At 46.9% G+C, this 111137-nt stretch overlaps 3 protein-coding genes, 6 long non-coding RNA genes and 5 pseudogenes across 10 annotated transcripts; 7 read left to right on the forward strand and 7 right to left on the reverse strand.

Moving 5' to 3' along the window:
- Positions 1-20116: 20116 nt before the first annotated feature.
- Positions 20117-35331, reverse strand: LOC117193455 (axoneme-associated protein mst101(2)-like). The gene is made up of 2 exons (XM_033398211.1): positions 34646-35331; positions 20117-21131 (listed from the first exon to the last, which is right to left on the reverse strand). The coding sequence occupies exons 1-2, from the start codon at positions 35309-35311 to the stop codon at positions 20400-20402; spliced, it is 1398 nt and encodes a 465-aa protein (XP_033254102.1). The 5' UTR covers positions 35312-35331; the 3' UTR covers positions 20117-20399.
- Positions 35332-36743: 1412 nt separating this feature from the next.
- LOC117193982 lies at positions 36744-37775 on the forward strand. The gene has a single exon (XM_033398628.1). The coding sequence runs from the start codon at positions 36744-36746 to the stop codon at positions 37773-37775; it is 1032 nt and encodes a 343-aa protein (XP_033254519.1).
- Positions 37776-48515: 10740 nt separating this feature from the next.
- LOC117192461 lies at positions 48516-48880 on the forward strand. Its single transcript, XR_004474344.1, has 2 exons — positions 48516-48749; positions 48816-48880. It is a non-coding gene; the product is annotated as an uncharacterized LOC117192461 (long non-coding RNA).
- Positions 48881-48979: 99 nt separating this feature from the next.
- LOC117192455 lies at positions 48980-50968 on the reverse strand (annotated as a pseudogene).
- A 1429-nt stretch (positions 50969-52397) lies between these two features.
- LOC117192462 lies at positions 52398-53237 on the forward strand. 2 transcript variants are annotated; one of them, XR_004474345.1, is made up of 3 exons: positions 52398-52625; positions 52712-53106; positions 53173-53237. It is a non-coding gene; the product is annotated as an uncharacterized LOC117192462 (long non-coding RNA). The 2 variants fall into 2 exon arrangements; XR_004474346.1 differs by having other exon boundaries at positions 52399-52557.
- Positions 53238-53504: 267 nt separating this feature from the next.
- Positions 53505-55317, reverse strand: LOC117192458 (annotated as a pseudogene).
- Positions 55318-57716: 2399 nt separating this feature from the next.
- On the reverse strand, positions 57717-59682 carry LOC117192457 (annotated as a pseudogene).
- A 4540-nt stretch (positions 59683-64222) lies between these two features.
- Positions 64223-72432, forward strand: LOC117192460. Its single transcript, XR_004474343.1, has 2 exons — positions 64223-64301; positions 72327-72432. It is a non-coding gene; the product is annotated as an uncharacterized LOC117192460 (long non-coding RNA).
- LOC117192459 (cytosol aminopeptidase-like) lies at positions 64306-73693 on the reverse strand. The gene is made up of 2 exons (XM_033397158.1): positions 73563-73693; positions 64306-65581 (listed from the first exon to the last, which is right to left on the reverse strand). Exons 1-2 carry the CDS (start codon positions 73630-73632, stop codon positions 64368-64370), a joined length of 1284 nt encoding a protein of 427 aa, XP_033253049.1. The 5' UTR covers positions 73633-73693; the 3' UTR covers positions 64306-64367.
- LOC117192465 lies at positions 67333-68029 on the forward strand. The gene is made up of 2 exons (XR_004474349.1): positions 67333-67783; positions 67870-68029. It is a non-coding gene; the product is annotated as an uncharacterized LOC117192465 (long non-coding RNA).
- A 7855-nt stretch (positions 73694-81548) lies between the features above and the next one.
- On the forward strand, positions 81549-82376 carry LOC117192464. Its single transcript, XR_004474348.1, has 2 exons — positions 81549-82130; positions 82217-82376. It is a non-coding gene; the product is annotated as an uncharacterized LOC117192464 (long non-coding RNA).
- A 1126-nt stretch (positions 82377-83502) lies between these two features.
- LOC117192463 lies at positions 83503-84210 on the forward strand. Its single transcript, XR_004474347.1, has 2 exons — positions 83503-83711; positions 83866-84210. It is a non-coding gene; the product is annotated as an uncharacterized LOC117192463 (long non-coding RNA).
- A 456-nt stretch (positions 84211-84666) lies between these two features.
- Positions 84667-86446, reverse strand: LOC117192456 (annotated as a pseudogene).
- Positions 86447-86642: 196 nt separating this feature from the next.
- On the reverse strand, positions 86643-88730 carry LOC117193984 (annotated as a pseudogene).
- Between the last annotated feature and the right edge of the window lie 22407 nt (positions 88731-111137).

The raw sequence follows: 111137 nt of genomic DNA on the forward strand, positions 1-111137 counted from the left end.
CGTACCCCCGCGCAAAACATCTGCAAGAACGACCTCGTTCTGGTGAAGGACGAAAAACTTCCTCCAATGCGTTGGCCACTGGCTAGAGTGGTCGATGTCGTTTTGGGCAAGGACGTAGTGTGTCGCGTCGCTGACCTGAAGACATCCTCAGGAAACATCAGGAGGGCCGTCACTCGGCTATGTTTGCTGCCCCTTAAGGAATCTGTTGAGAGACTAGCTCCCAACGGGGGGAGTATGTTCGGGCCAGCCGCTGAAGAATAACCGTAACTTTAACATTATTATTGTATGAGCAGAGAGAGCCGCCTATGTTGTAAAACGTTGACGTTCTGCAGAGCTGCTGCGCTCTCCCGCTAAAGGGGCTCTCTGCCGCCGCCACTTCGGCAACTACTTTGATCTGCTGCCACCACTTCGGCAATCACTTTGATCTAACGCCGTCGTCTATAGTTTAGTTCTATGCTAACCCCTCTGCGCATTGGTTGCATATCGATCTCGCATAAGGTTTATCTGGCAATAGCAAGCAATCGGCTCCCGCTAAGCCACCAAGATTAAATACGAATTATAAGGTTTAACCCGAAATCTCTTTTCATTTTTGAAACACATAGGTGCCAAAAAAGCTTGGCATCTCAAACAGGGGTGTTAATAAAGTTTCAGTTACATTACGTTAAACTGCTGGTGTTATGCGTTGGAACTTGATAATGAATTAAATGTAAATTGGACAAAACTCGATTCCGTGCGGCTGCTTTGTAGACTCTTGCCCGCCTGAAGTTGGTTAGAGGTCAACAGGTGCGATGTATATGGTTCCTGGCCGTACTGACGAATCTTCCGCCAAGCCTATATTTAGTTATTTATGACTGAGCAGCACTAAATATTATTGGCGATTGAGGCTGATCTGGTTCACTTGGATCTTTGGAGATTCCGAACTCGGTGGTAATATAAGATCCAGAAAAGATGAATTATGGTTGGAGTTGGAGAGACCTCGACAACTGTACGCCTAAGACAGCTCCCAGGGTAGTCTTCTCGAGACTATACCGCGATGGGGCAGCTTAGGTACACTTCACTGCAACATAGGTTATGTCAGCACGTGCACGGCATTAATATGAAAACATACCTTTTTTCCCCAATTATATCTGCACTAAATTCTTCTTATTCACTGACCACTGGACTGTACGGCACTTGTAATTATATGCTTCCAGCATATATATGTGGAAATATATATATTTTCCGGACAGCACTATATATATATGTGTGCACTGTGTATGTTGCTCGCACTCGGGAATTATCACGTCTTTACAGATCGATCAACTTTCTTCTTTTGTTCAAAGCAGTAATAGACGATGGACTGAGTAGCCTGTGCAGCAGAGCTTTTGAGCTTTTTACTAACTGTGCAATCGTATGATCTAGAACATTCGAGCAGCATTAGACGATCGTCTAATGCACAGCATAGCTTAACTGTGCAATCGTACGATTGCCGTCTATGCTTCCCACTGTCCGTCGCTTGCATGTGTGCGTGGGCGTTCGGACTTAAGAGCGGCTAAAGCTTTGATCCAACCTTAAGAGCTGCTAAAGCTTGATCATTTGAAAGATCACTAGGGGGTCTCACGAGACGAAAGAAGATAACCAATTCCCTATATTTTTGTGCTGGCTACTACACCACAGATATTTATACAAGACCTGCTCGACGAATAATTATCTGAAGAACCTGATTAGGAGAGATTATTTCCTGATCTGAATGTCTTTCAGATGATACACGCCGAGATATTTCTTGTTCTCATCGACCAATTCGTAATAGTACGGACTTCGCTTTTTAATTACCTGAGCGGGAATGAACACAGGGGCTAGTTTAGAACTTAACTTTTTTACTGCACTACTTTGTGTGAAATTTCTAGCACATACCAAATCGCCAATCTTTAATTGTGTATCACGGCAGCGTAAATTGTATCTACGCGAATTTTCTTCGTGTGCCTTTTTGACATTCGCTTTAGCCTGTTGCCGGATTAGCTGCAAGGAATCTGGGTTCTCTATTCTAGTATCGTCGTTCAAAAGGCCTAGTTTACGCAAGAGCGCGTAATCCTTCCCATTCAACATCATGTTTTGACCAAATGCTAGAAAATATGGAGAATACCCTGTACTCCTATGTAAGGTAGATCTCAATGAACCACTAATGGCATTCAGGTTACAGTCCCAATTGGAATGTTCGGTACCGATATAAGCTCGTATCGCAGCTATCACGGATCTGTTCAGTCGCTCGCTGGCATTCGCTTGCGGTGAATAAATTGTAACGGTTGCGGTTGGACAATACCGATTCAAAATAGGTTATCGCTATGGTGCTCGGATATCGCATGCAATAACCTTGGGCCAATTATCGCTGCAGGGCATAGTATAGTTGGGGTGGGTGCAAGCAAGCTCGAGGTAGGGAACAGCTGAGCTGAGCGGCCGTAAGTGCTGTGCAGCGCATCGCAACGGAGCTTTCGAAGCCGAGCTTTAAGATCGGTAAGCTCTTATTTAAGCAGTGCAAAAGCACCAGAACGTTCTCTTTCGAAAATTTGAATCTGTGCAGCCGGCGGCTATCTCCGCGTCGGTTGCAAATATATAACTAAATCGACCACGTGTAAGCCCAAAAGAAAAGAAAAGTAACCCAAATAAGTGCCACAAAGACAAACCGAAAAGAAATAAAACGGAACGGGGAAAATCCCACACGGTGGGCGCGCCGCAAAAATCGGTCGAAAATTAATAATCGTGCGCCGAGAAAACTGGCAAGAAACTACTCTGGCGAAAAGTGCATATTTGCCTCGCCTCGCCAGCAAGTGTTGTTCTTGTTGCAAACCCGTGCGTCCCGCAGCTCTGCCAGGAGAACCCAACGCTCGTGTCTCCGTGGAAAAGTCCGAAAAACTTGTATGTTACAGTGCCCTGTAGGGAAAAGTTAGATTTTTTTCTTAGCCCTCGTGGTTTTGGTTCTGTTTCGCCCATAGGGCCCTGGCCCCGAGCGGTAGCCACCCGGCTCTCCCCAAAGTTCTGCCCCACCCACACCAAACTCCCACCCTTGACGGGAGTACTCTTCGGAGTCGACCTTGGTGTGGGGCGGAGATTTTTTGTCCCTTTTGGAGTCGTTGAAGCATCCACCTGCCCGGCGACATAACCTCCACCGGCCATCACCCTTGCGCCATATCTAACGTACGCGGATAGAGGGCATAGAGGGCATAGAGATCACCCCCCCCCCTATACGCAGCTAACTCGCTGTCTGCGACGGCCTAGAAGACGCCGCCACGGATCCGGACCCAGATTTCGTAGCATAGTGTAGTTTTAATTGTAATTTTTTTTGGTTCCTTCTGAGCACTTATATGACTATGTAACTTTCCTTAACTCTGCGTCACAGTCCTACCTCGATAGGCGGGAATGTGAAAGTTCTCAAAGCGGAATTTATTTTTTCGGGTTGGGGACCGAAAAACTTAATCATAAAGTAACAGACTACAAAAAAAAAAAAAAAAAAAAAAAAAAAACAAAAAAAAAAACCTTTTTCATACCCCCCCTATTTACCAATCCCCTCCGACCGGGCACACATTAACATGGTTTCCACAGCTCCACAACGAAAGGCGCCTTTCAGCGAGGGACCACTGTATTAAAGCCGTAAGTGACCCAATTTCAATTTTCTCCTTTGCGCCTGTCTTCGTCAAAATCTAAAACGCATGAGCAGCGGCCAGCCGCTGCTGATAAGAGAGCGCAACGCTTGCGTTCCACACGCTCGAAGCTTTTCGGTCTCTTCGGTGCCATTCTGCTAAGCTTGCCTTGCTCGCATTCCCTGCATTCTTTTAATGCATGGAAACGTAGCCAAGCTATACACTAACCAACATAGAAAAAAACATCTCCTCAACCCAGAAAAAAAAAAAAAATAAATTTATAATGTTTAATTAAATTTCGTTTTGGCTCACCATTGCTGATCGCTGGTATGACCCCCGCTGCTTTTGAAATTTTTTTTTTGATTTTTATTTTTTTTCCTTTATACATACCTAATTTACTTATTTCGAATATCCTATATTATATTCCTATCTTTTTTATTTATACTCCACCGTTTATATATACCTATATCTATACAATTTTTTTTCTCCTTAGGGATTAAGCCTCCTATTTTTTTTTCATTCCACTAAAATTTTTTTTTGAGTTGCCTGCTGATTGTAGTTTAATACTTGTGTTATTTTTGGAAGTGAAACTTGGTTTGCTAGTTTTTGATTGAAGCAACATGTCTATGATGAAGTACAACGAAATATATTGAATGTTATTAGCAATGAACATGGAGTAGACTTATAATTTCCAAGGGACAGGGTGACGTAATGGGGTAGGGTAAGAATTATAGGGATTTCCAGAACCTTCGCACCACTGGAAATCATGGAAGGGTGGGTATAGAATCGTGTGGGTCGACTTCCATCGCAAGACCTCACGCCCGCGAGAGTTTGGAACACGCCGACGAAAGCCACTAGTACTTTTCGGGTACGCCCTCTGATTGTGCCATTTAATGTCCGTTATGCTCGGAATAGGCATAGTGTTGTTTTCGGAGTTCGCTCCCGGTAGAGTCACGGGATTCTAAAAAATTTAAAGTTTATGTAGTAGGAGTCGAGACGCGGTCAAACGAACCCCCCCCAAGTTACCGAATGAGCACGGAACCAAAGAATCCCCCCCGGCCGTGACCTCGACATCCCCACCAATCTATCCCCTACTCACGGATAGAAATATATCGTGGAAATGTTACATAAATTTTTGGCGCCCAACGTGGGGCAGTTTTTTTTTCAATGCTAGCTACTGTCTATACCCAGTTGGACGCGAGGGTGTAACGTTGTTACATAAATTTTTTGGCGCCCAACGTGGGTCCCTAGCCAAAGTTATAGTGACAGTAAAAAGTATTGGTAACTTTAGCAACAAAATCAGCTATTGGCTCGTCCCACCCATTGCTCGCTTGTATTCATATGCTTAATGCTGACTTTAGTTTTCTCTAAACGATCTGGTCATTGCTCCGATACAATTTCAGAATATTGCGGATTCTGCTTGGATCCTAATACTGGTTGTTCCTCTGAGTTTTATGGGGAAGTTGTCGAGTCTACGACGAAGGGAAGCTTAAGTGATCATCCGGAATGGAGAAAGTAGTTCCCATGTTGACGCATCCTGTCGGGCTAGTCAAACTTGTTGTCTGGAATGTGTATATATGCTGCTTGCGTATTCATACCGAACAAGCGAGATTGGTTTAGGTCGCGTCCTCCAAGCTACAGTTAATTCAGCGGATATTAGTTTCAATAGATTGAATTGTGAGGTTGATTCGGATTTGGTATTGTTACTCTTTGCGCATAGCATACGGTTGCATACAATTGCAGAATATTGCATATTTGGTTTCGGCCGGATATCAGTACTGATTGTCCCTGTACGGGTGATGGAAGCACAGAGATGGCGGTCCCAGATTTGGTCTTCACTCATACCCTTACCATTGGCGGGTATTATTCCAGCGGCAGCGGTGGCTGCATATGGTTGTCTGAAACTAGCGCGTATGCTGCTTGCGTATCCTTGCCGAATCATATGTGGACACTTAAACCAGTGCACTGATACTAAGACAATGCAAATTAGAAACCATAGCCCAAACAAAATCAATTCTTTTGTCGCTGTTCCAAAGATTCGCAACTCCTCTCCCTATCTTATTATGTCACCCATTAAATGTCCCCCTAGGAAAAATTCGGTAGAATATAGCAAAAGAAAAAAAAAAAATAAAGAAAAAATAAAAAAATCTTAATAAAAATGCCGCTGCGACATAGTCCTCAGCAAAACAATCCGCTGAGTTCGGAAAACTTTTGCGGCATTTGTTGCTCCGAAATGTCCAATACTCAGCCGTGTTTTTGTACTCCGTGCAATCACGTTTTCCATAAAGCATGTCTGGAAGAATGGTTCCCTCATCACGATGATTGTCCGAACTGTAGCCGAGTATGTACGTTATCTCTAGCAAAACTAGTTGTTGGCAATTGTTCTCCAAACAAGCCGCAGCCGGAACCAACAGAATTACCCGGTCCCTCGGGAATTACTACTCGAAGTCTTGCCAAAGCTTTGGAGGTCGTACAGACCCCGGCAAATGGACATTTTCAGCCAGAGACGGGAAAGATATCCGAGGGAAATGGCAAGAATACCCAATTGAGCCAAATTCCAACTGTAGGTTCAGTACCGGTAGAACGAACCACTAGGCCAACTCGTTCCAAAAGAACTCGAGCACCAGCCAAAAAGCAGGTCCCGAAGTTCCCGCCAGGTCGATCTTCCGGACCGGAAGTAGTGTGTTTGTCGGGATTGGATGCTAGCCGTAGCTCCAACCAGACTGAAGCTCCGTCAGCTAATGTCGCCACTCACTCTAGCCCTTGGGAAGCACCCAACGCACGGACAGCCCCTCTAAGCCAGGGGTTGGACTTGGATGTCCTCCAACAGATAATTGAGCGCACTGTGGCCAGAGCCATATCCACTTTGCAGATTCAGCCGCCAGCGAGTCCGCAGGAAGGGTATGCGAGGCCAAATATCCCAACACCAGTTTCATGTATAAACAGCATGACTAGCCTGCGAACGGCCAAGACGGCCAACATTATGCAAAAGTGGAATGTTCCTTTTGATGGTTCTACCGAAGGTTTAGGGGTAGAAGAATTCATTTACCGAGTCAAAACATTAACCGATGAAACCTTGGATAGCGATTTTCTCGGCCTTTGCAAACATTTGCACATCTTGCTGGTTGGCAAAGCGCGCGATTGGTATTGGAGATACCACAAGCAGGTAGATCGCATCGTTTGGACAGAATTTTGTGCAGCGCTTAGACAACAATATAAAGACTATCGTTCGGAGTTTATGAGCAAGGAATTGATTCGAGCTCGAAAGCAACACGTCGGAGAACCCTTCGTCGCTTTTCACGACGCCGTGGCTGGTCTTATAGATAAATTTGGCATTAAAATGGCGGAAGAGGAATTAATAGAAATATTAAAAGCAAATTTGCTTCCCGAAACCCGTCACAAAATGTTATATCAGTCCATTAGCTCAGTTGGTCAATTGAGAAGATTAGTACAGATGCATGAAAATCTAGTGCAGGAGTTACAGAAATCTGACAAGTCTCGGCCACCGGTCGGCCGTCGTTCGATACATAGTCTGGAGGAATCGCGCCCTTAAAGCGATCAAGAAGAGTATGAGGATATCAGCGTAGAGGCCATTCAAAGTTCGACGGCTAAGCGTTCTTGTTGGAATTGTGAGGAGCTTGGACATGTGTGGGAAAATTGTATGGCAGATAGGCGGATATTTTGTTACGGCTGTGGAGCTCCGAATGTCTATAAGCCGCAGTGCCAAACATGCATTCGTAGAGCTTCGGAAAACCGTCAGAAGGGTGCATCCAACAACAGCCGGATGCCCCCAAAAAACCACCATTAATCTTGCCCGTTGACTTAGAGCGAGACAAGAAGAGTTTGGCTTCTTGTTGTGAGAAAAGAAAGGAAACGAATACGATCGTAAAGAGAGGTTGTCGGTTTTTACCCTATCCCGAACGGATTCATAAATATTTAGAGGTTCGAAACAGAATTTTTAATGAAAAACCACATGAAGCCCCAAAACGAATCCAGCGTTTAAGAAAATATTATGATAATGTCAAAAATAACCGTAGACTGTTAGTTTCCGCTATTATTAATAGTCCCAAGGATATGCGCAGTTATGCCGAAGTATCCTTTCTGGGTCGAACAGAACAGGGGCTGTTAGACACCGGCGCAAGTATCAGCTGTATAGGTGCTGAAGTAGCTCAGACTGATTTTTCATCCTTTTCTGAATATAAACTAATAAAAGCCACTGCAAAAACTGCAGATGGCCAAAGTCAACAGATACTGGGGGTATTAAATGTCATCATGCGTTATCGAACTATCGAGAAACCCATGAAGTTATATATAATTCCATCCCTGACACAAAATCTAATCCTAGGTCACGATTTTTGGAGATCCTTTTCGCTGGCCCCAGACATCATTGCAGCTGTCGAGATAAGTTCGAAAGACGATGAGGCAGCCGAACCAGATCCCTTACGGTATCCTTTAACTAGGCAGCAAAACCAACAACTCGAGGTAGTTAAACAGTTATTTCCCAACGCGACGGAGGGACTAGGGCGTACGGCCTTGCTTAAGCATCATATCGATGTAGGTCAGGCCGTCCCCGTAAAACAACGCTTTTACCCGGTTAGCCCAGCTGTGGAAAAGTTGCTTTATGCTGAGGTAGATCGCATGCTCGAACTAGGCGTTATCGAACCGTCATCCAGTGCTTGGAGTTCGCCAATGCGACTGGTTCTCAAGCCCAACAAAGTCCGTCTGTGTCTCGATGCTCGAAGACTGAATGAAGTCACCCGTAAGGATGCCTACCCATTACCAAGTATCGATGGTATTTTTGCCCGGTTGCCCAAGGCAAATATCATAACCAAGCTGGACCTAAAAGATGCATATTGGCAGATCGAACTCTCTGAGGATTCCAAGTCACTAACTGCTTTTACGGTCCCGGGAAGGCCTTTATATCAGTTTAAGGTTATGCCTTTTGGCCTGTGTAACGCTCCATCCACTATGTGTCGTTTGATGGATGAGATCATTCCCCCGGATTTGCGTTACTGCGTCTTTGGATACTTGGACGATCTCTGCATCGTATCAGCAGATTTCTCTTCCCATCTAGCCGTGCTGGTACGACTCGCTGAACAGTTCAGAAAAGCCAACCTGACTCTGAATATTAAGAAGAGTCAGTTCAGTGTCACCAGCGTAAATTATCTTGGATACGTCATCAGTAATGGAGGTATTTGCACTGATCCCTCCAAAGTAGCTTGTATAGTGAACTGGTCACCGCCAAGGAATCTAAAACAGGTTCGCGGCTTTCTTGGGGTCTGTGGCTGGTACCGGAGATTCATCCAGAATTTCTCTGAGCTATCCTGTCCTATCACCGAGCTTCTTTCCAACAAAAAGAAATTTATTTGGACCCCGGAAGCACAAGTCGCAATGGACTCTTTAAAAACCGTGTTGACTTCTGCTCCAGTGCTCGAAAACCCAGACTTCGAACAGAAATTTTTCCTCCACTGTGATGCTAGTGATTTTGGTATAGGAGCCGTGCTCGTGCAATTGGTGGATCTGCAGGAAAAGCCAATAGCGTTTATGTCGAAAAAACTAAGTCGTGCGCAACGTAACTATAGCGTTACGGAGCGCGAGTGCTTGGCCGTAATTCTGGCGATCGAAAAATTCCGTTGCTATCTGGAACTGCAGGAATTCGAAGTGGTTACTGATCATTCCAGTTTGTTGTGGCTAATGCGCCAGAAAAACGTGTCGGGGAGGTTAGCTCGATGGATTTTTAGATTGCAGCAATTTAAATTCTCGATATCGCACCGAAAAGGAAAAGATCACATTGTCCCCGATGCTCTTTCCCGATTACATGAACCTGAAGTATCCGCAGTAGTGATGAGTCCTGTGATAGATCTCGAATCCGATGCCTTTCAGGATGAGAGCTACCAACAGTTAAAAGAACAGTATCAGAAAAATTCCTCTCAACTGCCCGATCTGAAGATTATCGACCAATTTCTGTACATTCGAACCGAACACGCAGATGGAAAGGCGGAGCAAGACAGTCGAACTTGGAAGTTATGGGTTCCCGAGCGATTGAAGACCGACGTTCTTAAACAAGCTCATGACAATCCTACTTCAGCGCATGCCGGCATGCAAAAGACCATAGAAAAAGTTCGAAGAAGTCTGTTTTGGCCCGGCTTAGCTAAAGATGTTCGAGAGTATATTCGTAGTTGTGAGGTGTGCAAAGCATGCAAAGCTCCTAATTATACTCTGCGGCCACCCATGGGAAACCACATACCAACTTGTCGACCATTTCAACGATTATACATAGATCTGCTTGGACCTTATCCACGCAGCAAAAATGGACATGTTGGTTTGCTAATTGTCTTAGATCACTTCAGTAAATACCATTGGCTACACCCCCTGAAGAAATTTACTTCCGTAGTAATCCAAGAATTTCTGCTAAAGCATATCTTTCATGCATATGGGGTGCCTGAAACTATTGTTAGCGACAATGGAAAACAATTCAAAGCTACAGAATTCAACGCATTCTTGACACAGCTGGGAATTAAACATATGTACACGGCACTATACTCTCCCCAAAGTAAAGCGGCGGAACGAGTAAATCGTTCATTGTTAGCTGCCGTGCGAGCATATCTTCAGCAGGATCAGACATACTGGGATCAGCATCTCTCAAGTATATCTTGTTCGCTGCGATCGTCACTACATCAGTCCTTAGGTTGTTCACCATATCGAGCCCTGTTTGGCTTAGATATGCTCACTCATGGGACGGATTTAGACTTGCTGGAAGAACCCGTTGTCCCGGTAGCTAGGTCAGACAATTTAGCTCTAATTCGAAAAGATATACAGGGCAATATGAGCGCAACGTTGCTCAATACAATTTACGAGCCAAGCCTGTGTCGTTCCGAGAAGGTCAGGAAGTATTTCACCGAAATTTTTTCTTGAGCAAATTCACGCAAAATTTTAATGCCAAATTGGCTCCTAAATTTCTGAAATGTCGCGTGCGGAAAAAACTGGGTAATTGTTTCTACCTCCTGGAAAATCTGCAGGGCCGAGAAATAGGAACCTTTCATGCGAAAGACATTCGATCCTGATTCCCGCTAATATTCCGTCTAACGGTGGCATATTATCGGGTGGTGTAACGGTTGCGGTTGGACAATACCGATTCAAAATAGGTTATCGCTATGGTGCTCGGATATCGCATGCAATAACCTTGGGCCAATTATCGCTGCAGGGCATAGTATAGTTGGGGATGGTGCAAGCAAGCTCGAGGTAGGGAACAGCTGAGCTGAGCTGCCGTAAGTGCTGTGCAGCGCATCGCAACGGAGCTTCCGAAGCCGAGCTTTAAGATCGGTAAGCTCTTATTTAAGCAGTGCAAAAGCACCAGAACGTTCTCTTTCGAAAATTTGAATCTGTGCAGCCGGTGGCTATCTCCGCGTCGGTAGCAAATATATAACTAAATCGACCACGTGTAAGCCCAAAAGAAAAGAAAAGTAACCCAAATAAGTGACACAAAGACAAACCGAAAAGAAATAAAACGGAACGGGGAAAATCCCACACGGTGGGCGCGCCGCAAAAATCGGGCGAAAATTAATAACCGTGCGCCGAGAAAACTGGCAAGAAACTACCCTGGCGAAAAGTGCATATTTGCCTCGCCTCGCCAGCAAGTGTTGTTCTTGTTGCAAACCCGTGCGTTCCGCAGCTCTGCCAGGAGAACCCAACGCTCGTGTCTCCGTGGAAAAGTCCGAAAAACTGGTATGTTAAAGTGCCCTGTAGGAAAAGTTAGATTTTTTTCTTAGCCCTCGTGGTTTTGGTTCTGTTTCGCCCATAGCGCCCTGGCCTGGTTTTAATTGTAATTTTTTTTGTGTTCCTTCTGAGCACTTATATGACTATGTAACTTTCCTTAACTCTGCGTCACAGTCCTACCTCGATAGGCGGGAATGTGAATGTTCCCAAAACGGAATTTATTTTTTTAAGGGTTGGAGACCGAAAAAACTTAATCATAAACTAACAGACTACAAAAAAAAAAAAAAAAAAAAAACATAAAAAAAAAACCTTTTTCATACCCCCCCTATTTACCAATCCCCCTCCGACCTGGGCACACATTAACATGGTTTCCACAGCTCCACAACGAAAGGCGCCTTTCAGCGAGGGACCACTCTATTAAAGCCGTAAGTGACCCAATTTCAATTTTCTCCTTTGCGCCTGTCTTCGTCAAAATCTAAAACGCATGAGCAGCGGCCAGCCGCTGCTGATAAGAGAGCGCAACGCTTTTCGGTCTCTTCGGTGCCAATTCTGCTAAGCTTGCCTTGCTCGCATTCCCTGCATTCTTTTAATGCATGGAAACGTAGCCAAGCCATACACTAACCAACATAGAAAAAAAAAATCTCCTCAACCCGGAAAAAAAATAAATAAATTTATAATGTTTAATTAAATTTCGTTTTGGCTCACCATTGCTGATCGCTGGTATGACCCCCGCTGCTTTTGAAAATTTTTTTGATTTTTATTTTTTTCCTTTATACATACCTAATTTACTTATTTCAAATATCCTATCTTATATTCCTATCTTTTCTATTTATACTCCACCGTTTATATATACCTATATCTATAAATTTTTTTTCCTCCTTAGGGATTAAGCCTCCTATTTTTTTTTCATTCCACTAAAATTTTTTTTTAGTTGCCTGCTGATTGTAGTTCAATACTTGTGTTATTTTTGGAAGTGAAACTTGGTTTGCTAGTTTTTGATTGAAGCAACATGTCTATGATGAAGTACAACGAAATATATTGAATTTTATTATCAATGAACATGGAGTAGACTTATAATTTCCAAGGGACAGGGTGACGTAATGGGGTAGGGTAAGAATTTTAGGGATTTCCAGAACCTTCGCACCACTGGAAATCATGGAAGGGTGGGTATAGAATCGTGTGGGTCTACTTCCATCGCAAGACCTCACGCCCGCGAGAGTTTGGAACACGCCGACGAAAGCCCCTAGTACTTTTCGGGTACGCCCTATGATTGTGCCATGTAATGTCCGTTATGCTCGGAATAGGCATAGTGTTGTTTTCGGAGCTCGCTCCCGGTAGAGTCACGAAATTCTAAAAAATTTAAAGTTTATGTAGTAGGAGTCGAGACGCGGTCAAACGAACCCCCCCCAAGTTACCGAATGAGCACGGAACCAAAGAATCCCCCCCGGCCGTGACCTCGACATCCCCTCCAATCCATCCCCTACTCACGGATAGAAATATATCGTGGAATTGTTACAACTCGCCTTCTGCTAAAAGGCTTCGGGAGTTTTCGGATGCAGTCAATTTACACATGCGAGCGTTGCAGACATTGGGAACTGCTGAGGAGATTTCAGGATTCATGGTCATCAACATGCTGCTTCAGAAGTTGGATTCGAAGACGCAAACCAAATGGGAGGAGCACACTTCGTCGGATGCTATACCCACCGCAGAGGAATTCTTCGAATTCTTGCAGCAACGCTGCCAGAAAATGGAGCGGTTGGAATATGCTACAGCGACACACGCTAGTAGCGATCAGGTGGGAAAAAACCATTCCTATACGCAGGTTAAGAAAACGTTTTAGCTTCCAACTCTTCCGCCGACCCGTATGTATGCGTCTTTTGCCACTCAGCGGGCCATGGAATATACTCGTGCAAGATATTCGGAAATCTCTCACCGTTGCTGCGCCACAAAGAAGTGAAGAAGCTTTCCCTATGCTTCAATTGCCTAAAGCCGGGGCACCGGACCCGCGCATGCAATAGTGGAAAATGTCGAGTATGCGGCGGTAGGCATCATAGTTTGTTGCACTTCGATAGTATACAGCCCACAACACAAGGCTGCCCAGGTATTACTCCTCCCGATCTGGCCGTTCAACCGGACACTCTTTCCGTTGCTCAAAATTCTGCTAGCAGCTCGTCTCTACCTTCGTCTACCTCTCTTGCTGCCCAAGGTCTTCACTCTGATGTCGTGCTTCTGGCTACAGCCGTGGTTCTCGTAAAGAATCGGTCTGGCGTTTTAGTTCCTTGTCGCGCCATCTTAGATTCAGGATCGCAGCTGCATCTCGTCACATCCAGGTTCGCCCAGCAGCTTCAGCTTAGGAGAACTCAATCGTCTGCACTTGTGTCTGGGCTGGGCGATACCAGCGTTTCTAGTGAGGGATCCACCATAAGCATTTGTATGCGTTCTCGCACCTCTGCTTACACAACTACACTTACTGCTCTCATCGCCCCCACGATTACCGATTCTCAACCAAGTATGACAGTAAATGTATCCGATTGGCGTATTCCATCTAACATTCAGCTCGCTGATCCTGCATTTTTCAATCCTCAACGGGTTGATCTTCTCATTGGTGCGAGCGTTTTTTATGATCTCCTCTGCGTAGGGCAAATCAAACTCACCGATGGACTGCCTCTTCTGCAGAAGACCCGGCTTGGGTGGATCGTATCTGGCGGTGGACAGAAGGTATCAAGCTCGGCGCTTTTGGCTACGCACAATTGTCCAGATTCGATAGCTGAGATGGAAGCAAGGTTGGATAAAACTCTTCGTATGTTTTGGGAAGTCGAGAATTGTGTGGAGGCTAGATTGAATACCAAAGAAGAAGACGATTGTGAAGCACATTTCGTAAGCCACCTTTCACGGTTGCCATCCGGGGAGTATGCAGTTCGTCTGCCGCTAAATAACAATACTGATCGTTTAGGAGAATCTTATGCTCAGGCTTATCGACGGTTCATCAGTCTGGAGCGAAAACTGGAGCGTAATCCTACACTCAAGGAGCGGTATTCCGCCTTTATGAGGGAGTACATTGATTTGCATCATATGCACCAAGTCAACCCTGATTCCCGTAGTCTCTGCAAATATTTCTTGCCTCATCACTGTGTACTAAAGAAGGACAGTACGACGACAAAACTCCGTGTCGTTTTCGACGGATCCGCAGCTACATCAACTAGATATTCTCTAAATGATGTGATGATGACAGGCCCTGTTATTCAGCCTGCATTGTTTAACATATTGATTCGCTTTCGAACATATCCAGTCGCTCTCACTGGGGACATTTGTAAAATGTACCGCTGCGTACGAGTGTCTCCACCCGACATTTTGTATCAGTGCATCCTATGGCGAGATTCCATCGAGTCCGAGGTTCAAGTCTACACATTAGACACCGTCACATACGGGACGAGGGCTGCATCATTTTTAGCGGTCCGCGCAATGCACCAGCTGGCCATCGACGAGGGTGAGTCCTACCCTCTTGGCTCAGCTGCTCTGCGGCAGGAGTTTTACGTGGATGACCTTAATTCGGGCGGTAATTCGGTCGCACAGGTCATGGACAAGATGCACCAAACATCAGCTTTACTGTCCCGTGGTAATTTTAGACTTAGGAAATGGTGCTCCAGTCACCAGGAAGTACTTGAGGAAACCCCTGAAGATGACATAGAGAAGTTCCTAAAGTTTAATGATGGAAGCGACATTGCCAAAACTCTCGGCTTAGCGTGGGACCCTGCTTCGGATCAGCTGCTTTTTGCCTTGTCCGCACTGGACACAAACTCAAAGCCATCAAAGCGGTCGGTTTTATCTAAGATTGCGCGGTTCTACGACCCTCTTGGATTGATAAATCCAGTCATTGTCAGGTGCAAAATCTTCCTTCAGCAGCTTTGGAGAGAAAATTTGGATTGGGACTTGGACTTGGATGGACTTGAGAAATAGTTTGGCAAGCATTTCTCGGATCTCATTTCCTCGCTTGGTTCTTCGTTCTAGTGTGGCTACAGAAGTTCACGGATTCTGAGATGCCAGCTTAGAAGCATATGGCGCTTGCGTGTATGTCGTGTCCAGGGAAGCCCAGTCTTTGAGCCACGTTTTGTGCTCAAAGTCGCGAGTGGCGCCGCTAAAGACTATATCGATTCCTAAGCTGGAATTAAGTGGAGCCCATTTGCTTGCGAAAATCATGCAGAATGTAAAGGACATGGGAATCTTTACAGGTCGGTTCTATTGCTGGTCGGATTCGTCAACAGCATTATCTTGGATTAGGGACGAGCCAGCTAAATTTCAAGTTTTCGTGGCAAATCGAGTGGCATCAATTCAGGAGTTGACGGCAGCCATGGAATGGCGCTATGTTCCCACATCTTTAAATCCTGCTGATATTCTCTCGAGAGGCTCGCTTCCCAACCATCTTATCCAGTCAGAGCTATGGTTTCACGGCCCATCCTTTTTGCTAGGCTCCAAGGATAAGTGGCCTGTATCTCCATCTAACAACATAGCAACTTTGGAGCTTCGCAAGAGAGGATTGCTAATCACGTCTCCACATGCCGATCTCACGTCCGGATGCAAATTTGCGAATTCATTCTTTCGCATGCAGCGCACATTCGCCTACATGCATAAATTTATACATCGTCTTAGGCATCCAGGACTCACCGTTTCTGATATTCGGCAAGGAACGCATCTTCTAATTCACATTCTAAAATACATTCAGCTGGCAAATTTGTGGATGGACATAAAGGAGATTCGGCGCAATGGTCAAGTCATGAAATCCAGTTCTATTAGTTCGCTCAACCCGTTCATCGATCATTCTGGACTACTTAGAGTTGGAGGTCGTCTTGGCAACTCATCGCTAGGATTTGACGCTCAGCACCCGCTCATTCTGCCAAAGGGACATTCCATTACCTTTGCGCTGATAAGATATTATCATGAAAGAAACCTCCATGCCGGACCTCGCGCCTTGGCCCATTGGAGGTGTTAAGGCAGTGTCAAGGGTCGTCAGCAGATGTGTGAGATGCTTCAGGACTAGGCCGCGCATGGTCGAACACATCATGGGAGACCTACCTAAGGAACGTTTGGAAGGATCTCGAGCTTTTGAAGTCACTGGAGTAGATTACTGTGGACCTTTTTTCTACCGATCAGAAATCCGCACGAGGCCTCCGGTCAAGTGCTACATTAGCGTATTCATCTGTTTCACTTCTAAGGCTATACACATGGAGCTCGTAAACGATTTGACCACCGCATCGTTTCTAGGCGCACTAAAGAGTTTTACTTCCACTCGAGGAAGGCCAAGTCAAATTTGGTCGGACAATGCGACAAACTTCGTTGGGGCCAAGAACGAGCTTCTGGAGCTAAAGAAGCTTTGTCTGAGCGAACCGCATATGAAGGAGGTCCAGGAATCCTGCTTGGCTGACTCGATCGACTGGCGTTTCATCCCACCTCGCTCTCCGCATTTTGGCGGGTTGTGGGAAGCGGCCGGGAAGGCCGCAAAATATCACCTGTACCGCTCAGTTGGACCATCTGTGCTTAGCTTCGACGAGCTGCGCACTCTGATCTGTCAGATCACTGCAATTGTTAACTCTCGCCCTTTGCTCTCGCTTTCAGAAAATCCTGATGATTTAGACGTTTTGACTCCTGCTCATCTGCTTTTAGGCGGCCCCCATGAGCAAATCCTCGAGCCTGACCTAACGAAGCTGAACTACAATCGTCTGGATGGCTGGCAGCGGGTCACCCAACTACAGCAAATATTTTGGAGCCGTTGGCGCGAAGAGTATCTCACTCTTTTGCAAGAGCGTGCGAAGTGGCGTACCCCCGCGCAAAACATCTGCAAGAACGACCTCGTTCTGGTGAAGGACGAAAATCTTCCTCCAATGCGTTGGCCACTGGCTAGAGTGGTCGATGTCGTTTTGGGCAAGGACGTAGTGTGTCGCGTCGCTGACCTGAAGACATCCTCAGGAAACATCAGGAGGGCCGTCACTCGGCTATGTTTGCTGCCCCTTAAGGAATCTGTTGAGAGACTAGCTCCCAACGGGGGAGTATGTTCGGGCCAGCCGCTGAAGAATAACCGTAACTTTAACATTATTATTGTATGAGCAGAGAGAGCCGCCTATGTTGTAAAACGTTGACGTTCTGCAGAGCTGCTGCGCTCTCCCGCTAAAAGGGCCCTCTGCCGCCGCCACTTCGGCAACTACTTTGATCTGCTGCCGCCACTTCGGCAATCACTTTGATCTAACGCCGTCGTCTATAGTTTAGTTCTATGCTAACCCCTCTGCGCATTGGTTGCATATCGATCTCGCATAAGGTTTATCTGGCAATAGCAAGCAATCGGCTCCCGCTAAGCCACCAAGATTAAATACGAATTATAAGGTTTAACCCGAAATCTCTTTTCATTTTTGAAACACATAGGTGCCAAAAAAGCTTGGCATCTCAAACAGGGGTGTTAATAAAGTTTCAGTTACATTACGTTAAACTGCTGGTGTTATGCGTTGGAACTTGATAATGAATTAAATGTAAATTGGACAAAACTCGATTCCGTGCGGCTGCTTTGTAGACTCTTGCCCGCCTGAAGTTGGTTAGAGGTCAACAGGTGCGATGTATATGGTTCCTGGCCGTACTGACGAATCTTCCGCCAAGCCTATATTTAGTTATTTATGACTGAGCAGCACTAAATATTATTGGCGATTGAGGCTGATCTGGTTCACTTGGATCTTTGGAGATTCCGAACTCGGTGGTAATATAAGATCCAGAAAAGATGAATTATGGTTGGAGTTGGAGAGACCTCGACAACTGTACGCCTAAGCCAGCTCCCAGGGTAGTCTTCTCGAGACTATACCGCGATGGGGCAGCTTAGGTACACTTCCCTGCAGCATAGGTTATGTCAGCACGTGCACGGCATTAATATGAAAACATACCTTTTTTCCCCAATTATATCTGCACTAAATTCTTCTTATTCACTGACCACTGGACTGTACGGCACTTGTAATTATATGCTTCCAGCATATATATGTGGAAATATATATATTTTCCGGACAGCACTATATATATATGTGTGCACTGTGTATGTTGCTCGCACTCGGGAATTATCACGTCTTTACAGATCGATCAACTTTCTTCTTTTGTTCAAAGCAGTAATAGACGATGGACTGAGTAGCCTGTGCAGCAGAGCTTTTGAGCTTTTTACTAACTGTGCAATCGTATGATCTAGAACATTCGAGCAGCATTAGACGATCGTCTAATGCACAGCATAGCTTAACTGTGCAATCGTACGATTGCCGTCTATGCTTCCCACTGTCCGTCGCTTGCATGTGTGCGTGGGCGTTCGGACTTAAGAGCGGCTAAAGCTTTGATCCAACCTTAAGAGCTGCTAAAGCTTGATCATTTGAAAGATCACTAGGGGGTCTCACGAGACGAAAGAAGATAACCAATTCCCTATATTTTTGTGCTGGCTACTACACCACAGATATTTATACAAGACCTGCTCGACGAATAATTATCTGAAGAACCTGATTAGGAGAGATTATTTCCTGATCTGAATGTCTTTCAGATGATACACGCCGAGATATTTCTTGTTCTCATCGACCAATTCGTAATAGTACGGACTTCGCTTTTTAATTACCTGAGCGGGAATGAACACAGGGGCTAGTTTAGAACTTAACTTTTTTACTGCACTACTTTGTGTGAAATTTCTAGCACATACCAAATCGCCAATCTTTAATTGTGTATCACGGCAGCGTAAATTGTATCTACGCGAATTTTCTTCGTGTGCCTTTTTGACATTCGCTTTAGCCTGTTGCCGGATTAGCTGCAAGGAATCTGGGTTCTCTATTCTAGTATCGTCGTTCAAAAGGTCTAGTTTACGCAAGAGCGCGTAATCCTTCCCATTCAACATCATGTTTTGACCAAATGCTAGAAAATATGGAGAATACCCTGTACTCCTATGTAAGGTAGATCTCAATGAACCACTAATGGCATTCAGGTTACAGTCCCAATGTTCGTTACCGATATAAGCTCGTATCGCAGCTATCACGGATCTGTTCAGTCGCTCGCTGGCATTCGCTTGCGGTGAATAAATAGCTGTGCATTTTTGTGTTATACCGAAGCTATTTAAAAATGCCTGAAAGTAGCTAGATTTAAATTGGGATCCATTGTCTGACAAGATGACTTTTGGCACCCCAAATGTATAAAAGAGAGACCCTTCCAGATATTCACAGATCTTTGGGGCTGTAAATTTCTTCAGGGGACACAGAAAAGTGCGAGCACAAGTGATACATTTTCATATCGTAGACGTCAACGTCTAAGCATAATAGAGACCTACGTGAACGGGCAGCCGAATCGATTCGTTGCAATTCGGGCTTCGCGCTCCGCTTCGTTCGGTTCATTGGAATCAGCGATTCCGCTTTCTCGTTACTTTGAATCGCTCGCCCAAAATGGACTAAACGAAGCAGATCTCGTTACTTTTACTGTGCCAGATCCGAAAGCACTCCCTCTGCGCTTGATTTTCCGATGGAACGGACGAGTCCTTTGTGTGCCTTTGTATGACCGTGTGTGAGCGTCATTCGGTTTTCAGGAATCATATAGATCGAACGCATTATAGCTGTGATGTGGATACTTTTACTTTGAAACAGAAACCCACAAAAAGTATCGAATAAAATCTGAATTGATTTAATTTGTTTAACATTAATTTTGATATCGCATCACATTTGAAAGTAGGAACTACATATGTAGAACGCTCAATGAGACGCATCGTCGTTGCTGGTCTTGTCGCCTTTGGGGCAGGGTTCTTTGTGCCACAACGAGCGGCTGGCTGCACCAGCGGGAACGCTGCCTCCCGCAGCCAGTAGACCACCAGAGCGTCATTGATGCCATATCGCTTCAGGTTGGACAGGCGCTTGCGTGATATGATGGTGGATCCGAAGGCGGAGGCTCGTGGTGTCGGAGGAGAATGCCTCTGTGGGTGGGCCTGCGTCCGGCAGTCATCCTTACCCCGAAGTTTAGCGCTTTAGCGCCACTTGGAGATGGCGGGAGTGATGACGAGGATCTGGGTGCTCGAGTCCTGTGTAATGCTCAGACCATTCGCTTCATTTGCCTGAGTCTCTGCTTGTGCTCAGCCCTCGTCTGGTCACGCTCCGCCCGCCTGCGTTGCTTCTCTTCATTCAGCTTCTCCTCCATGGACCTCTCCAAGTGTTTGAGCTGCAAGAGCTGCTGTTTGGTGGCGATATCCCTGCGCTTTTGCTTCAGATCGGAGATCAGCGATATCCTGTGGAGTGCCTCGGCTGTCTTCTTTCTCAGAGCGGCCTCTGCTTCCTCTTTCCGGATGCGCTCCTCCTCTTCCTTCTTTCGGGCCTCGCTTTCCAAACGCCTTCTCCTCCGCCTCTCGTACTTTTCCTTCGTGGCGGCGCACTGCTTGGAGATTTCCTCGATCTGATGCAGCACAAAGCCATCGCAGTCGCTGTCGATCCCTCGCTCTTCACCTTTCTCCGCCAGCTCCTGTTTCTCCCAGATCTCCAGGCACTTTTTCACCTGCGGCAGCTGCTTCTGCCCATTCTCTGTCCTGCCACTCTGCGTCCTTTTGAATTTGCTCTTCATTTGCAGCAGCATCTTCAGCTCGAGAAGATTCAGGCACTTGGACAGCCGTTCCACCTCTCGAAGCTGCAGCTCCTCGCCGAGGCCTCGCTGTGGCGCCTGCTCCCCTAGGATATCCTTGCACTTTCTCTCCAGCATGAAGATTTGTTGTTCTCTCTGCTTTGCAGTGTCCTTGCACATGTCCTCCTGATGCTTCTGCTGCCTGCGAGCCGCCTTCTTCTCGTAGGTTTTTATTTGCTTTCTGATGGCGCTCTACCGCCTGCTTGGCCTTTACCGTGCACATGTGGTTGTCCTTCAGCTGCGGGCAGCTCTTTTCTGGCCAGCAAACATCCTGCGCCTCCTGAGGGTCGTCTCTCACTTCCCCCAACAGCTCGGGCCGTCGGACGGTGGCTCGGCTTTCGGCGGCGAGGTGATCCCTTCGCTTGGCCTCGCACTTCCTGCTAAGGTCCTGCTCCTGCTGCTGCTGCTGCTTCTGCACGTATCCCTGCTGGAGCTTGGAGGTGCTCTGGCTCTTCTGCCACTGCCGCAGATTGTCGAAATCATCCTCGAACTGCTTGCTGGGCCTTGGCTCCTTCAGCTGGCTCCAGTGGCTCTTGGTAATCTCGAACTTCTCCTCGCGGTTCCTCATCGCCACGTTGCTGGAGGACAGACATGCAGCTGGAGCTGGCGGCTCGTCCTTCTGTTCGGTCAATGGTTTCGGTGTCAGCTCTGTCGTGCTGGTCTCCTCGGAATTGCAGATGAAGTTCGGAAAACTGTACTTGGGCACCGGCTTCGCGCCCCCCTCCTTCGTGCAGACGCCTCCCTTAGAAGCGGGCGGCTCCTGCAACCAGAGGGGGGTCTTGTCCAGGCCCCTCATCTTGAGGTTGAGCAACTCGTTGCGTGGCCACCTTCAGAGTTGGCCTTCTTTCTGAGCACATCTCCCTGAGGACCTGCTTGCGGCTCTTCTCCTTGATTTGGTCGCAGACGCATTGCTGCATGCGGTCCAGCTCCACCTGCTCCTTCTCGCTGAGATTGCAGCGCGAAGAGCACAGATCCTTCCACTCACTGGCCACGCACTGATCCACCTTCTTGGCGAATCGGGAGCGCTCTGCCTGATTTCCTCCCGGAGCCTGTAGCTTATTGTTTTCGGCCATTCCCCGGCACTTCTTCTGGATGGGATCCACCGCATTGGGCTCTCTGTTTGAGCCGGCCCCCTTCGGGAACTTTTCGCCGCATTGCTTCAACATTTGCCGGATCTTATTCGCGCCTGCCTCCGCCTTTGCCCGGCAGAACGCGCTCATGACACTGTCGGCGCAGATCTTCCGGATGCCCGTCTTCAGGCAGCGCATCATTATCCGCAGGATGTCCTGCTGCTGCTTGTCGGCGGAACCCTCGACGCACTCCTTGAACGCCTTGTCCACCCGATTCTTGATCATTGCCGCCTGTCTTTCGGCCTCCGCCGCCGCCTCGGCCTCCTTGCGCCTCTGGGTGGCCTCCTCCAGTTGCCTTTTAAGCTTGCAAATATCCTCCCCGGGATTCTTGCAGTAGTTCTGCTGCTGGCTCTGGGCAATGGTCAAGGGACATGGTCAAGGCGGTAGGCATCATAGTTTGTTGCACTTCGATAGTATACAGCCCACAACACAAGGCTGCCCAGGTATTACTCCTCCCGATCTGGCCGTTCAACCGGACACTCTTTCCGTTGCTCAAAATTCTGCTAGCAGCTCGTCTCTACCTTCGTCTACCTCTCTTGCTGCCCAAGGTCTTCACTCTGATGTCGTGCTTCTGGCTACAGCCGTGGTTCTCGTAAAGAATCGGTCTGGCGTTTTAGTTCCTTTTCGCGCCATCTTAGATTCAGGATCGCAGCTGCATCTCGTCACATCCAGGTTCGCCCAGCAGCTTCAGCTTAGGAGAACTCAATCGTCTGCACTTGTGTCTGGGCTGGGTGATACCAGCGTTTCTAGTGAGGGATCCACCATAAGCATTTGTATGCATTCTCGCACCTCTGCTTACACAACTACACTTACTGCTCTCATCGCCCCCACGATTACCGATTCTCAACCAAGTATGACAGTAAATGTATCCGATTGGCGTATTCCATCTAACATTCAGCTCGCTGATCCTGCATTTTTCAATCCTCAACGGGTTGATCTTCTCATTGGTGCGAGCGTTTTTTATGATCTCCTCTGCGTAGGGCAAATCAAACTCACCGATGGACTGCCTCTTCTGCAGAAGACCCGGCTTGGGTGGATCGTATCTGGCGGTGGACAGAAGGTATCAAGCTCGGCGCTTTTGGCTACGCACAATTGTCCAGATTCGATAGCTGATATGGAAGCAAGGTTGGATAAAACTCTTCGTATGTTTTGGGAAGTCGAGAATTGTGTGGAGGCTGGGATGAATACCAAAGAAGAAGACGATTGTGAAGCACATTTCGTAAGCCACCTTTCACGGTTGCCATCCGGGGAGTATGCAGTTCGTCTGCCGCTAAATAACAATACTGATCGTTTAGGAGAATCTTATGCTCAGGCTTATCGACGGTTCATTAGTCTGGAGCGAAAACTGGAGCGTAATCCTACACTCAAGGAGCGGTATTCCGCCTTTATGAGGGAGTACATTGATTTGCATCATATGCACCAAGTCAACCCTGATTCCCGTAGTCTCTGCAAATATTTCTTGCCTCATCACTGTGTCCTAAAGGAGGACAGTCCGACGACAAAACTCCGTGTCGTTTTCGACGGATCCGCAGCTACATCAACTGGATATTCTCTAAATGATGTGATGATGACAGGCCCTGTTAGCGGTCCGGGCAATGCACCAGCTGGCCATCGACGAGGGTGAGTCCTACCCTCTTGGCTCAGCTGCTCTGCGGCAGGAGTTTAACGTGGATGACCTTATTTCGGGCGGTAATTCGGTCACACAGGTCATGGACAAGATGCACCAAACATCAGCTTTACTGTCCCGTGGTAATTTTAGACTTAGGAAATGGTGCTCCAGTCACCAGGAAGTACTTGAGGGAACCCCTGAAGATGACATAGAGAAGTTCCTTAAGTTTAATGATGGAAGCGACATTGCCAAAACTCTCGGCTTAGCGTGGGACCCTGCTTCGGATCAGCTGCTTTTTGCCTTGTCCGCACTGGACACAAACTCAAAGCCATCAAAGCGGTCGGTTTTATCTACGATTGCGCGGTTCTACGACCCTCTTGGATTGATAAATCCAGTCATTGTCAGGTGCAAAATCTTCCTTCAGCAGCTTTGGAGAGAAAATTTGGATTGGGATGAAAGCCTACCCTCAGCGTTGCATTCAACTTGGATGGACTTGAGAAATAGTTTGGCAAGCATTTCTCGGATCTCATTTCCTCGCTTGGTTCTTCGTTCGAGTGTGGCTACAGAAGTTCACGGATTCTGTGATGCCAGCTTAGAAGCATATGGCGCTTGCGTGTATGTCGTGTCCAGGGAAGCCCAGTCTTTGAGCCACGTTTTGTGCTCAAAGGCGCGAGTGGCGCCGCTAAAGACTATATCGATTCCTAAGCTGGAATTAAGTGGAGCCCATTTGCTTGCGAAAATCATGCAGAATGTAAAGGACATGGGAATCTTTACAGGTCGGTTCTATTGCTGGTCGGATTCGTCAACAGCATTATCTTGGATTAGGGACGAGCCAGCTAAATTTCAAGTTTTCGTGGCAAATCGAGTGGCATCAATTCAGGAGTTGACGGCAGCCATGGAATGGCGCTATGTTCCCACATCGTTAAATCCTGCTGATATTCTCTCGAGAGGCTCGCTTCCCAACCATCTTATCCAGTCAGAGCTATGGTTTCACGGCCCATCCTTTTTGCTAGGCTCCAAGGATAAGTGGCCTGTATCTCCATCTAACAACATAGCAACTTTGGAGCTTCGCAAGAGAGGATTGCTAATCACGTCTCCACATGCCGATCTCACGTCCGGATGCAAATTTGCGAATTCATTCTTTCGCATGCAGCGCACATTCGCCTACATGCATAAATTTTTACATCGTCTTAGGCATCCAGGACTTGACGTTTCTGATATTCGGCAAGGAACGCATCTTCTAATTCGACACATTCAGCTGGAAAATTTGTGGATGGACATAAAGGAGATTCGGCGCAATGGTCAAGTCATGAAATCCAGTTCTATTTGTTCGCTCAACCCGTTCATCGATCATTCTGGACTACTTAGAGCTGGAGGTCGTCTTGGCAACTCATCGCTAGGATTTGACGCTCAGCACCCGCTAATTCTGCCAAAGGGACATTCCATTACCTTTGCGCTGATAAGATATTATCATGAAAGAAACCTCCATGCCGGACCTCGCGCCTTGCTATCCAAAATTCGGCTGGAATATTGGCCCATTGGAGGTGTTAAGGCAGTGTCAAGGATCGTCAGCAGATGTGTGAGATGCTTCAGGACTAGGCCGCGCATGGTCGAACACATCATGGGAGACCTACCTAAGGATCGTTTGGAAGGATCTCGAGCTTTTGAAGTCACTGGAGTAGATTACTGTGGACCTTTTTTCTACCGATCAGAAATCCGCACGAGGCCTCCGGTCAAGTGCTACATTAGCGTATTCATCTGTTTCACTTCTAAGGCTATACACATGGAGCTCGTAAAGGATTTGACCACCGCATCGTTTCTAGGCGCACTAAAGCGTTTTACTTCCACTCGAGGAAGGCCAAGTCAAATTTGGTCGGACAATGCGACAAACTTCGTTGGGGCCAAGAACGAGCTTCTGGAGCTAAAGAAGCTTTGTCTGAGCGAACCGCATATGAAGGAGGTCCAGGAATCCTGCTTGGCTGACTCGATCGACTGGCGTTTCATCCCACCTCGCTCTCCGCATTTTGGCGGGTTGTGGGAAGCGGCCGTGAAGACCGCAAAATATCACCTGTACCGCTCAGTTGGACCATCTGTGCTTAGCTTCGACGAGCTGCGCACTCTGATCTGTCAGAACACTGCAATTGTTAACTCTCGCCCTTTGCTCTCGCTTTCAGAAAATCCTGATGATTTAGACGTTTTGACTCCTGCTCATCTGCTTTTAGGCGGCCCCCATGAGCAAATCCTCGAGCCTGACCTAACGAAGCTGAACTACAATCGTCTGGATGGCTGGCAGCGGGTCACCCAACTACAGCAAATATTTTGGAGCCGTTGGCGCGAAGAGTATCTCACTCTATTGTAAGAGCGCGCGAAGTGGCGTACCCCCGCGCAAAACATCTGCAAGAACGACCTCGTTCTGGTGAAGGACGAAAATCTTCCTCCAATGCGTTGGCCACTGGCTAGAGTGGTCGATGTCGTTTTGGGCAAGGACGGAGCGTGTCGCGTCGCTGACCTGAAGACATCCTCAGGAAACATCAGGAGGGCCGTCACTCGGCTATGTTTGCTGCCCCTTAAGGAATCTGTTGAGAGACTAGCTCCCAACGGGGGGAGTATGTTCGGGCCAGCCGCTGAAGAATAACCGTAACTTTAACATTATTATTGTATGAGCAGAGAGAGCCGCCTATGTTGTAAAACGTTGACGTTCTGCAGAGCTGCTGCGCTCTCCCGCTAAAGGGGCTCTCTGCCGCCGCTACTTCGGCAACTACTTTGATCTGCTGCCGCCACTTCGGCAATCACTTTGATCTAACGCCGTCGTCTATAGTTTAGTTCTATGCTAACCCCTCTGCGCATTGGTTGCATATCGATCTCGCATAAGGTTTATCTGGCAATAGCAAGCAATCGGCTCCCGCTAAGCCACCAAGATTAAATACGAATTATAAGGTTTAACCCGAAATCTCTTTTCATTTTTGAAACGACTAGTCTCGAATCAACTTTCATAGAGATCGGTTGTGTCGCGCTTGTGCAAAGTTGATTTCTTTATTCTGCTTTAGCGGAGCATTCTCTTGTGTGCTAAAAATAGCATACATCGTAAATTCGGGTGCTGCTGTGTGCGGTGTCGGCAATTGGACAAAAACAAAAAACACATTTGTGAACGTTTTTACAACTGTATTCACTGCCCTTCGGGCAAGACATTCCCCTCAGTCAGCGCACAGCCGCACAAGAGGGGCAATAAAAACTTCGCTTATCAGCTACGGTATAATGAATGCGAATAGTTCATCTGACTCTCGGCTTAGAAATAAGCGGACTGATCATGAGAGAATGCTTCTAATATCAGGCAAATTACCTTCTGAGATTCGTTCTGAGTACCGTTCAGAGGCTGAACGCTCTACATGCACAGAAACCACAACAACAGTAACATTCACTAGTGCCACCAACAACCCCACCTACACCCTGGCAACCGCTTCAATAAGCAGTATCTGCCCTGCACTAAGCTTTGATAGCCAAGAAAACTCCATATCCACATGCCCCGACGACACTGAGGCAAAAACACTTCGCACTGCTGCCGAACGACTTCTGGATGCTCAAAAACGGAGAACGGGCAAAAGAAAAAACGAGGGAGCGGCGGCCGGGACCTGGGCTTGCCCCCCACTACAAGCCAACAGGCAGACGCTGGAAATGACCAACTGGATGAACACCTTTATGAAGCAGTTAATACAGACCAGTGTCTTCAAGGAGAATCAACGAGCTCTGGTAATCAGCTTAAAGGCCCTCCAAAACCACCGCAAATAGTTGTCAATATTAGCAACTTAAATGACTTATTTGATGTCATAAAGAACGTTGCAAATTTGAATAACGTTGTCGTCAAAGCTAACCAGGGGGAAACGGTCAGAATCCTCCCCAAAGACAGTGATACCTATAGAGCAATTGTGGATTGTTTCGATGCCATTGGAATAGAATTCCACACATACCAATTGCAGACTGAAAAGCCTCATAGAATTGTTGTAAGAGACCTACATCATAGCACCCTAAACAATGATATTACCGCCGATTTTAAAATGTTGGGCTTCGAGGTCCTTCACATCCATAATCCAAGCTCAAGGACTAACAAGGACGAAAAACTTAATATTTTTTTCATTAATATTAAGCCTTGTGAAAAAATTAACGAAATTTACCAATTCAAGACCCTTTGCCGCCAAAAAATAAGGATTGAAAGGATGCGAAAATCCACAGAGATTGCTCAATGTCGTCGATAGCCACACAGCCAAATACTGCCGCCGACATCACAACTGTGCCAGATGCGGTGAAAATCACCAAACCTCACAATGCACACGCCCCCTAGATGCACAGCCAACCTGCATTCACTGCTCTGGAAGCTATATGGCCAGTTACAAAGGATGCCAATGGTATCAGGAGTTTCTACGCCGATCAATGGGCTCCGCAAAGAAGGCAATTAATACGAACAGGACGGGTCATGTCCCCTTAAATAATCAAGTGGCATATGCTTACTCTACCACACTTCCTGGAGACCAGCAACAGTTTCCTACCTTGCAGTCTAGTCACAAAACGGGGTCTAATAGAAATATTGTTCAGCACCAACCTTTGGTAGGCACCAGAAGTAATACAGGAGCCTCCTATGCTGCCGTAGCAAATGGTAATTCAAATGCAATACCTGCTACACCTGCTCTGCGTCGTTTTCATAGTCTACAAGCGCATCAGCCACAAGGATTGAATAACCAGCAACAGAATTCATATGAAGTTCATGCACTGCTACAACAACAGCAGACAAAATTTCAACAATGGCAACAACAGCTCCAACAGCAGCAGCAGCAGCAGTTTCTTATGTGGCTACAGCAACAGCAGCAAGAACAGCAGCAGCATAATAGTCAAGCCAATCAACGCCTTGAAAAACTTGAAAAAATGGTTTTTGAACTGGCCAACACGATTAAGCAATGGGCTGGATCTAATCTTCAGCTCCAAAACAACGTTTCAGCATCTCAATGAACCCACTAAAGGTTCTCATCTGGAATGCTAACGGCATTTCAGGGAAAGCAAAAGAAGTTGAGCTCTTCGCGCACAAGAATAGCGTTGACATTCTTCTTTTGACGGAGATCAGAATTAAAAGAGGGGCAGCTGTAAAAATACATGGATATGCCTTCTATCCAGCCTTCAAGCCATCGCGGAATAATAATAGCGTTGGTGGAGTTGCGGTTTTAGTTAAGACTTCGCTTCGTCATTTTCCACAAAGGGTCATTGAGACACGCAGCATGCAAATGTCAGCAGTAAAAGTAGCCACAGGACTGGGCGATGTGGAGTTCAGCGCCATTTACTGCCCTCCCAGAGGCAGGATTGAGGAAAGACATTACATCGATGCACTCCGTGCTTGCGGGCAAAGGTATTTGGTTGGTGGTGACTGGAATGCCCGACACTGGCTGTGGGGAGACACTTACAATTCCCCTAGGGGGCGAGAGCTAGCGGAAGCCATCTCTGCTACTGGCGCTAAGATCCTTGCAACTGGATCACCAACCAGGTACCCATATGTACTCAATCACACGCCGTCCTGCATAGACTTCGCAGTACATCATGGTATTCCGGATTCTCGAGCAACAATAAGTCAGAGCTGGGATCTGGACTCCGACCATCTGGCCTTAGTCATCAGCATTAAAACAGATGGCATTATAGAAAATCCAAGCCCTCATCTAGTCACCAAGCACACTGATCTGCTCGCATTTAGGCAACATTTGGAGAGGTCGATTAAACTGAACGTCACGCTAAACTCTGAGGAAGATATCGAGATGGCTGTAGATAACATCACAGAGAGTATACACATGGCTGCTGCTGCCTCAACGCCCTCGCATCCTCCGACAAGCGCCGCCTATGGAATAGTTCTTACAAGAGAGGCCAGAGAGCTTTTGCCACAAAAAAGGAGACTTCGCAGACGCGCAATCCGATCTCAAGACCCATGGGACCGAATTCTTAGGAACCGGGCTGCCAAGCAACTTCGAAACACCCTGAGAGAACTTCGAAGCAACTTCTTTGAACAAAAGTGGAAAGTGAAGTGAAGTTCAAAAGTGAACAGTGGAAGATAGCAACAATCCTGATGATCCATAAGCCTGGAAAACCGGAGGACGACCCTGAGTCGTATCGGCCAATAAGTCTTTTGTCTTCCTTATCTAAGGTATGGGAGAGGCTTCTTGCCAATCGTCTTGGTAGTATAGTCAAGGAATGCCGTATCTTGCCGGATCACCAGTTTGGCTTTCGGGAGGGACACGGCACAGTGGAGCAAGTCCACAGATTGGCAGGACACATCCTACAGGCCTATGATGATCTAGAATACTGCAATGCAGTCTTCATTGATATGCAGCAAGCCTTCGATAGAGTTTGGCATATAGGCCTACTGAGCAAAATTAAAAAACTGTTCCCAGCACCATACTACGGTGTCCTACGATCATACTTGGAAGGACGTCAGTTTATGGTCAGGTTCAGGAACACACATTCAACACCTTGCCAAATGAGAGCTGGAGTTCCACAGGGCAGCGTCCTTGGCCCGCTGCTTTACTCTATCTATACTGCAGATCTACCCTCCCCAAGCGAGCAACAGATGGAGGTCCCCCGTAAGGCTCTGCTTGCTACCTACGCGGACGATATAGCACTGCTCTACAGCTCCAAGTGCCGCCTTGAGGCAGCAGATGGTCTCCAAGAGTACCTCTACTCTTTGGCAGCTTGGTGCAAAAGATGGAATTTAAAAGTCAACCCACTGAAGACCACCAATCCATGCTTCACCCTGAAAGCGCTTATAGACCACACCCCACCCATAAAGTTTAAAGGCGTAACTTTGGACCAACCAGAGCAAGCAAAGTATCTCGGTATCACCCTTGATAAGCGTCTTACTTTTGGTCCACACTTGAAAGCTACGGCTCGTAAATGTGGGCAAAGAATGCAGCAATTGCGGGGGCTGATTAACAGAAGAAGCACCATGTCACTGAGAGCCAAAAGAGCAGTTTATGTACACTGTGTAGCCCCGATCTGGCTCTACGGTGTGCAGATTTGGGGTATAGCTGCCAAATCGAACTATAAACGGATACAGGTCTTGCAGAATCGCGCCATGAGGCAAATAACGAACTGCCCTTGGTACGTGCGCGGCTCCACCCTACATCGGGATTTGAATCTGCATACAGTAGAGGAGCAGATTGGAAGGCACACCAGCAGATACAGTGACAGGCTAATTAGACACCATAGTATGCTCGCCAGACGATTACTACCTGCCAGGCCTTTGAGGCGGTTGAAGAGATTGGGTTTTGCCAAAACTATTGGCCAACTCTAAGTTTCCCTCCCAATATTATAATATTATATTTTTTGTAAGTCCTCTCGCATTTAGCATTAGGTTTGGCTACCCCAATATTATTTACCAGTGATGTTAAGATACGTTATATGCAATTTACGGATTCAACGCTTAATAAAAAAAAAAAAAAAAAAAAAAAAAAAAATTTTTGAAACACATAGGGGCCAAAAAAGCTTGGCATCTCAAACAGGGGTGTTAATAAAGTTTCAGTTACATTACGTTAAACTGCTGGTGTTATGCGTTGGAACTTGATAATGAATTAAATGTAAATTGGACAAAACTCGATCCCGTGCGGCTGCTTTGTAGACTCTTGCCCGCCTGAAGTTGGTTAGAGGTCAACAGGTGCGATGTATATGGTTCCTGGCCGTACTGACGAATCTTCCGCCAAGCCTATATTTAGTTATTTATGACTGAGCAGCACTAAATATTCTTGGCGATTGAGGCTGATCTGGTTCACTTGGATCTTTGGAGATTCCGAACTCGGTGGTAATATAAGATCCAGAAAAGATGAATTATGGTTGGAGTTGGAGAGACCTCGACAACTGTACGCCTAAACCAGCTCCCAGGGTAGTCTTCTCGAGACTATACCGCGATGGGGCAGCTTAGGTAAACTTCCCTGCAACATAGGTTATGTCAGCACGTGCACGGCATTAATATGAAAACATACCTTTTTTCCCCAATTATATCTGCACTAAATTCTTCTTATTCACTGACCACTGGACTGTACGGCACTTGTAATTATATGCTTCCAGCATGTATATGTGGAAATATATATTTTCCGGACAGCACTATATATATATGTGTGCACTGTGTATGTTGCTCGCACTCGGGAATTATCACGTCTTTACAGATCGATCAACTTTCTTCTTTTGTTCAAAGCAGTAATAGACGATGGACTGAGTAGCCTGTGCAGCAGAGCTTTTGAGCTTTTTACTAACTGTGCAATCGTATGATCTAGAACATTCGAGCAGCATTAGACGATCGTCTAATGCACAGCATAGCTTAACTGTGCAATCGTACGATTGCCGTCTATGCTTCCCACTGTCCGTCGCTTGCATGTGTGCGTGGGCGTTCGGACTTAAGAGCGGCTAAAGCTTTGATCCAACCTTAAGAGCGGCTAAAGCTTGATCATTTGAAAGATCACTAGGGGGTCTGACGAGACGAAAGAAGATAACCAATTCCCTATATTTTTGTGCTGGCTACTACACCACAGATATTTATACAAGACCTGCTCGACGAATAATTATCTGAAGAACCTGATTAGGAGAGATTATTTCCTGATCTGAATGTCTTTCAGATGATACACGCCGAGATATTTCTTGTTCTCATCGACCAATTCGTAATAGTACGGACTTCGCTTTTTAATTACCTGAGCGGGAATGAACACAGGGGCTAGTTTAGAACTAAACTTTTTTACTGCACTACTTTGTGTGAAATTTCTAGCATATACCAAATCGCCAATCTTTAATTGTGTATCACGGCAGCGTAAATTGTATCTACGCGAAGTTTCTTCGTGTGCCTTTTTGACATTCGCTTTAGCCTGTTGCCGGATTAGCTGCAAGGAATCTGGGTTCTCTATTCTAGTATCGTCGTTCAAAAGGTCTAGTTTACGCAAGAGCGCGTAATCCTTCCCATTCAACATCATGTTTTGACCAAATGCTAGAAAATATGCAGAACACCCTGTACTCCTATGTAAGGTAGATCTCAATGAACCACTAATGGCATTCAGGTTACAGTCCCAATTGGAATGTTCGTTACCGATATAAGCTCGTATCGCAGCTATCACGGATCTGTTCAGTCGCTCGCTGGCATTCGCTTGCGGTGAATAAATAGCTGTGCATTTTTGTGTTATACCGAAGCTATTTAAAAATGCCTGAAAGTAGCTAGATTTAAATTGGGATCCATTGTCTGACAAGATGACTTCTGGCACCCCAAATGTATAAAAGAGAGACCCTTCCAGATATTCACAGATCTTTGGGGCTGTAAATTTCTTCAGGGGACACAGAAAAGTGCGAGCACAAGTGATACATTTTCATATCGTAGACGTCAACGTCTAAGCATAATAGAGACCTACGTGAACGGGCAGCCGAATCGATTCGTTGCAATTCGGGCTTCGGGCTCCGCTTCGTTCGGTTCATTGGAATCAGCGATTCCGCTTTCTCGTTACTTTGAATCGCTCGCCCAAAATGGACTAAACGAAGCAGATCTCGTTACTTTTACTGTGCCAGATCCGAAAGCACTCCCTCTGCGCTTGATTTTCCGATGGAACGGACGAGTCCTTTGTGTGCCTTTGTATGACCGTGTGTGAGCGTCATTCGGTTTTCAGGAATCATATAGATCGAACGCATTATAGCTGTGATGTGGATACTTTTACTTTGAAACAGAAACCCACAAAAAGTATCGAATAAAATCTGAATTGATTTAATTTGTTTAACATTAATTTTGATATCGCATCACATTTGAAAGTAGGAACTACATATGTAGAACGCTCAATGAGACGCATCGTCGTTGCTGGTCTTGTCGCCTTTGGGGCAGGGGCAGGGGCAGGTGCCAAGGTTCAGGGTTGTGCTCTGGTTCTTTGTGCCACAACGAGCGGCTAGCTGCACCAGCGGGAACGCTGCCTCCCGCAGCCAGTAGACCACCAGAGCGTCATTGATGCCATATCGCTTCAGGTTGGACAGGCGCTTGCGTGATATGATGGTGGATCCGAAGGCGGAGGCTCGTGGTGTCGGAGGAGAATGCCTCTGTGGGTGGGCCTGCGTCCGGCAGTCATCCTTACCCCGAAGTTTAGCGCTTTAGCGCCACTTGGAGATGGCGGGAGTGATGACGAGGATCTGGGTGCTCGAGTCCTGTGTAATGCTCAGACCATTCGCTTCATTTGCCTGAGTCTCTGCTTGTGCTCAGCCCTCGTCTGGTCACGCTCCGCCCGCCTGCGTTGCTTCTCTTCATTCAGCTTCTCCTCCATGGACCTCTCCAAGTGTTTGAGCTGCAAGAGCTGCTGTTTGGTGGCGATATCCCTGCGCTTTTGCTTCAGATCGGAGATCAGCGATATCCTGTGGAGTGCCTCGGCTGTCTTCTTTCTCAGAGCCGCCTCTGCTTCCTCTTTCCGGATGCGCTCCTCCTCTTCCTTCTTTCGGGCCTCGCTTTCCAAACGCCTTCTCCTCCGCCTCTCGTACTTTTCCTTCGTGGCGGCGCACAGCTTGGAGATTTCCTCGATCTGTTGCAGCACAAACCCATCGCAGTCGCTGTCGATCCCTCGCTCTTTACCTTTCTCCGCCAGCTCCTGTTTCTCCCAGATCTCCAGGCACTTTTTCACCTGCGGCAGCTGCTTCTGCCCATTCTCTGTCCTGCCACTCTGCGTCCTTTTGAATTTGCTCTTCATTTGCAGGAGCATCTTCAGCTAGAGAAGATTCAGGCACTTGGACAGCCGTTCCACCTCTCGAAGCTGCAGCTTCTCGCCGAGGCCTCGCTGTGGCGCCTGCTCCCCTAGGATATCCTTGCACTTTCTCTCCAGCATGAAGATTTGTTGTTCTCTCTGCTTTGCAGTGTCCTTGCACATGTCCTCCTGATGCTTCTGCTGCCTGCGAGCCGCCTTCTTCTCCGCTGCGATCGGGCAGGATTCTCGTAGGTTTTTATTTGCTTTCTGATGGCGCTCTACCGCCTGCTTGGCCTTTACCGTGCACATGTGGTTGTCCTTCAGGTGCGGGCAGCTCTTTTCTGGCCAGCAAACAACCTGCGCCTCCTTAGGGTCGTCTCTCACTTCCCCCAACAGCTCGGGCCGTCGGGCGGTGGCTCGGCTTTCGGCGGCGAGGTGATCCCTTCGCTTGGCCTCGCACTTCCTGCTAAGGTCCTGCTCCTGCTGCTGCTGCTGCTTCTGCACGTATCCCTGCTGGAGCTTGGAGGTGCTCTGGCTCTTCTGCCACTGCCGCAGATTGTCGAAATCATCCTCGAACTGCTTGCTGGGCCTTGGCTCCTTCAGCTGGCTCCAGTGGCTCTTGGTAATCTCGAACTTCTCCTCGCGGTTCCTCATCGCCACGTTGCTGGAGGACAGACATGCAGCTGGAGCTGGCGGCTCGTCCTTCTGTTCGGTCAATGGTTTCGGTGTCAGCTCTGTCGTCCTGGTCTCCTCGGAATTGCAGATGAAGTTCGGAAAACTGTACTTGGGCACCGGCTTCGCGCCCCCCTCCTTCGTGCAGACGCCTCCCTTAAAAGCGGGCGGCTCCTGCAACCAGAGGGGGGTCTTGTCCAGGCCCCTCATCTTGAGGTTGAGCAACTCGTTGCGTGGCCACCTTCAGAGTTGGCCTTCTTTCTGAGCACATCTCCCTGAGGACCTGCTTGCGGCTCTTCTTGATTTGGTCGCAGACGCATTGCTGCATGCGGTCCAGCTCCACCTGCTGCTTCTCGCTGAGATTGCAGCGCGAAGAGCACAGATCCTTCCACTCACTGGCCACGCACTGATCCACCTTCTTGGCGAATCGGGGCGCTCTGCCTGATTTCCTCCCGGAGCCTGTAGCTTATTGTTTTCGGCCATTCCCCGGCACTTCTTCTGGATGAGATCCACCGCATTGGGCTCTCTGTTTGAGCCGGCCCCCTTCGGGAACTTTTCGCCGCATTGCTTCAACATTTGCCGGATCTTATTCGCGCCTGCCTCCGCCTTTGCCCGGCAGAACGCGCTCATGACACTGTCGGCGCAGATCTTCCGGATGCCCGTCTTCAGGCAGCGCATCATTATCCGCAGGATGTCCTGCTGCTGCTTGTCGGCGGAACCCTCGACGCACTCCTTGAACGCCTTCCTCTTCTCTATGATGCACTTGTCCACCCGATTCTTGATCATTGCCGCCTGTCTTTCGGCCTCCGCCGCCGCCTCGGCCTCCTTGCGCCTCTGGGTGGCCTCCTCCAGTTGCCTTTTAAGCTTGCAAATATCCTCCCCGGGATTCCTGCAGTAGATCTGCTGCTGGCTCTGGGCCATGGTCAAGGGACATGGCCCTCGCGGCGGCTTGTCCCGCAGGAGGCCGTGCAGGAGGCCCATCCTTCTCATGCTCATGGTCTCAATGCGAGTCCTTGCTGTTCTGGGTCTAATTTTCAGATATCTGTAATTTTTGGTCTAGCAATTTTCGAAAAACTGAATTTTGACAAATGATTTTCAGTGATGGAATGTTTTTGTTTTTCAATTTTTGCTGAAGTCTCACTGCGCAGCCACACACCACCCCACGTGGGGAATGTGGCATGTGGGAACGCTACGTCATTTTGTCGAACATAAAATGGAGCAACAACTTAATTAAATGTTGAAAGAGCGACCGCAGCGCCTCTGTGGCAGGCCAAAGGAGTGAACGGGGTGGCCACTGGAGGATGTAAATTATGGCATGTCTGCTTCCGCCTGCCAGCCGCCCATCGTCATTCCGTTGTTTGTAATTTGTTAATTTCCCGCATTTAGAAATTAATTTTCACTTCATTTGTGCAACTTGTCTTCGCTGTTGTCGCTATTAATTTTTAAGCAAGAGGTCGGGCAGGTGTTTGACACGGTTATGTTTTAATGGGGGCACCTGCCGCCTGCTAAATGCCACCTGCCACCTGCCACATGTGGAAAATGTTGATTTGATTGTCAGTGGAGGGATCCCCCGGGGGCGAAAACGATTCTTTCGGCTAAAACTTAACTCAAAAACTTATCCAAAATTTGTGCAAAATTTACAATGATTTGTGGCCGACCCGTGCCCGTGCGGCTGCTGTTGCCACAGTTGCAGCCATCCCGATGGAAGCATTTGATGCCGGAACCCAGATCGCACTTGCTGCAGAAGGCGGACAAGAACTGTGGCCCTCCCAAGCCGAAAGCCGACAAAAAGCCACCGGGATGCACAAGCTACAAGAAGGACCCCTGCGATGAATCTTCTGTGGCCCCGAAAATGGAGAAGGATTGCCAGGCGAAGCCATCAAATACGAGGCTCGACAGGAGGCGCAAGTATTTGGCGGAGATGGAGAAAAAGAAGGCGAAGAAAGAGCCGCCGAAGGAGCCGAATCATTGTGCCAAGCCGAAGGAGGAGAAGGCTTGGAAGGAGAGTGCCTGCGGCCAGGCGAAGCTTAAGGCTTCGAAGGAGAGTGCCTGCGGCCAGACAGAGTCTAAGGCTTCGAAGAAGGACTCCTGCAGCAAGCCGGAACCGAAAGCTTCTAAGGAGAGTGCCTGCGGCAAGGCAGAACCTAAGGCTTCGAAGAATGACTCCTGCGGCCAGGGGAAGGAGAACAAATCTTCAAAGAAGGACCCCTGTGCCGTATACCAAAACTTCTTGGACGATGGCAAGGGGAAAAAGAGCAAACAAACTCAAGAACCAACCAGCGGGAAATCGGTGGCCAACAAATCTCCAGCGCCAACCTGTGAGACGGCGGCGGACAAAATGGCGACGTTGCAACAACAACAACAACCCGAGAGCCAGATCGCCAAAGGGGCGCCGTCAGCCAACGAAATAAGACAGCCAGTGGACTGGAATGCCATGGAAAGCCTCTTGAGCTGCATGGTAACCGGCGTGAAGGTGGCCTGCGTCACCTACGAGAAGCGGAAAATCTTCGATAAATTGGCGGCGGCACGCGACAGAAGGCTGGACCATGAAGAAGCAGCACAAAACATGAAATGTGCAGCCGGTGCCGCCAAGAACATGCCACCCGATGCCGATCCACGGGCTACGAAGTGTCCAGAAACTGAGGGAAAGGGAGAAGATTCGCGGGACCATTAAGAGTAGCAGCAAGAAAATGATGATCAGCAGAAGAAGCAGAGGAACGTTGATACAAAGGACGAAGCAGTGCAACAATAAGCAGTTCAAATGAGTAGAGGCATATGCATAGCTCGGAGTCAGTGCAAGCAGTGCAAATAAACGACGCAGGGGAGCGTCAAAGCTGGCAAGGCATTGACAGTGGATGAGAAGATAAAGCAGTGCAAATGGCAGCTATTCAAAAGATCGCAAGAAGCAGCAGTGGAAAAGCACAGTTTAGAGTGCATAGAAAGCAGTTCAAAGTTCATGCAAGCACAAAGCAGCGTATATTCAAATAACAGCAGAAGATTGAGCAAATAAGCAGTCCAAAGAGCATTAACAGGCAAAGCAGGGCAAAGCAGTGCACAGCAGCAGAGAAAACAACAAAAAGCCCCGTCGAAATCGAAAGCAGTGTACATTTTATAGGAGATAGGTTAGGTTAGGTTAACCCGGACGGCCCTCAGCGGGGCCACGCATAGGCCAATATGGCCCTTAGTTATCCGGATGGGGGGGTGTATGAACCGTCGCGGTAGTGTTAATGTGGTTTTAAAAGTCCCCGAGAATCGAGGTGTTTTTAGCATAGGCCAGCAGTTCCTGTGGCGTCCTTTTGGAGGCATCTTCCAGTGATGCCAACACTGGGGCGCCCAGGTATCTTCTCCTTGCCCTTGAGAGAGCCGGACAGTTGCAGATGAGATGTTCCAGGGTTTCGATAGCCCCAGGTTCCTCACATTTCCTACAACTGTCTCTGTTGGTGATGCCTAGCTTTGCTGCATGTGCAGCAGCCAGACAGTGACCTGTTAGTATTCCCACTAGCAATCTACAGTCCTTTCGTGGTAGGTGCAGTAGGTAGTGGCTAAGTTTCTCGTTGCGCTCCTTGCACATTTTCTTCGAGGTTCTGCAGGTGGTGGTACTCCTCCACCTGCTATCAGTCTGTGATCTAGCCTGCTTCTCTAGATCGCCTTGCAGCGTTCTGAGGGAGACAGGCACGTTCTCGATTCTCCTATTCTCCAGCCCGACGCCTTCCTTAGCTAGTACGTCCGCCGCTTCGTTTCCTTCGATGCCCTGGTGGCTGGGAGATAATCAATATCTAAATATATGGGCACTATCCGACTCCCATTGGAATGGATAATCGATTGCCCGTCTCCAATAACTCATTGTTTTGGACATTTTAAAGCAAAACTTTAATGCTGGGAAAAGTCAGGGGGCCATCTGGCTCCTTCTACCACTACTATTGTTTGGGGCTAACAAATGCTCCGCTAAGTAGAGCTGGAGCACAAGCGGGGATAATGATGGGGAGTGAGAGAGAGAGAGAGAGAGAGAGGGAGAGAGAGAGAGAGAGAGAGAGAGAGAGAGAGCGACTGGCAACAAACAATTGTCGTCACCGCTTGTCGGGTTTATTGTCATCCATCACGAGGGTGGGACAAGCCAAGGGCTCCGGTGCCCCGACAGTGGGGGTGTGGGGGCATGGTTTGTCTTGAAGCCACCACCCGACCGATTTGTGATCGCCATTGTCAGTGGCACCTAGCAAGCAGTCGGGGAGTCGGGAAAGCCAGCGAGTTTGCTCATTCACTGGATCCCCTATCCAGAATCCGTGGTCCTGCACTCATTTAGACATTCTGCTGCGCACTTGCCATTGCCTCTCCCTTTCTCCGTCTGTCGCTTTTTCCATTTGCTGCTGTGGCACAAGGATTTGTCAAGGGTAAAATACTCGAGGGCAGTCAGTCGACATTGTAGTCGTCGCCGTCATCCCAGTCGTTGCTTCATCATGATTACGTTTATGAGTATGTAGCGACAGTTGTTCCTCGTTTCTTTACTCTCCGCCACCCCCTCCCCCCACCACCCACAATATATTGTCATCATGGCTGCCTTTTCCCCCTCGACCGCCGCGTTGGCTATTGATTTTGCGCTAAGAAATGCCTTCGAATGCGGATCCTAAGTGCAGCAAGGTATGGCCATGGGCCCTCAGCAGCAGTGCGGTAGGGGGGCGGGGACTATGTGCCACATTAAAGAGCGGCCTCAAGGTTGTGTGCTCACAGATTATGAATCGGCTGTAAGGTGGAATTTCTGGCCACGATTTTCTCTGCTTTCGTTTTGGCTAATGGAAAAAATTCTACACAATAAGCGGAACCAGGACACAGACACAGCTGTGGTTGCCAAAAAATTATATGCCGCTGCGGCCGGCGGTTTGTTAAACGAAAATCGTGTGGCTGTGGCTGTGGGAGCCACACCGAGGGAAAACTGGGTCAGTGCACGGAAAACTGTCACAGTGCCAGCAGACGAATTAAAGCCAACTTACCTAACTTACCTACAGTTTACAGCGCTGGGGGGGGAGGCCTCCCTCCACCGTCGGAAACCCCCCAACCAGCAGTTAAAGTTCGGGAAAACAAAAAGCAGAGATCCCTGCCGTGGGATGTTACATCGTCTCGAAGCACTTGAGAAAGTTTTGGCTTCACTTCCGATGGCTGCTGATTTCCCGAGAAGTAGAAAGCCCCACCTTGCCGCCTTACCCGGCCACGGGCTCCCTCATCATGAAAGGTTAATGACGGCTGCTGTCAGCGACGAAGGTCACTCCCACTCCCAGCCCACACGCTGCCAATGGCACTCTCCCATTCCCCATTCCCCTGTCGCTGTCGCTGTCCTTTGTTGGGTCAAGCGTGCAGCAGGTAAAAGTTTCGTGTGCCACAGAAGAGAGAGAGACACCACCGTCCCGGTGCTAAATAGCAGAGCTCGGCATGGACCCAGGGACCAGGGGGATTCCCGGGGCACAGTGGGGAAGCAGAGCGTAAAAGTTCAGTGAAACGAAACACGTTAATCGCCTCTGAGAGTCTGGCTGGCTGGAGAGAGAGAGAGAGAGAGGGAGAGAAACCAGAGTAAGCTCCAAGGAGCGCCGCTGTTAAATCTCGCGTTGAAAGTGAAATTCCCGTCCGGGCCTTGGCAAGTTGGCAGCTCCCGTGTTCTGGCCTCGTTGGTTGTAATCAAATGATATCGTTGGCTTAGTTAAGTAGTAATAAACTGGAAAAACGCCGCCTCCAGGAGTAGTCCTCTCAATCACGGCGTTTCAGGTTGATATTAAGTTATTTAGGCTATTTAGGCGCCAAGGCCACCTTCCCCTTGGTCTGGTCATTAAAGCCAAATTACGGTATATTAAGTTACCTTTTAGTTGGGGCTGAAAATTTCCTTGTCCCTGTCTCCCTCTGTCGCTCGCTGTCTTTTTTTGGGGGGTATACAGTTTCAAAGGTCCCCAACGACCCCGCACAAAAAAGGAAAGTTCATTAAAGTTTCGCATTGATTTAGGTCCGAGTTTGCGGCCTCCAGCCAATAATCGGGATCTCAGAGCGGGCGACGCGGCGACTAATTAGCAGCCCCAACCCCAAAAGGCCATCCCATCCCCAGATTAAACCGAAGAGAGCGTTGCACTCAACGATGAGAATGTTTTCCCCCAAGGAGGACACGCGAAAAGTACACCAAAAAGAATTATGTATCACTTCGTTGCGACTTACTTCCACTTAATTTATTTTCGGTTGCTTTTACAAAAGCCCAAAGAACGACAACAAACCAAGGCCAAGAGCCGACAAAAAGGCCAAAAGAATGAATCGCAAATACTGTTTGTGTGTGTGTGTGTGTGTGCCCCACAGTTGGTCAATAAAGTCGGCGCACAGCAAACAGAGGAATACAAATGAGCATAGGGGTATATTCGATTTGTGGTGACGTCCAGAAGGAAGCGTTTCCGACCCCATAAAGTGTATACATATATATTCTTGATCAGCATCACTAGCCAAGTCGATTGAGCCCTGACTGTCCGTCCGTCCCTATGAGCGCCTAGTGCTCAGAGACTATTAAGGCTAGAGCAACCAAATTTGGTCTTCACGCTCCAGTTAGATCTCACTATTGCCCGTGTACTTCCAAATTTCGAACGACCCTCTTCCGCCCCCACAAAGGACGAAGATCTGTGGCTTCCACAAGGAAAAGGTTTCTACCAGATTGCTGAATCTGGATCAGATCGGATCATTTTTATAGCCGAAACGCAGCGCCCGACGACACGTTCAGAAATGTTCAGACACGTTATCTCTCTCTCTGGTTTCTGTCGTATAACAACAGAAAAAACAACATTCACCTTTCATTTCATCGAACTTGTACCAACTTGTACGAACTACTTCGTCGAATTTGTTGTGTTCGACGAAAATTCGCCTCTGGACGGCCCTGATCGAAACAAATTCTTTGTTTGACAGTTTAGAATGCTCCTGCAAATATGTTCGATAGTTTAAACAAATTTTTAAGACGGAACATTATGACTTTCCGCTAGCATTTTGCTATGTTCGTTGTGATGTTCGATACTGTAGCAAGGAAATACTTATTACGACAGTCGATTAGTATTTAGATAACAAAGATACAGTATATAAGTACTGTATGGCTAGTGGAAATACCAATGGTCATTTATCGTATAAGAATCATCGATACGAGAGAGATGCTGGCCACATTCTAAATGGCGATCACGAGAGACGTTACAGAAGAGTTATCATAAATCAACGGGTTTGTGTTTGCGTATAGATACAGTTCACCCACACAGCGATATTAGTGAGCACAATCCCCGGGTTTGGACGGCCTACAATACCAATGTTCGTGAGCGTTCATTCGTTCTTTTAGATCCTTCGTTTTTGTTCAAATACCGAAAAAACACCGAAAGATGGATACAAATGAACGATTAAGATAAACTTATTCATTTTATTTAGTCCAGTGAATGCAGTTCTTTGATGAACGACCCAACACTAGTAAAGGAATTAATGGGAAAAGGGGGATATCCGCTTGTACGCGATATTTATTGGGAATTCTCTAGCTCTATTGATTATCTCTCGGATTCCGATACTCTCAATAATTTCAACAAAACACCATTAAACAATCAATCAATCAAGTGAAGGGATTCCTCCTCTATATTGCTGTAGCCCGAGAACGTCTTGGGCAGGCAGTCGAAATTATGTAATAAGAGACAGAAAGAGAGAGGGAGGGAGAAAGTGTCGGTTGATGCACTGCCTTCGAGGCATCAAATCGAGTGAAAGATGATAATAATTGCATTGCATTTGAAATGCGAGTGTTTGTGGCATGCATCGTCATCTGATTGTCCATTTAATGGCCTTAACTATGCATTTGTTTGTTTGATGTGGGGCCAAAGGCCAGGCAAATATTGTGAAGCCCTGCATTTGAAAAACCAAACAAAAAAGTGCCATCTCTATGGAGAATCCTTTGTGGCCCAAAGATAACTGCCGCTAGAGCAGTGCACAAACTTCACAAGCCCACTGTTTGCCATGTTGGAGTGTAATTTTTATACCCGATACTCAAAATGAGTATTGGGGTATATTATATTTGTGGTAAATGTGGATGTGTGTAACTATAAGAGCTAGAGCAACGATGTTTTGGATCCAGACTTCTGTGATATGTCACTGCTACAAAAATATTTCAAAACTTCGCCCCGCCCACTTCCGGCCCCACAAAGGACGAAAATCTGTGGCATCCACAATTTTAAAGATATGAGAAAACCAAAAACGTAGAATCGTAGAGAATGACCATATCTTTAAGACTGCGGAATCTAAATTGGATCGTATTATTATTATAGCCAGCATCAAGAAAACAATTTCATTTCTTCTCGCCCTGTCTCTCTCTAACACACACGTAACATAGGCGGCTTTGCTTAGAGTAAAACATTAGCGCCTAGATCTCAGAGACTATAAAAGCTAGAGCAACCAAATTTGGTATCCACACTCCTAATATATCGGACCGAGACGAGTTTGTTTCAAAATTTCGCCACACCCCCTTCCGCCCCCGCAAAGGACGAAAATCTGTCGATATTCAAAAATCTCAGAGACTATTAAGGCTAGAGTAACCAAATTTGGTATCCGCACTTCTGTTAGATCTTACTATAAAACGTGTATCTCAAAATTTCGCCCCACCCCCTTCCGCCCACACAAAGGACGAAAATCTGTTGCATCCACAATATTGCACATTCGAGAAAACTAAAAACGCAGAATCATAGATAATGACCATATCTATCAGATTGCTGAATCAGGCAGCAGTAGAGGCAGCATTCTGCTTCTTTCAATTTGTTGGCCTTCACACCTTTTGCTAGTTTGTTGCTGCCTCCCCTCCCAATTGGCAGCCTCCATCCACTCCATGCACTCTATAGACTCCAAGCACTTTCCCGTTTCCATTTCCACGTGAAATTCAACTTCGGAAAACGCCTTTCGAGTGCCCGCCGCATTAATTCCCAGGTGTGCAACTTAGTGTGCGGCCAGAGGACGCCTGGCACCCCCACCGCCCACCCCCTCGGCTGTGACCACATGGCAGGGGCAGACCACAAAGCTACAAGAGGGTCTAAAAACGGAACGTTGCGAAATTCTAAACGGAAGTTGGAGTTTTATGCCCTTTTTGGCTTTTATTGTTAGCTGCGTTTCCGCCTTTCGTGTTTTTGGGGGCACGCTTTCCGCACTCCGCTCCACCGTATGCCTGGCACATTTCCGGCCAAAGCCGGACCCCACTCTTAAAGCAGTGGCAACATTTTTCAATTTACCAAAACTCGTGCCAACTAAAACTTTGAGCAGAACTTTGGCCAGCAGCAACTTTTCAATGGACTACATTTGCTATTCCATGTTAAACAGCAAAAAGAAACAAAGAATAAGGCCAAGAACAGCAGAGGACGATGGCCAGGAGGACGATGGCCAGGAGGTGGAGGAGGGAGAACTATAGACAGCGAAGTGGCGCCGCGCCGGCTTGCTGTTGAGAACCGCGGCGAGGGTGGCGGCAAGATATTACTGGCCAGGGATGTACAGGGACGTGAGGGCCTACGTGCGGAAGTGCGAACTATGTCTTCGTTTTAAGCCAAGTCAGCTACAAGCGGCAGGAGAAATGTTGACACAGGTGCCGGAAGAACCATGGGCAACGGTATGCGCGGACTTTGTGGGTCCTCTGCCGAGGTCGAAGCATGGGAACTCGATGCTGTTGGTGCTAGTGGATCGATTCTCAAAGTGGACCGAGTGGTGCCGCTGAGGAAGGCCACAGCCGAGGCCCTAATAAAAGCCTGTCGAGAGCGCATCATAGCCCGTTTTGGGGCGCCCAAAGTCTTCATTACGGACAATGGGGTGCAGTTTGCAAGCAGGGCATTTAAAAGATTCCTGGAGCAGCTAGGAGTTCGCCACCAGTTTACGGCGCCATACACGCCGCAAGAGAATCCGACAGAGCGAACGAACAGAACGGTAAAGACCATGATAGCTCAGTTCACCGAGGGTGATCAAAGGTGTTGGGACGAAAAATGGCTGGAGCTAATGCTGGCCATGAATTCGGGAGTGTCGGATACAACGGGATATTCACCGCCGTTCGTGGTGCAAGGAAGGGAACCCCGGCTGCCAAAGGCCCTATATGCCGAGGAGACGGTAGGCACGGGACAAGGCACAGAGACGCCGGATGAAAATGCGAAGAAATTAAAGGAGCTGTTTCAGTTGGTTCGACGCAACTTGGAAAGGGCAGCCCAGGATCAGGCCAGGCATTACAACCTGAGAAGAAGACCGTGGAGACCAAAGTGGAAGAGGTCGTGTGGGCCAAACAGCACCACCTTTCCAATGCAGCGGAGGGATTCGCCGCGAAGCTGGCACCAAGGTACGATGGGCCATACCAGATAGAGGACTTTATATCCCCAGTTATCTGCAACCTAAGAAAGGAGGGCGACAGGAAGAAGAGAACGGCACACATTCGAGATCTGAAACCCCAACCCGAGGAGCGAGAGACACAGGGGTGAAGGGGAATGGCTGTAATGGGTCGCCCTAAAGGGTCACGCAGGACCAGGAACGGTAGAGTGCCACGCAGGACACTGGGGAAGGGTGCCGCGCAGGACACGCACGAGACTCGTCAGCACGCAGGGTGATGGACTTGTGCACTTGGATTAAAAAAAAAGGGGAACAGGAAGACCGTGGTTGGAGAAATCTGAAAAAAAAGAGAAAATTAGTAGGAATAAAGAAAAATAAAACGAGAAGAGGAAAAGCTCAGCAAACCTGAACAGGAAACGCGTCACCCAAAGCTGGGAGGCGAATCCGGGGTCGGGGAGGGTAATCTCAGACAGCGGATGACCAGGAAAAAACCCAGGGACCAGGCTCACGCCTCAACGCGGACTCACAGGGCAACTACGAGCGTCGGGCCGGAACGACGGGTGCCGCTCATGCGTGGACTACCGGGCGAGGAGTCGGATGATCCTCGGGTCCGAGCCACTGTGTGAGGGAGACACCTGTCAAAAGAGTCCGGCCGGTGGCGCATAGGAGTTGCCCTGGGATGTGAGCCAAAGATTCCAGCCCGGGCGGAGGGTCGGAGGACCCATTGTTCACGAGCGGAATCGCGGCAAGCGGCCCGCATTGAGGGCAGAGGGCGAGCTGGAAAGGGAGAAAGGGTTGAGTAAAAGTCATCCGGGTCGGGAGAACTCACCCAGGCCAAGGAGGGTCCAAGCAGCACGGGATGAAGAAGACAGGTCGACGGTAGCATGTAAGAATTAAATAGCAATTAAAATAAACAGAAATAAAGGGCTAAATAAAAATTGTGAATAAGCAAAAATAAAATGGGGGAATAAAAAGCAAAATAATCATAAGCGGGAAGGGGGTGGGTCCATCAAAGATGGAAAAGTGTTATCCATTAGCCAACAGAGAAACGCGACGAGAACACAACAGTATCCATCAAAGTCCATCGAAGATGGAAAACGTACTTGACGTACTCCACCTCGGTGCCCCGCTCGAAGACCACGCGGGCGTCCTCCACCTGGCCATTGGACTCGTAGAACTTGGCAAACTCCACCCGGAGGGTGTGCAGCTTTCCCACCGCCAGCTTGGGCTGGACTGTCTGCACGGCCTCGGTGTAGGTGTTGATGATCTCGTACAGGTTGACCCTCTTGTGCCACTCGTGAACGTTGTGCGGATTCTGGCGCAGCAGGACACTGTTCAGCAGCAGCAGACGCCTCTCCATGAGGTATTCGAAGCGCGACAGGCGCAGCTCCACATCGATGTCGTCCTCCTCGGTGGCCTCCTCGTTCTTGGCCACCTCCTCCATGCGCTTGTTCAACGACAGCTCCTCGAACTGCGCAAAGCTGGCCTCGCAAAAGGGCTCTGCTGCCCCAACAAAGGCCAAATAACTGTGGACCAGGGGGGGCAAGGGGACAATAGAAGCCAAAAGATTGACAGAGGCGAGTGAATTCCGTAAATTTATATAAACGATATTGCGGTTCACATTTTGCACTTTCGCTCAATTAACTCAACTAATTGACATTTGAAAATACATGCGGTGAAAGGAAGTACATATGTACACATGTATGTACATGTGGGTCCGTAAAGGACAACAGCAGGAGATAATTATAAGTGCAGGAATTTTAATTCAACCTTCAACCTCAGCCTTTGCATGGCTCTGGAGCTCGAAAGTGATTTACAAAAGAAGCACTTTAGTCGGAAACATAAACATTCATTCCCCACCTCTTCACAGCACTTGACCAGAAACAACAGCAACAACAACGAGGGGGAACGTTGTGAGTTGCTGCGGACACCGCAACTCTACAGTTATACCCGATACTAAGTCAGTATGGCTCTCCTCCGGCAGACGCCGCTAATATTGAACACGACAAAGAGTGCGTGCGAGAGAGACAGAAAATCAGTCTGAGCGTGACGTCGGGCGCTGCGTAGCCACTGCAAATTGATTTGTTCCTATTGGCTATAAAAATAATCTGATCTGATCCAGATTCAGCAGTCTGATAGATATGGTCATTATCTATTATTCTGCGTTTTTTAGTTTTCTCGAATCTTCAATATTGTGGATGCAACAGATTTTCGTCCTTTGTGTGTGCGGAAGGAGGTGGGGCGAAATTTTGAGATATACGTTTTATAGTGAGATCTAACAGGAGTGCGGATACTAAATTTGGTTTCTCTAGCGTTAATAGTCTCTGAGATTTGTGGATGCCACAGATTTTCGTCCTTTGCGGGGGCGGAAGGGGGTGTGGCGAAATTTTGACACAAAACGGTCAAGGTCCGATATCACAGGAGTGTGGATACCAAATTTGGTTGCTCTGGCTCTTATAGGTTCTGAGATCCTTGAACTCATATTTTGCAATTGGCAAAACCGACCATGAAACCTGTGTTAGAGAGAGACAGAGCGAGAAAGAATGAAATTGTTTTCTTGATTCTGGCTATAATAATTATACGATCTGGTTCAGATTTTGCACTCTAGAAGATATAGTCATCTTCTACGATTCTGCGTTTTTGGTTTTCTCGTATCGTCGAAATTGTGGATGCCACAGATTTTCGCTCTTTGTGGGGGCGGAAGTGGGCGGGGCAAAGTTTTGAAATTTTCTTGTAGCAGTGACATATCACAGAAGTGTGGATCCAAAACATCGTTGCTCTAGCTCTTATTATCTTGAGCACTAGGCGCTGAAGGGGACGGACATACGGACAGACGGACGGACGGACAGACGGACAGACGGACGGACGGACAGACGGACAGACAGACATGACTCAATCGACTCGGCTATTGATGCTTATTTTGTTTTATATCTTTTTAGTTCATCGCCTATAATCGTACAGCAAAGAAAAACATAAACAACATTTTCTTACCTTCTTCCTGGTTCTTCCACTTTTGCTGCATTCTCTCTTTCTGTTCTTTCCTTGCCGTTTCCATTCTGTCGTTATATTCACACACAAACACAAACAAAAGCACTATTAAAAAAAAAAAACAAACAGAAACACAAATGAATTTTATAATTTATTCATATTTTTCTTTCCGCGATCGGCTCTTTTTGTGCGCGAATAATCCACTAATTTTTCCCGCAAGACGCACTTAGCACCAAAGACGCTCAGCTACAACGGTACAACAAATGAAACGAGAAGGCAGCAATTTTTGGTCGAATAACAACAACAGATCACCAAAAAAAACGGGACACGTTGACATATATATGTAAATATATCTAATTCTTTCCGGCCATTGATTGTATTTATAATCCTATTAAATTATTGGTTTAAGTTAGTGGAAGGCGCGGCTAAGAGGCAACGGTACAGCAACTGGAATTTCCAAGCAACTCCACTCAACGAAAAGAAGGCGAGCGAAAGAGAATTACATAGAAGATCACGCGAACGCATCGCTGTATGCGTGTGCATGTGTGTGCAGTTGCGGTTTTTGGCTGTGCATGTGAGAGCTCTATGTAAAGCCTCTGTAAGCAATAGCAACGCAATAATGAGCATAAGTATAGATGCTTGAGCGTTGAAGTGAAATGATGAACAGAAGAGAGGAAAAGTAAAATAAGCGGCTAATTTCTCCACCATTTGTATTGCAAAAATGTTTTTCGAGGTTTTTAACGAGCCCGATTTGTAAAGACCTCACGTAGGCCAGATTTGCCCTATATTGTGCACCTCTTGGCAATTTGCGTGAAAATGTTGGGGGGTGTGGGGGTACTTCAATCAACAACAAATTTGGAACGCGGAACATTAACAAAGGAATTGTGTAACGAACATAATCAGATTACTTGCCGTCGGGGCAAGCCATCTGAAACAGAAACTGAACGATGGTGCGAGTGGGACGGCCAGTCATGCGGTCCTTCAGCAAATATGGCAGCGGATTGTAGCGCGTGAGCATGCCCACGTTGCGGATGTCCAGGTGGGCCCAGTCGACGCACGGCACCAGCTCGTGCAGAACGGCGGCAGCGATGCAGCTGGAGGCGGGGCCACGTCCGCGGTTGCTGATGTCAAAGGTGTCGTTCGGCATGATCAGCTCCTTGAAGTAGCACCACAGGGGCAGACGCCAAACGCGATCCCCCGTAAGGGCACCGGCCTTCTCAAACTGCTTGTAGACGAAGTTCGAATTGCTGAAAATCCCGGCTGCTGCTCCGCCCAGCGCTGGGCAGACGGCGTAGCCCACTGTAGCAATGTCCACGACCATGCGCGGCTTGTAGCTCGTCTGGGCGTAGAGCAAGGGATCGGCCATGGCCATCACACCAGCCTTCCTGACGTCCACGAAGCCGAGAGTTTTGCCATTGAGGAGGGACACCACGTCGCCAGGCTTGGCAGCCATTCCGGAGGGCATGTTCTCGCACAGCGGCAGCAGTGCCGTTATGTTTAGGGGCAGCGATAGCGCGGCGGCGGCTCGGATGACGCCCACGCAGGTGGCTGCGGTACATGGACAAGCAGTCCTTGGGACGGAGGCAGAGGCCTCCGCTGTTGAATGTGATGCCGTTGCCCAGCAGGAGGATGGGCTTGTCCTCGGGTGCGGTGCTCGCAGCTGCCCTTGGCCACCATCAAGAAGCTGTTCAAGCTCTTGGACTCGATCCAGTCCATGCTGCGTACCTCCACGGATACCCCGCAGGGGCACAGGGCATCCACCGTTGACTGGGCGAAGATTGTGGGCGTCATCTGATTGGCCGGCGTATCGGCCAGGCGACGGGCCAGGTTCTGCGATTCGGCCTTGAACAGGCCCCGCATCCAGGCATCCGAGTCGGGAGAGTCATACAGCTCCAGTTTGGGAATGAGTGTGCGGTCCCGACAGCGCTTGTTGGTGTTGTAGCTTCAGACGGCCAAGGCGCTCCCCTCGGCCGCCTGCTCCGCATACTCCATCGACTCCACGAAGACATCTGTGCAGCCCTGCAGTTGAAGGGAACGAGCCCCCACGCCGGCAGCGACGCGAGCGTTCTCCATTCCCTCGTCGATCATCTCCAGGTCGTTGAAGCCGGCCCCCTCCTGTCCCACGCCGACCACGGCCACCGCACGGAACTCCGCATCCACGTTCATGAAGACACGGCCTTTTCCCAGCTGGCCACTCAGGCCCGTCTCGCGTATGTGATCAGTGATCTTACCCTGGACGCGATCGTCAAACTTCTCGCCGGATGGTGTCATCTTGGGCTGGCGGTCGCCCTCCTTGGCGTACACACCCACCTTAACGCCTTTGATCACCGAGCCACATTTCTCGGCGTAGTGCCGTCGCTGTTCCACATCTCTGCGTCTGGCCAGGAATGTGTGCTGGACACGCCTGCACAGGGCGTGCATCAAGCGTACAGACTTCATCGCTTAATGATAGTGACAGTCCCTCGCGACATGTTACGAAAGTTCTCTTATTTTTCAGACAGTTCCAGACAAATTTTGCTTTTTTTTCCGAATAAAAAAACTGTAAATCTAAAAAATAGACAGAATAGATGTGCTTCCAACAGCTGATTCGAAAGGAATGAGATATCCCAAGGCTCAAACTCTGGCAGAGAAACATTGCCAACGCCTGCTGAGATTCGAGGAATTTATGAATTTCCGAACAAAACGAAGAAAAGGTCTCCGAAGAATAGGTCTCAAATCGAGGGAAGTACTCCACAGACATACATTTATATTTCGCGTAATCAAAAGAAACAAAAGATTTATCCCTCATCGGAATCGGATTGATTTGTCGGCTTGAGGCTGCCAAAGACCTTGGCCGGTATGGCCTTTTGTTCGAAGCGCAGTTTCTTCATGATGAGGCCCTCGTCATCGGTTTTGGTTGTGGCCTATTTGTGGCCTCGAGCAGCCGCATGGCATCCGGTCCGGAGCCAGCACCAGCATCGGCAGCCACACCATTCGTGTTCGTGTTGACAAACTGGGCAGCCATCATGTTGACCTGAGTGTTGTAGGTGGCCTGAATGGAACGCTTGATCCGCAGCACTTCACGCATCGTATCCTCGTTGCCATGACGAGTTTTAGTTTTCTCGAATCTTCAATATTGTGGATGCAACAGATTTTCGTCCTTTGTGTGGGCGGAAGGAGGTGGGGCGAAATTTTGAGATATACGTTTTATAGTGAGATCTAACAGGAGTGCGGATACTAAATTTGGTTTCTCTAGCGTCTCTGAGATTTGTGGATGCCACAGATTTTCGTCCTTTGCGGGGGCGGAAGGGGGTGTGGCCAAATTTTGACACAAAACGGTCAAGGTCCGATATCACAGGATTGTGGATACCAAATTTGGTTGCTCTGGCTCTTATAGGTTCTGAGATCCTTGAACTCATATTTTGCAATTGGCAAAACCGACCATGAAACCTGTGTTAGAGAGAGACAGAGCGAGAAAGAATGAAATTGTTTTCTTGATTCTGGCTATAATAATTATACGATCTGGTTCAGATTTTGCACTCTAGAAGATATAGTCATCTTCTACGATTCTGCGTTTTTGGTTTTCTCGTATCGTCGAAATTGTGGATGCCACAGATTTTCGCCCTTTGTGGGGGCGGAAGTGGGCGGGGCAAAGTTTTGAAATTTTCTTGTAGCAGTGACATATCACAGAAGTGTGGATCCAAAACATCGTTGCTCTAGCTCTTATTATCTTGAGCACTAGGCGCTGAAGGGGACGGACATACGGACAGACGGACGGACGGACAGACGGACAGACGGACAGACGGACGGACGGACAGACGGACAGACAGACATGACTCAATCGACTCGGCTATTGATGCTGATCAAGAATATATATACTTTATGGGGTCGGAAACGATTCCTTCTGGACGTTACACACATCAACTTTTACCACAAATCTAATATACCCCAATACTGATTTTGAGTATCGGGTATAAAAATCACAATTATAAAGGCAGTCAGGGCGAGGCATACACTGTCAAAAAAACAATATACGAGAATAAATAATTAAACCCATTTTCATATACGTTTCTCCCGATATTATTCTCTAAATTGAAAGAAAACAACAGGCATATATTTTCATTAGCTTTGAACTGAAAACCTTTTAAGATAAGCCGAAGTTGACTTTTTCGGTATTTTTCGTTATTTTTATAGTCCTGTTTGCCTTTAGTATTTTCAACTATAAGAAAGATGATTCTTGGTAAAAGTTTGTCCCCTTATTTGCCTCCATACTAAACATAAAGCTAACAAAATGCTATCGATCTATTTTGTTTTATATCTTTTTAGTTCATCGCCTATAATCGTACAGCAAAGAAAAACATAAACAACATTTTCTTACCTTCTTCCTGGTTCTTCCACTTTTGCTGCATTCTCTCTTTCTGTTCTTTCCTTGCCGTTTCCATTCTGTCGTTATATTCACACACAAACACAAACAAAAGCACTATTAAAAAAAAAAAAAAACAAACAGAAACACAAATGAATTTTATAATTTATTCATATTTTTCTTTCCGCGATCGGCTCTTTTTGTGCGCGAATAATCCACTAATTTTTCCCGCAAGACGCACTTAGCACCAAAGACGCTCAGCTACAACGGTACAACAAATGAAACGAGAAGGCAGCAATTTTTGGTCGAATAACAACAACAGATCACCAAAAAAAACGGGACACGTTGACATATATATGTAAATATATCTAATTCTTTCCGGCCATTGATTGTATTTATAATCCTATTAAATTATTGGTTTAAGTTAGTGGAAGGCGCGGCTAAGAGGCAACGGTACAGCAACTGGAATTTCCAAGCAACTCCACTCAACGAAAAGAAGGCGAGCGAAAGAGAATTACATAGAAGATCACGCGATGCGTCGCTCCCAATGCGAAAACCGAACGCATCGCTGTATGCGTGTGCATGGGTGTGCAGTTGCGGTTTTTGGCTGAGCATGTGAGAGCTCTATGTAAAGCCTCTGTAAGCAATAGCAACGCAATAATGAGCATAAGTATAGATGCTTGAGCGTTGAAGTGAAATGATGAACAGAAGAGAGGAAAAGTAAAATAAGCGGCTCCACCATTTGTAATGCAAAAATGTTTTTCGAGGTTTTTAACGAGCCCGATTTGTAAAGACCTCACCTAGGCCAGATTTGCCCTATATTGTGCACCTCTTGGCAATTTGCGTGAAAATGTTGGGGGGTGTGGGGGTACTTCAATCAACAACAAATTTGGAACGCGGAACATTAACAAAGGAATTGTGTAACGAACATAATCAGATTACTTGCCGTCGGGGCAAGCCATCTGAAACAGAAACTGAACGATGGTGCGAGTGGGACGGCCAGTCATGCGGTCCTTCAGCAAATATGGCAGCGGATTGTAGCGCGTGAGCATGCCCACGTTGCGGATGTCCAGGTGGGCCCAGTCGACGCACGGCACCAGCTCGTGCAGAACGGCGGCAGCGATGCAGCTGACACCATGTCAAAGGTGTCGTTCGGCATGATCAGCTCCTTGAAGTAGCGCCACAGGGGCAGACGCCAAATGCGATCCCCCGTAAGGGCACCGGCCTTCTCGAACTGCTTGTAGACGAAGTTCGAATTGCTGAAAATTCCGGCTGCTGCTCCGCCCAGCGCTGGGCAGACGGCGTAGCCCACTGTAGCAATGTCCACGACCATGCGCGGCTTGTAGCTCGTCTGGGCGTAGAGCAAGGGATCGGCCATGGCCATCACACCAGCCTTCCTGACGTCCACGAAGCCGAGAGTTTTGCCATTGAGGAGGGACACCACGTCGCCAGGCTTGGCAGCCATTCCGGAGGGCATGTTCTCGCACAGCGGCAGCAGTGCCGTTATGTTTAGGGGCAGCGATAGCGCGGCGGCGGCTCGGATGACGCCCACGCAGGTGGCTGCGGTACATGGACAAGCAGTCCTTGGGACGGAGGCAGAGGCCTCCGCTGTTGAATGTGATGCCGTTGCCCAGCAGGAGGATGGGCTTGTCCTCGGGTGCGGTGCTCGCAGCTGCCCTTGGCCACCATCAAGAAGCTGTTCAAGCTCTTGGACTCGATCCAGTCCATGCTGCGTACCTCCACGGATACCCCGCAGGGGCACAGGGCATCCACCGTTGACTGGGCGAAGATTGTGGGCGTCATCTGATTGGCCGGCGTATCGGCCAGGCGACGGGCCAGGTTCTGCGATTCGGCCTTGAACAGGCCCCGCATCCAGGCATCCGAGTCGGGAGAGTCATACAGCTCCAGTTTGGGAATGAGTGTGCGGTCCCGACAGCGCTTGTTGGTGTTGTAGCTTCAGACGGCCAAGGCGCTCCCCTCGGCCGCCTGCTCCGCATACTCCATCGACTCCACGAAGACATCTGTGCAGCCCTGCAGTTGAAGGGAACGAGCCCCCACGCCGGCAGCGACGCGAGCGTTCTCCATTCCCTCGTCGATCATCTCCAGGTCGTTGAAGCCGGCCCCCTCCTGTCCCACGCCGACCACGGCCACCGCACGGAACTCCGCATCCACGTTCATGAAGACACGGCCTTTTCCCAGCTGGCCACTCAGGCCCGTCTCGCGTATGAGATCAGTGATCTTACCCTGGACGCGATCGTCAAACTTCTCGCCGGATGGTGTCATCTTGGGCTGGCGGTCGCCCTCCTTGGCGTACACCCCCACCTTAACGACTTTGATCACCGAGCCACATTTCTCGGCGTAGTGCCGTCGCTGTTCCACATCTCTGCGTCTGGCCAGGAATGTGTGCTGGACACGCCTGCACAGGGCGTGCATCAAGCGTACAGACTTCATCGCTTAATGATAGTGACAGTCCCTCGCGACATGTTACGAAAGTTCTCTTATTTTTCAGACAGTTCCAGACAAATTTTGCTTTTTTTCCGAATAAAAAAACTGTAAATCTAAAAAATAGACAGAATAGATGTGCTTCCAACAGCTGATTCGAAAGGAATGAGATATCCCAAGGCTCAAACTCTGGCAGAGAAACATTGCCAACGCCTGCTGAGATTCGAGGAGTTTATGAATTTCCGAACAAAACGAAGAAAAGGTCTCCGAAGAATAGGTCTCAAATCGAGGGAAGTACTCCACAGACATACATTTATATTTCGCGTAATCAAAAGAAACAAAAGATTTATCCCTCATCGGAATCGGATTGATTTGTCGGCTTGAGGCTGCCAAAGACCTTGGCCGGTATGGCCTTTTGTTCGAAGCGCAGTTTCTTCATGATGAGGCCCTCGTCATCGGTTTTGGTTGTGGCCTATTTGTGGCCTCGAGCAGCCGCATGGCATCCGGTCCGGAGCCAGCACCAGCATCGGCAGCCACACCATTCGTGTTCGTGTTGACAAACTGGGCAGCCATCATGTTGACCTGAGTGTTGTAGGTGGCCTGAATGGAACGCTTGATCCGCAGCACTTCACGCATCGTATCCTCGTTGCCATGACGAGTTTTAGTTTTCTCGAATCTTCAATATTGTGGATGCAACAGATTTTCGTCCTTTGTGTGGGCGGAAGGAGGTGGGGCGAAATTTTGAGATATACGTTTTATAGTGAGATCTAACAGGAGTGCGGATACTAAATTTGGTTTCTCTAGCGTCTCTGAGATTTGTGGATGCCACAGATTTTCGTCGTTTGCGGGGGCGGAAGGGGGTGTGGCCAAATTTTGACACAAAACGGTCAAGGTCCGATATCACAGGATTGTGGATACCAAATTTGGTTGCTCTGGCTCTTATAGGTTCTGAGATCCTTGAACTCATATTTTGCAATTGGCAAAACCGACCATGAAACCTGTGTTAGAGAGAGACAGAGCGAGAAAGAATGAAATTGTTTTCTTGATTCTGGCTATAATAATTATACGATCTGGTTCAGATTTTGCACTCTAGAAGATATAGTCATCTTCTACGATTCTGCGTTTTTGGTTTTCTCGTATCGTCGAAATTGTGGATGCCACAGATTTTCGCCCTTTGTGGGGGCGGAAGTGGGCGGGGCAAAGTTTTGAAATTTTCTTGTAGCAGTGACATATCACAGAAGTGTGGATCCAAAACATCGTTGCTCTAGCTCTTATTATCTTGAGCACTAGGCGCTGAAGGGGACGGACATACGGACAGACGGACGGACGGACAGACGGACAGACGGACAGACGGACGGACGGACAGACGGACAGACAGACATGACTCAATCGACTCGGCTATTGATGCTGATCAAGAATATATATACTTTATGGGGTCGGAAACGATTCCTTCTGGACGTTACACACATCAACTTTTACCACAAATCTAATATACCCCAATACTGATTTTGAGTATCGGGTATAAAAATCACAATTATAAAGGCAGTCAGGGCGAGGCATACACTGTCAAAAAAACAATATACGAGAATAAATAATTAAACCCATTTTCATATACGTTTCTCCCGATATTATTCTCTAAATTGAAAGAAAACAACAGGCATATATTTTCATTAGCTTTGAACTGAAAACCTTTTAAGATAAGCCGAAGTTGACTTTTTCGGTATTTTTCGTTATTTTTATAGTCCTGTTTGCCTTTAGTATTTTCAACTATAAGAAAGATGATTCTTGGTAAAAGTTTGTCCCCTTATTTGCCTCCATACTAAACATAAAGCTAACAAAATGCTATCGATCTATTTTGTTTTATATCTTTTTAGTTCATCGCCTATAATCGTACAGCAAAGAAAAACATAAACAACATTTTCTTACCTTCTTCCTGGTTCTTCCACTTTTGCTGCATTCTCTCTTTCTGTTCTTTCCTTGCCGTTTCCATTCTGTCGTTATATTCACACACAAACACAAACAAAAGCACTATTAAAAAAAAAAAAAAAACAAACAGAAACACAAATGAATTTTATAATTTATTCATATTTTTCTTTCCGCGATCGGCTCTTTTTGTGCGCGAATAATCCACTAATTTTTCCCGCAAGACGCACTTAGCACCAAAGACGCTCAGCTACAACGGTACAACAAATGAAACGAGAAGGCAGCAATTTTTGGTCGAATAACAACAACAGATCACCAAAAAAAACGGGACACGTTGACATATATATGTAAATATATCTAATTCTTTCCGGCCATTGATTGTATTTATAATCCTATTAAATTATTGGTTTAAGTTAGTGGAAGGCGCGGCTAAGAGGCAACGGTACAGCAACTGGAATTTCCAAGCAACTCCACTCAACGAAAAGAAGGCGAGCGAAAGAGAATTACATAGAAGATCACGCGATGCGTCGCTCCCAATGCGAAAACCGAACGCATCGCTGTATGCGTGTGCATGTGTGTGCAGTTGCGGTTTTTGGCTGTGCATGTGAGAGCTCTATGTAAAGCCTCTGTAAGCAATAGCAACGCAATAATGAGCATAAGTATAGATGCTTGAGCGTTGAAGTGAAATGATGAACAGAAGAGAGGAAAAGTAAAATAAGCGGCTCCACCATTTGTAATGCAAAAATGTTTTTCGAGGTTTTTAACGAGCCCGATTTGTAAAGACCTCACCTAGGCCAGATTTGCCCTATATTGTGCACCTCTTGGCAATTTGCGTGAAAATGTTGGGGGGTGTGGGGGTACTTCAATCAACAACAAATTTGGAACGCGGAACATTAACAAAGGAATTGTGTAACGAACATAATCAGATTACTTGCCGTCGGGGCAAGCCATCTGAAACAGAAACTGAACGATGGTGCGAGTGGGACGGCCAGTCATGCGGTCCTTCAGCAAATATGGCAGCGGATTGTAGCGCGTGAGCATGCCCACGTTGCGGATGTCCAGGTGGGCCCAGTCGACGCACGGCACCAGCTCGTGCAGAACGGCGGCAGCGATGCAGCTGACACCATGTCAAAGGTGTCGTTCGGCATGATCAGCTCCTTGAAGTAGCGCCACAGGGGCAGACGCCAAACGCGATCCCCCGTAAGGGCACCGGCCTTCTCGAACTGCTTGTAGACGAAGTTCGAATTGCTGAAAATTCCGGCTGCTGCTCCGCCCAGCGCTGGGCAGACGGCGTAGCCCACTGTAGCAATGTCCACGACCATGCGCGGCTTGTAGCTCGTCTGGGCGTAGAGCAAGGGATCGGCCATGGCCATCACACCAGCCTTCCTGACGTCCACGAAGCCGAGAGTTTTGCCATTGAGGAGGGACACCACGTCGCCAGGCTTGGCAGCCATTCCGGAGGGCATGTTCTCGCACAGCGGCAGCAGTGCCGTTATGTTTAGGGGCAGCGATAGCGCGGCGGCGGCTCGGATGACGCCCACGCAGGTGGCTGCGGTACATGGACAAGCAGTCCTTGGGACGGAGGCAGAGGCCTCCGCTGTTGAATGTGATGCCGTTGCCCAGCAGGAGGATGGGCTTGTCCTCGGGTGCGGTGCTCGCAGCTGCCCTTGGCCACCATCAAGAAGCTGTTCAAGCTCTTGGACTCGATCCAGTCCATGCTGCGTACCTCCACGGATACCCCGCAGGGGCACAGGGCATCCACCGTTGACTGGGCGAAGATTGTGGGCGTCATCTGATTGGCCGGCGTATCGGCCAGGCGACGGGCCAGGTTCTGCGATTCGGCCTTGAACAGGCCCCGCATCCAGGCATCCGAGTCGGGAGAGTCATACAGCTCCAGTTTGGGAATGAGTGTGCGGTCCCGACAGCGCTTGTTGGTGTTGTAGCTTCAGACGGCCAAGGCGCTCCCCTCGGCCGCCTGCTCCGCATACTCCATCGACTCCACGAAGACATCTGTGCAGCCCTGCAGTTGAAGGGAACGAGCCCCCACGCCGGCAGCGACGCGAGCGTTCTCCATTCCCTCGTCGATCATCTCCAGGTCGTTGAAGCCGGCCCCCTCCTGTCCCACGCCGACCACGGCCACCGCACGGAACTCCGCATCCACTTTCATGAGGACACGGCCTTTTCCCAGCTGGCTACTCAGGCCCGTCTCGCGTATGAGATCAGTGATCTTACCCTGGACGCGATCGTCAAACTTCTCGCCGGATGGTGTCATCTTGGGCTGGCGGTCGCCCTCCTTGGCGTACACACCCACCTTAACGCCTTTGATCACCGAGCCACATTTCTCGGCGTAGTGCCGTCGCTGTTCCACATCTCTGCGTCTGGCCAGGAATGTGTGCTGGACACGCCTGCACAGGGCGTGCATCAAGCGTACAGACTTCATCGCTTAATGTTAGTGACAGTCCCTCGCGACATGTTACGAAAGTTCTCTTATTTTTCAGACAGTTCAAGACAAATTTTGCTTTTTTTTCCGAATAAAAAAACTGTAAATCTAAAAAATAGACAGAATAGATGTGCTTCCAACAGCTGATTCGAAAGGAATGAGATATCCCAAGGCTCAAACTCTGGCAGAGAAACATTGCCAACGCCTGCTGAGATTCGAGGAGTTTATGAATTTCCGAACAAAACGAAGAAAAGGTCTCCGAAGAATAGGTCTCAAATCGAGGGAAGTACTCCACAGACATACATTTATATTTCGCGTAATCAAAAGAAACAAAAGATTTATTCCTCATCGGAATCGGATTGATTTGTCGGCTTGAGGCTGCCAAAGACCTTGGCCGGTATGGCCTTTTGTTCGAAGCGCAGTTTCTTCATGATGAGGCCCTCGTCATCGGTTTTGGTTGTGGCCTATTTGTGGCCTCGAGCAGCCGCATGGCATCCGGTCCGGAGCCAGCACCAGCATCGGCAGCCACACCATTCGTGTTCGTGTTGACAAACTGGGCAGCCATCATGTTGACCTGAGTGTTGTAGGTGGCCTGAATGGAACGCTTGATCCGCAGCACTTCACGCATCGTATCCTCGTTGCCATGACGCACCTCGAACTCCTTCCAGGTCTGCCAGAAGTCCGCCGTGAAGCGGGGATCGCACACCTGTTGGGAGAAAGCAGAAGAGAGCTTAGAATATTGACGATCCAACGGTTAAATGTCGACTCACCTGTGAGCGTAGATGGCCCTGGCTCGATCCACCTAGCCCAGCTTCGTCTCCAGCTCGTCGAATTTGACGCACATGTGGCGCATATGCTGCTCGTGCAGAGCCGATCGTAGACGGACATGGCATGCCGGGCCAGGCCGTGCTCCTCCTCCAGCTTCGCGTAGAGCTGGTAAAAGTACTTGGATTGCTCAGCGGGTCACTGATCCAGGCACTGTTCGAAGAGGTCGCGGGCCCGCTCCAGCTTTTTGCCCCCGTAGCGCGCGAGGAACTTGCTTAGATACGAGTTCCAGATGTACACATTCGGCCACTTAAACAGGGCAATGCCCTTCTCGTAGGCCCGATAGGCCTCCTCGAAGTAGTTGTGCTCTTCGAGGAACATGCCATAGTTGATGATCACCTGCGGCGTGCAGATCTTCAGGTCGATGATGCTCTCGTAGACGGCCTCGCAGGTCTTGAAGGTGCCAAAAGACTCCTCCAGATCGGCGTACATGGACCACACCTTCAGGGATCTGTGGAGGCGCGACTGCACTGTCTCCGAGTCGTCGTGATACGCCACCTTCCGCTTGGGCATGGCCGTGGCACGTTGCATCAGCTTGAGGGCTGCCTCGAACTTCTGCTGGCGCAGCTCCATCTTCGCCCACTCGCACCACACGGCGGCCAGATCCGCCACCTTGACGTACTCTACCTCGGTGCCCCGCTCGAAGACCACGCGGGCGTCCTCCACCTGGCCATTGGACTCGTAGAACTTGGCAAACTCCACCCAGAGGGTGTGCAGCTTTCCCACCGCCAGCTTGGTCTGGACTGTCTGCACGGCCTCGGTGTAGGTGTTGATGACCTCCGTGGGCTTGTCCTCGTACAGGTTGACCCGCTTGTGCCACTCGTGAACGTTGTGCGGATTCTGGCGCAGCAGGACACTGTTCAGCAGCAGCAGACGCCTCTCCATGAAGTATTCGAAGCGCGACAGGCGCAGCTCCACATCGATGTCGTCCTCCTCGGTGGCCTCCTCGTTCTTGGCCACCTCCTCCATGCGCTTGTTCAACGACAGCTCCTCGAACTGCGCAAAGCTGGCCTCGCAAAAGGGCTATGCTGCCTTAACAAAGGCCAAAAGACTGTGGGCCAGGGGGGGCAAGGGGACAATAGAAGCCAAAAGATTGACAGAGGCGAGTGAATTCCGTAAATTTATATAAACGATATTGCGGTTCACATTTTGCACTTTCGCTCAATTAACTCAACTAATTGACATTTGAAAATACATGCGGTGAAAGGAAGTACATATGTACACATGTATGTACATGTGGGTCCGTAAAGGACAACAGCAGGAGATAATTATAAGTTCAGGAATTTTAATTCAACCTTCAACCTCAGCCTTTGCATGGCTCTGGAGCTCGAAAGTGATTTACAAAAGAAGCACTTTAGTCGGAAACATAAACATTCATTCCCCACCTCTTCACAGCACTTGACCAGAAACAACAGCAACAACAACGAGGGGGAACGTTGTGAGTTGCTGCGGACACCGCAACTCTACAGTTATACCCGATACTAAGTCAGTCGATACCGGCAGACGCCGCTAATATTGAACGACACGACAAAGAGTGCGTGCGAGAGAGACAGAAAATCAGTCTGAGCGTGACGTCGGGCGCTGCGTAGCCACTGCAAATTGATTTGTTCCTATTGGCTATAAAAATGATCTGATCCAGATTCAGCAATCTGATAGATATGGTCATAATCTATTATTCTGCGTTTTTACCTCCTTTGTGTGAGCGGAAGGAGGCGGGGCAAAGTTTTGAAATTTTCTTGTAGCAGTGACATATCACAGAAGTCTGGATCCAAAACATCGTTCCTCTCGCTCTTATAGTCTTTGAGCACTAGGCGCTGAAGGGGACGGACAGACGACTCAATCGACTCGGCTATTGATGCTGATCAAGAATATATATACTTTATGGGGTCGGACACGATTCCTTCTGCACGTTACACACATCCACTTTTACCACAAATCTAATATACCCCAATACTCATTTTGAGTATCGGGTATAAAAATCACAATTATAAAGGGAGTCAGGGCGAGGCATACACTGTCAAAAAACAATATACGAGAATAAATAATTAAACCCATTTTTATATACATTTCTCCCGATATTATTCTCTAAATTGAAAGAAAACAACAGGTATAAATTTTCATTAGCTTTGAACTGAAAACCTTTTAAGATAAGCCGAAGTTGACTTTTTCGGTATTTTTCGTTATTTTTATAGTCCTGTTTGCCTTTAGTATTTTCTCCTATAAGACAGATGATTCTTGGTAAAAGTTTGTCCCCTTATTTGCCTCCATACTAAACAAAATGCTATAATGAATTTATTTATATTTTTATAATGATTTATAATGAATCTCAACAATAAACGAGGGGGAACGTTGTGAGTTGCAGCGGACACCGCAACTCTACAGTTATACCCGATACTAAGTCAGTAGGAGAGAGAGCCACTCCGGCAGACGCCGCTAATTTGAACGACACGACAAAGAGTGCGTGCGAGAGAGACAGTAAATCAGTCTGAGCGTGACGTCGGGGGCTGCGTAGCCAATGCAAATTGATTTGTTCCTTTTGGCTATAAAAATGATCTGATCTGATCCAGATTCAGCAATCTGATAGATATGATCATTATCTATTATTGTGCGGTTTTAGTTTGCTCGTATCCTCAATATTGTGGATGCAACAGATTTTCGTCCTTTGTGGGGCGGAAGGGGGGGGGGCGAAATTTTGAGAAGTGAGATCTAACAGGAGTGCGGATACCAAATTTGGTTACTCTAGCCTTAATAGTCTCTGAGATTTGTGAATATCCCCAGATTTGCATCCTTTGCGTGGCGGAAGGGGGTGTGGCGAAATTTTGAAACAAACTCGTCTCGGTCCGATATATTAGGAGTGTGGATACCAAATTTGGTTGCTCTAGCTTTTATAGTCTCTGAGATCTAGGCGCTAATGTTTTACTCTAAGCAAAGCCGGCTATGCTACGTGTGTGTTAGAGAGAGACAGGGCGAGAAAAAATGAAATTGTTTTCTTGATGCTGGCTATAATAATAATACGATCCAATTCATATTCTGCAGTCTAAAAGATATGGTCATTCTCTACGATTCTGCGTTTTTGGTTTTCTCGTATCTTTAAAATTGTGGATGCCACAGATTTTCGTCCTTTGTGGGGGCGGAAGTGGAAAGGGCGAAGTTTTGAAATATTTTTGTAGCAGTGACATATCACAGAAGTCTGGATCCAAAACATCGTTGCTCTAGCTCTTATAGTCGTTGAGCACTAGGCGCTGAAGGGGACGGACAGACGGACAGACGGACGGACGGACAGACGGACAGACAGACATGGCTCAATCGACTCGGCTATTTATGCTGATCAAGAATATATATACTTTTTAGGGGGTCGGAAACGATTCCTTCTGGACGTTACACACATCCACTTTTACCACAAATCTAATATACCCCAATACTCATTTTGAGTATCGGGTATAAATAGCGACCTTTTTGCATATTTTATGTGGTTCTTTTCATCCTTCAATCAGCATGGAATTGTAAACTCTGGATTAAAAATGAACAATAATAAAAATGTGTTCGTGTAACCTCTTGGGGTGTGTACCTTTTGGCAATTTGGTGAAAATGGGTGGGGGGGGGGGGGGGTTGGTGGTGGTCTTGGTACTTCAATTAACAAAAAATTTGGAACGCGGAACATTAACAAAGGAATTGTGTAACGAACATAATCAGATTACTTGCCGTCTGGGCAAGCCATCTGAAACAGAAACTGAACGATGGTGCGAGTGGGACGGCCAGTCATGCGGCCCTTCAGCAAATATGGGAGCGGATTGTAGCGCGTGAGCATGCCCACGTTGCGGATGTCCAGGTGGGCCCAGTGGACGCACGGCACCAGCTCGTGCAGAACGGCGGCAGCGATGCAGCTGGAGGCGGGGCCACGTCCGCGGTTGCTGATGTCAAAGGTGTCGTTCGGCTTGATCAGCTCCTTGAAGTAGCGCCACAGGGGCAGACGCCAAACGCGATCCCCCTTAAGGGCACCGGCATTCTCGAACTGCTTGTAGACGAAGTTCGAATTGCTGAAAATCCCGGCTGCTGCTCCGCCCAGCGCTGGGCAGACGGCGTAGCCCACTGTAGCAATGTGCACGACCATGCGCGGCTTGTAGATCGTCTGGGCGTAGAGCAAGGGATCGGCCATGGCCATCACACCAGCCTTGCTGACGTCCACGAAGCCGAGAGTTTTGCCATTGAGGAGGGACACCACGTCGCCAGGCTTGGCCGCCATTCCGGAGGGCATATTCTCGTACAGCGGCAGCAGTGCCGTTATGTTTAGGGGCAGCGATAGCGCAGCGGCGGCTCGGATGACGCCCACGCAGGCGGCTGCACCGGACATGCAGCCGCGGTACATGGACAAGCAGTCCTTGGGACGGAGGCAGAGGCCTCCGCTGTTGAATGTGATGCCCTTGCCCAGCAGGAGGATGGGCTTGTCCTCGGGTGCGGTGCCGCAGTAGGCGATTTCCAAGGTGATCGGCGGCCCGCAGCTGCCCTTGGCCACCATCAAGAAGCTGTTCAAGCTCTTGGACTCGATCCATGCTGCGTACCTCCACAGATACCCCGCAGGGGCACAGGGCATCCACCGTTGACTGGGCGAAGATTGTGGGCGTCATCTGATTGGCCGGCGTATCGGCCAGGCGACGGGCCAGGTTCTGCGATTCGGCCTTGAACAGGCCCCGCATCCAGGCATCCGAGTCGGGAGAGTCGTACAGCTCCAGTTTGGGAATGAGTGTGCGGTCCCGACGGCGCTTGTTGGTGTTGTAGCGCCAGACGGCCAAGGCGCTCCCCTCGGCCGCCTGCTCCGCATACTCCATCGACTTCACGAAGACATCTGTGCAGCCCTGCAGTTGAAGGGAACGAGCCCCCACGCCGGCAGCGACGCGAGCGTTCTCCATTCCCTCGTCGGTCATCTCCAGGTCGTTGAAGCCGGCCCCCTCCTGTCCCACGCCGACCACGGCCACCGCACGGAACTCCGCATCCACGTTCATGAAGACACGGCCTTTTCCCAGCTGGCCACTCAGGCCCGTCTCGCGTATGAGATCAGTGATCTTACCCTGGACGCGATCGTCAAACTTCTCGCCGGATGGTGTCATCTTGGGCTGGCGGTCGACCTCCTTGGCGTACACGCCCACCACAACGCCTTTGATCACCGAGTCACATTTCTCGGCGTAGTGCCGTCGCTGTTCCACATCTCTGCGTCTGGCCAGTTCCAGACAAATTTTGCTTTTTTTCCGAATAAAAAAACTGTAAATCTAAAAAATAGAGAGAATAGATGTGCTTCCAACAGCTGATTCGAAATGAATGAGATATCCCAAGGCTCAAACTCTGGCAGGGAAGCATTGCCTGCTGAGATTCGAGGAATTTATGAATTTCCGAACAAAACGAAGAATAGGTCTCAAATCGAGGGAAGTATTCCACAGACAAACATTTATATTTCGCGTAATCAAAAGAAACAAAAGATTTATCCCTCATCGGAATCGGATTGATTTGTCGGCTTGAGGCTGCCAAAGACCTTGGCCGGTATGGCCTTTTGTTCGAAGCGCAGTTTCTTCATGATGAGGCCCTCGTCATCGGTTTTGGTTGTGGCCTGGCCTGCCTCGGCCTGGTCTCCACTCGGCTGCTGCGGGTCCTCCTCCTCATCGTCGTCGTCATCCTCCCTGTCGCCAATATCAATCTCATCCGGATTGACGACTGTATTTTCCTTGCCCTTGGCCCCGCCCTAGGTCTCGTAGCCTTCTCGTAGATCTCCCTGGTGCGTGGCAGGCCGTAGATCTCGGCGGCCTTCTTCACGAATATGTTGTACATGTCGAACATCTCCTCTTCCTTAACGGCGGACGTGGCGCGATCGTACACGGACATGGCATGCCGGTCCAGACCGTGCTCCTCCTCCAGCTTCGCGTAGAGCAGGTAAAAGTACTTGGCATGCTGAGCAGGACACTGATCCGGGCACTGTTCGAAGAGGTCGCGGGCCCGCTCCAGCTTTGTGCCCCCGTAGCGCGCGAGGAACTTGCTTAGATACGAGTTCCAGATGTCGTACACATTCGGCCACTTAAACAGGGCAATGCCCTTCTCGTAGGCCCGATAGGCCTCCTCTAAGTAGTTGTGCTCTTCGAGGAACATGCCATAGTTGATGATCACCTGCGGCGTGCACGCCGTGATACGCCACCTTCCGCTTGGGCATGGCCGTGGCACGTTGCATCAGCTTGAGGGCTGCCTCGAACTGCTGCTGGCGCAGCTCCATCTCCGCCCACTTGCACCACCCGGCGGCCAGATCCTCCACCTTGACGTACTCCACCTCGGTGCCCCGCTCGAAGACCACGCGGGCGTACTCCACCTCGGTGCCCCGCTCGAAGACCACGCGGGCGTCCTCCACCTGGCCATTGGACTCGTAGAACTTGGCAAACTCCACCCAGAGGGTGTGCAGCTTTCCCACCGCCAGCTTGGGCTGGACTGTCTGCACGGCCTCGGTGTAGGTGTTGATGATCTCCGTGGGCTTGTCCTCGTACAGGTTGACCCGCTTGTGCCACTCGTGAACGTTGTGCGGATTCTGGCGCAGCAGGACACTGCTCAGCAGCAGCAGACGCCTCTCCATGAGGTATTCTAAGCGCGACAGGCGCAGCTCCACATCGATGTCGTCCTGCTCGGTGGCCTCCTCGTTCTTGGCCACCTCCTCTATGCGCTTGTTCAACGACAGCTCCTCGAACTGCGCAAAGCTGGCCTCGCAAAAGGGCTCTGCTGCCCCAACAAAGGCCAAAAGACCGTGGACCAGGGCGGACAAGGGGACAATAGAAGCCAAAAGATTGACAGAGGTGAGTAAATTCCGTAAATGTATATAAACGATATTGCGGTTCACATTTTGCACTTTCGCTCAATTAGCTCAACTAATTGACATTTGAAAATACATGCGGTGAAAGGAATTACATATGTACACATGTATGTACATGTGGGTCCGTAAAGGACAACAGCAGGAGATAATTATAAGTGCAGGAATTTTAATTCAACCTTCAACCTCAGCCTTTGCATGGCTCTGGAGCTCGAAAGTGATTTACAAAAGAAGCACTTTAGTCGGAAACATAAACATTCATTCCCCACCTCTTCACAGCACTTGACCAGAAACAACAGCAACAACAAAAATCACAATTATAAAGGGAGTCAGGGCGAGGCATACACTGTCAAAAAACAATATACGAGAATAAATAATTAAACCCATTTTTATATACGTTTCTCCCGATATTATTCTCTAAATTGAAAGAAAACAACAGGTATATATTTTCATTAGCTTTGAACTGAAAACCTTTTAAGATAAGCCGAAGTTGACTTTTTCGGTATTTTTCGTTATTTTTATAGTCCTGTTTGCCTTTAGTATTTTCTCCTATAAGAAAGATGATTCTTGGTAAAAGTTTGTCCCCTTATTTGCCTCCATACTAAACATAAAGCTAACAAAATACTATCGATCTATTTTGTTTTATATCTTTTTAGTTCATCGCCTATAATCGTACAGCAAAGAAAAACATAAACAACATTTTCTTACCTTCTTCCTGGTTCTTCCACTTTTGCTGCATTCTCTCTTTCTGTTCTTTCCTTGCCGTTTCCATTCTGTCGTTATATTCACACACAAACACACACAAAAGCACTATTATAACGAGGGGGAACGTTGTGAGTTGCTGAGGAGACCGCAACTCTACGGTTATACCCGATACTAAGTCAGTATGGCTCTCCTCCGGCAGACGTCGCTAATTTGAACGACACGACAAAGAGTGCGTGCGAAAGAGACAGAAAATCAGTCTGAGCGTGACGTCGGGAGCTGCGTAGCCACTGCAAATTGATTTCTTGCTTTTGGCTACAAAAATGATCCGATCTGATCCAGATTCAGCAATCTGATGGATATGGTCATTATCTATGATTCTGCGATTTTAGTTTTCTCGAATATGCAATATTGTGGATGCAACAGATTTTCGTCCTTTGTGGTGGCGGAAGGGGGTGGGGCGAAATTCTGAGATATACGTTTTATAGTGAGATCTAACAGAAGTGCGGATACCAATTTGGTTACTCTAGCCTTAATAGTCTCTGAGATTTGTGGATGCCCCATATTTTCGCCCTTTGCGGGGGCGGAAGGGGGTGTGGCGAAATTTGGACACGAAACGGTCAAGGTCCGATATCACAGGAGTATGGATACCAAATTTGGTTGCTCTGGCTCTTATAGGTAATGAGATCCTTGAACTCATATTTTGCAATTGACAAAACCGACCATGAAACCTGTGTGTTAGAGAGAGACAGAGCGAGAAAGAATGAAATTGTTTTCTAGATTCTGGCTATAATAATTATACGATATGGTTGAGATTTTACACTCTAGAACATATAGTCATCCTCTACGATTCTGCGTTTTTGGTTTTCTCGTATCGTCGAAATTGTGGATGCCACAGATTTTCGCCCTTTGTGGGGGCGGAAGTGGGCGGGGCAAAGTTTTGAAATTTTCTTGTAGCAGTGACATATCACAGAAGTCTGGATCTAAAACATCGTTGCTCTAGCTCTTATTATCTTTGAGCACTAGGCGCTGAAGGGGACGGACAGACGGACGGACGGACAGACGGACAGACGGACAGACGGACGGACGGACAGACGGACAGACAGACATGACTCAATCGACTCGGCTATTGATGCTGATCAAGAATATATATACTTTATGGGGTCGGAAACGATTCCTTCTGGACGTTACACACATCCACTTTTACCACAAATCTAATATACCCCAATTCTGATTTTGAGTATCGGGTATAAAAATCACAATTATAAAGGGAGTCAGGGCGAGGCATACACTGTCAAAAAAAACAATATACGAGAATAAATAATTAAACCCATTTTCATATACGTTTCTCCCGATATTATTCTCTAAATTGAAAGAAAACAACAGGCATATATTTTCATTAGCTTTGAACTGAAAACCTTTTAAGATAAGCCGAAGTTGACTTTTTCGATATTTTTCGTTATTTTTATAGTCCTGTTTGCCTTAAGTATTTTCAACTATAAGAAAGATGATTCTTGGTAAAAGTTTGTCCCCTTATTTGCCTCCATACTAAACATAAAGCTAACAAAATACTATCGATCTATTTTGTTTTATATCTTTTTAGTTCATCGCCTATAATCGTACAGCAAAGAAAAACATAAACAACATTTTCTTACCTTCTTCCTGGTTCTTCCACTTTTGCTGCATTCTCTCTTTCTGTTCTTTCCTTGCCGTTTCCATTCTGTCGTTATATTCACACACAAACACACACAAAAGCACTATTATAACGAGGGGGAACGTTGTGAGTTGCTGAGGAGACCGCAACTCTACGGTTATACCCGATACTAAGTCAGTATGGCTCTCCTCCGGCAGACGTCGCTAATTTGAACGACACGACAAAGAGTGCGTGCGAAAGAGACAGAAAATCAGTCTGAGCGTGACGTCGGGAGCTGCGTAGCCACTGCAAATTGATTTCTTGCTTTTGGCTACAAAAATGATCCGATCTGATCCAGATTCAGCAATCTGATGGATATGGTCATTATCTATGATTCTGCGATTTTAGTTTTCTCGAATATGCAATATTGTGGATGCAACAGATTTTCGTCCTTTGTGGGGGCGGAAGGGGGTGGGGCGAAATTCTGAGATATACGTTTCATAGTGAGATCTAACAGAAGTGCGGATACCAATTTGGTTACTCTAGCCTTAATAGTCTCTGAGATTTGTGGATGCCCCATATTTTCGCCCTTTGCGGGGGCGGAAGGGGGTGTGGCGAAATTTGAACACGAAACGGTCAAGGTCCGATATCACAGTAGTATGGATACCAAATTTGGTTGCTCTGGCTCTTATAGGTAATGAGATCCTTGAACTCATATTTTGCAATTGACAAAACCGACCATGAAACCTGTGTGTTAGAGAGAGACAGAGCGAGAAAGAATGAAATTGTTTTCTAGATTCTGGCTATAATAATTATACGATATGGTTGAGATTTTACACTCTAGAACATATAGTCATCCTCTACGATTCTGCGTTTTTGGTTTTCTCGTATCGTCGAAATTGTGGATGCCACAGATTTTCGCCCTTTGTGGGGGCGGAAGTAGGCGGGGCGAAGTTTTGAAATATTTTTGTAGCAGTGACATATCACAGAAGTCTGGATCCAAAACATCGTTGCTCTAGCTCCTATAGTCTTTGAGCACTAGGCGCTGAAGGGGACGGACGGACGGACGGACGGACGGACGGACGGACGGACGGACAGACATGACTCAATCGACTCGGCTATTGATGCTGATCAAGAATATATATACTTTATGGGGTCGAAAACGATTCCTTCTGGACGTTACTTACATCCACTTTTACCACAAATCTAATATACCCCAATACTGATTTTGAGTATCGGGTATAAAAATCACAATTATAAAGGCAGTCAGGGCGAGGCATACACTGTCAAAAAAACAATATACGAGAATAAATAATTAAACCCATTTTCATATACGTTTCTCCCGATATTATTCTCTAAATTGAAAGAAAACAACAGGCATATATTTTCATTAGCTTTGAACTGAAAACCTTTTAAGATAAGCCGAAGTTGACTTTTTCGGTATTTTTCGTTATTTTTATAGTCCTGTTTGCCTTAAGTATTTTCAACTATAAGAAAGATGATTCTTGGTAAAAGTTTGTCCCCTTATTTGCCTCCATACTAAACATAAAGCTAACAAAATACTATCGATCTATTTTGTTTTATATCTTTTTAGTTCATCGCCTATAATCGTACAGCAAAGAAAAACATAAACAACATTTTCTTACCTTCTTCCTGGTTCTTCCACTTTTGCTGCATTCTCTCTTACTGTTCTTTCCTTGCCGTTTCCATTCTGTCGTTATATTCACACACAAACACACACAAAAGCACTATTAAAAAAAAAAAAAAACAGAAACACAAATGAATTTTATAATTTATTCATATTTTTCTTTCCGCGATCGGCTCTTTTTGTGCTCGAATAATCCACTAATTTTTCCCGCAAGACGCACTTAGCACCAAAGACGCTCAGCTACAACGGTACAACAAATGAAACGAGAAGGCAGCAATTTTTGGTCGAATAACAACAGATCACCAAAAAAAAACGGGACACGTTGACATACGTATATACATATGTAAATATATGTAATTCTTTCCGGCCATTGATTGTATTTATAATCCTATTAAATTATTGGTTTAAGTTAGTGGAAGGCGCGGCTAAGAGGCAACGGTACAGCAACTGGAATTTCCAAGCAACTCCACTCAACGAAAAGAAGGCGAGCGAAAGAGAATTACATAGAAGATCACGCGATGCGTCGCTCCCAATGCGAAAACCGAACGCATCGCTGTATGCGTGTGCATGTGTGTGCAGTTGCGGTTTTTGGCTGTGCATGTGAGAGCTCTATGTAAAGCCTCTGTAAGCAATAGCAACGCAATAATGAGCATAAGTATAGATGCTTGAGCGTTGAAGTGAAATGATGAACAGAAGAGAGGAAAAGTAAAATAAGCGGCTCCACCATTTGTAATGCAAAAATGTTTTTCGAGGTTTTTAACGAGCCCGATTTGTAAAGACCTCACCTAGGCCAGATTTGCCCTATATTGTGCACCTCTTGGCAATTTGCGTGAAAATGTTGGGGGGTGTGGGGGTACTTCAATCAACAACAAATTTGGAACGCGGAACATTAACAAAGGAATTGTGTAACGAACATAATCAGATTACTTGCCGTCGGGGCAAGCCATCTGAAACAGAAACTGAACGATGGTGCGAGTGGGACGGCCAGTCATGCGGTCCTTCAGCAAATATGGCAGCGGATTGTAGCGCGTGAGCATGCCCACGTTGCGGATGTCCAGGTGGGCCCAGTCGACGCACGGCACCAGCTCGTGCAGAACGGCGGCAGCGATGCAGCTGACACCATGTCAAAGGTGTCGTTCGGCATGATCAGCTCCTTGAAGTAGCGCCACAGGGGCAGACGCCAAACGCGATCCCCCGTAAGGGCACCGGCCTTCTCGAACTGCTTGTAGACGAAGTTCGAATTGCTGAAAATTCCGGCTGCTGCTCCGCCCAGCGCTGGGCAGACGGCGTAGCCCACTGTAGCAATGTCCACGACCATGCGCGGCTTGTAGCTCGTCTGGGCGTAGAGCAAGGGATCGGCCATGGCCATCACACCAGCCTTCCTGACGTCCACGAAGCCGAGAGTTTTGCCATTGAGGAGGGACACCACGTCGCCAGGCTTGGCAGCCATTCCGGAGGGCATGTTCTCGCACAGCGGCAGCAGTGCCGTTATGTTAAGGGGCAGCGATAGCGCGGCGGCGGCTCGGATGGCGCCCACGCAGGTGGCTGCGGTACATGGACAAGCAGTCCTTGGGACGGAGGCAGAGGCCTCCGCTGTTGAATGTGATGCCGTTGCCCAGCAGGAGGATGGGCTTGTCCTCGGGTGCGGTGCTCGCAGCTGCCCTTGGCCACCATCAAGAAGCTGTTCAAGCTCTTGGACTCGATCCAGTCCATGCTGCGTACCTCCACGGATACCCCGCAGGGGCACAGGGCATCCACCGTTGACTGGGCGAAGATTGTGGGCGTCATCTGATTGGCCGGCGGATCGGCCAGGCGACGGGCCAGGTTCTGCGATTCGGCCTTGAACAGGCCCCGCATCCAGGCATCCGAGTCGGGAGAGTCATACAGCTCCAGTTTGGGAATGAGTGTGCGGTCCCGACAGCGCTTGTTGGTGTTGTAGCTTCAGACGGCCAAGGCGCTCCCCTCGGCCGCCTGCTCCGCATACTCCATCGACTCCACGAAGACATCTGTGCAGCCCTGCAGTTGAAGGGAACGAGCCCCCACGCCGGCAGCGACGCGAGCGTTCTCCATTCCCTCGTCGATCATCTCCAGGTCGTTGAAGCCGGCCCCCTCCTGTCCCACGCCGACCACGGCCACCGCACGGATCTCCGCATCCACTTTCATGAGGACACGGCCTTTTCCCAGCTGGCTACTCAGGCCCGTCTCGCGTATGAGATCAGTGATCTTACCCTGGACGCGATCGTCAAACTTCTCGCCGGATGGTGTCATCTTGGGCTGGCGGTCGCCCTCCTTGGCGTACACACCCACCTTAACGCCTTTGATCACCGAGCCACATTTCTCGGCGTAGTGCCGTCGCTGTTCCACATCTCTGCGTCTGGCCAGGAATGTGTGCTGGACACGCCTGCACAGGGCGTGCATCAAGCGTACAGACTTCATCGCTTAATGATAGTGACAGTCCCTCGCGACATGTTACGAAAGTTCTCTTATTTTTCAGCCAGTTCAAGACAAATTTTGCTTTTTTTTCCGAATAAAAAAACTGTAAATCTAAAAAATAGACAGAATAGATGTGCTTCCAACAGCTGATTCGAAAGGAATGAGATATCCCAAGGCTCAAACTCTGGCAGAGAAACATTGCCAACGCCTGTTGAGATTCGAGGAATTTATGAATTTCCGAACAAAACGAAGAAAAGGTCTCCGAAGAATAGGTCTCAAATCGAGGGAAGTACTCCACAGACATACATTTATATTTCGCGTAATCAAAAGAAACAAAAGATTTATTCCTCATCGGAATCGGATTGATTTGTCGGCTTGAGGCTGCCAAAGACCTTGGCCGGTATGGCCATTTGTTCGAAGCGCAGTTTCTTCATGATGAGGCCCTCGTCATCGGTTTTGGTTGTGGCCTATTTGTGGCCTCGAGCAGCCGCATGGCATCCGGTCCGGAGCCAGCACCAGCATCGGCAGCCACACCATTCGTGTTCGTGTTGACAAACTGGGCAGCCATCATGTTGACCTGAGTGTTGGAGGTGGCCTGAATGGAACGCTTGATCCGCAGCACTTCACGCATCGTATCCTCGTTGCCATGACGCACCTCGAACTCCTTCCAGGTCTGCCAGAAGTCCGCCGTGATGCGGGGATCGCACACCTGTTGGGACAAAGCAGAAGAGAGCTTAGAATATTGACGATCCAACGGTTAAATGTCGACTCACCTGTGAGCGTAGATGGCCCTGGCTCGATCCACCTAGCCCAGCTTCGTCTCCAGCTCGTCGAATTTGACGCACATGTGGCGCATATGCTGCTCGTGCAGAGCCTCGATGGCCTTCTCGTAGATCTCCCTGGTGCGTGGCAGGCCGTAGATCTCGGCGGCCTTCTTCACGAATATGTTGTACATGTCGAACATCTCCTCTTCCTTGACGGCGGACGTGGCGCGATCGTAGACGGACATGGCATGCCGGGCCAGGCCGTGCTCCTCCTCCAGCTTCGCGTAGAGCTGGTAAAAGTACTTGGATTGCTCAGCGGGTCACTGATCCAGGCACTGTTCGAAGAGGTCGCGGGCCCGCTCCAGCTTTTTGCCCCCGTAGCGCGCGAGGAACTTGCTTAGATACGAGTTCCAGATGTACACATTCGGCCACTTAAACAGGGCAATGCCCTTCTCGTAGGCCCGATAGGCCTCCTCGAAGTAGTTGTGCTCTTCGAGGAACATGCCATAGTTGATGATCACCTGCGGCGTGCAGATCTTCAGGTCGATGATGCTCTCGTAGACGGCCTCGCAGGTCTTGAAGGTGCCAAAAGACTCCTCCAGATCGGCGTACATGGACCACACCTTCAGGGATCTGTGGAGGCGCGACTGCACTGTCTCCGAGTCGTCGTGATACGCCACCTTCCGCTTGGGCATGGCCGTGGCACGTTGCATCAGCTTGAGGGCTGCCTCGAACTTCTGCTGGCGCAGCTCCATCTTCGCCCATTCGCACCACACGGCGGCCAGATCCGCCACCTTGACGTACTCTACCTCGGTGCCCCGCTCGAAGACCACGCGGGCGTCCTCCCCCTGGCCATTGGACTCGTAGAACTTGGCAAACTCCACCCAGAGGGTGTGCAGCTTTCCCACCGCCAGCTTGGTCTGGACTGTCTGCACGGCCTCGGTGTAGGTGTTGATGACCTCCGTGGGCTTGTCCTCGTACAGGTTGACCCGCTTGTGCCACTCGTGAACGTTGTGCGGATTCTGGCGCAGCAGGACACTGTTCAGCAGCAGCAGACGCCTCTCCATGAAGTATTCGAAGCGCGACAGGCGCAGCTCCACATCGATGTCGTCCTCCTCGGTGGCCTCCTCGTTCTTGGCCACCTCCTCCATGCGCTTGTTCAACGACAGCTCCTCGAACTGCGCAAAGCTGGCCTCGCAAAAGGGCTATGCTGCCTTAACAAAGGCCAAAAGACTGTGGGCCAGGGGGGCAAGGGGACAATAGAAGCCAAAAGATTGACAGAGGCGAGTGAATTCCGTAAATTTATATAAACGATATTGCGGTTCACATTTTGCACTTTCGCTCAATTAACTCAACTAATTGACATTTGAAAATACATGCGGTGAAAGGAAGTACATATGTACACATGTATGTACATGTGGGTCCGTAAAGGACAACAGCAGGAGATAATTATAAGTGCAGGAATTTTAATTCAACCTTCAACCTCAGCCTTTGCATGGCTCTGGAGCTCGAAAGTGATTTACAAAAGAAGCACTTTAGTCGGAAACATAAACATTCATTCCCCACCTCTTCACAGCACTTGACCAGAAACAACAGCAACAACAACGAGGGGGAACGTTGTGAGTTGCTGCGGACACCGCAACTCTACAGTTATACCCGATACTAAGTCAGTCGATACCGGCAGACGCCGCTAATATTGAACGACACGACAAAGAGTGCGTGCGAGAGAGACAGAAAATCAGTCTGAGCGTGACGTCGGGCGCTGCGTAGCCACTGCAAATTGATTTGTTCCTATTGGCTATAAAAATGATCTGATCCAGATTCAGCAATCTGATAGATATGGTCATAATCTATTATTCTGCGTTTTTACCTCCTTTGTGTGAGCGGAAGGAGGCGGGGCAAAGTTTTGAAATTTTCTTGTAGCAGTGACATATCACAGAAGTCTGGATCCAAAACATCGTTCCTCTCGCTCTTATAGTCTTTGAGCACTAGGCGCTGAAGGGGACGGACAGACGACTCAATCGACTCGGCTATTGATGCTGATCAAGAATATATATACTTTATGGGGTCGGACACGATTCCTTCTGCACGTTACACACATCCACTTTTACCACAAATCTAATATACCCCAATACTCATTTTGAGTATCGGGTATAAAAATCACAATTATAAAGGGAGTCAGGGCGAGGCATACACTGTCAAAAAACAATATACGAGAATAAATAATTAAACCCATTTTTATATACATTTCTCCCGATATTATTCTCTAAATTGAAAGAAAACAACAGGTATAAATTTTCATTAGCTTTGAACTGAAAACCTTTTAAGATAAGCCGAAGTTGACTTTTTCGGTATTTTTCGTTATTTTTATAGTCCTGTTTGCCTTTAGTATTTTCTCCTATAAGACAGATGATTCTTGGTAAAAGTTTGTCCCCTTATTTGCCTCCATACTAAACAAAATGCTATAATGAATTTATTTATATTTTTATAATGATTTATAATGAATCTCAACAATAAACGAGGGGGAACGTTGTGAGTTGCAGCGGACACCGCAACTCTACAGTTATACCCGATACTAAGTCAGTAGGAGAGAGAGCCACTCCGGCAGACGCCGCTAATTTGAACGACACGACAAAGAGTGCGTGCGAGAGCGACAGTAAATCAGTCTGAGCGTGACGTCGGGGGCTGCGTAGCCAATGCAAATTGATTTGTTCCTTTTGGCTATAAAAATGATCTGATCTGATCCAGATTCAGCAATCTGATAGATATGATCATTATCTATGATTCTGCGTTTTTAGTTTTCTCGTATCCTCAATATTGTGGATGCAACAGATTTTCGTCCTTTGTGGGGCGGAAGGGGGTGGGGCGAAATTTTGAGAAGTGAGATCTAACAGGAGTGCGGATACCAAATTTGGTTACTCTAGCCTTAATAGTCTCTGAGATTTGTGAATATCCCCAGATTTGCATCCTTTGCGTGGCGGAAGGGGGTGTGGCGAAATTTTGAAACAAACTCGTCTCGGTCCGATATATTAGGAGTGTGGATACCAAATTTGGTTGCTCTAGCTTTTATAGTCTCTGAGATCTAGGCGCTAATGTTTTACTCTAAGCAAAGCCGGCTATGCTACGTGTGTGTTAGAGAGAGACAGGGCGAGAAAAAATGAAATTGTTTTCTTGATGCTGGCTATAATAATAATACGATCCAATTCATATTCTGCAGTCTAAAAGATATGGTCATTCTCTACGATTCTGCGTTTTTGGTTTTCTCGTATCTTTAAAATTGTGGATGCCACAGATTTTCGTCCTTTGTGGGGGCGGAAGTGGAAAGGGCGAAGTTTTGAAATATTTTTGTAGCAGTGACATATCACAGAAGTCTGGATCCAAAACATCGTTGCTCTAGCTCTTATAGTCGTTGAGCACTAGGCGCTGAAGGGGACGGACAGACGGACAGACGGACGGACGGACAGACGGACAGACGGACAGACAGACATGGCTCAATCGACTCGGCTATTTATGCTGATCAAGAATATATATACTTTTTAGGGGGTCGGAAACGATTCCTTCTGGACGTTACACACATCCACTTTTACCACAAATCTAATATACCCCAATACTCATTTTGAGTATCGGGTATAAATAGCGACCTTTTTGCATATTTTATGTGGTTCTTTTCATCCTTCAATCAGCATGGAATTGTAAACTCTGGATTAAAAATGAACAATAATAAAAATGTGTTCGTGTAACCTCTTGGGGTGTGTACCTTTTGGCAATTTGGTGAAAATGGGTGGGGGGGGGGGGGGGGGGGGGGGGGGGTTGGTGGTGGTCTTGGTACTTCAATTAACAAAAAATTTGGAACGCGGAACATTAACAAAGGAATTGTGTAACGAACATAATCAGATTACTTGCCGTCTGGGCAAGCCATCTGAAACAGAAACTGAACGATGGTGCGAGTGGGACGGCCAGTCATGCGGCCCTTCAGCAAATATGGGAGCGGATTGTAGCGCGTGAGCATGCCCACGTTGCGGATGTCCAGGTGGGCCCAGTGGACGCACGGCACCAGCTCGTGCAGAACGGCGGCAGCGATGCAGCTGGAGGCGGGGCCACGTCCGCGGTTGCTGATGTCAAAGGTGTCGTTCGGCTTGATCAGCTCCTTGAAGTAGCGCCACAGGGGCAGACGCCAAACGCGATCCCCCTTAAGGGCACCGGCATTCTCGAACTGCTTGTAGACGAAGTTCGAATTGCTGAAAATCCCGGCTGCTGCTCCGCCCAGCGCTGGGCAGACGGCGTAGCCCACTGTAGCAATGTGCACGACCATGCGCGGCTTGTAGATCGTCTGGGCGTAGAGCAAGGGATCGGCCATGGCCATCACACCAGCCTTGCTGACGTCCACGAAGCCGAGAGTTTTGCCATTGAGGAGGGACACCACGTCGCCAGGCTTGGCCGCCATTCCGGAGGGCATGTTCTCGTACAGCGGCAGCAGTGCCGTTATGTTTAGGGGCAGCGATAGCGCAGCGGCGGCTCGGATGACGCCCACGCAGGCGGCTGCACCGGACATGCAGCCGCGGTACATGGACAAGCAGTCCTTGGGACGGAGGCAGAGGCCTCCGCTGTTGAATGTGATGCCCTTGCCCAGCAGGAGGATGGGCTTGTCCTCGGGTGCGGTGCCGCAGTAGGCGATTTCCAAGGTGATCGGCGGCCCGCAGCTGCCCTTGGCCACCATCAAGAAGCTGTTCAAGCTCTTGGACTCGATCCATGCTGCGTACCTCCACGGATACCCCGCAGGGGCACAGGGCATCCACCGTTGACTGGGCGAAGATTGTGGGCGTCATCTGATTGGCCGGCGTATCGGCCAGGCGACGGGCCAGGTTCTGCGATTCGGCCTTGAACAGGCCCCGCATCCAGGCATCCGAGTCGGGAGAGTCGTACAGCTCCAGTTTGGGAATGAGTGTGCGGTCCCGACGGCGCTTGTTGGTGTTGTAGCGCCAGACGGCCAAGGCGCTCCCCTCGGCCGCCTGCTCCGCATACTCCATCGACTTCACGAAGACATCTGTGCAGCCCTGCAGTTGAAGGGAACGAGCCCCCACGCCGGCAGCGACGCGAGCGTTCTCCATTCCCTCGTCGGTCATCTCCAGGTCGTTGAAGCCGGCCCCCTCCTGTCCCACGCCGACCACGGCCACCGCACGGAACTCCGCATCCACGTTCATGAAGACACGGCCTTTTCCCAGCTGGCCACTCAGGCCCGTCTCGCGTATGAGATCAGTGATCTTACCCTGGACGCGATCGTCAAACTTCTCGCCGGATGGTGTCATCTTGGGCTGGCGGTCGACCTCCTTGGCGTACACGCCCACCACAACGCCTTTGATCACCGAGTCACATTTCTCGGCGTAGTGCCGTCGCTGTTCCACATCTCTGCGTCTGGCCAGTTCCAGATAAATTTTGCTTTTTTTCCGAATAAAAAAACTGTAAATCTAAAAAATAGAGAGAATAGATGTGCTTCCAACAGCTGATTCGAAATGAATGAGATATCCCAAGGCTCAAACTCTGGCAGGGAAGCATTGCCTGCTGAGATTCGAGGAATTTATGAATTTCCGAACAAAACGAAGAATAGGTCTCAAATCGAGGGAAGTATTCCACAGACAAACATTTATATTTCGCGTAATCAAAAGAAACAAAAGATTTATCCCTCATCGGAATCGGATTGATTTGTCGGCTTGAGGCTGCCAAAGACCTTGGCCGGTATGGCCTTTTGTTCGAAGCGCAGTTTCTTCATGATGAGGCCCTCGTCATCGGTTTTGGTTGTGGCCTGGCCTGCCTCGGCCTGGTCTCCACTCGGCTGCTGCGGGTCCTCCTCCTCATCGTCGTCGTCATCCTCCCTGTCGCCAATATCAATCTCATCCGGATTGACGACTGTATTTTCCTTGCCCTTGGCCCCGCCCTGGGTCTCGTAGCCTTCTCGTAGATCTCCCTGGTGCGTGGCAGGCCGTAGATCTCGGCGGCCTTCTTCACGAATATGTTGTACATGTCGAACATCTCCTCTTCCTTAACGGCGGACGTGGCGCGATCGTACACGGACATGGCATGCCGGTCCAGACCGTGCTCCTCCTCCAGCTTCGCGTAGAGCAGGTAAAAGTACTTGGCATGCTGAGCAGGACACTGATCCGGGCACTGTTCGAAGAGGTCGCGGGCCCGCTCCAGCTTTGTGCCCCCGTAGCGCGCGAGGAACTTGCTTAGATACGAGTTCCAGATGTCGTACACATTCGGCCACTTAAACAGGGCAATGCCCTTCTCGTAGGCCCGATAGGCCTCCTCTAAGTAGTTGTGCTCTTCGAGGAACATGCCATAGTTGATGATCACCTGCGGCGTGCAGATCTTCAGGTCGATGATGCGCTCGTAGACGGCCTTGCAGGTCTTGAAGGTGCCAAAGGACTCCTTCAGATCGGCGTACATGGACCACACCTTCAGGGATCTGTGGAGGCGCGACTGCACTGTCTCCGAGTCGTCGTGATACGCCACCTTCCGCTTGGGCATGGCCGTGGCACGTTGCATCAGCTTGAGGGCTGCCTCGAACTGCTGCTGGCGCAGCTCCATCTCCGCCCACTTGCACCACCCGGCGGCCAGATCCTCCACCTTGACGTACTCCACCGCGGTGCCCCGCTCGAAGACCACGCGGGCGTACTCCACCTCGGTGCCCCGCTCGAAGACCACTCGGGCGTCCTCCACCTGGCCATTGGACTCGTAGAACTTGGCAAACTCCACCCAGAGGGTGTGCAGCTTTCCCACCGCCAGCTTGGGCTGGACTGTCTGCACGGCCTCGGTGTAGGTGTTGATGATCTCCGTGGGCTTGTCCTCGTACAGGTTGACCCGCTTGTGCCACTCGTGAACGTTGTGCGGATTCTGGCGCAGCAGGACACTGCTCAGCAGCAGCAGACGCCTCTCCATGAGGTATTCTAAGCGCGACAGGCGCAGCTCCACATCGATGTCGTCCTGCTCGGTGGCCTCCTCGTTCTTGGCCACCTCCTCTATGCGCTTGTTCAACGACAGCTCCTCGAACTGCGCAAAGCTGGCCTCGCAAAAGGGCTCTGCTGCCCCAACAAAGGCCAAAAGACCGTGGACCAGGGCGGACAAGGGGACAATAGAAGCCAAAAGATTGACAGAGGTGAGTAAATTCCGTAAATGTATATAAACGATATTGCGGTTCACATTTTGCACTTTCGCTCAATTAACTCAACTAATTGACATTTGAAAATACATGCGGTGAAAGGAAGTACATATGTACACATGTATGTACATGTGGGTCCGTAAAGGACAACAGCAGGAGATAATTATAAGTGCAGGAATTTTAATTCAACCTTCAACCTCAGCCTTTGCATGGCTCTGGAGCTCGAAAGTGATTTACAAAAGAAGCACTTTAGTCGGAAACATAAACATTCATTCCCCACCTCTTCACAGCACTTGACCAGAAACAACAGCAACAACAAAAATCACAATTATAAAGGGAGTCAGGGCGAGGCATACACTGTCAAAAAACAATATACGAGAATAAATAATTAAACCCATTTTTATATACGTTTCTCCCGATATTATTCTCTAAATTGAAAGAAAACAACAGGTATATATTTTCATTAGCTTTGAACTGAAAACCTTTTAAGATAAGCCGAAGTTGACTTTTTCGGTATTTTTCGTTATTTTTATAGTCCTGTTTGCCTTTAGTATTTTCTCCTATAAGAAAGATGATTCTTGGTAAAAGTTTGTCCCCTTATTTGCCTCCATACTAAACATAAAGCTAACAAAATACTATCGATCTATTTTGTTTTATATCTTTTTAGTTCATCGCCTATAATCGTACAGCAAAGAAAAACATAAACAACATTTTCTTACCTTCTTCCTGGTTCTTCCACTTTTGCTGCATTCTCTCTTTCTGTTCTTTCCTTGCCGTTTCCATTCTGTCGTTATATTCACACACAAACACACACAAAAGCACTATTATAACGAGGGGGAACGTTGTGAGTTGCTGAGGAGACCGCAACTCTACGGTTATACCCGATACTAAGTCAGTATGGCTCTCCTCCGGCAGACGTCGCTAATTTGAACGACACGACAAAGAGTGCGTGCGAAAGAGACAGAAAATCAGTCTGAGCGTGACGTCGGGAGCTGCGTAGCCACTGCAAATTGATTTCTTGCTTTTGGCTACAAAAATGATCCGATCTGATCCAGATTCAGCAATCTGATGGATATGGTCATTATCTATGATTCTGCGATTTTAGTTTTCTCGAATATGCAATATTGTGGATGCAACAGATTTTCGTCCTTTGTGGTGGCGGAAGGGGGTGGGGCGAAATTCTGAGATATACGTTTTATAGTGAGATCTAACAGAAGTGCGGATACCAATTTGGTTACTCTAGCCTTAATAGTTTCTGAGATTTGTGGATGCCCCATATTTTCGCCCTTTGCGGGGGCGGAAGGGGGTGTGGCGAAATTTGGACACGAAACGGTCAAGGTCCGATATCACAGGAGTATGGATACCAAATTTGGTTGCTCTGGCTCTTATAGGTAATGAGATCCTTGAACTCATATTTTGCAATTGACAAAACCGACCATGAAACCTGTGTGTTAGAGAGAGACAGAGCGAGAAAGAATGAAATTGTTTTCTAGATTCTGGCTATAATAATTATACGATATGGTTGAGATTTTACACTCTAGAACATATAGTCATCCTCTACGATTCTGCGTTTTTGGTTTTCTCGTATCGTCGAAATTGTGGATGCCACAGATTTTCGCCCTTTGTGGGGGCGGAAGTGGGCGGGGCAAAGTTTTGAAATTTTCTTGTAGCAGTGACATATCACAGAAGTCTGGATCTAAAACATCGTTGCTCTAGCTCTTATTATCTTTGAGCACTAGGCGCTGAAGGGGACGGACAGACGGACGGACGGACAGACGGACAGACGGACAGACGGACAGACGGACGGACGGACAGACAGACATGACTCAATCGACTCGGCTATTGATGCTGATCAAGAATATATATACTTTATGGGGTCGGAAACGATTCCTTCTGGACGTTACACACATCCACTTTTACCACAAATCTAATATACCCCAATTCTGATTTTGAGTATCGGGTATAAAAATCACAATTATAAAGGGAGTCAGGGCGAGGCATACACTGTCAAAAAAAACAATATACGAGAATAAATAATTAAACCCATTTTCATATACGTTTCTCCCGATATTATTCTCTAAATTGAAAGAAAACAACAGGCATATATTTTCATTAGCTTTGAACTGAAAACCTTTTAAGATAAGCCGAAGTTGACTTTTTCGGTATTTTTCGTTATTTTTATAGTCCTGTTTGCCTTAAGTATTTTCAACTATAAGAAAGATGATTCTTGGTAAAAGTTTGTCCCCTTATTTGCCTCCATACTAAACATAAAGCTAACAAAATACTATCGATCTATTTTGTTTTATATCTTTTTAGTTCATCGCCTATAATCGTACAGCAAAGAAAAACATAAACAACATTTTCTTACCTTCTTCCTGGTTCTTCCACTTTTGCTGCATTCTCTCTTACTGTTCTTTCCTTGCCGTTTCCATTCTGTCGTTATATTCACACACAAACACACACAAAAGCACTATTAAAAAAAAAAAAAACAGAAACACAAATGAATTTTATAATTTATTCATATTTTTCTTTCCGCGATCGGCTCTTTTTGTGCGCGAATAATCCACTAATTTTTCCCGCAAGACGCACTTAGCACCAAAGACGCTCAGCTACAACGGTACAACAAATGAAACGAGAAGGCAGCAATTTTTGGTCGAATAACAACAGATCACCAAAAAAAAACGGGACACGTTGACATACGTATATACATATGTAAATATATGTAATTCTTTCCGGCCATTGATTGTATTTATAATCCTATTAAATTATTGGTTTAAGTTAGTGGAAGGCGCGGCTAAGAGGCAACGGTACAGCAACTGGAATTTCCAAGCAACTCCACTCAACGAAAAGAAGGCGAGCGAAAGAGAATTACATAGAAGATCACGCGATGCGTCGCTCCCAATGCGAAAACCGAACGCATCGCTGTATGCGTGTGCATGTGTGTGCAGTTGCGGTTTTTGGCTGTGCATGTGAGAGCTCTATGTAAAGCCTCTGTAAGCAATAGCAACGCAATAATGAGCATAAGTATAGATGCTTGAGCGTAGAAGTGAAATGATGAACAGAAGAGAGGAAAAGTAAAATAAGCGGCTAATTTCTCCACCATTTGTATTGCAAAAATGTTTTTCGAGGTTTTTAACGAGCCCGATTTGTAAAGACCTCACCTAGGCCAGATTTGCCCTATATTGTGCACCTCTTGGCAATTTGCGTGAAAATGTTGGGGGGTGTGGGGGTACTTCAATCAACAACAAATTTGGAACGCGGAACATTAACAAAGGAATTGTGTAACGAACATAATCAGATTACTTGCCGTCGGGGCAAGCCATCTGAAACAGAAACTGAACGATGGTGCGAGTGGGACGGCCAGTCATGCGGTCCTTCAGCAAATATGGCAGCGGATTGTAGCGCGTGAGCATGCCCACGTTGCGGATGTCCAGGTGGGCCCAGTCGACGCACGGCACCAGCTCGTGCAGAACGGCGGCAGCGATGCAGCTGACACCATGTCAAAGGGGTCGTTCGGCATGATCAGCTCCTTGAAGTAGCGCCACAGGGGCAGACGCCAAACGCGATCCCCCGTAAGGGCACCGGCCTTCTCGAACTGCTTGTAGACGAAGTTCGAATTGCTGAAAATTCCGGCTGCTGCTCCGCCCAGCGCTGGGCAGACGGCGTAGCCCACTGTAGCAATGTCCACGACCATGCGCGGCTTGTAGCTCGTCTGGGCGTAGAGCAAGGGATCGGCCATGGCCATCACACCAGCCTTCCTGACGTCCACGAAGCCGAGAGTTTTGCCATTGAGGAGGGACACCACGTCGCCAGGCTTGGCAGCCATTCCGGAGGGCATGTTCTCGTACAGCGGCAGCAGTGCCGTTATGTTTAGGGGCAGCGATAGCGCGGCGGCGGCTCGGATGACGCCCACGCAGGTGGCTGCCCCGGACATGCAGCCGCGGTACATGGACAAGCAGTCCTTGGGACGGAGGCAGAGGCCCCCGCTGTTGAATGTGATGCCGTTGCCCAGCAGGAGGATGGGCTTGTCCTCGGGTGCGGTGCCGCAGTAGGCGATTTCCAAGATGATCGGCGGCTCGCAGCTGCCCTTGGCCACCATCAAGAAGCTGTTCAAGCTCTTGGACTCGATCCAGTCCATGCTGCGTACCTCCACGGATACCCCGCAGGGCACAGGGCATCCACCGTTGACTGGGCGAAGATTGTGGGCGTCATCTGATTGGCCGGCGTATCGGCCAGGCGACGGGCCAGGTTCTGCGATTCGGCCTTGAACAGGCCCCTCATCCAGGCATCCGAGTCGGGAGAGTCATACAGCTCCAGTTTGGGAATGAGTGTGCGGTCCCGACAGCGCTTGTTGGTGTTGTAGCGCCAGACGGCCAAGGCGCTCCCCTCGGCCGCCTGCTCCGCATACTCCATCGACTCCACGAAGACATCTGTGCAGCCCTGCAGTTGAAGGGAACGAGCCCCCACGCCGGCAGCGACGCGAGCGTTCTCCATTCCCTCGTCGATCATCTCCAGGTCGTTGAAGCCGGCCCCCTCCTGTCCCACGCCGACCACGGCCACCGCACGGAACTCCGCATCCACGTTCATGAAGACACGGCCTTTTCCCAGCTGGCCACTCAGGCCCGTCTCGCGTATGAGATCAGTGATCTTACCCTGGACGCGATCGTCAAACTTCTCGCCATCTTGGGCTGGCGGTCGCCCTCCTTAGCGTACACACCCACCACAACGCCTTTGATCACCGAGTCACATTTCTCGGCGTAGTGCCGTCGCTGTTCCACATCTCTGCGTCTGGTCAGGAATGTGTGCTGGACACGCCTGCACAGGGCGTGCATCAAGCGTACAGACTTCTCTTATTTTTCAGACAGTTCCAGACAAATTTTACTTTTTTTTCCGAATAAAAAAACTGTAAATCTAAAAAATAGACAGAATAGATGTGCTTCCAACAGCTAATTCGAAAGGAATGAGATATCCCAAGGCTCAAACTCTGGCAGGGAAACATTGCCAACGCCTGCTGAGATTCGAGGAATTTATGAATTTCCGAACAAAACGAAGAATAGGTCTCCGAAGAATAGGTCTCAAATCGAGGGAAGTACTCCACAGACATACATTTATATTTCGCGTAATCAAAAGAAACAAAAGATTTATCCCTCATCGGAATCGGATTGATTTGTCGGCTTGAGGCTGCCAAAGACCTTGGCCGGTATGGCCTTTTGTTCGAAGCGCAGTTTCTTCATGATGAGGCCCTCGTCATCGGTTTTGGTTGTGGCCTGGCCTGCCTCGGCCTGGTCTCCACTCGGCTGCTGCGGGTCCTCCTCCTCATCGTCGTCGTCGTCCTCGCTGTCGCCAATATAAATCTCATCCGGATTGACGACTGCATTGTCCTTGCCCTTGGCACCCCTGGGTCTCGCCGCGCACAAACATTATATTGGAGGCAGCCTTCTCGGCGGGCTTCTGCTTGGCCTCGGCCGCCGCCTGGCGGGCCTTCTCCTCGAGCAGCCGCATGGCATTCGGTCCGGAGCCAGCACCAGCATCGGCAGCCACACCATTCGTGTTCATGTTGACAAACTGGGCAGCCATCATGTTGACCTGAGTGTTGTAGGTGGCCTGAATGGAACGCTTGATCCGCAGCACTTTACGCATCGTATCCTCGTTGCCATGACGCACCTCGAACTCCTTCCAGGTCTGCCAGAAGTCCGCCGTGATGCGGGGATCGCACACCTGTTGGGACAAAGCAGAAGAGAGCTTAGAATATTGACGATCCAACGGTTAAATGTCGACTCACCTGTGAGCAATGGGCGTAGATGGCCCTGGCTCGATCCACCTCGCCCAGCTTCGTATCCAGCTCGGCGAATTTGACGCACATGTGGCGCATATGCTGCTCAGGCAGAGCCTCGATGGCCTTCTCGTAGATCTCCCTGGTGCGTGCCAGGCCGTAGATCTCGGCGGCATTCATCACGAATATGTTGTACATGTCGAACATCTCCTCTTCCTTGACGGCGGACGTGGCGCGATCGTAGACGGACATGGCATGCCGGGCCAGGCCGTGCTCCTCCTCCAGCTTCGCGTAGAGCAGGTAGAAGTACTTGGCATGCTCAGCGGAACACTGATCCATGCACTTTTCAAAGAGGTCGCGCGCCCGCTCCAGCTTTGTGCCCCCGTAGCGCGCGAGGAACTTGCTTAGATACGAGTTCCAGATGTCGTACACATTCGGCCACTTAAACAGGGCAATGCCCTTCTCGTAGGCGCGATAGGCCTCCTCTAAGTAGTTGTGCTCTTCGAGGAACATGCCATAGTTGATGATCACCTGCGGCGTGCAGATCTTCAGGTCGATGATGCGCTCGTAGACGGCCTTGCAGGTCTTGAAGGTGCCAAGGGACTCCTCCAGAACGGCGTACATGGACCACACCTTCAGGGATCTGTGCAGGCGCGACTGCACTGTCTCCGAGTCGTCGTGATACGCCAGCTTCCGCTTGGGCATGGCCGTGGCACGTTGCATCACCTTGAGGACTGCCTCGAACTGCTGCTGACGCAGCTCCATCTCCGCCCACTCGCACCACACGGCGGCCAGATCCTCCACCTTGACGTACTCCACCTCGGTGCCCCGCTCGAAGACCACGCGGGCGTCCTCCACCTGGCCATTGGACTCGTAGAACTTGGCAAACTCCACCCAGAGGGTGTGCAGCTTTACCACCGCCAGCTTGGGCTGGACTGTCTGCACGGCCTCGGTGTAGGTGTTGATGATCTCCGTGGGCTTGTCCTCGTACAGGTTGACCCGCTTGTGCCACTCGTGAACGTTGTGCGGATTCTGGCGCAGCAGGACACTGTTCAGCAGCAGCAGACACCTCTCCATGAGGTATTCGAAGCGCGACAGGCGCAGCTCCACATCGATGTCGTCCTCCTCGGTGGCCCCCTCGTCCTTGGCCACCTCCTCCATGCGCTTGTTCAACGACAGCTCCTCGAACTGCGCAAAGCTGGCCTCGCAAAATGGCTCTGCTGCCCCAACAAAGGTCAAAAGACCGTGGACCAGGGGGGGCAAGGAGACAATAGAAGCCAAAAGATTGACAGAGGCGAGTGAATTCCGTAAATGTATCTAAACGATATTGCGGTTCACATTTTGCACTTTCGCACAATTAACTCAACTAATTGACATTTGAAAATACATGCGGTGAAAGGAAGTACATATGTAAATTAAATAACTGCGGAGCGGATTGGGGTTTTTAAAAGGTTTTATTTTACTTCTAACTTCACTGATATAGATTTAAGTAGAGGGTCACAAAGGATTCCGGGCAAAGGATTTGCGCGATTTTAATTTTTAGCTCGACTTTGCGGTGTCGCTTCTGGATCAAGACTGACTTGAACTTTCTGATCTTTGCATCGTTGATCCCTTTCGGGAATAGTTTTTCTATAAACATTTCAATTGATTTCGCCATCCCGAGTATTGGATTTCGTCATCCAAAGAGAGAACTGTAAGATGCCTAAAGTGCAGGATCTGCAGAAAGCCGGGAGTGAGATTGTTTATGAGAAGCCGGGTGTGGGCAAACATTGGTTTTCCATTTAGGCGAGTGTCAAAGATTGGGATTGCGGCGGGAGCCCTTGAGATTGTACATCTTAGAAATCAATTAGGCGGAGGCCCAAGATTGAAATTGTTTTCGTTTTGGAAAGCCAAAGATTGTTTACAACTCGTATAAGAGCTCAATAGAATTGGGTATGTTAACTCCCCCCATTCTTAAATGTTTCGTCCCGATACATTTTGAAGTTCTGATAGAGCTCTAATTTCTTCTGACAGTATTTGAATGTTGCTTTCCACTATTTCTTCTGACGGTATTCTTATTGATTTAATAAGTACAAATTTGGTTAATTTATAGCCGAAGTAAAATAACATTATCAATATCAAAATGATTAAGATAATGTTGTTAATGGTAAGGCCGTATTACCTAATGTTATAAGGGGATTTAAAATATTAACATTATCAAAAGAAAATTGCTTATCATTCGATTGTATATAATCAACTAATTCATTATCGCTATATCTATGATGCGATATATATCTTAGAATTTTACCCTTATCATTTATGTGGGTTATATTATTTATTACAATTGTGTTGTTGAATATAAGGAGATACGATCCTAACAAAGTAGTATTGTCTACGATATTTTTGCCTGAAACTAATATGGCACCATCCTGAATGATGTCTTTTTCTTTGTTTTTTTCCCTTTTTTTAGTGCAGTTGGCTTTAAAGCCATTAAGTAAATTGGTGAAACAGGTCTTCTTTAAATTTATTTGTGCGTAATTGTTAAAAGTTTCACTTTTAAAATTATTCATTAAATAGTATTTCTCCTTACATTCACAAACTTTTTCACTTATAACTAACATTCCATCATTTTATGAGATGGCTCTTGCATGGTAAAACTTGCAAATATCTTTAATTTGAGGATATTTTATGTAAATGATTATTAAATCAGCATTTCGAATTATTTTAACCGTTGCAATGTCCAGCAGATCAGACAGTTCAACAGGATGTTTTTCATGCTTATAAATGTCCTCTATTTCGTTTTTATTTAAAATTTTTGTATTGAAAATGTTTACTTTTAAGAGGGTTATGGTATCAACTAAATTTAGTAGGTCAAAAGTTATTAATTTTAAACGATGCTTTCTCAGTATCGTTTCTTCATTGAAGATGACATTTTTTAATGAATTTGATAGCAATTCAATTTCTTGGAAAAATTTGGAAATTATTACAAATTGTTTATTATTATTTTCAGTTAATTCATTTACTTTATTTTGTATTTTCAAAAAGTCGTCATGATCATATTTAATATTTGATGTTATCTTTATGTATAATTCTGTTTCTATTGTTGATTATAATTTTATTCGGTCGATTTTCCTTCACTACCTGCTTTTTGTATCGGGATTGAAGTTTATTTCTTTCCCAGAATTTCTTTTCATAAACTACTTCTCCTATTTTGCAATCTTTTTCTCTTCTATCTTTGTTATGTAGTTTAAGCATTTTGGTCTGAGCTTCCTTAAGTAATATTGGATTATGCTTGTGTTCTATTTTGTTATACAATATGTCATATGGCATTTGATTGGTCGTTGAATGTATCGTCAGGTTATATTTCAGTGCCGCCCTTATTATTATTTCTGAATAATCTGTTAGATTTAGTTCATCCTTGATGCACCGCGCTATTTCTGTTAGTGTGGAATGTACCCTTTCTACCTGACCATTTGAGGTGCTGTGTCTGGGATCAGCATAATAAATAGTTAAGTTACTTCTTTGTATGAATGATCTAAATTGTGCTGAAGTAAAGCTTGGTTCGTTGTCAGTCATTAAAGATGTTGCTAACGGAAAGTGTTGCAAAATTTCCATTACCTTATTTTCAATGTTTAATTTACTTTGAATTTCCTTGACCACCAAGTATTTGGAATAAGAATCTATACAAGTTATGAATGTTAGGTTTTGGGCATAGTGGTCTATCTAGTCTAGTGGTCTAAGTGTAATTGATCTCCTTCTTTTGCTGGAATGGGAGCTTCCCCAATTGGAATTTTTAAAGGGTGTCTGTGATATTTGTTTTTGTTACAGATCTCACAATTTTGTATATATTCTTTTAATTTTTTGTGCAGGTTTGGCCAATAATACAGCTTAGTTATTTGTTTGTAATTTTCGTCTAGTCCTCTATGGGCTCTGCAATGTGTTTCTTCTATAATTATAGCTTTATCTTCTGAATTTACTACATCTTGGAGGAACTTTCTCGTGAAGAGAAATTTATTTATGAAGTTTTCCTTTAGCTTATTTTGGATAAGGTATAAATCTTCTAAAGTGCACTGTATTCCTGTGGTTAAGTGAGGCTGAATAAATTCTTTTAAAATGATTAGCAGATTGTCTACCGTATCAAATTCAATAATATGTCGGGTATTTTCATAAACTCTTACTAACTCATGAACTGTGAATCTCCCTTGCGCTAATAGTAGCTGCTGTTTAAATTGGTTTAGAGGCTTGCTAGTCTCTTGAATGACGTTTTCAAAACTACTCTCTGCTGAATGCTGAGTATTTATGTCTGATTCTGATTCTGTCTGGTCGACATCACTATCTGTCATATGATTTATTTTAATCCGAGATAAAGCGTCCGCTACTACGTTAGTTGAGCCTGGCTTATAAATGATTTTTGGTGTGAAACTTTCTATGAAGTAATACCAACGTTTCATTTCAACATTTGGATTTTTTTTGCGACATTGCAAGGGACAAAGGTTGGTGATCTGTAGGTATTTCAATTCCACTCACTCCGTATAAATAATTTCGCTAATTTTTTAATGCCCATACAATAGCTAATAATTCCTTTTTATTAGTAGCATATAATTGCTTGGTTTTACTTAAAGTTTTAGAAATAAATGTTATGGGATTCCCATCTTGCGACAAAACTGCACCTATTGCTATGTCCGATGCATCTGTGGTTAATGTGAATTTTTTATTGTAATCTGGTTGTACTAATTCAATATGTGCTATTAAACTGTCCTTTAAATTATTAAATGCTCCCATTGCTGGTTCATCCAGCTGTATTAATGTTTTCTTGGATGCCCTTCGTGAAACTTTCCCATTTACTCCACTCAGATATTTTGTTAATGGTTTGGCAATTGTAGCATAATTTCGGACAAATTTTCTGTAATACCCTGTTAGTCCTAAGAAGCTACGTAGCTCTCCGATATTTTTAGGAATTGGATAGTTTTGTATTGTGGAGATTTTGTCTGGATCTGTTTTAATGATATTTTGGGAAACAATGTATCCCAGAAATTTTCCAATTGAAAGAATTTAGACTTTTCTAGGGAAATTTTCATGTTAGCGTTTTGCAATATCTGTATTATATGAATTAGATCTTTATAATGTTGTTTTATAGTTTTTGAAAATATTATTGTATCGTCCATATAGACGTGACAAGTTTTCCCAACTTGTTCTCTAAGTATATCGTCCATTGCCCTTTGGAAAATTCTGGGAGCGTTCGTCAATCCCATAGGCATTCTTAGAAATTCATATTTGCCGTTATTTATGGAAAAAGATGTTTTTTCAATATCTGATTCCCTCATTAAAATCTGATAGAAACCTGACTCTAAATCAATGGCCGAGAAATACTTTGCCTTCCCTAAATTGGCAAGGATTACTGAAGGATCTTGCATAGGGTATCTATCCGGTATGCTGTTTTCATTAAGTTTCTTAAAGTCTATTACTAATCTATATTTAGGAGTTCCGTCCTCATTTACTCCCTTCTTTGGTACTACTATTACCGGTGAATTATATGGGCTTTTACTAGGTCTGATTATACCTTCATCTAACATTTTACTTATTTCGTTATTAACGAAATCGTTAACCGAATAAGCGTATGGATACTGCTTGCCATATACCGGTCTATCATGTTGAGTGTTAATCTCTCCTTTTATATCCGTTCTGAACGGTAACTGTAAGTTTATATTGGCATGGTCTTCTTCGATGATATATACCATTTTCTCTCTGAGATTTTCTAAATTGTCCTCTTTGTAGGTTATTGTGTTATACAATTTCATTTTTTTCAATTCAGAATTTGCATAATTTTGAATGTCGGATATTTATACGACGGCGCGTTCAGGATTTTTGCATCCCAAACTTTTAAATTGTTCATTGTCGGATAATTCAACGACGGCGTGTTCAGGATTCTTTAATCCCAAAATATTCGAACTTTTAGTGTCGGATAATTCTACGACGGCGTGCTCAGGATATTTTAATCCCAAACTATTAAAACTTTGGATGTCGGATAATTCAACGACGGCGGGTTCAGGATATTTGAATCCCAAACTATTGACGGATAATTCTTCGTCGGCGTGCTCAGGATTTTTTGATCCCAAGCTATATAAACTTCCTTCTACCTATACTGAATCACTTTTCATTTCTTTATCTTCTTCAAAATATTTTTTTATTATATATTCCTTCAACGGAAAGGATGGTTTTTCCTTCTATAAAGGTTAATTTGTTTAAAGAAAGGACCTCGTCATATATTAGTTTCTCCTCATTGTCTTTATAACTTAAAGTCCCCTTTCCTGTATCAAAACCAGCTCCGATTTTCTTTAATAGGTTAAATCCTATTAGTAAATCTGCCTCCATTCCATCTATTTCAAAAAAACTCTTGTTTTGTGTTGAAAATAGTTATATTATGGAAATATTTAATTATTGAAAACCCATTCACTGTAGCAACTTTCTTATAAATTGATAATTCTTTTTATTTTCGTAAATTCCCTTTTTTATATTTCAGGAAGTTGCTCCCGTATCTATCAAAACTTTTAATTCTCTGTTTATTTTTTTATCCACTCTTTTTAAGTAGGGCAGACCTACTTCGGGGGCTGATCTAAAAAATGGTCCTCCTCAATGTTATTTATCCGCATTGCTTTATTAGCCGGTTGTTCCGACATTTCGTTTGGCTTTCGTTTCTGCGCCTGATTTTCGTTAGACTGATAATTCGGTACTACGTTTGCCCTAAAATGCTGAGCTTGGTTATAATTGTTATTATTTCTCCTATAATAACCGTTAGTATTCTCCCGATAATTTCTATTATTATTATTTCCCCTGAATTGATTGCTGTTCTGTCGGTTCTTGATTTGTATCGATTCGTCTACATCCATTGGTTCTGGGGCCTGCTTTTGTTGTCTATTACCCAAGAAATAGGGTTGTCCCCATGACATGTTATTCCTCTGAAGATCCCTTTTTTGGTCGAATGGTGAACTATTAGTCCTTGGTTGTCGTTGGTTGAATCTTAATGTATTGTAGTTATTATTCCCTGAATTTCTGGGGCCACTGAATTGGTAGGCAAATTGGGCCCGAATGTTATTTGATTGCAATTCCTGTACCTTTGCCAAGGCATTCGGTAAATCTGGGGGATTCAATGAAAATAGGTTTCCAGCTTATCCGCCGTTTAGGCCAGTGACAAAAATGCGTACGGCATTGTCTCTAATTTTCTTATTTGATTCTTTCGTGATTTCACTGTCCTTTCCGTGAGTCATTATTGTCTTATTTATTAACAAGGTCATTTTCTTGTTAACCTCGTTATAGAAATCTATTATTGAAAGGTTCCCTTGTCGGAGAACGCTTAACTCCTGTTCTATTATGTAAATTGGTATCTTGTCACTGTAAACAAAGTCAAGTCGTGAAAGTATGGCATCAAAATTTAAAACTGTCCCGTGGTTGGTTAGTGCGTCATGTGCTGGTCCTGTTATTTTGTTTCTCAAAATTGTTAAGGCAATATAATATTGCTTACTTCCTTTCTTATATAACTTCACTGCAGTTTCTGCAGCTTCCCTCCATCCTACGTATTGGTTTAATCCACCATTGAAAATTGGTAGGGATTCTATTACCTTTAATGTGGTGTCATCTTTTATTGTCTCGTCTATTGTTTCTGCCTGATAATCTGACACCTGATCGGATTTAGTTTCTATTTGTTGTTTTAAATTTACAATTTGCTCCTGTACTTGTGAAATTTGAAGTGCTATCAATTGTTTGACCAGATCTGCAGTGAGATCGGTCCTTGTTTGTGAGTTAATCATTTTTAGTTTTTCAAAATCTAAAGTTAGTTGATCCACCTTAAATTTTTCTTATATGTTTGTTTTTATAATCTAATATAACCTAATTGAACTTATATATTTATTAATACAGTTTTTGCTCACGAACTATCCGGTAGGGGTCGTCCTTCTTAGTTTGGCTGACAGATCTTCGAACGGGTCTTCCTTCTTGATTTGGCTGACAGGTCTTCGAACGGGTCTTCCTTCTTAAATTTCTTTGTTTAACTGGGTCTTCTGGCGGTCTTCCTTCTTTGGTTTAGCTGATAGCTTCACTTTCTTTGTGTTTTGAATTGGTTGGTTTTGTTTAAAAACTTTGGTTTTTTTTTTGGTTTTTTTGTATTTTTGAATTGTCTTGATTAGCTTTTGTATTTATTTGTATTTTGTATTGTATTTGTATTGTATATTGTATTTATTTTTGCACACCCTAAGCTCCGGTTTGTTTCCTTTTTATCTCACTTTTTCTTATCTTATATCTCACAGTCACTCCGCGTTTTTATATCTGAAGGATTTATTCCATTAATTAATTGTCCTTCGGGTTTCGGCACGACGCAACACTTTTATTATTCGGTGCTTTTTATACAACGTCGCCCCACGTTGGGCGCCAATTAAATAACTGCGGTAGAGGATTGTGTTTTTAAAAAGTTTTTATTTTACTTCTAACTTCACTGATATAGATTTAAGTAGAGGGTCACAAAGGATTCCGGGCAAAGGATTTGCGCGATTTTAATTTTTAGCTCGACTTTGCGGTGTCGCTTCTGGATCAAGACTGACTTGAACTTTCTGATCTTTGCATCGTTGATCCCTTTCGGGAATAGTTTTTCTATAAACATTTCAATTGATTTCGCCATCCCGAGTATTGGATTTCGTCATCCAAAGAGAGAACTGTAAGATGCCTAAAGTGCAGGATCTGCAGAAAGCCGGGAGTGAGATTGTTTATGAGAAGCCGGGTGTGGGCAAACATTGGTTTTCCATTTAGGCGAGTGTCAAAGATTGGGATTGCGGCGGGAGCCCTTGAGATTGTACATCTTAGAAATCAATTAGGCGGAGGCCCAAGATTGAAATTGTTTTCGTTTTGGAAAGCCAAAGATTGTTTACAACTCGTATAAGAGCTCAATAGAATTGGGTACGTTAACTTGTACACATGTATGTACATGTGGGTCCGTAAAGGACAACAGCAGGAGATAATTATAAGTGCAGGAATTTTAATTCAACCTTCAACCTCAGCCTTTGCATGGCTCTGGTGCTCGAAAGTGATTTACAAAAGAAGCACTTTAGTCGGAAACATAAACATTCATTCCCCACCTCTTCACAGCACTTAACCAGAAACAACAGCAACAACAAAAATCACAATTATAAAGGGAGTCAGGGCGAGGCATACACTGTCAAAAAAACAATATACGAGAATAAATAATTAAACCCATTTTCATATACGTTTCTCCCGATATTATTCTCTAAATTGAAAGAAAACAACAGGTATAAATTTTCATTAGCTTTGAACTGAAAACCCTTTAAGATAAGCCGAAGTTGACTTTTTCGGTATTTTTCGTTATTTTTATAGTCCTGTTTGCCTTTAGTATGTTCTCCTATAAGAAAGATGATTCTTGGTAAAAGTTTATCCCCTTATGTAAAGCGCCCTGTAGCTTTGGGGGAATTCACTCGGGGAATAGGATAGCTTCTCGGCAGACCAAAATTCAGGTACATCTGTGCGTCCTACCCGCACTGGGGGTGGAAGAAAAAGAAAAATAAACGCGCCACCTATAGGTCAAGGATCGTATCTGAGGAAAGAGTAATGGAAGTTGACAGTTGAAGGGTCGAGCAGAGAAAGTAGGGTCCGAGTGTCGAGGCAGAATAGCATTCGCTTTTTTTCGTCTTGGACACTGAGCCAACTGGTAGCTTCTAGTGAAGCTCAGGAAGTAGATTCGGAAAAGTGCGCGAGCTTGCTAGAAAGAGAAAGAAAAGCAGTCAGCAAAGAAATTCCACTGCTAAATTGGGGCAGATCCGCGGTCGGAACTTTTGCTACCCCTTAGGTTTGGCACCCCAGCCTCAGTTAAATCTCAAGGCACACCGCTTCAGCATAAATCCACCTGGCAAGGGGAATGAAAAGCAGAGGGGAACCATAAACAAGGGGAACGTAGAGCGCAGCAGAGGCGATAATAATTCGGCTAAGGCTGGCCTACCCGTATCTCAGTTTAATCTCAAGGCAAAAAGAGCACCGCTTCAACATAAATGAACCTGGCAAGGGGAATGCAAAGCAGAGGGGAACCATAAACAAGGGGAAGCTAGAGCGAAGCAGAGACGAGAATAATTCGACCAAAGCTGGCCTAACTAGCTGAAGAAAGAGACAGTTGCCGTTGGGAAGCAGCACGTCGTGTATCGCGAGCAGATCAAAAGAAAACGAAAACTAATTTTCGATCAAACGGAAAGGATGTAAACGGAAGAACCCTTCGTCTCAGTGCCGCAGTGTCATAGAACTCCAGTGGTTGAACCGAAACCGAAAAGCCAGAGCGAGTTAGCGGAAAGGTAGCGGGATCGGCTCAAATTTTCGGTCGAACGCAGAAGGAGAGAGAGTGCGAGTGGAGGGGAAAGGAGAAAAGAATAGGAAGAGGAAGTAGAGCAAATGAGTAAAATAATGAATTTATAATAAGCTAAAGATAAAAAAAAACATACCTATTAATTCCACTACAAAGGGGTAAGGGGGATTTCGTTGTGCTCTCCTAGGGCGAGTGTGAGTGCAAGTGCCAGTTTACACATACAGGTACAACAAAATAATAAATAAATAAAAAAACTCTTGATCCCTCACGAAGATTTATCAGCTGGCATCGAGAAAGCGCTTTCGCCGATGGACCGCAACACAACAAAAGAAACAGTGAGTAAATAAAACCATAAAGCAAAGTCATTTTAATAATCGGTTCTGCCGATGATGACAATTGGCTAAATCACACTTGTTCTATTGGGGAGAAACGAAAAAGAAATGCGGTTACTTTGTAAGTCTGTCGAGCCGCCAATCGAGCGTTTAAGTTTGAGAGAGGGGATCAGCTGCTGGCGCAGCAAGGCCAATCTTTGAGTTTCGAAGAATAAAAATAAAACCAAGTTTAAGCGCAGGGGAGTTAAGTTAAGGGAAATTGAAAATTTTTGGAGAGGGTAAACTAAGTGATAGTAATGTATTTAAATTCTAGCTATTAATGAATAAATTTATAATGTCTCCTTAAACGTTGATCTTGATTCCGATACCCAGCCCCTGTAGTAGCGAGCCCTAAAGAAAAGGGGTCATAAAGAATAGAGGAAGATGGCAGATTATGACCAAGGAAGGGTGGGCGTGGTCCTTCATTACAGCTGAGGACGACTTTTGATCCGTTCGTGTCGCATGCGTGTGCATATGTGTAAGTGAAGTCTAATGGCCAAAAGTTTTGTTTCTCTCCGGTTCTGGAATTGTACTTGTACATGTCGTTAAGTTTCTTGCACGCTCTTTTAATATAAAAACGAGGGGGAACGTTGCGAGTTGCTGCGGAGACCGCAACTCTACATTTATACCCGATACTTAGTCAGTATGGCTCTCCTCCGGCAGACGCCCCTAATATTAAACGACACGACAAAGAGTGCGTGCGAGAGAGACAGAAAATCAGACTGAGCGTGACGTCGGGCGCTGCGTAGCCACTTGTAGTGTACCAGAGTTTAGATATATATATATGTAAACAGATATATAGGCCCTTGATAACAGCAGATGACTATGACTGAACTTAAGGACGGCGTACAAATAGGGTTGGTCGTGTGCACTCTTGCTAGGCTCGGGTCTAGCTCGCCGGATGGTCGGGGTTCTTCCTCACCTAATTGTACTATCGTACTCCACTACATTTAAATAGTGCACTTTACGGGAAACTATAAGTGATTATACAAAAACAAACTAAACTGAAATACTGATAGCGCCGACACGCCAAATAAAAGCCCTACTGAACCATTTCTATTTAGAGAGAACCTAGGTGTTGATTGCCCCTCTCTTCTTTACCCACCTACCATGACAATGCGTTCGAGTTCTTGCATTGTCCCTTGATGAATCCTTTACTAAGATTTACCACATTTTATAAGATCCTGGCACGGATACTCGACAGACCATTTTTATGATTTTAAAGATTCATTTCAATTCAAAACGATTCATATTTTAATATAATGGGAGACTTCAAATTCAATATTCATTACGTTGCAGTTGTAGAAACACAACAATTGACTTAGGTTCTAATTTGTGGGTAATATTTCCTTAATCCTAATTGTCATATAAGTATAGTTATAAATTCATTATTTAAAGCGTGAAAATTATTAGGGTATAGATATATATATATATATAAAAACGAGAGAATAAGAATCTAAATCGTAAACAAAAGCTAGATCAGACTGGGGTGCATTATACACACTGAGCAGACGGGTTTGAATCATTATACGTTGTATGCATATCTACACTTTCAAGCCAATGGCTCTTTTGACCAAACTACTTTTCGCTGTACATAATTACTCACTCCGGCGTTATTGTCTTACGCTGATCGTTGGGCCCAATGATGTTGTAGATGTTGACCGCAGCTGTTTAAAATATGGAAATCATAAATATATAATGCATACAATACAATTACGCTACAAACACCGTCGCATAGTCATCAGCCAGTTGTTTTGGTTTTCATAAATTTAATTGTTATGCTCTATCGCGAAAATTGAACCAAAAAGTAACAAACGAAAGACAATTTAGTGTGCATATGCACATATGTATGTAGATATGTACGCGCGTAACATCAAAGAGGGGTGTTAATAAAGTTTCAGTTACATTACGTTAAACTGCTGGTGTTATGCGTTGGAACTTGATAATGATTTAAATGTAAACTGGACAAAACTCGATCCCGTGCGGCTGCTTTGTAGACTCTTGCCCGCCTGAAGTTGGTTAGAGGTCAACAGGTGCGATGTATATGGTTCCTGGCCGTACTGACGAATCTTCCGCCAAGCCTATATTTAGTTATTTATGACTGAGCAGCACTAAATATTCTTGGCGATTGAGGCTGATCTGGTTCACTTGGATCTTTGGAGATTCCGAACTCGGTGGTAATATAAGATCCAGAAAAGATGAATTATGGTTGGAGTTGGAGAGACCTCGACAACTGTACGCCTAAGCCAGCTCCCAGGGTAGTCTTCTCGACACTATACCGCGATGGGGCAGCTTAGGTACACTTCCCTGCAACATAGGTTATGTCAGCACGTGCACGGCATTAATATGAAAACATACCTTTTTTCCCCAATTATATCTGCACTTAATTCTTCTTATTCACTGACCACTGGACTGTACGGCACTTGTAATTATATGCTTCCAGCATATATATGTGGAAATATATATTTTTTCCGGACAGCACTATATATATATGTGTGCACTGTGTATGTTGCTTGCACTCGGGAATTATCACGTCTTTACAGATCGATCAACTTTCTTCTTTTGTTCGAAGCAGTAATAGACGGTGGACTTAGTAGCCTGTGCAGCAGAGCTTTTGAGCTTTTTACTAACTGTGCAATCGTATGATCTAGAACATTCGAGCAGCATTAGACGATCGTCTAAAGCACAGCATAGCTTAACTGTGCAATCGTACGATTGCCGTCTATGCTTCCCACTGTCCGTCGCTTGCATGTTTGCGTGGGCGTTCGGACTTAAGAGCGGCTAAAGCTTTGATCCAACCTTAAGAGCGGCTAAAGCTTGATCATTTGAAAGATCACCAGGGGGTCTCACGAGACGAAAGAAGATAACCAATTCCCTATATTTTTGTGCTGGCTACTACACCACAGATATTTATACAAGACCTGCTCGACGAATAATTATCTGAAGAACCTGATTGGGAGAGATTATTTCCTGATCTGAATGTCTTTCAGATGATACACGCCGAGATATTTCTTGTTCTCATCGACCAATTCGTAATAGTACGGACTTCGCTTTTTAATTACCTGAGCGGGAATGAACACAGGGGCTAGTTTAGAACTAAACTTTTTTACAGCACTACTTTGTGTGAAATTTCTAGCATATACCAAATCTCCAATCTTTAATTGTGTATCACGGCAGCGTAAATTGTATCTACGGGAATTTTCTTCGTGTGCCTTTTTGACATTCGCTTTAGCCTGTTGCCGGATTAGCTGCAAGGAATCTGGGTTCTCTATTCTAGTATCGTCGTTCAAAAGGTCTAGTTTACGCAAGAGCGCGTAATCCTTCCCATTCAACATCATGTTTTGACCAAATGCTAGAAAATATGGAGAATACCCTGTACTCCTATGTAAGGTAGATCTCAATGAACCACTAATGGCATTCAGGTTACAGTCCCAATTGGAATGTTCGTTACCGATATAAGCTCGTATCGCAGCTGTCCCGGATCTGTTCAGTCGCTCGCTGGCATTCGCTTGCGGTGAATAAATTGTAACGGTTGCGGTTGGACAATACCGATTCAAAATAGGTTATCGCTATGGTGCTCGGATATCGCATGCAATAACCTTGGGCCAATTATCGCTGCAGGGCATAGTATAGTTGGGGTGGGTGCAAGCAAGCTCGAGGTAGGGAACAGCTGAGCTGAGCGGCCGTAAGTGCTGTGCAGCGCATCGCAACGGAGCTTTCGAAGCCGAGCTTTAAGATCGGTAAGCTCTTATTTAAGCAGTGCAAAAGCACCAGAACGTTCTCTTTCGAAAATTTGAATCTGTGCAGCCGGCGGCTATCTCCGCGTCGGTAGCAAATATATAACTAAATCGACCACGTGTAAGCCCAAAAGAAAAGAAAAGTAACCCAAATAAGTGACACAAAGACAAACCGAAAAGAAATAAAACGGAACGGGGAAAATCCCACACGGTGGGCGCGCCGCAAAAATCGGTCGAAAATTAATAATCGTGCGCCGAGAAAACTGGCAAGAAACTACCCTGGCGAAAAGTGCATATTTGCCTCGCCTCGCCAGCAAGTGTTGTTCTTGTTGCAAACCCGTGCGTCCCGCAGCTCTGCCAGGAGAACCCAACGCTCGTGTCTCCGTGGAAAAGTCCGAAAAACTGGTATGTTACAGTGCCCTGTAGGGAAAAGTTAGATTTTTTTCTTAGCCCTCGTGGTTTTGGTTCTGTTTCGCCCATAGGGTCCTGGCCCCGAGCGGTAGCCACCCGGCTCTCCCCAAAGTTCTGCCCCACCCACACCAAACTCCCACCCTTGACGGGAGTACTCTTCGGAGTCGACCTTGGTGTGGGGCGGAGATTTTTTGTCCCTTTTGGAGTCGTTGAAGCATCCACCTGCCCGGCGACATAACCTCCACCGGCCATCACCCTTGCGCCATATCTAACGTACGCGGATAGAGGGCATAGAGGGCATAGAGATCACCCCCCCCTATGCGCCGCTAACTCGCTGTCTGCGACGGCCTAGAAGACGCCGCCACGGATCCGGACCCAGATTTCGTAGCATAGTGTAGTTTTAATTGTAATTTTTTTTGGTTCCTTCTGAGCACTTATATGACTATGTAACTTTCCTTAACTCTGCGTCACAGTCCTACCTCGATAGGCGGGAATGTGAAAGTTCTCAAAGCGGAATTTATTTTTTCGGGTTGGGGACCGAAAAACTTAATCATAAAGTAACAGACTACAAAAAAAAAAAAAAAAAAAAAAAAAAAAAAAAACCTTTTTCATACCCCCCTATTTACCAATCCCCCTCCGCCCTGGGCACACATTAACATGGTTTCCACAGCTCCACAACGAAAGGCGCCTTTCAGCGAGGGACCACTGTATTAAAGCCGTAAGTGACCCAATTTCAATTTTCTCCTTTGCGCCTGTCTTCGTCAAAATCTAAAACGCATGCGCAGCGGCCAGCTGCTGCTGATAAGAGAGCGCAACGCTTGCGTTCCACACGCTCGAAGCTTTTCGGTCTCTTCGGTGCCATTCTGCTAAGCTTGCCTTGCTCGCATTCCCTGCATTCTTTTAATGCATGGAAACGTAGCCAAGCTATACACTAACCAACATAGAAAAAAACATCTCCTCAACCCAGAAAAAAAAAAAAAATAAATTTATAATGTTTAATTAAATTTCGTTTTGGCTCACCATTGCTGATCGCTGGTATGACCCCCGCTGCTTTTGAAATTTTTTTTTTGATTTTTATTTTTTTTCCTTTATACATACCTAATTTACTTATTTCGAATATCCTATATTATATTCCTATCTTTTTTATTTATACTCCACCGTTTATATATACCTATATCTATACAATTTTTTTTCTCCTTAGGGATTAAGCCTCCTATTTTTTTTTCATTCCACTAAAATTTTTTTTTGAGTTGCCTGCTGATTGTAGTTTAATACTTGTGTTATTTTTGGAAGTGAAACTTGGTTTGCTAGTTTTTGATTGAAGCAACATGTCTATGATGAAGTACAACGAAATATATTGAATGTTATTAGCAATGAACATGGAGTAGACTTATAATTTCCAAGGGACAGGGTGACGTAATGGGGTAGGGTAAGAATTATAGGGATTTCCAGAACCTTCGCACCACTGGAAATCATGGAAGGGTGGGTATAGAATCGTGTGGGTCGACTTCCATCGCAAGACCTCACGCCCGCGAGAGTTTGGAACACGCCGACGAAAGCCACTAGTACTTTTCGGGTACGCCCTCTGATTGTGCCATTTAATGTCCGTTATGCTCGGAATAGGCATAGTGTTGTTTTCGGAGTTCGCTCCCGGTAGAGTCACGGGATTCTAAAAAATTTAAAGTTTATGTAGTAGGAGTCGAGACGCGGTCAAACGAACCCCCCCAAGTTACCGAATGAGCACGGAACCAAAGAATCCCCCCCGGCCGTGACCTCGACATCCCCACCAATCTATGCCCTACTCACGGATAGAAATATATCGTGGAAATGTTACATAAATTTTTGGCGCCCAACGTGGGGCAGTTTTTTTTTCAATGCTAGCTACTGTCTATACCCAGTTGGACGCGAGGGTGTAACGTTGTTACATAAATTTTTTGGCGCCCAACGTGGGTCCCTAGCCAAAGTTATAGTGACAGTAAAAAGTATTGGTAACTTTAGCAACAAAATCAGCTATTGGCTCGTCCCACCCATTGCTCGCTTGTATTCATATGCTTAATGCTGACTTTAGTTTTCTCTAAACGATCTGGTCATTGCTCCGATACAATTTCAGAATATTGCGGATTCTGCTTGGATCCTAATACTGGTTGTTCCTCTGAGTTTTATGGGGAAGTTGTCGAGTCTACGACGAAGGGAAGCTTAAGTGATCATCCGGAATGGAGAAAGTAGTTCCCATGTTGACGCATCCTGTCGGGCTAGTCAAACTTGTTGTCTGGAATGTGTATATATGCTGCTTGCGTATTCATACCGAACAAGCGAGATTGGTTTAGGTCGCGTCCTCCAAGCTACAGTTAATTCAGCGGATATTAGTTTCAATAGATTGAATTGTGAGGTTGATTCGGATTTGGTATTGTTACTCTTTGCGCATAGCATACGGTTGCATACAATTGCAGAATATTGCATATTTGGTTTCGGCCGGATATCAGTACTGATTGTCCCTGTACGGGTGATGGAAGCACAGAGATGGCGGTCCCAGATTTGGTCTTCACTCATACCCTTACCATTGGCGGGTATTATTCCAGCGGCAGCGGTGGCTGCATATGGTTGTCTGAAACTAGCGCGTATGCTGCTTGCGTATCCTTGCCGAATCATATGTGGACACTTAAACCAGTGCACTGATACTAAGACAATGCAAATTAGAAACCATAGCCCAAACAAAATCAATTCTTTTGTCGCTGTTCCAAAGATTCGCAACTCCTCTCCCTATCTTATTATGTCACCCATTAAATGTCACCCTAGGAAAAATTCGGTAGAATATAGCAAAAGAAAAAAAAAAAAATAAAGAAAAAATAAAAAAATCTTAATAAAAATGCCGCTGCGACATAGTCCTCAGCAAAACAATCCGCTGAGTTCGGAAAACTTTTGCGGCATTTGTTGCTCCGAAATGTCCAATACTCAGCCGTGTTTTTGTACTCCGTGCAATCACGTTTTCCATAAAGCATGTCTGGAAGAATGGTTCCCTCATCACGATGATTGTCCGAACTGTAGCCGAGTATGTACGTTATCTCTAGCAAAACTAGTTGTTGGCAATTGTTCTCCAAACAAGCCGCAGCCGGAACCAACAGAATTACCCGGTCCCTCGGGAATTACTACTCGAAGTCTTGCCAAAGCTTTGGAGGTCGTACAGACCCCGGCAAATGGACATTTTCAGCCAGAGACGGGAAAGATATCCGAGGGAAATGGCAAGAATACCCAATTGAGCCAAATTCCAACTGTAGGTTCAGTCCCGGTAGAACGAACCACTAGGCCAACTCGTTCCAAAAGAACTCGAGCACCAGCCAAAAAGCAGGTCCCGAAGTTCCCGCCAGGTCGATCTTCCGGACCGGAAGTAGTGTGTTTGTCGGGATTGGATGCTAGCCGTAGCTCCAACCAGACTGAAGCTCCGTCAGCTAATGTCGCCACTCACTCTAGCCCTTGGGAAGCACCCAACGCACGGACAGCCCCTCTAAGCCAGGGGTTGGACTTGGATGTCCTCCAACAGATAATTGAGCGCACTGTGGCCAGAGCCATATCCACTTTGCAGATTCAGCCGCCAGCGAGTCCGCAGGAAGGGTATGCGAGGCCAAATATCCCAACACCAGTTTCATGTATAAACAGCATGACTAGCCTGCGAACGGCCAAGACGGCCAACATTATGCAAAAGTGGAATGTTCCTTTTGATGGTTCTACCGAAGGTTTAGGGGTAGAAGAATTCATTTACCGAGTCAAAACATTAACCGATGAAACCTTGGATAGCGATTTTCTCGGCCTTTGCAAACATTTGCACATCTTGCTGGTTGGCAAAGCGCGCGATTGGTATTGGAGATACCACAAGCAGGTAGATCGCATCGTTTGGACAGAATTTTGTGCAGCGCTTAGACAACAATATAAAGACTATCGTTCGGAGTTTATGAGCAAGGAATTGATTCGAGCTCGAAAGCAACACGTCGGAGAACCCTTCGTCGCTTTTCACGACGCCGTGGCTGGTCTTATAGATAAATTTGGCATTAAAATGGCGGAAGAGGAATTAATAGAAATATTAAAAGCAAATTTGCTTCCCGAAACCCGTCACAAAATGTTATATCAGTCCATTAGCTCAGTTGGTCAATTGAGAAGATTAGTACAGATGCATGAAAATCTAGTGCAGGAGTTACAGAAATCTGACAAGTCTCGGCCACCGGTCGGCCGTCGTTCGATACATAGTCTGGAGGAATCGCGCCCTTAAAGCGATCAAGAAGAGTATGAGGATATCAGCGTAGAGGCCATTCAAAGTTCGACGGCTAAGCGTTCTTGTTGGAATTGTGAGGAGCTTGGACATGTGTGGGAAAATTGTATGGCAGATAGGCGGATATTTTGTTACGGCTGTGGAGCTCCGAATGTCTATAAGCCGCAGTGCCAAACATGCATTCGTAGAGCTTCGGAAAACCGTCAGAAGGGTGCATCCAACAACAGCCGGATGCCCCCAAAAAACCACCATTAATCTTGCCCGTTGACTTAGAGCGAGACAAGAAGAGTTTGGCTTCTTGTTGTGAGAAAAGAAAGGAAACGAATACGATCGTAAAGAGAGGTTGTCGGTTTTTACCCTATCCCGAACGGATTCATAAATATTTAGAGGTTCGAAACAGAATTTTTAATGAAAAACCACATGAAGCCCCAAAACGAATCCAGCGTTTAAGAAAATATTATGATAATGTCAAAAATAACCGTAGACTGTTAGTTTCCGCTATTATTAATAGTCCCAAGGATATGCGCAGTTATGCCGAAGTATCCTTTCTGGGTCGAACAGAACAGGGGCTGTTAGACACCGGCGCAAGTATCAGCTGTATAGGTGCTGAAGTAGCTCAGACTGATTTTTCATCCTTTTCTGAATATAAACTAATAAAAGCCACTGCAAAAACTGCAGATGGCCAAAGTCTACAGATACTGGGGGTATTAAATGTCATCATGCGTTATCGAACTATCGAGAAACCCATGAAGTTATATATAATTCCATCCCTGACACAAAATCTAATCCTAGGTCACGATTTTTGGAGATCCTTTTTGCTGGCCCCAGACATCATTGCAGCTGTCGAGATAAGTTCGAAAGACGATGAGGCAGCCGAACCAGATCCCTTACGGTATCCTTTAACTAGGCAGCAAAACCAACAACTCGAGGTAGTTAAACAGTTATTTCCCAACGCGACGGAGGGACTAGGGCGTACGGCCTTGCTTAAGCATCATATCGATGTAGGTCAGGCCGCCCCCGTAAAACAACGCTTTTACCCGCTTAGCCCAGCGGTGGAAAAGTTGCTTTATGCTGAGGTAGATCGCATGCTCGAACTAGGCGTTATCGAGCCGTCATCCAGTGCTTGGAGTTCGCCAATGCGACTGGTTCTCAAGCCCAACAAAGTCCGTCTGTGTCTCGATGCTCGAAGACTGAATGAAGTCACCCGTAAGGATGCCTACCCATTACCAAGTATCGATGGTATTTTTGCCCGGTTGCCCAAGGCAAATATCATAACCAAGCTGGACCTAAAAGATGCATATTGGCAGATCGAACTCTCTGAGGATTCCAAGTCACTAACTGCTTTTACGGTCCCGGGAAGGCCTTTATATCAGTTTAAGGTTATGCCTTTTGGCCTGTGTAACGCTCCATCCACTATGTGTCGTTTGATGGATGAGATCATTCCCCCGGATTTGCGTTACTCCGTCTTTGGATACTTGGACGATCTCTGCATCGTATCAGCAGATTTCTCTTCCCATCTAGCCATGCTGGTACGACTTGCTGAACAGTTCAGAAAAGCCAACCTGACTCTGAATATTAAGAAGAGTCAGTTCTGTGTCACCAGCGTAAATTATCTTGGATACGTCATCAGTAATGGAGGTATTTGCACTGATCCCTCCAAAGTAGTTTGTATAGTGAACTGGCCACCGCCAAGGAATCTAAAACAGGTTCGCGCTTTTCTTGGGGTCTGTGGCTGGTACCGGAGATTCATCCAGAATTTCTCTGAGCTATCCTGTCCTATCACCGAGCTTCTTTCCAACAAAAAGAAATTTATTTGGACCCCGGAAGCACAAGTCGCAATGGACTCTTTGAAAACCGTGTTGACTTCTGCTCCAGTGCTCGAAAACCCAGACTTCGAACAGAAATTTTTCCTCCACTGTGATGCTAGTGATTTTGGTATAGGAGCCGTGCTCGTGCAATTGGTGGATCTGCAGGAAAAGCCAATAGCGTTTATGTCAAAAAAACTAAGTCGTGCGCAACGTAACTATAGCGTTACGGAGCGCGAGTGCTTGGCCGTAATTCTGGCCATCGAAAAGTTCCGTTGCTATCTGGAACTGCAGGAATTCGAAGTTGTTACTGATCATTCCAGTTTGTTGTGGCTAATGCGCCAGCAAAACGTGTCGGGGAGGTTAGCTCGATGGATTTTTAGATTGCAGCAATTTAAATTCTCGATATCGCACCGAAAAGGAAAAGATCACATTGTCCCCGATGCTCTTTCCCGATTACATGAACCTAAAGTATCCGCAGTAGTGATGAGTCCTGTGATAGATCTCGAATCCGATGCCTTTCAGGATGAGAGCTACCAACAGTTAAAAGAACAGTATCAGAAAAATTCCTCTCAACTGCCCGATCTGAAGATTATCGACCAATTTCTGTACATTCGAACCGAACACGCAGATGGAAAGGCGGAGCAAGACAGTCGAACTTGGAAGTTATGGGTTCCCGAGCGATTGAAGACCGACGTTCTTAAACAAGCTCATGACAATCCTACTTCAGCGCATGCCGGCATGCAAAAGACAATAGAAAAAGTTCGAAGAAGTCTGTTTTGGCCCGGCTTAGCTAAAGATGTTCGAGAGTATATTCGTAGTTGTGAGGTGTGCAAAGCATGCAAAGCTCCTAATTATACTCTGCGGCCACCCATGGGAAACCACATACCAACTTGTCGACCATTTCAACGATTATACATAGATCTGCTTGGACCTTATCCACGCAGCAAAAATGGACATGTTGGTTTGCTAATTGTCTTAGATCACTTCAGTAAATACCATTGGCTACACCCCCTGAAGAAATTTACTTCCGTAGTAATCCAAGAATTTCTGCTAAAGCATATCTTTCATGCATATGGGGTGCCTGAAACTATTGTTAGCTACATTCTTGACACAGCTGGGAATTAAACATATGTACACGGCACTATACTCTCCCCAAAGTAATGCGGCGGAACGAGTAAATCGTTCATTGTTAGCTGCCGTGCGAGCATATCTTCAGCAGGATCAGACATACTGGGATCAGCATCTCTCAAGTGTATCTTGTTCGCTGCGATCGTCACTACATCAGTACTTAGGTTGTTCACCATATCGAGCCCTGTTTGGCTTAGATATGCTCACTCATGGGACGGATTTAGACTTGCTGGAAGAACCCGTTGTCCCGGTAGCTAGGTCAGACAATTTAGCTCTAATTCGAAAAGATATACAGGGCAATATTAAGAAAGCGTATGAGCGCAACGTTGCTCAATACAATTTACGAGCCAAGCCTGTGTCGTTCCGAGAAGGTCAGGAAGTATTTCACCGAAATTTTTCCTTGAGCAAATTCACGCAAAATTTTAATGCCAAATTGGCTCCTAAATTTCTGAAATGTCGCGTGCGGAAAAAACTGGGTAATTGTTTCTACCTCCTGGAAAATCTGCATGGCCGAGAAATAGGAACCTTTCATGCGAAAGACATTCGATCCTGATTCCCGCTAATATTCCGTCTAACGGTGGCATATTATCAGGTGGTGTAACGGTTGCGGTTGGACAATACCGATTCAAAATAGGTTATCGCTATGGTGCTCGGATATCGCATGCAATAACCTTGGGCCAATTATCGCTGCAGGGCATAGTATAGTTGGGGTGGGTGCAAGCAAGCTCGAGGTAGGGAACAGCTGAGCTGAGCGGCCGTAAGTGCTGTGCAGCGCATCGCAACGGAGCTTTCGAAGCCGAGCTTTAAGATCGGTAAGCTCTTATTTAAGCAGTGCAAAAGCACCAGAACGTTCTCTTTCGAAAATTTGAATCTGTGCAGCCGGCGGCTATCTCCGCGTCGGTAGCAAATATATAACTAAATCGACCACGTGTAAGCCCAAAAGAAAAGAAAAGTAACCCAAATAAGTGCCACAAAGACAAACCGAAAAGAAATAAAACGGAACGGGGAAAATCCCACACGGTGGGCGCGCCGCAAAAATCGGTCGAAAATTAATAATCGTGCGCCGAGAAAACTGGCAAGAAACTACCCTGGCGAAAAGTGCATATTTGCCTCGCCTCGCCAGCAAGTGTTGTTCTTGTTGCAAACCCGTGCGTCCCGCAGCTCTGCCAGGAGAACCCAACGCTCGTGTCTCCGTGGAAAAGTCCGAAAAACTGGTATGTTACAGTGCCCTGTAGGGAAAAGTTAGATTTTTTTCTTAGCCCTCGTGGTTTTGGTTCTGTTGCGCCCATAGGGTCCTGGCCCCGAGCGGTAGCCACCCGGCTCTCCCCAAAGTTCTGCCCCACCCACACCAAACTCCCACCCTTGACGGGAGTACTCTTCGGAGTCGACCTTGGTGTGGGGCGGAGATTTTTTGTCCCTTTTGGAGTCGTTGAAGCATCCACCTGCCCGGCGACATAACCTCCACCGGCCATCACCCTTGCGCCATATCTAACGTACGCGGATAGAGGGCATAGAGGGCATAGAGATCACCCCCCCCTATGCGCCGCTAACTCGCTGTCTGCGACGGCCTAGAAGACGCCGCCACGGATCCGGACCCAGATTTCGTAGCATAGTGTAGTTTTAATTGTAATTTTTTTTGGTTCCTTCTGAGCACTTATATGACTATGTAACTTTCCTTAACTCTGCGTCACAGTCCTACCTCGATAGGCGGGAATGTGAAAGTTCTCAAAGCGGAATTTATTTTTTCGGGTTGGGGACCGAAAAACTTA

The sequence above is a fragment of the Drosophila miranda genome (genome assembly GCF_003369915.1).
Source record: "Drosophila miranda strain MSH22 chromosome Y unlocalized genomic scaffold, D.miranda_PacBio2.1 Contig_Y2_pilon, whole genome shotgun sequence".
NCBI classification, from domain to species: Eukaryota; Metazoa; Arthropoda; class Insecta; order Diptera; family Drosophilidae; genus Drosophila; species Drosophila miranda.

Coding starts and splice junctions, on each gene's coding strand:
- LOC117193455 (XM_033398211.1), bottom strand. CDS start 35,311: ATGAGGGGCCTGGACAAGACCCCCCTCTGGTTGCAGGAGCCGCCCGCT. Junction 21,132..34,645: donor CGATCGCAGCGGAGAAGAAG/GCGGCTCGCAGG, acceptor TACGAGAAGAAG/GCGGCTCGCAGGCAGCAGAA.
- LOC117193982 (XM_033398628.1), top strand. CDS start 36,744: ATGATTTGTGGCCGACCCGTGCCCGTGCGGCTGCTGTTGCCACAGTTG.
- LOC117192459 (XM_033397158.1), bottom strand. CDS start 73,632: ATGAAGTCTGTACGCTTGATGCACGCCCTGTGCAGGCGTGTCCAGCAC. Junction 65,582..73,562: donor ATTCCTGGCCAGACGCAGAG/ATGTGGAACAGC, acceptor CCAGACGCAGAG/ATGTGGAACAGCGACGGCAC.